This window comes from Stomoxys calcitrans, chromosome 4, assembly GCF_963082655.1.
Source record: "Stomoxys calcitrans chromosome 4, idStoCalc2.1, whole genome shotgun sequence".
Classification (NCBI taxonomy): domain Eukaryota; kingdom Metazoa; phylum Arthropoda; class Insecta; order Diptera; family Muscidae; genus Stomoxys; species Stomoxys calcitrans.
Window position 1 is genome coordinate 119,717,572 of NC_081555.1, and position 144,179 is coordinate 119,861,750.

The window sequence follows — 144,179 nt, forward strand, 5'->3', positions numbered from 1 at the left end:
ATACTCGAGATAACAAGGCGAATTATTGGCGCCTTCAAATAACCAATGGTCCCAGGTTAGGGAAGGCTGGAGGCGAATGTCAGATCTTGGAGCAAGCGGGTCGTGATATCGAAGGATCCTACGTGCGATCCCACAAAACCCATGCGGTTGAGGGGTTGGGCCAGTAACTCGCAACCTGAAAATTATAGGAATTACTTTGAGAAACAAAAGAATAGACGCGGTGATGGCCTCCATTGTTTAGTTCAAGATATATTCGGCCAAGGCTTGCTTTGTATTTTGCGATTTATGATAGTCACTGCGTTTGCAACACGTCGAAATATCCATTTCCGACCCCACAGTATATAAATTCTTGATCGCTGTAAATTTCTAAGACGATTTAACGATGTCCGTGTGACTGTGCTTTCGTCTGTCTGACCGTCCGTTAGTTGTAATCACGCTACAGTCTTTAAAAATTGGAATATTGATCTGAAACTAAGGTTGAGATCGTAAACGGACCAACAGATTTGCCGCTTAAGGGTCTAAAGCTCATAACTAATGTATTTATTAGCCGATCTCGGGTTCGATTGAAATATGGAACAGTGAGTTGCTTTAAGCCCTGGCGTCATCACATCTTATTATGTTCCACATCGGACTTTAGTTAGATAAAGCTGCCGTAGACCAATCTGACGATTTAGGATTTAAAGCCTGTAAAAGCCGCATTTATTAACCGATTTCGTTAAAATTTAAAATAGTGAGTTAGACTATCCCTCTCGTTTTTAAAATCTCAAATGGAGCACATCGAACCACATTTGGACATAGCTGCCATATAGACCGATATTGCGATTGAGGGTCTTAAGCCCATAAAAGCTGCATCTACTATCTGATTCCGCAGAAATTAGAGACAGTGAGTTGTTCAAATCGGACTATATTTTTATATAGCTGCTACATAGACGCATTTAGGTTTATATTTCGCCAAAATTTTAAACATAAGTTCTATAAAACCTCACGGCATCCGACTTGAATATGGTCCAGGTCAGACCATGTTTTGATATAGCTGCCATATAGACTAAACTGCCGATTTAGCCTTAAGCCCACAGAAGCCGCATATTTTATCCGATTTCGCTGTAATTTGAAACAGTCAGCTTTTTTAAACCCCACCGACATTCAACTCAAATATGGTCTAGGTCGGACAATATTTAAATATAGATATATCATATTGATTAATCTGCCGGCTAAGGGTCTTAATCCAAAACAACTTAAAAGGCGTTAAGTTCGGCCGGGGCAAACTTTGGATACCCACCACCTCGGATATATATGTACACCACCTTTCGTCTTAATCTGATAAAAATTGCATAATTTATGCCCCCATATTAAAAATAGCAAATTTGCCCATGAACATTCCAGGACAAACTTCTCACATATCACCAAGTGCTGTCCGATTCAAGTTTAAGGCTCAAGGATAAGGGGCCTCTCTTTTATAGCCGAGTCCGAACGGCGTGACGCAGTACGACACCTCTCTTGAGGAGAAGTTTTTAAGTGGCATAGTACCTCAAATATGTCGCCAGCATTAGAAGGGGATAACCACCGAAGAAAATTTTATGATGGTCTCGTCAGGATTCGAACCCAGGCGTTCAGCGTCTTAGTCGGACATGCTAAGTTCTGCGCTACGGTGGCCTCCAAGCAGATATACCAAAATATGGTCCGATTTGGACCAAATTTAGCACGAACATTTAGTAGTCTAATAAGTACAAATCATTGTTCAATTTTGTAGAACAAAATAGGCCACGACTTTAAATCGAGAGATCGGTCTTTATGACAGCTATATCCAAATCTGGACCGATCTGAGCCAAATTGAAGAGAGATGTCGAAGGCTGTAACACAATTTACTGTCCCAAATTTCGTCGACATCGGACAATAAATGCGCTTTTTATGGGCCCAAAACCTCAAACCGAGAGTTCGGTCTATATGGCAGCTATATCTAATTCTGGACGGATCTGAGCCACATTGCAGAAAGATATCGAGGGGCCTAACACAACTCACTGCCCCAAATTTCGGCGACTTCAAACAATAAATGCGCCTTTTATGGGCGCAATATATGTGAAAACGGACAAATAAGGAAAATTCGATTTAATTAAAACTTTAATTCAAACATTTTAAGCAGCATACTTGCTGGTGAGTCCGCAAGATTAGTCCCTGCCAAAGTATTTTTTTAGTTTTTCTTCCACTGTCAGTGGCCGTTATGTCGTCAATGCCATCATCGCCAATGGCTGCATCAACAATACGAGTTTTTGACAAGTTACCACACTGTATGTGGTAAATTTACACTCGGAATTATAGTGTGAATGTCTTTGGCACTGTTGGGGCCGCCATATTCATGATGTTCATTTTTATTTGTATCCCTCAAATTGTTACTACACACTATACATCCGTTTCCTGTCTATTTTTGTTTGCATGTTGTTTCCTTTATTGAAACATCCATGTATAGTTTGTAAGTGTTTTACTTCATACTTCAGTGTTTTGCTTTTTTCGCCCAACATCCAGGCAATAATAAAAACATCTGTTGACTAAAGATCCAAATTGATGCGGCCCTGTGTGTGTGTGTAAGCTCACAGCAGCTCCTTGTATTTGTGCGTGTCTTATAGGTATCACATAACCTGTAATCTACACTACCATATATTTTTTGCCATTATTGATATTCAGAGCTGTCATATTCTGATGTTTAACATCATTTCCTACATCTTGGTCTTGGTTTTGGCTGTGTTGCTGTCGTACTTTTTGATTTGCTTTGGTCTGTTGTTGTTGTTGCTTCTTTAGTTCATCTCTCAAAAAACAGAAGAAAAAAAAATACAGACGATAACAAGCCATAATTGATGCTATCAAAATATTATTTGTGGCATAATTTATCAATAAACACCATTCAAGTGTAAATAATTTGATTATAGTTGATTTATGTCTGAAAAATATTTGCACAAAATACCCATACAAGCACACACTCACATATATACCAGCAAAAGTATACACCTATGGCAGCAGACATATTGGAGCTTTACATCGAGACTTGTGTTTGCACAAAGGCATGTCTATCAAGTGTTGAGCGTTTGCGAGTGTTAATAGGAACAATGCCTTCGCATGTATGTTGATATGTCTGCTAATGGGCGTTGCAAATGGGTGAATGGGGGGCGTTTTGCTTGTCATTTTATTTACGCTTTAGTTAGAAAAAAATGCGGACAATTATAAAAGCAAGTTGGGTTGGTTAGGCATACGATTTAAATGTAACAAATCGAATAGTATTTAAACATGTTTTGCAACGGTTAATTACACGCACTAGTTCCCATTCATATTTTAAATTAAATTAAGGATAAAATAAATAAATAAAAGTTTCATAAATTAAGTTAATAAAAAAATGTAAGGAATGTTGGCTTCTTAAAACAGCTAAAAAATTTATAGTTCTTAACACTTATTTTATAGAAACAAGATATTATCTTCTTCTTCTTCTTTATATAATAAATTCAATTTGTGGTTGTTTGTCGGTTTGTTTGTTTGTTCCGATTACCGATTACCGGCTGAACCGATTACCTTAAATTTTTAAAGATTGTGCAGGTTGTTCTGGAAGGAAACATAGGCTATATAATTTTTTTGATGTCGGGAGGGGGGCGGACCCTCCCCTTAACCCAAAAGTACTACCCAAAAATAAAAGTGGACCGATCGGGACAATATGGGATTCAAATGAAAGGTATTCAAGAGTAGAGTACAAATTTCATAATAAAAGTGGAGAGTACCTGGGGGCCCCAGCTCCAAAACCTCTTAAAATAGGTTTATTTGACGATCATGACAATATGGGACTCAAATAAAAGGTATTCGAGAGTAGATTACAAATATTTCAAAAAAGTAGGAATAGGCTTTATAATTTATTAATAAGGGAAGGGAGCGGACCCTCCACCGTTACTCCAAAAACACCACCCAAAATCAAAAGTGACCGATAAGGACAAAATGGGTATCAAAACGAAACCATGCAAGAGTAGGTAACGAATCTGGCATACAAATTCATGTCGAAGTATAGGGAGTCAACCCACCCCCACACAAGAACGCCCGAAATGGGCACATTAGCCAATCACGGATATATGGGACTCGGTTTGTTTGTCCTGCGTAGACTGAAAAACGGCCCGAAATAAGCACATAAGCCAATCGTGGATATATGGGACTCGGTTTGTTTGTCCAGTATAGACTGCAGAACTGATTTTCTCGAAATTTTCGCATATTGTGTAAGCTGGTCTGGAAGGAAACAGGATATATAATTTTTCGGAATCGGAAGGGGGACAGACCCTCCCCCTTATGGCAAGAACACAACCCAAAATCAAAAGTAGACCGAACGGGACAATATAGGTATCAAACGAAAGGTATTGGAGAGTAGAATACGAATATGGTATTAAAATTTGTGTCTAAGTACCCATCGGGACCCCCAAACCCAAAACTCCCCCAAACAGACATATTGGACGTTCATTTCAATGTGGGGCTCAAGTGAAAGATATTCGAAAGTAGATTTCGAATCTGGCATACAAAATCAGTTCGAAGTATAGGGGATCACGCCACCCCTCAAAAACGCCATTAGACCCATAATGACTATATAATACTTGGCTGAACCGATTTTCTTCACATTTTCATAGATTGTGTACGTTTGTCTAGAAGGAAACATAGGCTATATAATTTTTCGATATCGGGTGGAGGTAAACCCTCCCCTTTACCCCAAAAACGCCACCCATATCCGAAAGTGGTCCGATGAGCACAATAAGGGTATCAAATGAAAGGTATTGGAGACCAGAAAACGAATATGGTATTAAAATTTAGGTCCAAGCACCCAGTGGGCCCCTCTAACCCCAAAAATCCTCTAAACAGATATATTTGAAGTTCATAACAATATGGAACTCAAATGAAAAGTATTAGGGAGTAGATTACAAATATGGCAAACAACATTAGGTCCAAGTAATGGGAGGTCGCCAACCCCTAAATACCTCCAAATGGGCATATTAGCCAACCACGGTTATATGGGACTCAAATGAAAGGTATTAGGAAGTAGATTACGAATATGACATTCAAATTTGCGTTCAAGTCTAGTTGGCGTTTTTCCTTCTAAATATATGTCAAATGGGTTATTTGACTCATTATGACAATATGGGACTCAAATGAAAGGTATTTGGGAGTAGAAAACGAATTTGGTATCCAATTTTGGAGCCAAGTGTTTTAGGGTACGCCCTAAAGCACCCCCTAAACTGAACTTCATTTCCGTTGGGAATAAAGAACAAATTTCATATTTTCAGTGCAAAGTGCCGGTGGCCGCCCCAGCCCCAAAACACCCTCCAAATGGTTCATATTTACCGGCCATGGCAATATGGGGCTCAATTAAAGGGATTTGGAAGTGCAGCACGAATTTGATATCCATATTTGAGTCGAAAAGTCTGAGGTGTCATCCCACCCTTAATGAGAACATTACCCACCAGGAACCGAGAAGAGACAAATAACAAATAAATTAGTGCTTTTCGATTCAAGTTTAAACTCAATGATAAAGAAACTATTTTAATAGCCGAGTCCGAACGGCGTCCTGCAGTGCGACATCTTTTGGGGACCATGCATGGCATTCTACCCCGCAAATGTCGGCAACATTAAGTGTAGATAAACACCGCTTTGTCTGATGTTCTCGTGTTCAGCGTAATAGGCTATAATGGCACGAATTCGATATCCGCATTCAGGGCGAAGTGTCCCGACCCCAATAAGATATTAGAGAGTAAAAGAAGACGCAGCGGAGCGGGCCCGGTTCGGATAGTTCGGTATAATATTGAAACGTCTTGAAACGAATTCGGTAAATCTTAAAAAGAGAAGACTGCAAAAACGAAATATTTTCAGAAAAATGGTATGGTTATAAAAAAGAAGAGTAGAGTAGAGTAGAGTAGAGTAGAGTAGAGTAGAGTAGAGTAGAGTAGAGTAGAGTAGAGTAGAGTAGAGTAGAGTAGAGTAGAGTAGAGTAGAGTAGAGTAGAGTAGAGTAGAGTAGAGTAGAGTAGAGTAGAGTAGAGTAGAGTAGAGTAGAGTAGAGTAGAGTAGAGTAGAGTAGAGTAGAGTAGAGTAGAGTAGAGTAGAGTAGAGTAGAGTAGAGTAGAGTAGAGTAGAGTAGAGTAGAGTAGAGTAGAGTAGAGTAGAGTAGAGTAGAGTAGAGTAGAGTAGAGTAGAGTGAGTATAGTCAACGTAAATAGACACAGTTGTCATGAGTTGCGCTAGGCCAACCGATAGCCGAACCGTTTATTATCCCCATTATACCTTATTTGGATATAGATGCCGTCTAGTCCGATCTGCCGATTAAGGGTCTTACGCTCATAAAATAATCTTTTTCTGAACTTTAGATAAGGCTTCTCCATACATGAACTAAATATGTAGAGATCGACCCAACAAGGATATAGTTGAGTTAAAATAAAATAGGATGAACAAACGTGTTAAGTTCGGCAGTGCCGAACGTTGGACACCCACTACCATAATTAAATTAACCATCCTCTTTTATAACAAATTAACTATCATATTCATAGTAGTATGCACTGGGGGCTGAATCTGGATCATATTTGATTCAGGTCCCAAAAACTCTTATACAAGTCACAGTTTCAGCGAAATCAGGCAACAAATATGCTTTTTATGGGATTAAGACCCTTAGTTGAAAGATCGATCTATGTGGCAGCTACATCTAAATATAGTCTGATCTGGTCCAATCACCAATCAATAATACAAGTTACTGTGTTAAATTCCAGCGAGGCTTAAGGCCCTTAATCGGCAGATTGGTCTATATGGTGCTTTGTCCGAATTAAGACCGATCTGAAGCATATATGAGTCGGTGGGCTAAGCACCCTTCCAGTTTTGTATACCAACAAACCGTCATTGGAATAGTCTCCCATCAAATATGCAGGCTATAAACAACAACCTGCATCTTAAAAGAGAGTTAATAAAATATTACGCCTGGTATTGGCCCAAATTGAGAGATCGGTCTATATGGAACCTATAACCAAATCCATATTTAACCAAGTCAATTAAAAAAATGATGTCGAGGGCCCTAACACAATTCACTGAACATTCAGTGAAATCGGACAAAATTGTGGATTTTTGGGGCATAAAACCAAAATCGAGAGATCGGTCAATATGGTTGCTATCCAAATCTGAACCGATCTGAGACTAATTAAAGAAGAATGCCCTATCTGAATAATGTTTGAGTCGGATAGCAGAAAACAACTCAATACTTCAAATTTCATAAGTAAATCTTTTATGGGCTTCAGACCCAAAATTGGCAGATTGGTCTAAGTGACCGCTATATTTAAACACAGTCTCATCTGAACCATATTTAAGTCGGATGTCGTGAGGCTTAGAACACTGTTACAAATTTCAGCGAAATCAGGTATAGCTTTTATGGGCTAAAGACCCTTAATCGGCAGATCGGTCAATATGGCAGCTATATCCCAATATGGTCCGATTTGGCCTGTTCAATAACTTACTCAGATTACAGCATAGCCGAACCGTTTATTATCCCCATTATACCTTATTTGGATATAGATGCCGTCTAGTCCGATCTGCCGATTAAGGGTCTTACGCTCATAAAATAATCTTTTTCTGAACTTTAGATAAGGCTTCTCCATACATGAACTAAATATGTAGAGATCGACCCAACAAGGATATAGTTGAGTTAAAATAAAATAGGATGAACAAACGTGTTAAGTTCGGCAGTGCCGAACGTTGGACACCCACTACCATAATTAAATTAACCATCCTCTTTTATAACAAATTCACTATCATATTCATAGTAGTATGCACTGGGGGCTGAATCTGGATCATATTTGATTCAGGTCCCAAAAACTCTTATACAAGTCACAGTTTCAGCGAAATCAGGCAACAAATATGCTTTTTATGGGATTAAGACCCTTAGTTGAAAGATCGATCTATGTGGCAGCTACATCTAAATATAGTCTGATCTGGTCCAATCACCAATCAATAATACAAGTTACTGTGTTAAATTCCAGCGAGGCTTAAGGCCCTTAATCGGCAGATTGGTCTATATGGTGCTTTGTCCGAATTAAGACCGATCTGAAGCATATATGAGTCGGTGGGCTAAGCACCCTTCCAGTTTTGTATACCAACAAACCGTCATTGGAATAGTCTCCCATCAAATATGCAGGCTATAAACAACAACCTGCATCTTAAAAGAGAGTTAATAAAATATTACGCCTGGTATTGGCCCAAATTGAGAGATCGGTCTATATGGAACCTATAACCAAATCCATATTTAACCAAGTCAATTAAAAAAATGATGTCGAGGGCCCTAACACAATTCACTGAACATTCAGTGAAATCGGACAAAATTGTGGATTTTTGGGGCATAAAACCAAAATCGAGAGATCGGTCAATATGGTTGCTGTCCAAATCTGAACCGATCTGAGACTAATTAAAGAAGAATGCCCTATCTGAATAATGTTTGAGTCGGATAGCAGAAAACAACTCAATACTTCAAATTTCATAAGTAAATCTTTTATGGGCTTCAGACCCAAAATTGGCAGATTGGTCTAAGTGACCGCTATATTTAAACACAGTCTCATCTGAACCATATTTAAGTCGGATGTCGTGAGGCTTAGAACACTGTTACAAATTTCAGCGAAATCAGGTATAGCTTTTATGGGCTAAAGACCCTTAATCGGCAGATCGGTCAATATGGCAGCTATATCCCAATATGGTCCGATTTGGCCTGTTCAATAACTTACTCAGATTACAGCAAAAAGACGTACCTGTGCCAAATTTCAGCTCAATATGTTATCTCAATATTTTTGAAGACTGTAAAGAGATTAAAACAGACGGACGGACAGGCGGAAAGATACACGGACATCGTTGAATTGAATTTTCGACGATCCGATATATATATATATATACTTTGTAAGGTCGGAAATGGATAGTTCGATGTGTTGCCAACGGAATGACCTTATGAATATACAACCTATTCTATCGCGATGGGTATAAAAATTATATAAAAAAAATTTCGTGCTACTTATAAAATCCTTAAATGTTTTCCATATCACGCGCCTAAGTTTCATTGCCCGCAAAATCCGGGCAATAATGTAGGAAATGATCCAACGTATCTTCATCTTTCCTGAATGCCCCAAAATATGCTATCACTTGTCGCATCTTCCGCAAGCTTACTGACCTCCTTCTTTTTTCCTTTCAGTAGTAGCCTCTTCGCATAGAATATTCGTCGTCCCGCCGACTGTTTGCTGTTCCACATGCTGCCGGTTAACCAATCTTATTGATCACTCTTATACTCCAAGACTTTTGGTGACCTTAGTGTCCTGGTTGTTATTGCCCAGATGGCCAGGACCGTATTATGGTCGGGCAATCGAAAACAAATTTAGTTCTCAATGTAGACTCCCAGGTTCATTCTGTGCTCTAGCTTTGATCCATCTGTGTAGCATGAACTTTCAGATGGCAATACCAGAGTTATTTTCAATCCAAGATTGTATCGCTGGCAGCAATGCCTCTCATTCGACCTCAAGTGTCGTCTCAGATATCCGATCGGAAACATCTTTCATTCCTTTTAGGTTTCCTATCTTCGCGTCGATTATACCGCAATGGTATGAGCTGCTCCTATCCTCTATCCATTCTCCAATCGCCCTAAGTCTGATAGCCGTAGTGGCTTTGTCACACTTACTCTGTATGTCTATGGGTTAAATATCTAGGATAGTCTCCAGTGTCCTAATGAGTGTGGTCCTCATCGCTTCGCCTATGGTAAAACAACATGATCTCTGAACCTGTTGCAACATGATCTCTGAACCTTAGGAAGTACTTATTCGTCTAAATACGCTCTTGTAGAGCCAGTATACTATCCTTGGATTTAAGTTCCATTTCGAGCCTACAATCTGTCTAAATAATGCCCAACATCTGTAAGCCTTCTCGGTACCCTCCTGTATGTGTCAATTTCAATACAGTTCCCTATCAAAGATCACTTCTAAGTATTTGACCTTGTCAGATAACGAATTCGTTTTATTAAAGAAACGTCAGAAGGTAGATTTCACAGTTCTCTAGGATAACATTGAGATCCCTATGTTTAGTCCTGTAGTATGCCATGTCAAAAATCGTTTCTGCGCTTCTGCAAAGCTGATTCAAATTCTAATCCTTTCGAAGCATTATAACATCGTCTGCGTAGCACCAGTCTGCTATTCTCCAATCCCTCCACAGTCAGCATGTGTAATTGGTTCTTTATGGTGAACACCCTGTAATGGGTTATGTTATGGGACCCACAATTTATCCACTTGTTCTGACCTCGTCAGATAACGAATTCGTTTTATTAAAGAAACGTCAGCAAGTAGATTTCACAGTTCTCTAGGATAACATTGAGATCCCTATGTTTAGTCCTGTAGTATGTCATGTCAAAAACCGTTTCGGGGCTTCTGCAAAGCTGATTCAAATTCTAATCCTTTCGAAGCATTATAACATCGTCTGCGTAGTACCAGTCTGCTATTCTCCAATCCCTCCACAGTCAGCATGCGTAATTGGTTCTTTATGGAGCAAACCCTGTAATGGGTTATGTTATGGGACCCACAATTTATCCACCTGTTCTTTAGCATATGGCTTATCCAGTTTCTAAGGATCCGGTCCACCCGGTACAGGTTTGAGGACTCGAGTAGTGAGTCGGCCCTCATATTTGTAGAAGCCCTCTCTATGGGCTTCTTCTATTTTATGCACAACCTCGTGCAGGGCAGACTCCACCAACCTTCCCTTGACATAGACATGCTCTTTGTATTTGAGCAGTTTGCTGGATGCACTACTTTTTATCAAGGTTTCTGGTTTTGAGTAGAAAAGACGTAGGCTTTTAGTATCGCTCTGCTCTCACTTCCATGTCGTCTACTAACGTTTGAGAAAAAGATGTTTTAATAAATTTCATTAGTCTTAACATATTCGTATCTTTATTTGCTCATTGGAAATACAGTCCATTTAAAGTGATTTAATTTTTCAAAGATAATATTCCTATTTCGTTTTTATGGTGTCTGCTTTTTGCGCAATCTGATAAGAATTGCAGTGTTTGTTTTTCAATTTGTTTCTCCCATGCAAACACATCCACACTCCTTAACGCCGCAACAACGTAAACAATTTATCAAATACTAAATCTACACATGCAATGGTGTGTCGATGGGTCATGTGTGTTTGTATGTGTGTTATTTGTATATTTAATCGGCGACTAATCAGTGTTTTGTCTAAAAACAAATCCCAGAGAATGAGAGTAAAAGGAGGACAAAACGTCAGTACACAAACGGAAACGGGTATGAGTGATGCGAAGTCACTGGCAGTGGTGACAAGGGCAGATGGCAGATAAACGGATAAGTACACCGACAGCCCCCCTTCGTGGAGAAAAACAAAAACACGGAGACGAATGAACACATAGACATTCTCATTGTAATGGACAGACAGGCTAGACAGGACAATGGAAGCACTGTATGGACAAATGGATATGTGTGGGCTGTTAGGCTAACAATTCGAATGACTGCTTGGCAGCACGGCTAAATGGCTCAACCGACAGCAGTTAACAAAACAATAAAGACATCAAACAGATTATGGGAAATTAATTGTTTTAATCTTTATAATCTTTTTATGATTGCATTCATCGTACATTGCGTGTCTCTCCCATACAATGTGTGCTTACATACATATTAAGACATGCATGCACACATACAAATGTAGATATATTCATGCCGTTGCCTTCTTTGTTGTTGATTACATTTAAATGCTCGTTTCAATAATTAAATAGGATTAAGTGAATTTCTGAGATGGTCGAAGATAGTGGGTGTGTAGTTGTTTAAGGTTCATTTATCATTGACTTGTGAATGGCAGAGAGAGGGAGCTGCTGTGATTATTTATGAAAATAAAATGCTTTCATACAAAATACAATATGACAACATACATAACATACATGTTATGATATGTAATCCTAGATATAATTATTGTATTCTGTCAATTGTGATGGAATGCAATATGATGATGTCAAGACAATAGGTAGCTTTATTTGAAATTTACTCAAGACAATGACAAAGTCTTTTCAAACTTATTCAATTCTTGGTTAATTTTTAATGCAAAATAAAATCCGTGGTATTGTATAAAATATAACAAGTAAAAAGGCGTTAAGTTCGGCCGGGCTGAACTTTGGATACCCACCACCTCGGGTATATACGTAAACCACCTTTCATCAAAATTCGGTGAAAATTGCATACCTTTTGTCCCATAGCAGTTATATTGAAATATGTTCCGATGTGGACCAAACACTAATAAGTACTAGTAGCTGTACAATTGTGTATAACAAAATATTGGTATTTTTAGTAGTTATATCTAAAAATAAACCGAGCTGAAACATATACAACATGGATGACGAAAAGCCTAACATAAGTCACTGTGTCAAATTTCAGCTAAATCGGATTATAAATGCGCCTTTTTTGAGGCCAAGACTTTAAATCGAGATATCGCTCTATATGGCAGCTATATTCAAATCTCGACCGATCTAGACCAAATTGCAGAAATATGTGGATGGGCTTAACTCTCTGTCCCAAATTTCAGCAACATCGGACGATAAATGCGCCTTGTATATGCCCAAAATATTAAATCGAGAGATTGGTCTATATGGCAGCTTGGATATAGCTGGATCGATCTGAATCAATCTGGACCGATCTGAATCAAATTGAAGGAGGATGTCAAGGGGCTTAACTTAACTCACTTCAATATCAAGAAATGCTACCATTGTATATTCCTTGACAGCGAGAGAACCCTCTAAGTAGCCGACTAGGTCGTCAAGAGCTGTTTAAGTGGACTTGCCTTTACTATATGCATGCTGCTGTCGCCACTGGCGATCTCCAAACATCTTTGCCCCAAGATATGTTTCTATTAACCTCTCAAGAGTCTTCAGTATAAAGGACGACAGACTTATAGGACGAAAATCGTTCGCCTTTTGTGTGGTAATATTTTTCTGCTTTTGGAATGAAAATGACCTTTGTGTCAATCCATCCCACAGGTATATATGACATGCTGATACAAGCAGAGTACATCTCCTTAAGCCATAGGACCAGTCTATTGTTTTGAAACCGATTTTATCACATATTCTAAGTTTTATCAAAATTGGTTCAGATTTGAATATATTTTCCTTATAAGTATATCGCCCGATTTTCACTTATAAGGCCGTAGTAGCTAAAATGTTCAACCGATCTGCACAAAATGATAGGTTCTGCGGTATCCTCTTCGCCGCCGCTGTTGTATACTAGCAATTGGAAAAATTTGTTATTCCATATCCTGAACACATAAACTGTATCTGTTACAGGATTTCCTTGATTGTCTCTGCAGGAGGATGTGACTGTACCAAAGCTGTCGATTTGATGTTTGATTCTTACGTGAAATTTCCGAACTTCATTCTGACTGCTATACATCTCAGTTCGCTCCCACTCACGTCTTTCCATTTCCCTCTACTTTCTAAGGGATAGACACTTCTCCCTCACCTGGATTCACTGATTCTGTAACGTTAATATTCCCCTTAGTGTCCTTTTGGATCTCTGTTTTCTTGATGCTATACAACTTTCTGATGTAAAGCTATGTACTAGACTCGTAGATCAATGAAAGGTAGACTCATGCAATCCTGTTAGATGCAATTTAACAACTTTCCAGTTCTGATGACTATTTCATTTTGTTAAATTTTACAATCACTACATAAAGGGTGATTTTTTTGAGGTTAGGATTTTCATGCATTAGTATTTGACAGATCACGTGGGATTTCAGACATGGTGTCAAAGAGAAAGATGCTCAGTATGCTTTGACATTTCATCATGAATAGACTTACTAACGAGCAACGCTTGCAAATCATTGAATTTTATTACCAAAATCAGTGTTCGGTTCGAAATGTGTTCATTCACCGTAACGTTGCGTCTAACAGCATCTTTGAAAAAATACGGTCCAATGATTCCACCAGCGTACAAACCACACCAAACAGTGCATTTTTCGGAATGCATGGGCAGTTCTTGAACGGCTTCTGGTTGCTCTTCACTCCAAATGCAGCAATTTTGCTTATTTACGTAGCCATTCAACCAGAAATGAGCCTCATCGCTGAACAAAATTTGTCAAAATTTCGAACCGAACACTGATTTTGGTAATAAAATTCAATGATTTGCAAGCGTTGCTCGTTAGTAAGTCTATTCATGATGAAATGTCAAAGCATACTGAGCATCTTTCTCTTTGACACCATGTCTGAAATCCCACGTGATCTGTCAAATACTAATGCATGAAAATCCTAACCTCAAAAAAATCACCCTTTATAAGACAAACAAAACTGTCTGCTATAGATGCAGACAAAATGCTAGCAACAACAATACAACTGCAAATACATTATAACAACTTTCAAACTTCCTTAAAGTCTGCTGCCATTCACATTGGTACATTGTTGTCTTTGAAAAAACTGCGTAACCATTCAAGTGCATGCGATATGAAATACCCCCAACCACAACAATAACAATAATACCAGCGTCACAAACAAATAAATGCATGAAGATGAAAAAAGTAGGAAGTACAACTTCAAAATAAAAGAACAAAAAAGAAGAAGAAAAAAACACGAATAGGCGGTAGGCTCGTTATACGAAAAGTGTAAAAGGACAATTGCCTCAGCAACGACACACTAGTAGGCAATAACAATACCAGTGTTGGTTATGGCGCCAACAAAGAACTTGTAAACATGGGCACGATGGCGGAAGCAAAATTAACCAGAGACGCCACAACATGTTGCAGATAAATTCGAACAAAACCAAAAATTTTGAATAACTCTGAGAGAGAAATGGAGTGAGGCAAAAGCAAACATAAATTGATTAATGGCAATTTTATTTGTAGTTGACGTAGGTAGCCCTGACAATGGTGCAGCGTAAACGTACAACACTGAAAATGGAATCAATTTAATATACATATATGCCGAAGTCCAAAAACGTGCAAAATTTTGGCTCGGATTCCACCAACATGAATTCCGCTAAAAATGTACTATTATTGCCTCAGTTCGAATTTGTGTTTTTTTTGTAACAATAAAATCGGACTTCTTTGGTGTCAAGAAATCATATCGGGCTATCAGTATTTAAGGAATATAGAGGCCACCGTAGCGCCGAGGTTAGTATGTCCGCCTATGACGCTGAACGCCTGGGTTCAAATCAAGAAGTTACAAACGGAATGACTAGGTTAGTATACCCCCATCCTATAATGGCGGGTATAAAAAAAGACTCAGTAAAGTTTCTATGAAACTAACCGGGACCCATTAGGGCACTGGACACTGTTCTAGATATCCGAACCATAGGCATACAAATGAAGTGTTAGCCAACCAATGCGGCTATGAGACTAAAGGCGATGGGGTAATGGAAAGAGGATAGAAGCAGGTCATGTCGTAGCGATATAATCGAGGCGACGATAGGAACCCTGGAAGGAATGGAAGCGGTTTCCGATCTAATACCTTAAACGACACTTAAGGTCGAGTGCGAGATACTGCTTCCAGCACATTCTTGGATGGACGGAATTCTGGTATTACCATATGGAAGTTCATGCTACACAGATGAATTAAAGCTAGAGGACGAAGTAGGCCTAAGGGTCTTCATTGAGAACCCAGGATTTGAGATCTCTTTTTGACAACCTGACCATAATACGATCCTGCAGGCAGAAATGCGGAGATAACGGAAGTTGCGGATCAAAGAGGTGGGGTTAAAGCAAGGACGTCCAGTGTGAACACCTATCAACCTGGACGGTAAGGCCACGAACAGTGTTGGACTGTAAGAAGGAGATTAACGCCTTCTCTGAGGTTGGCATGATCCGATCGTTTGGTTGCCGCGACATAGCGGAATAAGGGGGAACGAAAGAGCAGACGATTTGACGGAGAAGGCCAGAGGACTGCCGTCAGTAAGCTTGGTGAACCCCTAGCCTTTCGGGTCGACGCAGTCCGAGTAAAGCGCGTGAGAGACTGAAGCTCATGTAACACTGTGGAACAGCAAAACGTTCGGAAGGACGATGAAAGTCTTATGGGGAGATCGGAATCGTGAGAAGACGAGGCTATCATTGAAAGGAAGTGAGAAGGAGGTCAGTATATCATTCGGTGTCAGGACACGTACAACTATGAGCTCTTATAAAAAAAAAGTGCGGGAAGTGAGTGGGAAGATAATGAGACATTGCACAGTGGGAGAAATTTGAAAGAAATTACTAACAAATATGCCGTGTGAGAACGGGAAGAATAAACTCCTTGAAATGGCACAATCTTGCTATAAGCGAGATCGTGTGCAAAATTTCAAGGACCTACGTTGACCGGGCGCCTTTTGACAGGCCCCAAAATTTGGTCACCTCGGCATTTCGAAAAGTTGCTGCAGCTGCCTACGGTACATTTTAAAGGTCATAATTCTGATGGAGGCAACAAAATGGGTATGGGGTACTTTTTCATGGTATGTTAATTACAACAAGTAGGTTAGGTTAGGTCGAAAAGAGGGTGCGGATGTTAATCTGCCCCATGCTACTATGGACATATACCTAAGCCAGTAATCGGCTTGTTGTGCGCTCTAAATACTAAAAGAAGTAACCTCGAAAAAGAAAATCTAAGTTAAGAATTCAGTGCTACATACAAAACCCTTTGTTGTTTTCCATACCACTCCCCTATGTTGGTTCATGTCTGGTATAGTTTTCCCACCTGACAAAGGAAATGCTCCAACGTCTAATCATCTTCCCTGCATGCCCTACATATGCTATCACTTGCCGCACCGATTTTACATAAGTGAGCTCGTAGTGCTATGTGTCCCGTTATGATACCAATAGCGAATCTTATATACCCACCATCATAGACCGCATATGACAAGTTTTTTGGGCAAACAAAGGATAATGGATAAGAGTTTCTACGATATTGGAGCTATATCAAGTTTTCAATTTCAGCCAATTCAGATGAGAAATGAGCCTTATAGGGGATCAAGAAGTAAAATAGGAAGATCGGTTTATATGAGGGCTGTATCAGGATAAAAACCGATTAAGACCATATTTGACACGTTTGTTGAAGGTCACAGTAGAAAACGTTGTATAAAATTTCAGTCAAATCGTGCAAGAATTGCGCCCTCTAGAGGCATAAGAAGAATAAATGGGAGATCGGTTTATAAGAGGGCTATATCAGGTTATAGAGCGATTTGAACCATACGTGACACATTTGTTGAAAGTCATAACAAAACATTATCATGCAGAATTTCCCTCTAGTGCGCCCTCTAGTGGTTCAAGAAGTCAAGATCCCTGTTCGGTTAATATGGGAGCTATATCAGGTTAAAGACCGATTTAAACTATGCTAGGCACAAACGTTTAAAGTGATACCAAAAAACTGCATGCAAAATGTAAGCCAAATCGCATAAGGATTGCGCCCTGCAGTGGCTCAAGAATTCAACATCCCAGATCGATTTATATGACAGCTACATCAGGTTTAGACCAATTTGAACTATACTTTGTTGAGAGTGATAAATTTCAGCCGAATCCGATAAGAATTGTGCTCTCTAGTGGCTCAAGAAGTCAAGATCCAAGAACAGTTTATATGACAGCTATATCTAAACATAGACCGATATGAACCATTTACAATCCTATTCGACCTACATTAAAAAGAAGTATTTGTGCAAAATTTCAAGAGCCTTGCTTTACTCATTCGAAAGTTAGCGTGCTTTCGACAGACGGATGGACGGACAAACATGGCTAGATCGACTTACAATGTCGTGACGTCAACAATATATATTCGAATATTTCGAGGCCATCGTAGCGCAGAGGTTAACATGTCCTGGGTTCGAATCCCGGCGAGACCATCAGAAAAAATGTTCAGCCGTGATTTTACCCTCCTAATGCTGGCAACATTTGTGAGGTACTATGCCATGTAAAACTTCTCTCCAAACTTGCCTGTCCTCCGGATAGGCAAAGAACCTAATACATACAGCCTAATGAGCTGGAAACAGACGATGAGATCATCGACTACTCCCTACTACTACTACTTGCAAAATCCTTAATTGTTTTCCATGTCACTCCCATAAGTTGGTTCATATCTGGTATAGTGTCCACACCTAAGTACCGCGTATCTGTTAGACGCGAAGGGCGGGCAATAACTAGCAAATGCTCCAACGTCTCATCATCTTCTCCACATGCCCTTCACATGCTATCACTCCGCACCGATTCTGCATAAGCGAGCTCGTAGTCCTATGTGTCCCGATATAATACCAGAAGCTTTACTGACCTATGCAGTAAGGCGAAGGAATCTTGCAGATGGCATATGATGTGGCTACAGACCTAGGGGTCTGAATGTATACCCACAAAGGCTGTTCATAAGGAAGACGAAGGTTGGCAAATGTGACGCACCACGTTTCCTCAACAGAACGATTTCGATATTCGACGAGGTCAAATACTTGGGAGTGATCTTGGACAGGAAACTAAACTGAAAGTGTCGCATTTGGGAGCGTACCGATAAGACTCACAGATGTTGGGCTGGCCGTAGGTTTGAAATGGGGAATGAATCCAAGGATAATTCAGTGGCTCTACAGGAGCGAGATAAGACCAATTATTACTTACGCCTCAGTATTTTGGTAAAATGCGATGGAAAAAAGGTGGAACGTTGTCTTGGCATAGGTGGGGCGACGAGAACCACGCCAACTGGGGGACTGGATACTATTCTAGACATAAGACCCTTAGAAATACAGATTAAGTGCGGCTATGAGACTTAATGGGAAAGTAAATAGAAGATAAGAGCAGGTCAAACCATCACGCTCTAATCGAGGCGACCATAGGAAACCTAGAAGGAATGGAAGAGGTTTCCAATCGGATACCTGAGAAGAAACTTGACGTCGAGAGCGAAGCACTGCTGCCAGTGGTACAGTCTCGGATTGAGGGGAACTCTGCCTCTCGGATTGAGGGGATTCAAGCCACACTTGGCACGAATATTGGAGTTCATATTGCAAAATTTTAGCCGAATTGAGTAAAAATTGCGCACTTTAAGTGATCAAGAAGTACATTCGGAAGACCGGCTTGTATGAGAGCTATATCAGCAATTTTTTTTTGCGGGTCAGGATGGGAAAATGCTTTACGCATGTGACGAGTATGTCTCTCGCCTTATGCCGGACTCTGTCATCAACGGTACCGGCTAAACCCCACCCTGTGTCATCCCTGGGGATAAATTCCACATTAGAACTGCTTTCACATTACTTCGAGATGGACCCCATATCTGGTGATTATCCATATCTTCTTCATTGTGTCTGCGTCCAGACCTCCGCATTCATACTCTACGTCGCTGGGTCCAGATCTACCTTTTTCCTCCGCAGTAATTGTTCGGCGTATCTCATCACCGCCTCCCACTTCCTCTCGTCTTCCAGCATCCTCTGGACTATTGTTCCAGGAGAAACGTCGTCAATCGCTCTTTCCAATTCTCTGCGTCCTTCAAACCAGCGATCACAGTGGAAGAATGTGTGTTCCACATCGTCTGCAACTTCCACTAAGGAACAAGGTCAAACTTCTCACATATCAATGAGTGCTATCCGATTCAAGTTTAAACTGAACTGATAAGGGTCTTCCATTTTATAGCCGAGTCCGAACGGCGTGCGGCAGTGCGTCACCTCTTTAGGGAAAAGTTTTTACATTGCATAGTACCTCACAAATGTCGCCAGGAGGGGATAACCATCGCTTAAATTTTTTTTCTGATGTTCTCACTAGAAACCCGCGCGTTCGGCGTAATAGGCAGACATGCTAACCTTTGCGCTACGATGGCCTCCAACAGGCCCGGGCCCAGGTTGCGTAAAATATGACCATGAATTTCTTACTCATGGGCTGATAACTCATGGGCTTTTTAGTAGTTGTTCAGAGCTACAGAAAGTTCTTCAAAATATTCAGTGCGGATCACTGTGATTAGTCAGTGATTCCGCATTGAAGATTTTAAAGAACTTTCTGTAGCTCTGAACAAGTACTAAAAAGGTCTCAAATGCTTGAAGACACTAGAAAAGAGATAAATCTCCAATCAACATAGCCTGGCAGAACCAGTGCTGTGAGCGTGCGATCAAAGTTATGTAAGACTCATACAACCCCTGCCGCAACAAAGACAACCTGCCACTAAAATTCATCCTCTCCAATGATAACGTGAATATCTAACGTCCTTGTGTGTTTGATGGACCAATGTTATGTTACATATACATATGTGTGTATGTGGCTCTAAAAAGCTTGTATTCAATTATGTAACTTAAAAAATTGCACAAAATGGCCAAACAAAAATTTTATTGTCATTTTGTGAGTGAGATTTTTTTTATTCGAATCACCTTAAATGTAAGATTTAATCAAATGTTAAATAAAAACGCATCAAAATATGATACAGGGATATGAGGTTTTAAAAAAGTCATCACCCTAATGTCCATGGTTGTATGGGGCGGATTAACATCCGCATCCCATTTTCAACCTAACAGAGAGATAACACCCGGGTGGTCTAGGTCGAACACCTCAGTTCTATCCATTCCAAATTTCATAATGAAAAGTGTTTTCATTCCAAAAGCCGACTTTTTTTTAACTTTTTTGCCTCATCCCACTATGCGCAAGCCATTCTCCTTAACTTGCATGGTCTGAAAAAAAACACAAATTTTTGGATTCCCCTTTATGGTGTTGTTGGTACATACTCAGTCCTAGTTTGCATAAACTTTACTGTGAAACTGTGAACGGTATCAACGTAGCTGCAATGGCAACAATGCAGATGAATTGATTGCAGCATCTCGGCAGTTGTAGCAACGACATTATGAATTACTTGGCAAATATTTGCTTTGAAACACAACCCAATTGCAAGAAGAGACGCAAAATAACCAAAATAGTTTCGAACCAAGGAATATTAGTCATTCCTTTAAGAGGCAACCATTTTAAGGCCAAAAAAATGGATAATAATGACGAAAATAATGAAGTTGGCATTGGCTGCCGCCTAAGGCCATGTGGGGCTAGTTAGAGAAGCGACTGTGTGGGGTAAATTCTGGGCTGTACAGATTTGCAAAGAAGGGGGATTTATTTGCACAACCTTCTGTGTCGGAATGATCTCCTTTTAAGTGCAATCACTCTCAAAGTTTGGATTATCGTGACGAAGTTTTATTGGCCATGGTCACTAAAAGCCTAAAAGTGTGCACGTATAGAAGGTAGTTGTCTGGACAATAATGTTAAGACACTTGTTTCCATGAGATATGTATGCGTTGGGTCACAAATTTATTTTGTTGTTGTTTTCGGTCTAGACTCGTTGCACTCAGAGGCAAAATGTAATCTTTGAAAATTACCTGTTAATTAAGTAAACCGTCCATTAATAATGAAACCATGTTGGGGTTGGTAGACCGTAATCCATATAAGAATTATCTGGAAAGAAGAAATACTGTGAGGTCAGTTTTAAAGCTTACAAATGTTGTAGGGATATTTAAAAATAATCTTGAAAGCAAATATAGGGAGAATAATAAACTTTTTTTCTTCGGTAACAGCAGCCATAGGGTGGGTCCCCAGATAAGACCTAAAGACGATAAAATGAGATGAAAAAATTTAAGAAGAGTGTAGGAAATAAGCGCCTATCTGCCATGACTGCGTGTGCAAGATTTCATCGCGTAACCTGTCGAAACCATCCCGTTTTGTTCACATATCTGTAGAACCGTGCATGAAAAAAGCAAGTGCTCAACTGACACATCCTCTACAAGCCAGTTACTGGAATAATCATTAAGCGGAACTCACATTTGTGCCTAAGACCTCTCGCACAGTGCCCGGTTGTAACTCCCGCAACTCAGCTTCGCTGAAATCTGCTGGGCGCCCGTATAGGTTGCGCATAGTGGGAAGCTTCGTTTTTATGCGGAGTATTTGAAGAGTCTCAGAGAGGGGTCAGGTGGCACTTGCTCTTATTAAATTGCTGAGTGCCAATAAAACTCTCGATGACAAATAGCCAATGGCCAACATCAGCCTCTGTTCCCAGATTAAGGGCGACAGGAGGCGGATCTTGGATCAAGTGGTTTGCGACATCGAGGAATATACGTCCGATTCCACAAAACCCATGCGGTTGCGGCGCTGTGTCCGTAAGAGTAAATAACAAGTAAATAACATTTACCCTGAGAAACAAAAGAGTAGTATGAACGGACTCCCTTAAGGTTGACGACCCACGCAAACGAAAAAAGGACAATGATTTGCGGATCTACACCTGGAATGTCCGCACTCATTATAGAGAAGATGCAGTATACGCGCCGGTGGATGTACTGGAGAAGTACAAGGCAGATATAACCGCCTTACGAGTAAAACACATTGTCACCAGCTTTACTCCAGTGGATGATGAGAGGCTAATCACAATCCGCATAAAACCAAAATTCGCATTAAAGCCAAAGTCTTCAACATCAGCCTTATTTGTGCCCATGCCCCGATGGAAGACGAGCTCGAGCAGGCCGAGGATATTTTTTACGAGCGTCTAGAGAAAGAATACGACCGAATACTGCACTCGAGTGGCCCAACTGTTTGATGAAAGCACTCCTTGTTCCGATGATATAACGGCGCAGTGACAAACCATTGGCCACTCCATGGAAAATACCGCGAAATCCGGACTTAGGTACCGCAACCTCCCCCACTAAAACCCATGGTACGACCAAGAGTGACGAGATACTATTGAAGCCAAGAATTCGGCATATAGAGCAACCCTGCAATCAGTAGCAACGCGCCAGATGAAGAAGAGATATCGGGAGAAAAGGAGAGAGGAGAAACGTCTACTCCGCAGAGAGAAATACGAAATGGAAAGACGTGAGTGTGAGCGAATTGAGAAGTACACGAGTCAGAATGATGTCCAGAAATATTAGCAAAGAATCAAACATCAATCTGATGGCTTTGTTATATGCACATCCTCTTGCAGAGACAAAGAAGGAAATCTGGTAACTGATACAGATAGTGTGCTGCAGATGCGGAAAGAACATTTTACCCAACTGCTAGTGTCCAAAGTTTGCGGCGAAGGCGAAGCCGCACAACCAATAGAAAGGTATAGAAAGTTTACCTCCTAGTCAAATTGAGGCCAAGTAGCTGTGGCCCGACTGAGGAACAACAAGAAAGCTGGAGCCGACGGGTTGCCCGCAGAACTATTTAAAACCGGAGGCGAAACGCTGATAAGTCGTATGCTTTAACTTGTCTGCCCGATCTGGCTAGAACAACGCATACCCGATAAATGGAACCTCAGCGTACTATGTGCCGTACACAAGAAAGCGGTCGTGATGGTATGTACCAACTACAGAGGAATAAGCCTCCTGCCCATCGCATACAAGACACTCTCGAGTGTACGGTGTGGAAGATTAAAACCTAAATTCAATGACATAATTAGGGCTTAACAACGCAGCTTAAGACCTGGTAAATCCATCATAGACCAGATATTCTCACTATGCCAAATCCTGGAAACGACTCGAGAAGGGCGAATCAACACCAACCATCTCTTTGTTGACTATAAAGCCGCTTTCTATAGCCCTATACGTTCAAATGTATTTCAAGCCATGTCTGAGTTTGGTATTCCTGCTAAATTAATAAGAAGTGGTGAGAGACATCTCGAAACTTGGTGTCAGAGGTTAAAGAAGGATTGTAGAAGATCGAGGCGCTAATGGGACAAATGTTCTGTCAAAGCGAATTAAAGTAAAATAATAGCGCTCAGTAACCTTTTATTAAAAGCCAAAAGTTCACTCGTCCTGTTTCGGTCAACGGTAGGGCAGAGTATTGTTGCAGTTTGGTATTCAAATATAGATTCCCACCACGACTCCACTCTATACTGGCCATACCCAGTACAATGTTTAGTAGTTCGACAAATTACATGTATTCAACAGGGGCAACAGGTTCGCTCGCCGAAGACACATTCGTTTGTCTTCCCAGAATAACGTCGTATCAGCTTTTTTTTACTTTAATTGGATATGACAGAATTTCGCCTCGAATGTGAATATTGAATTCGTGTCAATGAAGCGCAGAGTTATGTAAGTCCGCCAATAATACCAATGTGTGGGTATAAACCCATTCAGGAACATCGAAAAAATTTTAAGTAGTGGTTATCCCCTCCTAATTTTGGCGACATTTGTGTGGTACTACGCCGTGCAATGAAGTCATGGAAATACTTCTTCCCATAGAAGTGTCGCAATTCGGTACGCCGTTTAGACTCGGCTATATAAAGAAGGTCCTTTATCATTGAACTTAAATTTAAATCGTATAGCATTCATTGATATGTGAGAAGTTTGCCCATGTTCTTAAATGAAATGTTCATGGCAAATGTTTGCTCTACCTTCTTATACCTTTCATTGGACTCCTATATTGTAGTGGGTAAATATGTCCTGTATAAGATGTGTTTTGGGAGAGAGATTGCCATCCAGACACTTGGCCCTTAAAGTAAATATATGCTTCGTTCTATACTCTAAAATACTTTTTTTTTGGGCCTCGTATTACCATAGTCGGTAAATAATTCATATTTGATTTGAGCCCTATATTGACATATAATACGATTTTCTGTGCTAAAGAACTAATTTGCCGGTCTATATGTTTGGTGCGGTGGCGACATTTCTTAGTAATTAAACCATGTAAAACTTTCAAACAAAAAAGTGTTGCCCAGCAGTACGTCGTTTGGGCTTGTCTAGGAAAAGAGGGCCTCTTACCGATGAGTTAAAATGGTGGCAACTTTAACGTTAGGGTTTGGAACTTCTCCTGTTGCGATGAACGTCATAAATTTGGGGGTATGGCGGACTATATTTATTTGTGTCCCCAAATAAATTAAATCACACAGTGTCCTGTTAGGTCATTATGATTGATCGACTGTTTTGGGGTGAGGTGGTTCGCTTGGTGTATGAGCAGAATAAAGATATCAGATTCATGATTAGTATATACAGCCGTTTGGTGGAGGGCGTCTTCAGGGGGGTTGTGCGCCACACTTCATCTGCCACTTGAGCACAGATTTGAACGATGCATTCCACTCAAAAATATTTATCGCTTGATCCTCCATTGCTTTAACGGGTCAAATGACCTAATGGAGGCGATTTTAGGAGGTAAATCACGACTTAGATTCATGGACAGAATGTCTAATGTCATATTCGTAATCGGCTCCCAAATACCATCCATTTCAGTCTCATATAAAGGGTGATTTTTTTGAGGTTAGGATTTTCATGCATTAGTATTTGACAGATCACGTCGGATTTCAGACATGGTGTCAAAGAGAAAGATGCTCAGTATGCTTTGACATTTCATCATGAATAGACTTACTAACGAGCAACGCTTGCAAATCATTGAATTTTATTACCAAAATCAGTGTTCGGTTCGAAATGTGTTCATTCACCGTAACGTTGCGTCCAACAGCATCTTTGAAAAAATACGGTCCAATGATTCCACCAGCGTACAAACCACACCAAACAGTGCATTTTTCGGGATGCATGGGCAGTTCTTGAACGGCTTCTGGTTGCTCTTCACTCCAAATGCGGCAATTTTGCTTATTTACGTAGCCATTCAACCAGAAATGAGCCTCATCGCTGAACAAAATTTGTCAAAATTTGAACATACGGTCGAGTAATATTCCCATTTGGGTGGCTTCTTGGCTTCGTGTGGGACGAACCCCAATTACTTGGTCCTCATTTTTATATCCTCCACCATAGGATGGGGTATAAATACTTGTTTCGTCATTCTGTTTGTAACACCTCGAAAAAAGCGTCTAAGAGCCCATAAAGTATATATATTCTTGATCGTCATGACATTTTAAGTCGATCTAGCCATGTCCGTCCGTCTGTCCGTCCGTACATCCGTCAGTCTGTCAATAGCACGCTAACATTTTCAGCAGTTCTCTCTCTCCCATTTTCAGCAGACAAAAATTTTTGTTTTAGCAAACATTTGTGCTGTTTTGAATAACAAATTTGGTTGAGTGTACCAACCAATACCTTTCATTTGATTCCCATGTTATCTTTAAAGGTCCATTTTTAATTTCGGATGGTGTTTTTGGAGTAAAGGAGGAGGGTCCGCCACCTTCCGATATCAACAATTTATAAAGTCTATTCCTCCCTCCAGATAATATTCGTAATCTACTCCTAAAATACATTTCATTTGAGTTCGTAATACCTTTCATTTGCGTCACATATTATTATAATCGTTCAACAAGCCGATATTAGGGTTGGGGTGGCCCCAAGTTGTTTGGGCCATATTTTGACTACTCCTACTCCTCAATACTTTCATTTGAGTCCCATATTATCCCGATCGGTCCACTTTTATTTTGGGGTAGCACTTTTAGGGTGCAGGGAAGAGTCCACCCCCCTTCCGATATAAAAAAATGATGTAACCTATAACAACCAACATACAAACAAACACAAATTCACTTTTAAATCCTCCATCATATGATGGGGGTATACTAATTTTTCGTTCTGTTTGTAACTCCTCAAAATATTCGTCTAAGACCCCATAAAGTATATTTATTCTTGATCGGCATGACATTTTAAGTCGATCTAGCCATGTCCGTCTATCTGTCGAAAGCACGCTAACTTTCGAAGGAGTAAAGCTAGGCGCTTGAAATTTTGTACAAATACTTCTTATTAGTGTAGGTCAGTTAAGATTGTAAATGGGCTATATCGGTCCATGTTTTGATATAGCTGCCATATAAACCGATCTGGGGTCTTGACTTCTTGAGATTCTAGAGGGCGCAATTCTAATCTGATTTGGGTGAAATTTTGCACATCGTCTTTCGCTATGACTTTAAACAACTGCACTAGTTATCAAATCGGTCTAGGTTCAAATCGGTCCATAACCTGATACTGGTGTCATATAAACCTACCTTCAGTCTTGGTTTCTTGAGCCACAGACCGCAATTCCTATCCGATTTGGCTGAAATTTTGCATGAGGTGATTTGTTATTACTTCCAACAACTATGCTAAGTATGATTGAAATTGGCCTATAACCTGATATAGCTGTCATAAAAATCGGTGTGGGGTCTTGACTTGTTGTGCCTCTAGAGCTCGAAATTCCTATTCGATTTTACATTTTTTTGCATGATGTGATCCGTTATGACTTCCAACAACTGTGCTAGGTATGGTTAAAATCGGTCCATGTTTTGATATAGCTGCCATATAAACCGATCTGGGATCTTGACTTCTTGAGCCTCTAGACGGCGCAATTATTATTTGATTTGGCTGAAATTTTCTACAACGGCTTCTCTCATTACCTTCATCATACGTGCCTAATATAGTCTGAAGCGCTCTATAGCCTGATACAGCTCCCATATAAACCGATTTCCCTATTTTACTTCCTTTTTATTCGAATTGGCTGAAATTTTATACAATGACTTTTGCTATGATGATAGCAAGATACTTAATTCGATTATCTTTCGAATCGGAAAATAAGTTGATATATCTCCAGAAGCATAGCAATTTTTTTCTTTTACCCCTTATTTGCCTTAAAAGAGATACCGGGAAAAAGAACTCGACAAATGCGACTCATGGTGGTGGTGTAAGATTCGGCCTGGCCGAATTTAGCATGCTTTTACTTGTTATAGTTCTATATAGATTCCGTCGCAAAAACACAATGGACCTAAAGTATCCGTGTGAAGCGGCTGGCAATCAAGTTTGCTAGTCGAGTGTCCTTCAACCTACCCTAAGCTAGTGGAGTTTATTAAGGGGTTCCGAAATCTCCGCTAGGCAACTCGACCTTATTGTTTTCGAATCCAAGGCTTTGAGCACCGTCATACTTTCAACATAAATCCGGAGTTTACATTCCCAGAAATTAATTTGCACCTACCGCCCACCGTAGCGCAGAGGTTAGCATGTCCGCCGATGACGCTGATCGCCTGGGTTCGAATCCTGGCGAGACCATCAGAAAAAATTTTCAGCGGCGGTTTTCCCCTCCTAATGCTGGCAACATTTGTGAGGTACTATGCTATGTAAAACTTCTCTTCAAAGAGGTGTCGCACTGCGACACCCCGTTCGGACTCGGCTATAAAAAAGAGGCCCCTTTTCATTGAGCTTAAACTTGAATCGGACTGCACTCATTGATATGTGAGAAGTTTGCCCCTGTTCTTTAGTGGAATGTTCATGGGCCAAATTTGCATTTACCGTTCTCTGCCTGATCGACAGAACAATACTTCGGCAGTAGACTCCGAATTCCGGCTCTGACTCCACTTTGAAGCCATATGTGAAGACCGTGGTTGCATTCTTCATAAACGTATTATCCGTATCCCAAACCTGCTTTCCGTGAAAGCAAATCATAAACATCCTGTATCAAATCGGTCTCGGTGTCAGATAGCCCTAGACCTTTATAAGTCTACTCATCGTATCTTTAGTATCCAGAATGGAACTACGGCCTGAAGTGTTCTCTCAGCATAAGAGCAATAGTTTCGAATGTAGGCCTGAAAAAATTGCTCCAGCATTGCTTCCAAATAATTTCAGATTTTTGTTTAACTCCTAATATTCCACCGAACACTCTTCTGCAGGCGTAGATAACGCACACGGCGTCTTTCGGCATCTTTCCTTGTATTAATTTTCTAGTCTAGTCTCAAACATAGGACTAGACCTAGATATTTCGTTCCTTTGACAACTGCAGAGTGGTCGCACCCAAAGACTGACTTTTAAAACTCGATATCGTATAAAACCAGTAAAGGGCACCATTTTCGTCTTCCTCGTTGACCGTTTTTATAGTCACCTCTGTGAACTTTCCATGATCTCGCTGATCGTAGAAAGCAATTTATCTCGGATCAGATTAGTTTATGCCAGGAAACCTTTTTGAAATCCAATATGACTTTATCATATTTATCACAAATTTGCAGAGAATCGGCAAGAATACCCCTCCTTTAAGCGATTCCATTGTCTTATTAAGTGAAAAAAATCATTAAAACACTTAATTTTCCAAACTCTTGTAAACATAAGGCTAACATGACGCAGAGCTTTGTATGTCTGCTGAAGGCGCTGAACAGCAGTGTTCGAATCCTTGCAAAACGCTCAACGCTTGCTTCTCTATTGAATGTTGTTGCTGTGCGGCATGCCACTTGGCCTCGGGAAACATGAATCGACTGGCCTCTGTGATATGAGAGAAGTATTCCCGAAATTGTTTCATGATTCTTTAGAGGTTGAACATGATTAAAAAAAACCCATTCCTTAAGCCGTTAATAAAAGCTTTTCCCATCTTTATTCATCTTCATCTTTATCAACCAAAAATCATCAAACCATAAACATAAAAATATTGCTCGTCCTTTTTGACATTATTGAGGCAATCATAATTGTCACTCAGACAGCCTTAATTCGTTGTCATTTCATTTACTCAGATTAATACAACCAAAAAAGAAAAAAACAGTCACAAGGGGCTTGTGAAATATCTTTGAGATATTTCTTAATGGGATCAAAGAACGAAATGAAAAGGAGGCGCGCTTACAATTGACGTACTCTCAAATAACACAAGAAATGAACAACTTACCAGAATTGTATGAAATTATAAAATCTCATATTTAAAAGTGAAAAAATATTTTTCAGACGATGATATTCATTTTTGCGACAAGTCTGTGTCCTTTTTTAAAAAACACGAATAGTCAAGGGGAAAACCCAATAAAAAATTACGTTAAAAGTGACAGGCTTCCCTGGAGTCATGTTCCAATTGAACTGAAGAAGTCTTTTACTTAAGACACTGCATTGATGTGAATTGCCAAAGAAAATCACCGAGGATGAGAAACGAAGACGCAGATACGCAGACTTCAGCAACAGCAGCGTTTTGTCAATAACAAACAACAACTTGACAAAGTCCTTTTTTGGGGTTGTTTGTGTATGTGAGCCTGTTCGCCGTACATATATGGGGGTAAATATGAATGTTTGTATGTACACATAGAAAAAAATATCTTGGCGAGCGGGATGATATAAATGATGATTTTAGATACAGAACCTAACCTAACATAACCTTTTGGGCTTAAGACTCTAAAGACGGAAGATCGGTCTATATAGCAGCTATATCTAAATATCGTCCCACCTGAACCACATTCGAGTTGGATGACGCACAGTAGGAGAAAATAGAAAAAACTAGTAAAAAATGAGTCGTGACGGGTAGAGAGTTTTGACTTTGGAATTCGGACTTCAGCTCTAGGTGTTACGGAGATTGTGTGCAAAATTTCAAAGCCTAAGTGGTGCTGGCGCGTTTTGCTAAAGGTGGTGTTTTGGCAGTTCCCTAAATTTGGTCACCTCAATATATCGAAAAATTGGTCCGGCTGCCAAATCTTTGTTTGTGGTCTGATTTTTTGCTGGATAGTGCTTAACTAGTAAAAGAGTGCTAAGTTCGACCGGGCCGAATCTTAGGAAGCCACCACCATGGATTTTGCTAAAAATTTATACAAAATAAATTGAGTTGAAGGGCATAATTTTATACAGCATACAAAACTTCTGTCAAACCAGCAAAAATGAAAGCTTCTAGGAACAACGATGATCAAGAGACCGGTTTACATGTCAGATATATGAGGTAATAGACTGATTTGGAACAGTTGTTGGAAGTCGTAACAGAACACCGCATGCAAAATTTCAGCCACATCGGAAAAAATTGCGGCTTTTAAGGACTCAAGAAGTCAAAATCGCCGAAAATTTTAAGAAAATCGGTTCAGCCGTTTTTCATTCTACGGAACAAAAAAAAAACCAAGTCCCATATAGTCATGATACCAATTTAAGGCGTTTTTGGAGGGTAGGGTGACCCCCTATACTTCGATCTGATTCTGTATGCCAGATTCGTAATTTACTCCCGAAAACCTTTCCATTGAGGCCCATATTGGCATGAACGTCCAATATGTTTGTTTGGGGGTATGGATTTTTAGGGATGGGGCGGCCCGATGGGTACTTAAACCCTAATTTCAATGCCTTTTTCGTACTCTATTTTCCAATACCTTTCATTTGATACCCATATTGTCCCGATCGGTCCACATTTAATTTTGGTTGGTGTTTTTGGGTAACAAGGGAGGGTCCGCCCCTTTCCGATATCAACAAACTGTAAAGCCTATTTCTCCTTCCTCACCATATTCGCAATCTACTCCCGAATACCTTTTATTTGAGTCCCATATTGTCATGATCGTTCAAAAAACCTATTTTAGGGGATTTTGGGGTTGGGGCGGCCCTCCAATTATTTGCACCCAATTTTTAATATGAAATTCATACTCTACTCCTGAATACCTTTCATTTGAGTCCCATATTGTCCCGATCGGTCCACTTTTATTTTTGGATAATACTTTTGGGTTAAGGGGGAGGGTCCGTCCCCTTCCGATATCAAAAAATTATATAGCCTATGTTTCACACAATTTGTAAAAATTTCAAGGTAATCGGTTCAGCCATTTTTGAGTCTATACGGAACAAACAAGCAACTCAAATTTATTTTTAAACCCACCACCGAAGGATGGGGTATATTCATTTTGTCATTCCGTTTGCAACACATCGAAATATCCATTTCCGACTCTATAAAGTATATATATTCTTGATCAGCGTAAAAATCTAAGACGATCTAGACATGTTCGTCCGTCTGTCTGTTGAAATCACACTACAGTCTTTAAAAATAGTGATATTGAGCTGAAACTTTGCACAGATTCATTTTTCCATAAGCAGGTTAAGTTCGAAAATGGGCTATACCGGACTATATCTTGATATAGCCCCCATATAGACCGATCCGCCGATTTAGGGTCTTAGGCCCATAAACGCCACATTTATTATCCGATTTTGCTGAAATTTAGGGCAGTGAGTTATGTTAGGCCCTACGACATCATTCGTTAATTTGGCCCAGATCGGTCCAGATTTGGTTATAGCTGCCATATAGACCGATCCGCCGATGTAGGGTCTTAGGCCCATAAAAGCCACATTTATTATCCGATTTTGCTGAAATTTGGGACAGTGAGTTGTGTTAGACCCTTCAACATCTTTTGTCAATTTGGCCCAGATCAGTACAGATTTGTACATAGCTGCCATATAGACCGATCCTCCGATTTAGGGTCTTAGGCCCATAAAAGCCACATTTATTACTCGATTTTGCTGAAATTTAGGACAGTGAATTCTGTTAGGCCCTTCAACATCCTTCGTTAATGTGGCCTAGATCGGTCCAGATTTGGTTATAGCTGCCATATAGACCGAACGTCCGATATAGGGTCTTAGGCCCATAAAAGCCACATTTATTATCCGATTTTGCTGAAATTTGGGACAGTGAGTTGTGTTAGGCCCTTCGATATCCTTCTTTGATGTGGCCCAGATCGGTCTAGATTTGGATATAGCTGTCATATGGACCGATACTCCGATTTAGGTTCTTAGGCCCATTAAAGCCACATTTATTATCTGATTTTGCTGAAATTCGGCACCGAGAGTTGCCTTAGGCCCTTCGACATTTTTCTTAAATTTGGCCCAGATCGGTTCAGATGTGGATATAGTTGCCATATAGACCGATTTCTCAATTTAAGGTTTTGGGCCATAAAAATCTCATTTATTGTAGGATGTCGCCGACATTTGGGACAGTGAGTTAGTTTAAGACCCTTGATATACTTCTGCAATATGGCACAGATCGGTCCAGATTTGGATATATCTGCCATATAGACCGATCTCTCGGTTTAAGGTTTTGGGTCATAAAAGGCGCAATTATTGTAAGATGTCGCCGACATTTGGGACAGTGAGTTAATTTAATCCCCTTGACATACTTCTGCAATATGGCACAGATTGGTCCAGATTGGGATATATCTGCCATATAGACCGATATCTCGATTTAGTGTCTTGGCCCCATAAAAGGCGCATTTATAATCCGATTTCACTGAAATTTGACACAGTGACTTATGTTAGGCTATTCGACATCCTTGTCGTATATGGTTCAGATCGGTTAATTTTTAGATATAACTACTGAAGAGATCAATATTTTGTTATACACAATTGAACAATGACTTGTACTTATTAGTATTTGTGCAAATTCGCAAAATCCATTTATATTTGGGTATTGCAAATTTGCTCATGAACATTCCATTAAGGAACAGGAGCAAAATTTTCACATATCACTGAGTGATGTCCGATTGAAGTTAAAGCTCAATTATATTGGGTTGCCCAAAAAGTAATTGCGGATTTTTCATATAGTCGGCGTTGACAAATTTTTTCACAGATTGTGACTCTGTAATTGCATTCTTTCTTCTGTCAGTTAATAGCTGTTACTTTTAGCTTGCTTTAGAAAAAAAGTGTAAAAAAGTATATTTGATTAAAGTTCATTCTAAGTTTTATTAAAAATGCATTTACTTTCTTTTAAAAAATCCGCAATTACTTTTTGGGCAACCCAATATTTAATTATATAATTATAGCCCAATCCTAACGAAAGTCGCCACAATTATGAGAGGATAACATTCTAACATCCGCGCTACAGTGGCCTCCATATTTGAATATAGCTCCCATATAAGAAAGTCTTTCGATTTAACTTTTTGAACCCCAAAAGCTACAATTGTTATTCGATTCGGCTGAAAATTTGCGCAAAGTATTTTTTATGATTTCCAAAATTCGTAACACGCATGGTATCTCCCCATAAACCAAATTGGCTGAAAGTGTTGTATTTTAACTATCAAAATTCATGGCAAGTATAGTTCAGTCGGCCGAACTTTTTCACTTGTATTTATTGTCATATTTTAAAGACATTTTTCAACAGTGAAATTTTTCAGAGTGTCTCGGTATATGAATTTTGTGTTGGATGTCATCGATGCTCTGTGTGCACTGAAATTGAGGAAATTCCCCACGCTTAATTTGCATGCCATGTAAAGCTTGCGAGACAAAGGATGAGAAACTCTACATCTCTTAAAGAACGTCTGCTGCCACTCACTGGCAATGTACGTGAGGAGTCTTTCTTGCTGCATTGGCTATGTTCATTTGAGATTGAACTACTCTACCGGATGTTAAGTGGATTCAGCACTTGTTCAGAACCAAAGCTGTATGCAATAGTGGAGGAGGTACGAAGGTTCGCCGAAATGGTGGTAACAAAATGAATCTATTATTGGTACATAACATAAGGCCACTGGAAAGGAAAGTGGCCAAAAGTAGCCAAGGTTAATGGAAAAATGGCATTGACATTAAAAATTTAAACTTAAAATATGAAATTTTTAAATTTTTTTGCAATTTGGTTCCTATATTTGAAGTGTAAGGGTGAGATATTTCTTAACGCATAGAAGTTTGTCTAATTTTTAATAAGGTATTGAAACAATATTTAATCTTAAGCCCAATTGTTAAGGCATATTGGCTCCCTATGATTATGGAGGCAGTAACTGTGAAATCGAATTAAGTGGGGATGCTCAGACATGTCATGCTCTCCATTCCACTGGGTTTCTGGTGGTAAGAGGATTTGCGAAGAACGGTTCACCCTATCAGAGAGTCCTACAAAGCATTAACGGGTTTGAAAACAGTAGCGTACGGCCAGGACATGCCATATAGCATGATAAGGAGTTAAACTACCAACATGATGTAGAAAATAAAATCAAACCACCCAAGCTTTACAACATATGGAACATTAGAAATTTACTTATAATCCATTTAAAATAGGCCTACTGAAGTAAACATCGACAATTTCCTCAATAAAAACATCATATGCTTCATAAATCACACTCGCATAACCGACGAACATAGAATTTCATATCCTGTTATTCACTTGTGTCATAAATCTTCTTTTAACACAAACCATTACCATTAAAGTCTCAGGTGAGTTTGCCACTTAAATTGTTTTTCCTTACCTTAAAAACTATTCCATGAACGCCTTAAACGGCCACAATCAATTGACTATCAACTTTCTGTATGGAGGAGAATCGCAACGACATGGCAGTAGCAGCCGCAGACACTAAAACCCAAATGATTCTGTAAAGAAAATCTAGCCAACTTTATACAGTATCATCTCAATTGTATGTTTGTGGTGGCAATTTTACTGCCACAGATGAATCCATAGTTTTGCACAGTGTCGAAAGCAAAAGTTCGCCATAAAAATCTTGAGAGACAATGGGAGGCAGAAAATGTAAACTAAAACCCAGCATTAATTTAAGGAAACAAGTTAAAGGGTGTTCATTTCGGCGGGGCCTAGTCTTAGATACACTCTTTATAGGCCGAAACTAAAAAGGTATAATGGAAGAACATAGCAAGAAATCTCCACAATCCTTGGCAATACAATTTACATAGACTTCTATACGGATGAATCCAGGTGGGCTTTAGAGTGTACTCTGAAGAAATATTTTTAAGGAACTGGTGGAATGGCTAAAATCTAATGTCATAACGACGATTGGCATAAATATCTTCTCAGACTACCAGTCAGCTATAAAATCACTGGGAACGTATACCTAAATTCAAAAAAGCCCTCGACTGTCGCAGAGCTTTCAACGAGATGGCTGAAAAGCTCAAAATTCACCTGTTCTGGGTGCTGGGACACAGAGATATCTCAGGGAATCGTAGAGCAGACGGGCTTGAGAAACCCGGAACTACCTATAAGATAAGCCTTCAGTATCAGGCCCGAAAAGCAACACATGACAAATAATCACAAAGGGGGGATGTGAATTTAAAAAAATTATGCGTCCTAATCTAGATTTAAAGAGGTCTACCGCTTTGCTGTCGCCGGCTAGAACAGACGTCTATGTCAGGTTATTGTTTGATCGGAGAACATGCTGACATACTAAATATTGGAAGTAACGACTTTTGCAGAAGCTGGGATGACATATAAGAAGATGGGCTATAGAACATCTGCTGTGTCTATGTCCCGCACTGGCAGTCAGAAGGAGTTCAATTCAGATTCTCATTTCATTGAGAACTTGTCTTTGAGAACTTCTTTGAGAACTTTAGCAGAACATTCGCATGTTCTGTACATTTGCAAGTTGTTGGACTTATTAAAGCGATCTGGATGGTTCAACGGTACGAACTAGAAGGCATCTTCCTTCTCCAATTCCTGTTGTGACACAATAGATGAAAACATCTAAGTGAGTCTAATGGCAGACTGCCGCTTAAACCTTACATAACCAATGATCACAAATGATAATGTCCTTCGATGGTAGGTATTATAAACCTACTTTTTGTTACAATAGTTGGAACTATGCGATAAATGACTTTCTAAGACGATCTAAACATGTCCTTCCCTCCATTCGTGTAAAGTTAACCGCTTGAACTTTTACCCATTTACTTTTTATTGATGAAGGTCGTTGGGGATTGCAAACTGATCGTTGGGGATCGGATCAGATTTGCATATCTTATATATAAAAACCAATTGTTTGTTTGTTTGTATGTTTGTGTGTTCCTTATAGACACAGAACCGATTTTCTTGAAATCACAGATGGTGCATAATGATCCCGTGGTGAAAATAGGGTACTACATGTTTTGATATCAGAAGGAAGGGCGGACCCTCCCCCTTACCCTAATTTTCAGAAACGCCAGATCTCGGAGATGGGTGGTGCGATTTAAGCGAAATTTTATGTGCTCTCATATATTACCCTAAAAATAAAAATTTGGTATCCAAATTTCGGATGGGGTACCTAGGGGGGCCGCCCCACCCTAAAACCTACCAAACATATATTTAGACCAATCACGACAATATGGGACTCAAATGAAAGGTATAGAGGATAAGAAAACGTATCTGATATCCATTTATCGAACCAAGTGCTAGGGGGGACCACCCCAACCACCAAAACACCCATAAATCGGACATATTTACCGACCATGGCAATATGGGACTCAAATGAAAGGTATTTGCAAGTAGAATACGAATATGAAATATGGGGCTCAAATTAATGGTGTTTGGGAGTAGACCACGTATCTGATATCAACATTAGAGACCGACTGGCTAGGGGTCGTCCCACCACCATAACAACCCCCAAATAGGACGTATTTGCTCACCAACACAATTTGGGTCGTAAAGAGAGTGGAACTAAATATTTATAGTTTTTAGGGCCAATAACCCAAATCGGACATATTTGCTGACTTTTGCAATAAGGAGTTTAAATGAGATTAGATAACGAATTTGATATCCAATTTTGAGGGCATTGGCAATATGGGGTTCAAATAAATCATATATAGATATTGTATATGAGAATAGAGCACGTTGATGATATATTTTCCGGGCTTAGCGTTTGGGCGACCACCCTAATCCTCAAAACACCTCTAAATCGGCCATATATACCGACCATGTCAATATTCAGCTTAAAGGTATTAGAGGGTAGAGCAAGAATTGATACCCACTTTCGGGACCAATTTTCTGGGGGTCAACCGCTTTCCCAAAATTTGGGCTACAAATAAATCATATATAGATATACGAGAATAGAGCACGTTGCTGATATATTTTCCGGACTTAGTGTTTGGGGGACGACGCCAATCCCCAAAACACCCCTAAATCGGCCATATTTACTGACCATGTCAATGTGGAGAATAAATGAAAGGTATTGGAGTGTAGAGCAAAAATTGATACCCACTTTCGGGACCAATTTTCTCGGGGGTCAACCCCTTTCCTAAAATACCCCACAAGCACCAAATTTTTAGTGACCATCGCAAAATGGGGCTCAAATAAAGGAATTTGGGAGTAGAATACGAATTTGATATCCAAATTTAGGACCATGTATTTAGGGAATCACCACTTCCCCAAAACACCCCGCAAAGGGTAACAAGTAAAAAGGCGCAAAGTTTGGCCGGGCCGAACTTTGGATACCCACCACCTCGGAAATATATGTAAACCACCTTTCATCAAAATTCGGTGCAAATTTCATACCTTATGTCCCATATCAGTTATATCAAAATATGTTCCGATATGGACCAAATACTAAAAATACACTAGCTATATCTAAAAATAAACCGATCTGAACCATATACAACACGGATGTCGAAAAGCCTAACATAAGTCACTGTGTCAAATTTCAGTGAAATCGGATTATAAATGCGCCTTTTATGGGGCCAAGACCTTAAATCGCGATATCGGTCTATATGGCACCTATATTCAAATCTGGACCGATCTGGGCCAAATTGAAGAAAGATGTCAAAGGGCCTAGTTGTGTTAGGCCCTTCGACATCTTTCTTCACTGTTCCAAATTTCAGCAAATCGGATAATAAATGTGGCTTTTATGGGCCTCAGACCCTAAATCGGAGGATCGGTCTATATGGCAGCTATATCCAAATCAGGACCGATCTGAGCCAAATTGACAAAGGATGTCGAGGGCCTAACGCAACTCACTGTCTCAAATTTTAGCGAAATCGGATAATAAATGTGGCTTTTATGGGCCTCAGACCCTAAATCGGAGGATCGGTCTATATGGCAGCTATATCCAAATCAGGACCGATCTGAGCCAAATTGACAAAGTATGTCGAGTGGCCTAACACAACTCACTGTCCCAAATTTCAGCAAGATCGGATAATAAATGTGGCTTTTATGGGCCTAAGAACCTAAATCGGCCGATCGGTCTATATGGGAGCTGTATCAAGCTATAGTCCGATATAGCCCATCTTCGAACTTAACCTGCTTATGGACAAAAAAAGAGTCTCTGCAAAATTTCAGCTCAATATCTCTATTTTTAAAGACTGTAGCGTGATTTCAACAGACAGACGGACGGACATGTCTAGATCGTCTTAGATTTTTACGCTGATCAAGAATATATATGCAATACTTTATAGGGTCGGAAATGGATATTTCGATGTGTTGCAAACGGAATGACAAAATGAATATACCCCCATCCTTCGGTGGAGGGTATAAAAAATTTTCGACCATGCCAATATGTGGTATTTAAAATTAGAAAGAGAATGTGATAACATATTTTGGGTCATGTGTTTGTGGGACGCCTCATCGTGTAAACTCCCCTAAACCAATGGCAATATGGGGTTTAAATAAATGGTTTTCGAAAGAAGATAACGATGCTGATATTTTTTACGACCTCACCCCCGAAAACACCCCTAAATCAGATATCATGAGAATAGCGGGATGAAATAAAGTATTTTAAGAATGGAGTATACTTTACACCCAAACTTAAATTCGTAGACCAATAAAAATCATATGGGATTCGGACAAAGGACAAAAGCGATATACTATTTTCGTAGCATGGTATTTCACTAAAAGCTCTTTATTGTCGAAAATAAATATTCCAAGGAAACTTTTATTCCATATAAAGTAAAAGAAGGCGCAGCGGAGCGGGCCCGGGTCAGCTAGTAGCTCCTATATAAACCATTCTCCCGATTTGACATCTTGAGCCCCTTTACTTTATATTGGCTATGACAGAACGTTTCAGTAGCCGAACTTAGAATAGCGATCCAAGAGGATCGACTTCTGCGCTTCTTCTAAAATCTCTCACACTAAGTCTCAAAATGTCTTTCACCACACCGTCGGGTCACAGCTCCTTGGACCTCATTCTGATGAGGAGGTAAACATTCTAAACCATCATCAGGGATTGGTTCTGCAGTATCCTATTCGCCGCCTTCGTCAGACACTAGCAGCTTCTGTACATCTCAATTCGCTCACACTCACGTCTTTCCATTTCCCATTCTTTTCAACGGAATAGACGTTTCTGCTCTCACTTTTTCTCTTGATGCCTCTCCTAAATCTGGCGCGTTACTACTGATTTCAGTATTGCTTTATATGTCGAATTCTTAGCTTCAGTAGTGTTTCGATACTTTTAGTCGTACCATGGGTTTCTTTGGGGGAGGCTTCTGGTACCCAAGTACGGATTTTGCGACATCTTCTATGCAGTGGGTATGGAAAATGCCCGACAATGTGGCGTTATATAATAGGCACAAGGAGTGCTTTCATCAAGCAGTTGGATCGGTCGTGTGGAATATGGCGTTGCCATCTGTCTTGTTTGCAGCTTTTTAATGCCCAGCTTCCGTGTACTTTTCTCGCCATAGTCAAACGGGTGCGAACCTTTGCTGCAACAAGGTAATGAACCGAATCCTTATTCGCTCCACGGATCGATTGTACATCGAACACACTGAATGAATGCCTTCCATCTATCACAACGTGATCAAGTTTGTTCCTTACTTCTTGATCTGGGGACAACTATGCGTCTGGGAATTTTTAACGTTGAAATCTGGTGCTGCTAACTACCATGTGTTTTTCCGCGGCGAAATGATCAACCATCCGATGATCAACCCATCATGGGATGTTATCTCGTGGAGACTAAGTTTTCCGACTATTGGACCAAAGATATTCTTTTTCCTATCTTCGCATTAAAATCTCCAAGAGCAATGTTAATGTCATGAACAGGGTAGCGGTCGTATTCTCGCTCTAGGTACTCGTAGAAAATATCCTTGGCCTGCTCGTCCTTGTCTTTCGTCGGGGCATGGATACAAATAGGGCTGATGTGGAAAAATATGGCTTATGGCTAGCCACTCATCCACCGGAGGAAAGCTGGCGATAAGATGTTTCAGTCTCCTACGCACTACAAATCCATGTCTCGTGTCATGGCTGCTTTAATATATTGGGTTGGGTTGCCCAAAAAGTAATTGCGGATTTTTTAAAAGAAAGTAAATGCATTTTTCATAAAACTTAGAATGAACTTTAATCAAATATACTTTTTTTACACTTTTTTTCTAAAGCAAGCTAAAAGTAACAGCTGATAACTGACATAAGAAAGAATGCAATCACAAGCTGTGAAAAATTTGTCAACGCCGACTATATGAAAAATCCGCAATTACTTTTTGGGCAACCCAATAGTTCACCACCTTTGGTGGCGAACCTCTTTATAAATTATCCGGACGTTCCAGGTGCAGATCATTTTCCTTTTTCGTTTGCGTGAGTCGTCAACGTTAGAGGAGTCCGTTTTTATACCCTACACCATCACTGTGGTACAGGGTATTATAACTTTGTGCAACACTAAGAAGAATAAGAGCTAGACCCATAGATAAGTATCTCTGACTGGGTTTAGCTTTGTCTGTCTATCAGTATGTCTGTTCATGTATTCTTGTGATCTAGATACAGGTCGCATTTATTGTCCGATTGTCATAAAATTTGGCACATGTCACATCTTTTTTATCTGATATCCTCATAGGTGTGCAAAATTTCGTCGAAATCGATTCAGATTTAGATATAGAGGCCAACGTAGTGCAGAGATTAGCGTGTCCGCCTATGATGCTGAATGCCTGGGTTCGAATCCTGTCGAGGCCAACAGAAAAAATGTTCAGCGTTGGTTTTCCCCTCCTAATGCTGGCAACATTTGGGAGGTACTATGACATGTAAAACTTCTCTTCAAAGAGGTGTTGCACTGCGGCGCGCTGTTCGGACTGGGCTAAAAAAAAGGAGGCCCCTTACCATTGAGCTTAAGACTTAAATCGGACTGCACTCATCGATATATGAGAATTTTGCCCCTGTTCCTTAGTAGAATGGGGAAAATTTGCAAATTTACATTTGATCCCACCACTGAAGGCTGAAAAGGACCTGAGTTTATGGGCAAAATATACAATTTTACCGATTTGGACCGTACTTGACATAGTTGTTGGGAGTCATAACAGATCACAGTGTGCAAAATTTCAGCCAAATCGCATGAAAATTGAGGCTTCCAGGGGCTCAAGAAATCCAATCGGGGATCGGTTTTATGGGAGCTATATCAGCTTATAGACCGATTCGGACCGTACTTGGCACATTTGTTGGAAGTCATAACAGAACACTAAGTGCAAAATGTCAGTCAAATCAGATGAAAATTGAGGCTTCCAGGGGCTCAAGAAATCAAATCGAGAGATCAATTTATATGGGAGCTATATCAGGTTTCTGACCGATTTGGACCGTATTTGGCACAGTTGTTGAAAGTTATAACAGAATACTATGTGCAAAATTTCAGCCAAAGTTTTCAAGGGGCTCGGGAGATCGGTTTATATGGGATCCAAATCTGAACCAATATGGCCCATTTGCAATCCCCAACGACCTACCACAATAATAAGTATCTGTGCCAAATTTCAAGCGGCTAGCGTTCGACGGATATTGTGATTTCGACAGATATGGCTAGATCGGCTCAGAATGTCGAGACGACCAAGAATATATATACTTCATGCGGTCCTTGATTAATATTTCGAGATGTTACAAATGGAGGCCACCGTAGCGCAGAGGTTGGCATGTCCGCCTATGACGCTGAACGCCTGGGTTAGAATCCTGGCGAGACCATCAGAAAAACTTTTCAGCGGGGGTTTCCCCTCCTAATGCTGGCAACATTTGTGAGGTACTATGCCATGTAAAACTTCTCTCCAAAGTGGTGTCGTACTGCGGCTCGCCGTTCGGACTCGGCTATAAAAAGGAGGCCCCTTATCATTGAGCTTAAAAACTTGAATCGGACTGCACTCATTGATATGTGAGAAGTTTGCCCCTGTTCCTTAGTGGAATGTTCATGGGTAAAATTTGCATTTGTTTTTACAAATGGAATGACGAGATTAGTATACCCCCATCCATAATACAAGACACTTATATCGACCTTTATTTTAAAAGGTTTTTAAAAAAGTTTTCTATGATAATAAATTGGAGAGACTGTCTTTTGGACACAATTTTTGGTTCCAATGACACTGTGTTGAACTTCTCCTTTGCCACAAAATATTCCTAACGGAAAGTTCAGAGTCAGGCATGGTGCAGAACAGGCCGTGTTACAAATGTTGCATATTAATACGTTTGCGATTGGCACTGGCTATAAAATCGCTTGCTGTGGTAGTCTTCGGTGTAGCAACATAAACACCACCACCACCACCACCACCAACCAACAATGCCAGAAACACAGCTCCACAGACGAAACTGCATTGTAATCATATTTCATGCTACAATGCTGCAGTAGTCACAGATTCTTGCTCACATTTTTGTGTGTGTTTGTATTTTTTTTTTTTTGCGTTGTTTTCGTTGCTGTTTTGTTGCAGAGGAAAGTTGTCGTTCGTTGCACATGGCCGAGATGTTGTGTACAAGCCCCCTTTGCATTTGGCCAACAAAAAGAGTGCCATAGACAGAGACAATTTACAGGGCAGGCGGCAGCAGAGGCGAAGATAAAAACCTGTTCCTTGTTGGCATTTTCAGTTGGTGAATTTTACCGCTCCATTCCCTATTTTTTTTTTTTTTTGGGTAAATTTTAATAAATTTCTTTTGTGTAGGCGTGGTCAAACAAGAAAACATTGTAAAAGAATGGTTAAAAATTGAATGCATAACAATCGTCCTGATCACCATAAACGGAGGGCCGGCTCTTCGACATATCCAACATACTCCTTATGAGTAAAGCAGAATCAGCCTCAGCGTTAGCAACATCATCATTGTCCAGATGTACATATTTCTATATATGTCATGCGTTTTCAGAGTGCGGATGTTCAACATATATGTACGAAGGATGTCCCAACACACACACATACACTGACAGTCAGACCGACATTCCCATGTTGGTTAAGAGAACATAGCAATAACAATTATTAGAGCCATATTTTTTTTTTAGTTTTTAGTTTTTGCTCTACGAAAACTTTGTGTCTGCTAAAAGGGAACATGAAACGTGCTCGATGTTTGCACGTCTTTTCAAAAAAAAAAAAAAAAAAAACGGCATGTAGTCTGTAGAAAACTAATGTTAAATCGTAACGCTTCTTTTTTTTCACTTGAATAGAAAATTACGTGTTATTTTTAGAAATTTGTTTGTTCACATCACTATTGGCAATCTATGCAAGACTCAAGTGTTTACAGAGTATTCCCTCATGGTATTTTACTTTAAAATAGTTGAAAGGACTGTGGCGCTTATGAAACATAATTTTTCAACATTAAATTGAAGTGCTGTATAAAAATTAAAAATAAATGGATAAATTAAGTGAGCATGGCTTTCATCGAGATGTGGAACGTGTATAATCCTGGAAATTACAAAAACATTAGAAAAACGAAAATGGGAATAAGAAACAAGCTTTTAATCGCACAACTTGGACAGGCGAAAATTGGGTGGTCATCAGCACCACTGCGGTTTAAAGAGAATTAAGATTAGCGCTTAGTCATTGCAGGCCATCGTAGCGCAGAGGTTAGCATGTCCGCCTTTGACGCTGAACGGCTGGTTTCGAATCCTGGCAAGACCATCAGAAAAAATTTCAGCAGTTGTTTTCCCCTCCTAATGCTGGCAACATTTGTGAGGTACTATGCCATATAAAACTTCTCTCCAAAGAGGTGTCGCACAGCGGCACGCCGTTCGGACTGGGCTATAAAAAGGAGGCCCCTAATCATTGAGTTTAAACTTGGATCGGACTGCACTCATTGATATGTGAGAAGTTTACCCCTGTTCCTCAGTGGCATGCTCATGGGCAAAATTTGTTTTTGTTGCTTAGTCATTGCGATGGTAAAACTCCTTGTGGTGTCACAATGGATTAGCGGATTGCAGGAGACTGAAAATCCCCCTGCCACAATCGTGACAGCAGGGGATGGCATCGAAATGGGACCCGACAAGCCCTGTGTGGGTGGGTCATCCAAGGTGTGCGCCATCGGGGAAGCAAGGAACTCAAAAAGTACTTCGACAGCAGCAGCTAGTGAAGCATCTAAGGAGCTAGCAGCAGCTAGTGAAGCATTGTCCATACCGCAAGTGTTCAGTGTCCTGAGGAAGAGTGGTTCCACAGCTTTCTCACCTGCCCCTGGATGCGTACGGAACCTTATCATGACAAGATCTAACGAGTCTTGCGAGAATGAACCCCTGTTGGAATCAGAAGACGAGGCTAACACAACAGTGGTGGAAGTTCTGAATCCTGACTATGGTTCGGTTTCTACAGATAAATCTCCACCATTGTAAGGCCCCTTCGGCGGCACTAAAGGTCCTCCTGATGGCAGGGAGATTTGACATGGTGCTTATCCAGGAACCGTGGGTGTGTGGACTAAGAATTTCGGGATTTGAACTACTCAAGGGTACGGGAAATGGGAGACGCTGAGCCTGTTTATGATTCCAAGAAAGAGTAGTCTAAAGGTTTTTCTTCTTTCTTTGCTAAGTACTGAAGATTTAGTAGTAGCCAGCCTTGAAATAAACAAGTCTCGTTACTGGCTGGCTTCCCTATATATGGCACACGATTCAGAGATGCCGCCTTCAATTCTAAAGTCGCTGATTGAAGCAGCTTCTTTAGAGAAGAAAGGCCTCATTGTGGGAAGTGGTGCTACTGCACATTACCAGATATTAATTTTTTATTATGATAAAACCCATACAAAAGACAATGTTTTATATAAAGAATGTGTTGGTAAATTGATAAGTATAATGAGATCAACTAGTTTTCATTTAAACAATTATAAATAAAATTCAATAATTGGTAAAAAATATTTAACAATTTAAGCAACGTTACTGATACAATATATAATCAAAAAAAAAAAAAAAAAGAAAAAAAATTTAAACATGTAAAAAGTCATTAAGTTCGCCCGGGCCGAACTTTGGATATCCATCACCTCGGGAATATATGTAAACCCCTTTCATCACAATCCGGTGAAATTGGATAACTTATGCACCCAAATTCGTTATGGATATTGAGTGGTCTAATAAATATAAGTAACTATTGAATTATGTATTTAAAATTTCAACAAAATCGGGTAATAAATAAAGCTTTTATGAGCTTCTGGCCCTTAATTAGCAAATCGGTATGTATGGGAGCTATAACTAAATACAGTCCGATCTTTACAATATTTAGGTCAGCTGGAGGGCGGACTAAAACTACTTACTGTTTCAAATGTCATGGGCTTCCCACCCTTTATCTGGAGACCGGTCTGTATGGCAGCTATATTTAAATATAGTCCGATCCAAGCCATATTTAGGGCGGATGTTGGGAGACCTAAAACTACCCACTTCTTTAAATTTTAGCGAAATCGGATAAAAATAAAGATTTTATGGACTTCAGACCCTTTATCTGGAGATCTGTCTATATGACAGCTATATCTAAACATAGTCCGATCTGAACCATATTTGGGTCCTATGTTTGGAAGCCTAAACTACTCACTGTATTAAATTTCAGCGAAATCGGATAAAAAATAAAGCTGTTATGGGCTTCAGACCCTTTATCGGCACATAGGTCTATAGGGCAGCTATATCTAAATATGGTCCGATTTGGCCCGTTCAAGAACATATCCAGCGTGCATAAAAACGACGTATCTGTGCCAAATTTCAGCGCAATATCTCATTTTCTGAAGGCTGTAAAGTGATTACATCTGACGGACAGTCACACAGGGTCGGAAATTTATATTTCGATCAAAGCAGAAAATGAAACTTGAAAGAAAATTTAGCAATTTAATCAAATTTACGGATAAAATAAATAATTAAAAAGTTACAAAAAGACCAAACCAATAATTAATTAAAATGATTGTAAATCGAAGATTTGAACTGTCATTCATTATATATAATTGGAACACTATTGGGAAGAATATTACAGAGACGTATAGCATTAACAAAGTACTGCTTCAGATACACGATATTGATGACGTATTTGTATTACTTGTTTCCCTCCTGTAGATTTGGAAAAATGCAATACAGAAGCCAGATATGACGGTTCATTGGTTTAAATAATGTTGTGAATCATTTGCAACGAGCACATCTTAAGGTACGAGTCCAGTGAGCCACCACCACTTGTCTGACAGAGCCACATACCCGGTCTCTTCTACGCAAATCAAAAATGTATCTAACGACAACCTTAAAGGCTACGTGCCTATGAGTTACATCACAACCGTAAAAAAGAGTATAATAGTTTCGTCAGAATAAATGCCCTAGCCAAATGCATTCTTATGGACAAAGGGGTGTACTGTCGACTCACATACAAGTTCCGAAAAACGCCATAGATCCTGCCAACTGTCGTATTGACATGATTCTTCCAGGAAAGTAAATCATCAAATTCCAACCCAAAGTTTCTTGCAGATGAAGCAATCTCAATTAGGGCTCCAGCAATTGTCACATCAAGATTGGGCGGCATTATCACCCGATTCCTACCAATCACAAGGCACATTGTCTTTGTTAGATTTAAAAGTAGTCCGTTGGCCTTTGCCCATTTGTTTATCCTATCCAAGTCACTTTTAAGGCGAAGTACGCCATCGATCAACCTCTGCGGCAAAGAGTTTCTTCAAGTCGCCTGGCCCCGATGATGTATCACCGGTTGTCTGACAAACTGTTTCCCTGGCTTAGCGAGATATACTCTGCCTTTATCAGAATGTCACATATACTTGAAAATGGTGGGATACGAAGGTCATTATCATTCCGAGCATGCATATAGTAAAGGCGAATCCACTAAAACACCCCTTCAAGACCTAGTCGACAACAAAAAGGGTTTTCTCGCTGTCAAGGAATATACAATGGTAGCATTTCTTGACATTGAAGGTGCTTTCAATAATGTAAAACCGAAGGAGTTGGAGTTTCTAGGCATCAACTCTACCGTAAGAAAGTTTATTAATTACTTACTTACTTAAAGATGCATTACGGCAGGCTTGGGATCTGTGGATCTTAGAAGATGGGTCAGCAGAGAAACACCACCAGGAGATATACTGTCTCCTCTACTGTGGAATATAGCCATTTATAATATATTATTGTCTCTGGAAGAAGTCACGTATGCTGATGACGTGGCTAATAGGTTAGGGGAAAGTTTCCCAGCTCTCTGAGAGATATACTTCAGGAAGCTCTACGAGCAACAGCGAAGTGGGCTACCGAAAGTGGTATAAATTCGTGCAAGAAGCAGTTCTTTTCAGCAGGAGATACAATTTCCCTTCAGTGGATCCTGTCACCTTGGGTGGAGAGAATGTTCCATTTACAGAAATCGCAAAATACCTGGACAGGAAATTAAACTTCAAATCCAACATTTTGGAAAGAGCAAGAAAGTCAACTCTTGCCCTATACACCTGCAAGAGAGCCATTGGCAAAAGTTGGGGTTTAAACCGCGTGTCATGCATTGGGTATATTCTGCAGTTGTCAGACCTACAATTCTATATGGTGTTGTGGTCTGGTGGACGGCGCTTCAAAAGTTCTCCTACTGCTCAATACTTATCCGGGTCCAAAGGATGGCTTGTTTGTGCATTACAGCCGCACTGGGGACGACCCCTTCTGATCAACTGAATTTAATCTTATCTTACCCACATCTTATGGGTCTGGACATTGTGGCTAGACAAATTGACGGTGACCTCTGCAATGAGGTTAAGGGAGCTTTCTCATTGGTCATGTGGAGGCTGCGGACACTGTGTTATCCTTGATACAATATCAGATTTTCCAGGCAGCATGGATTACACCCTACCTGAGCCGCTATTTGATAAAAGGTACTGTACCACTATTCCTGTTAGAACCGATTGGTACTACGACATCCCTGGGAGCAGAAGTTACATAGACTTCTATAAGGATAATTCAAAACTAGACAACTAGGTGGGTTTTGTGGTGTACTCTAAAGATCTAGAACTGGTCATATCGTAAAGATTCCCCAATCACAGCAGTGTGTATCAAGTGGAGATCCTTGCAATTAAGGAAGTGGTGGAATGGACTAAACTATCAATGTTAGTCTGATTGTAGACTAACACTTTATTCCAAGCAGGGCTGCAGAATCGACCGGGTCGAGGTGTTTTATACCATCCACCTTAGAATAGGGGTATACAACGTCATTCCGTTTTTAACATCTCGATATATTTTTTTTAAGACCCCATAAAGTATACATATTCTTGATCGTCATGACATTTTAAATCGATCTAGCCAAGTCTGTCCGTCCTTCTCTCTGTCGAAAGCACGCTAACTTTCGAAGGAGTAAAGGAAGGCGCTTGAAATTTTGCCCAAATACTTTTCATCAAAGTAAGTCGGCTGCGATTGTAAATGGGCCAAATCGGTTCATGTTTTGACATGGACCTCCCGATTTGACTTCTTGATCTTCTAGACGGCGCAGTGTTGTTTGACATTAGTTTTATATTTCATGATATCATAGTCAGTTGGAAAGACAATAGCAGCAAGCCAATTCCGCGTATGAACACTTCGGTCAAAAAAAGAATTCTCCCTATAATTCAAGGTCCGATCAGCTGGCCAATCAATAACAAAGTGGTGTGAGTTCTCGAAAGTCTTCTATTTCTGCGAACATGCTTGCAGCTGGAATAAAAAGGCTAATGTCTGTTGAGCACACACCATCGAAGAATCCATAGAACAGCGTCCCACAGGCCACATTACGACGATGCTCAAAGGAAACAATAGAGTTGGATACCCTACAGTCGCCAATCAACACCAGCGTTATTCTATGAATGCGGTCCAGAAGTTTCAGGTATAATTTGGAAGCTCGAGCCCATATATGTGCATTATATGACATCTTCGGCATTGAGAAGATCAGGAGGAGTGAAATAATATTTAAACCGCTTAAGAAAACCTAATACATGGGTTGACCAACGGACATCACATTGTATCTTCATGCCCAGAACATCAAAAGAATCTGACTGCTCAGCATCTATAGCGCCGATTGACATTGACGGTTGCATTGAGTCAGCGTATAGTTTGTGTGACAACAAACAATACTGCTCCTTGCATGCATTGAAATCTACTCCGTTCATTGCACCCCACTTGGAAATTGCCAAATGTGGATTGAATTCGTCTGGCTGGCTTAAAAGATCGTCAATGAAAACGAAAACGGAAAAATAGACGGAGAAAGGACATAGGCTTGTAGTACATCCGCTGTCTATTTGTATTCATCGGATGAGAACCCATCTACAACTACTTGGATAGTGTCGTCCTCAAGAACGCTCGTTAGAAATCGAAAGAAGTCACATACGACTCTAAAGGCACTAATGTTTGATATAATGGTTTGGAAATTTCTTGTTTGGACCCTTCCCTATACCACTATTTTCAAAAACGCCAGATCTCGGTGATGCCACCTTATGATACCACAAAAACACGAATTTGGTATAAATTTTTTGGGGTAAACTAACCTAGAGGGACGCCCCATCTCACAACCCACCCGAACGGACATATTTACTGACTGGGACAATATGGGAATCAAATGAAAAGTATCTAAGAGTACAGTACGAACTTGGCATAAAAATGTCAACCTTAGTCACCCGCCCCCAAACCCCCACCAAACAGAACACTTTTACCGCTTTGGGCAATATGTGTATCAAATAAAAGGTATTTGATATTACAAATCTGCCATCAAAATATATTCCTTGGTGTCTGAGGAGCACCGACCCCAAAACCCCCAGCAAGACATATTTACCGATTGGCACAATATGGATATCAAATGGAAGGTATTTAAAACTTTAGTAAAAGCTAATATAAAAATTTATTCCTGGACGTCTGAGGTAAACTTCTTATAAGGAGCTGGGGAAAACTTCTCACAAATCCATAAGTGATGTCTGATTTAATTTTAAGTTCAATGATAATGAGCCACCCTTTTATAGTCGAGTCCAAACGGCGTGCCGCAGAGCGACACTTCTATGGAGAGATAAAAACTTCTCTCCAAAGAGGTGTCGCTCTGTACATTACAAATGTCACCAGCATTAGGAGAGGATAACCACCGCTAGTAAAATTTTCTGAAATTCCTGCCAGGATTCGATCACAGGCGTTCAGCGTTAAAGGCGGACTTAATAACATCTGCGCTACGGTGGCCTCCAAACCAAATACACTTCAATAATACGTGTAGTTCTATCGAAACAATATGGGAATTAAACGAAAGGTCTATGACAGTAAAGTTCGAATCTAATATTAATACAAGTAAAGGCGTGCTAAGCGTGCGAATCTTATATAACCTTCACCATGGATCGCATTTGTCAAGTTCATTGAATGACTTTTTCAAATAGACAAAAACCAGTCAAAGAAAAACATCACTTTCAAAATTTTAGGCAAATCGAGTAATAATTGCGCCCTCTAGAGGCTCAAAAATCAAACTGGGATATCGGTTTATTTGGCAGCTATATCAGGTTATATACCGATTGAGGCCATACTTGGAACAGTTGTTGGAAGTCATACAAAAATGACATTTGCAAAATTTCAACCATATTGGACAAGAATTGGGCCATCTAGAAGCCCAAGAAGTCTAATCGGGAGATCGGTTTATATGGCGGCTATATCAGGTTTATACTATACTCGACACAGTTGTTGGAAGTCAAAATAAATCACTTCATGCAAAAATTCAGCCAAGTCGGATAGGAATTGCGGCCTCTAGAGGCTCAAGAAGTCTAATCGGGTGATCGGTTTATATGACAGCCATATCAGGTTATAGACTGAATTATACCATACTAAGCACTGTTGTTGGGAGTCATACTAGAACACTTCATACAAATTTTCAGCCAAATCGGATAATAAGTGAGCCCACAAGAAGCCCAAGAAGTCTCATCGGTAGATCGATTCATATGGCAGCTATATCAGGATATGGACTAATTTAGATCATACTTGACAAAGTTGTTGAAAGTCTAAATAATATACATCATGCTAAATTTCATCCAAATCGGATAGGAATTGCGCCCTCTAAAAGCTCATGAAGTCTAATTGGGAGATCGGTTGACATGACGCCCATATCAGGTTATGAACTGATTTGAATCATACTTAGCACAGTGGTTGGAAATCATAACGAAATAAGTCGTGCATAATTTCAGCCAAATCGGATAAGAATTGCGCCCTATAGAAGCTCAAGAAGTCAAGACCCAATATCGGTTAATATGGCACCTATATCAGGTTATGAACCGATTTGAACCATACTTAGCACATTTTTTGAAAGTCATAACGAAACACGTCATGCAAATTTCGGCCAAATTGGATAGGAATTGCGCCCTCATGAGGCTCAAGAAGTCTAATCTGGTCATCGGTTTATATGGCGATCTTATCAGGTTATGGAGTGATTTAAACCATATTTAAAACAGTTATTGGGAGTCATACCAGAACTCTTAGTGCAAAAATTCATCGGAAAAGAATTGCACCATCTGGAAGCTCCAGAAGTCAAGACCCAAAATCGGTTTATAAGGCAGCTATGTCAAAACATGGACCGATTTGACCCATTTACTATCCCAACCGACCTACACCACCAAGAAGTATTTGTGCAAAATTTTAAACGCCTAGCTTTACTCCTTCGAAAGTTAGTGTGCTTTCGACAGACGGACGGACGGACATGGAGATCGGTTTATATAGGCGCTATATTAAGCTATAGATCGATTCAGACCGTATTAGAGACGTCATGAGAAAAGCCGTTGTACAAAATTTCTGCCAAATCGGATGAGAATTGCGCGCCCTATTGGCTCAAGAAGTCAAGATCCAAGATCGGTTAATATGACAGCTATACGATTTAACCGATTTGAATTATACTTAACACAGTTGTGAAAAGTGATGCCAGAACTCCACGTGCAAAATTTCAGTCAAATCGGACGAGAATTGCGCCCTCTAAAGACTCAAGAAGTCAAGACCCAAGATCGGTTTATATGGCAGCTATACCAAAACAAGGACCGATTTAGCCCATTTACTATCCCAACCGACCTACACCACCAAGAAGTAGTTGTGCAAAATTTCAAGCGGCTAGCTTTACTCCTTCGAAAGTTAGCGTGCTTTCGAGAGTTAGACGGACAGACGGACGAACATGGCTAGATCGACTTAAAATTAAATGACGATCAAGAATATTTATTTATACTTTATGGGGTCTCAAACGCATATTTCGAGGTGTTACAAACAGAAAGACGAAATTAGTATATCCCCATCCTATGGTGGAGGGTATAAAAATAATTAGTGTGGATCTATCCGAGACCCGTTGGACTGTATATCAATCAAAATCGTGAACTTCCAACAACTGTGCCAAGTATGGTTCATATCGGTCAATAACCTGATATTGCTCCCACATAAACCGATGTCCCGATTTGATTTCTTGAGCCCTTACAAGCCGAAATTTTTGTCCGATTGGGCTGAAATTGTGCAGTGTTCTGTTACGACTTTCAACAACTGTGCCAAATCAGTCTATAACCTGATTTAGCTGCCATGTAAATTGGTCTTTCGATCATCCTTGTTCGGTTTCTAGAAGCTGTAATTTATGCTGGATTGACAAAAGATCGGTATGTAGAATAAAATTATGCCCTTTAACTAAATTGATTTTGTATAAATTTTTAGCAGAATCCATGGTGGTCGGTTCTCTAGATTCGATCCGGCCGAACTTAGCACGTTTTTACTTTTCGTTTCCTTCGTCTTTTCAAAGTTGTTGGATTTTCTGCGAAGGCGAATTACTAGCCCTGTGACTGAACCATGTTTCTATAGTTTGGGTTTTGCGGCACATGTTAGCTCCCTACTTCAAACAGTTGTTAAACCAACCCTGCCATCCAAGATACCGTGAGGAGCTCTGTGTCCCCAATCAAAAAAAGGAGAGGCCAATATCGGCAAGGAATTTGCCAAATTAAAGCCACTCAGAACTGCCACTCCCTCATCCTCCGCGTTACCCTTAAATCTTCACTACCGATGACTGTAGCACAGGATATAAAAACCTTACCAAAGTTACACTAATCGCTGAGAAAAATAATATGACTTGCAATACAAAGATGTCATCTTAAATGTTTATGCTTTAGAAATTTCCTTTTTTTTTTGACAATGCTTAAAACTTCAGCGCTTTATGTCCTGACATTTAATAGAATTTTCTGTTGTGAGAGGCGATAGTTTCAAACTTTTATATGCTGTGATTGCAAAATTGTTCTGCTGTTTAATAAATGAAAACAAAATGTTTACTCACACTCAGATGAATCAGCTGCCAGACAGACGTGCTGATAGAAAGTTGCAGACACTTCGTAAGCATATAAGGATATCCATGCACACGAGGATGGCGTGAAAAGAATTGTAAGATTTCAAATGGTCGATTTGCTACAACATCACCCTTGAAAAGAAAAGTAGCGTGATTAAAATTCAAATGTAGTAGTAGTAAAATATTTATTTAATGTACGTAGATCAAATCATATAATCATAAATTCGGCACGGACATTGAGTGGTCTAATAAATAAAAGTCACTGTTCAATTTTGTAGAACAAAATATTGGTCTTTTTGGCAGCTACATCCAAATTTAAACCGATCTGAACAATATAAGACACGGATGTCGGTTACACAAGTCGCTGCGTCAAATTTCAACGAAATCGGATAATAAATGAGATTTTTATAGGGCCAAGACATTAAATCGAGAGTTCGTTCTATATGGCACCTATAACCAAATCTGGACCGATCTGGACCAAATTAAACTAGCATATACTAATCATCCTATTTTACTATAACTCTACTACTATATCCGCAGTTATATTTTAATAGGGCTTAGACAAAAGTTGGTTTAACCAGACGATGTCAGATCGAAAGAGGAACTGGCGCTTCGTGTGCCAATATACCTAGGCGTGAAAAATTTATTTAAGAACAGCGTCTGCGTACTAAGGTTCTTGCTTCTACACGAGGAAGTAAGAGCTTTTGGTCGTTCGTGAAAAGAGTAAAGGGTAGTTCTTCATCTATTCCAACTCTTGTAAAAGACGATCAAACGTTCACTGACTCGGTTGATACGGCTAACCAGTTGGCTGATATATTTGCTGCGAAACTCTTCTCTGCCGGATAGCAATCAACCACTCCCCTCAATCGAAAATGTATCTGGCATCATGCCCCAAATATTTTCGAACTCGTGGAGTTAAAAGGGTTCTTGCAAATCCAGACGTGAATGTATCCCCGGGCCCGGATGGCATATCAACACTTGTCTTACGCAAGTGTTCTTCGACGCTCGCTCGTCCATTATGCAACCTTTTCAACTTTGCCTACCGTACGGGAGTCTTCCCGGCGCGTTGGAAGGTTGCGAACGTTTAACCAATACCCAATAAGGGTGAGGCAAACAACCCGGCGAATTATCGGCCAATTGCGATATGCTCCGCTCTCTCCAAGGTCATGGAGAGCATGGTTAATCACCATCTTGTGAGGTATTTAGAGTCTAATGGCCTTCTTAGCGACCAACAGTATGGGTTCCGCAGAAATCGCTCTACGGGTGACCTCATGGCACTTCTGTCGGAACGTTGGAGTCGCTCAATCCACCAGTTTGGTGAGAGTAAGGTTGTGGCTCTGGATATCTCCAAGGCATTTTGTAGGGTCTGGCACGGTGAACCACTGTCAAAGCTTGTCGCACAAATTGACCGCAGGTGTACCCCAAGGCTCTTTTCTTTCTCCTTCTCTTTTTTTAATTTTCATCAACGATCTGTTGGGTCAGACATCGAATCCGTTCTACCCATATGCGTATGACAGTAATCTCTGTCATTCGTACTCATTCGACCATAGGCCAAGTCTTCGAGATATTCAGGACAAGAAACGGGTTATGGACGATACACTCTGCCAGGATTTGCTGGCCATTTCTGAGTGGGGTCGAATGAATCGAATAGATTTTAATGCACGGAAGACTCAGTGCTGCTTGTTGTCACACAAACGATTCGCTGACCCATTACGATCACCTTTGTCTATCAACGGTGTAGATGTTGAGCAATCTGAAGCTCTTAATGTTCTGGGCATGAAAGCACAAAGTGATGTCCGTTGGGCTAAACATGTATTTGAGGTGTCGTAAAAGCATTCAAGTACTTAGGCTTCCTTTAATGGTTTAAGGATTACTTCACTCTTTCTGATCTATTTAACATATATACCACTTTCATAAGGCCGAGAATGGAGTACAACTCACATGTATGGGCTGGAGCTTCAAAATCATCCTTGGAGCTACTGGACCGTGTACAGAGGAGAGCGATGGCGTTGATTGGGGACAGTGGGGTATTCAACTCTATTGCCTCCCTTGAACATGGTCGCAATGTGGGTTGTTTGGCGCTGTTCTATCGGTACTTTCATGATGTGTGCTCGTCTGATATTCGTCTTTTTGCTCCTGATGTAAGGCTGTATGTCAGAGATAGTAGACATTCCAGGAACTCTTACCCATTTGTAATTGATTGGCCAACGGACCGCACATTGCATTATAGGGTGGATTCTTATTTCGCCCGAACCGTTCGTATGTGGAATCGACTTCCGGCTAATGTTTTTCCCACCCACTTTGACATCCAAAGATTTAAGACAAATGTCAATTAGCACTACATCCTTTTCCCCCCCACCAATTTCCTCTCGCCAACGCAATGCACTGCATTCATAGGGGATATCCCCTGCGTGTTGGCTGACAGAAAAAAAACATATTCAGACAATAAATAAGCTTTTTATGGGATTAAGACCCTAAATTGGAAGATCGGTCAGTATGAGAGCTATATCTATATTGTCTTATCTGACTCATATTTGGGTCAGATGTCGGGAGGCTTGAAACAAATCACTATTTCAAATTTCAACGAAATCGAGTAATAAATAAATTATTTATCAGCTTCAGACCCTTCATCGGCATATCGGTCTATATGACAGCTATATCTAAATACAGTTTGACCTTTACAATATTTGGATCAGATGGCGGGTGGCTTAAAACAACTCACTGTCTCAAATTTCAGCGAAATCGAGTAATAAATGCAGCTTCTATGGGTTTCAGACCCTTAAGCGGCAGATTGGTCTATATAGCAGCTATATCTAAATAAAGTTCTTTCTGAACCATATTTGGGACGGATGTCGGGAAATAACTCAATGTTTAAAAATTCATCAAAATCGGACAAAAAGTAAAGCTTTTATGGACTTCAGACCCTTTATCAGCAGATCGGCCTATATGGCAGCTATATCTAAATGTAGTCCGATCAGAACCATATTAAGGTCATATGGAGGGAGGCTCAAAACAACTCACTGTTTAAAATTTTAGCGAAATCGATCTGCCGACAACGGGACTGAAGCCCATTAAAGTTTATTTATGGGCTTTAGACCCTTTATCGGCAGATAGGCCTATATGGTAGCTATATCTAAATGTAGTCCGATCTGAACCATATTATGGTCGCTCATACGATGGCTTAAAAAAATTTTGTGTTTTAAATTTCAGCGTATATTCAAGTAATAAATTTCAAGTAATAAATTAAGATTTTATGAGCTTCAGTACCTTTATCCCCAGATCAGTCTATATGGCACCTATATCCAAATATGGTCCGATTTGACCCGTTCAAGAACTTAAACAGCGAGCATCAAAAATACCTATCTGTGCCAAATTTTAGCGCAATATCTCAATTTTTGAAGGCTGTAGAGTTATTAAAACAGACGGACGGAGAGACGGACAGTCACACGGACATCGTTAAATCGTCTTAGAATTTTACGACGATCCGAAATATATATATTTTGTAGGGTCGGAAATTGATATTCCGATGGGTTGCAAAATGTTCACGGGAAAATTCTACTGCAGTCCCCTCAATACACCAAAACTCAAATTTTAACATAAATAACGGAAATAGCTTAAAAAATCACTCTTTATAAGGAACGGGCTATGTTGGCTGGGACGTGATGAAGAAACACCACTGTAGTTATATAGGCTTGTCACGTGTCCTGCAACCCAATCTATTTATTTCTCAGAACCTCTGCTCTGTTCATCAAAGTTAGGGTATGAGTTATGATATGGTCATAGAATGCTGTGATGCATGCCGCCCTCTATAGTTTTCTATGACCCTCTAGTCATAGAACTACAGTCTTGAAGTTTGAAAAGATACTTTCAACAAAATAGTAAGATTTTGTAAATACACCTACCTCGTTACAATAAATACAAGCACATGTACGTACTAATGTCTCGAATTCATTCATATGTGTGTGTTCATGAATATTTGGTTATGATAAAAGATGCATTGCATACAATTCATACAATTTATGCATGACTTTGTAGACACCCACCATTTTTCATTTCTGTCGCTTGGTTGGTTGACTGTTTGGCTGAATGCTTTCGCTGCAGTCTGTTTGACAAGCGGGGAGGAGGGATGCTTGGAACTTGAATCGCTTGGATTGCTAGAATTTTAAGCTATTTGGTCCTTTCAACATTGCTGCCATATTCACTTACTATCTGTGATAGCTGTTACTGTTGCGTGGCATCGTCATCGTCATCCTCACCACACACACACACACACACACACTAATACATGTCTGCTATGAGTGAGTAAATAATGCCTTCCTCCCGAGTTTGTCGCTCGCTTGTAATTTTGTTTATTTTATTCACTTCCCTATGAATTTTCTATAATAATGTGCATGAGCTTTAGCTCGCTCGCTCGCGCGCTCGTGTATTGTGTTTTATTCCTTCGATTCATTGTGGGTTTTTCTCTATTTAAACTTAGTTGCACTGTTTGCATTTGGATGCGGTTAAAACAATTGTTTTCCCTTTGTTTGCACAGCCAAAACAAAATCTGTGATATTTGAATTCGTGCGCGAGAGTGAGTCTGGAAAATATTCGGACGAAGCAACAACACACAACAATAGCAATCTATTTATGACCACATACTCGTGCCACAAATGCCATTTGTCTCGGTTGCATTGACGGAAATGAAGGAGTTAAATATGAAGTTTTTGGGGAGCCCTAACTTGAGCATGGCATGTTGTATTAATTTCAAAGTTTTTTTCTTTTTTCTTTTTTCTTTTAGTAAATTGCAGAACGAATTTGTGAGACTACGACAAGGAACAACAATCGATGTAATCCAGATAAACCTTCACCGGAGCGAGACGGCAACTCACACTCTCATGGATATGGTCAGTAAAGCTAAGATACTTAACAGGGTTACGAGACTAACCGTGTCAACTATCAGGCTCCCGACCGAAAAGCTTCAATAGAGTGAAGGAACCTACCTGACGACGGATGAGAAAGGCAAAACAAATAGGAAAAAAGGTAATAATAGGGTGCGATGTGAACTCTCACCACATTTCGTGGGGTAGTACAAATATCAATAAAGCGGGCCAAGACCTAAACAAATTCTTGATGATCAACGATCTCACAATCCATAATATAGGTGACACAGCACCCTACGTTAACAGGATAAGGGAGGAGGTTATATATGTGCTAATAAGCTCCAATCGACGAGATTCACGATGTAGGCTATTCATGGAGCACTCGTTCTTGGACCATCGATTTATTAGTTAAAGAACAGCACGGCTAGCACCGTATCCGAATAGCTCCCAGAATAAGCTGAAAACCAACCGAACATAATTCGGAAGACTACTCAGAGAAAAAAACTTCTCCTCAAAAGAGGTGTCGCACTGTGGCCCGCCGCTCGGACTCGGCTATAAAGCGGAGGCCCCTTATCATTGAGCTTAAACTTGAATCGGACTGCACTCATTGATAATGTGAGAAGTTTGTCCCTGTTCCTTAATGGAATGTTCATGAGCAAATTTGCATTTCTACTCAGAGGAAGACTTGGAAGTACTTTGGAATGCCCAAGCATAGGAAACATTGATAGTAATGCCAACAAGTCTTTCAAGCTATCACACCGCCAAGATGAACAAGTTTCTCTCAAAAACCTTTGTCCAAACTGCAACGTGGACAGACGACATGGGAGTGAGAGCGGATACGACGAAGAGTGCATTAAGGCTTTTGCTGAAAGCGAATTTTTCACAAAATATGACGGAACTCACGGAGACACCGGAATTTTGTAACAATGAGGTTGATCGAAGACACATCAATACAGACTTTATGGTAAAGAAAGCCTTGAGGAATTTCCAACCATTTAATCAGCCGGACCTGATGGATTTCCAGCTTTATTTTAGAAGGAGGCCGATTATCTAGCGCCCCACCTGGCCGCTATTTTCACATTGTGTCTTAGACTTGTCTATACTGCGAAAACCTGGCAAGAGGCAAGGGAGGTATTTATACCATGACTAGCAAGGCAAATAATGCGATACCAAAGGCCAACAGACCGATTAAACTTACCAGAGTGGTAAAACGTGCCTCACGGATGCTTTTCTGCAAACAGGTCAATAGCGTTAATGGCGCCACCAAAGTGGAAAAAATTTTCTCAAAACCTATGGCCAAACTGAAACGTTAGTAGACGACATGGGAGTGATGGCAGAGTCAACGAAGGACATGTTGAGGCTTTTGATGAAAACGCAGGATACGACTGGACTTCCGGTTACACCGGATTCTTGGAATAATGTGGTTGATCGAAGGCTTATCATAATAAAATTTATGATAAAGGAAGCCTTGAGGAGCTTCATATCATTTGAGTCACCCGGACCCGATGAAATATTTCCGGCGTTACTACAGAAGGAGGCCGACTATCTGGCGCCCCATCTGGCAGCTGTATTCACAGCGTGCCTAGGCTTTACATGCACTCCGAAAGTGGGACAGAAGGCAAGGATGGTGTTTGGGCGCCCCGGAAGCCTAGTTGGTAGCGTGTTTGGATTACCACCAGGGGTGGGTTTGATTCCCGCCACAAGCCTTGGTCTGTCGCTACTGTGGTATCACAATGGACTTAAAATTCTCTATGTGAGTCTGTAAAATACTGTCACTCTTACCTTACCTATCCAAAGAACGGTGTTTGGACCCAAGGCCATTGCAAATTATGCAATACCAAGGCATGTCCCCAAATGACGCTGAACGCCTGGATTCGAATCCTGGTGAAAACATCAGAAAAAATTTTCACTGGTGGTTATCCTCTCCTAATGCTCACGATATTTTTGAGGCACTATTTCGCCTAAACTTCTTCCCAAAGAAGACTTGCACGGCGGCACGACGTTTTGAATCGACTATAAAGAAGGAGGTCCCCTGTCGTTGAGCTTAAACTTGAAGCGGACAGCTCTCATTGATATGTGAGAAGATTGCCCCGGTTCCGTAATGGAATGATCATGGGCGAATTTGCCATTAGCGAGGACCTATAAACCTATTATTGTGGATACCATGATAAAGAGTAGGACATCCAGCCAATTGCACAAATAAAATCAGTATGTCAGTGTCAAGTGAATGTCAGTAGAGACCGCCCTATACGAGGAATATTTCGATGCCATTTGGGGATATTTGCAAATTGCAAATTTTGCCCATTAACATTCCACTAAGGAACAGGGGCAAACTTCTCACATATCAATGAGTGCAGTCCGATTCAAGTTTTAAGCTCAATAATAAGGGGCCTCCTTTTTTATAGCCGAGTCCGAACGGCGTGCCGCAGTGCGACACTTCTTTAGAGAGAAGTTTTACATTGCATAGTACCTCACAAATGTTGCCAGCATAGGAGGGGAAAACAACCGTTGAAAATTTTTTCTCATGGTCTCGCCAGGATTCGAGCCCAGGCGTTCAGCGTCATAGTCGGACATGCTAACCTCTGCGCTACGGTGGGGATATACGTGTTTAAATTTTTATTTGTTGAAGTTTTGGCCGAGATTGGCTTCGTTTTTTGCAATATACGAAGACATTTGTCGATCTATTCCCATTTTGAAGTATGATTTGGATTTGTGACAAAATTTACCAAGATTTTGCATCAAAAAGTGCCCACATCTGAATATTCAGTTAGAAGTTATACAGCTTGGAGGTTAACAAATGTGAAAAAAGTATTTTCATTGATAAGTCTTTATTGAAAAAGCTTGCTTCAACACCTTTATTTATTCTTTATGTTTATGAGTAGGAAATAATGAAGATGCTTTTAAAGTGAAATTTGAACAAGATATGTCATACGTAAGCTAAGTTCTTGAATGGAAAAGTTCTTGAATGGAAAAAATCTGACTATATTTGTATACTCCTGCTATATAGACCCATCTTCCGATACGAAGTCTTAAGCAAATCTTTTTTCCTATTTCGCTGAAATTTGAAACAGTGAGTTATATCAAGACTCCCGACATCAGATTCGAATATGGTCCAGATCGGACCATATTTCGATATAGCTGCCATTTAAACCGATCCGGCGATGTGGGGTCTTAATCTCCAATATGGCTCATATCATACCATATTTACATATAGCTGCCACATAGACCGATATGCAGGTTTATGGTCTTAAGTCCGTAACAGGCTCAGTTATTATCCGATTTCGATGAGATTAGAAACACTGAAACAAATCGGACCAAATTTAAATATAGTTGTCACATAGACCGAACCGCTGATTTAGCGTCTTAAGCCCATAAAAGCTGCAGTTATAACCCGATGACGCTGAAACTTCAAACACTGGGTTGTTTCAAGCTTTCCGTCATCACACCTACATATGGTCTAGATCAGAAAATATTTAGAAATAGTAGACCGATCTGCCGATTTATGGTCTTAAGCCCATAAAAGCTGCACTTAACACCCGATGAGGATCACGCCCACTAGGGCACTGGAGACTATTCTAGATATTCGATCCATAGACATAGAGATTAAACGCTATGCAGGCACTGCAGCTATGCGACTAAGGGCGATGGTAGAATAGATTGAGAATAGGAGCAGCTCATAATATCGCAGTATAATCGAGGCCGGTCCCGAACTTGAAATCAAATGTTCACCGATCTCGTCTCTCAATAAGTCCATCGTTACGCGTGCTGTGTAGTATGTGGCACCGTCTTGTTGAAACCACATGTCATGCAAGTCAAGCACTTCCATTTTGGGCAAAAAAAAGTTGGATCACATCTCATTTATTTAATTTAATTTAAGCCCACAGAGCGGCTTTATCGAAATATGGTCCGATTTGAGCCAAATTTAATTCACGGATATTGGTCTAATAAGTACAAGTCACATTGTTCAATTTAATTGAACAAAATATTGGACTTTTTGGTAGCCATATCCAAATAACGACCGATCTGAACCATATTTATGGACCCAAAACCTTATATCAAGAGATCGGTTTATATGGCAGCTATATCCAAATCTGAAACGATCTAGGCCAAATTGAAGAAGGATGTTGAAGGACCTAACAAAACTAAATGTCCTGAATTTCAACAAATTCGGGTAATAAATGGGCCTTTTATGGACCCAAGACCTTAAATCGAGAGATCGGTCTATATGGCAGCTACATCCAAATCTGGATCGATCTGTACCATATTGCATAAAAATATCGAGGGGCCTAACCTAACTCCTTTTCCCAAATTTCGGCTACATCGGACAATAAATGCGCCATTTATGGACCCAAAACCTTAAATCGAGAGATCGCTCTATATGGCAGCTATATTCAAATCTGGACCGATCTGTGTCAAATTGAAGAGAGCTATCAAAGGGCCTAACACAACTAACTTTCGAAAATTTACCAAAATCGGATAATAAATGCTCCTTTTATGGGCCCAAGAACTTAAATCGAGAGATCGGTCTATACGGCAGCTATATCCAAATCTAGACCGATCCGTTCCAAATTGAAGAAGGATGACGAAGGGCCTAACACAACTCAAGGTCCCAAATTTCAGCAAAATCGGATAATAAATGTGGCTTTTATGGGCTTAAGACCCTAAATCGGCGGATCGGTTTATATGACAGCTTTATCCAAATCTGGACCGATCTGGGTCAAATTTAAGTATGATGACGAAGGGCCTTACACAACTCACTGTCCCAAAATTCAGCAAAATCGGATAATAAATGCGCCTTTTATGGGCCCAAGGTCTTATATTGAGAGATCGGTCTATATGGCAGCTATATCCAAATCTAAACCGATCTGTGCTATATTGCATAAAAAGATCGAAGGGTCTAACTCAATTCACTGTCCCAAATATGGCATATGGCAGCTATATCCAAATCTGGACCGATCTGTGCCATATTGCAGAAGTATGTCGAGGGGCTTCACTTAACTCACCGTCCCAAATTTTGGCGAAATCGGACAACAAATGCGCCTTTTATGGGTCCAAAACAATAAACCGAGAGATCGGTCTTTATGGCAGTTATATCCAAATGTGGACCGATCTAGGCCAGATTGAAGAAGGATGTCGAGGGCCCTAACACAACTTCTTAATCGAGAGATCGGCCTATATGGCAGCTATATTCAAATCTAGACCGATCTGTGCCATATTGCATAAAAATATCGGGGGGTCTAATTTAACTTCCTGTCCCAAAATTCGGCGACATCGGGTAATAAATGCGCCTTTTATCGGTCCAAGACCTTAAATCGAGAGTTCGGTCTATTTGGCAGCTGTATCCAAATCTGGACTGATGTGGGCCAAATTGCGGAAAGATATCAAGGGAAACGATACTTATTGTTCCAAATTTCCGCAAAATTGGATAATAAATGTGAATTTTTTTAGGCTGAAGACCCTAAATGGGCAGATCGGTCTATATGGGGGCTATATCAAGATATAGCCCAACATAGACCATCTTCGAACTTAACCTGCTTATATACAAAATAATAATCTGTGCAAAGTTTCAGCTCAATATCTCTATTTTTAAGGACTGTAGCGTGATTTTAACAGACAGACGGTCGGACATAGCTAGAGCGTCTTAGATTTTTACGCTGATCAAGAATATATATGCTTTATAGGGTCGGAAATTGATATTTCGAAAACGGAACGGAATGACAAACTGAATATACTCCCATCTTTCAGTGGTGGGCTGATACTGATAAGCCCATTTTTGGATATAATAGTTCGGTGCTGCCAAACATAACACGCTTTTACTTGTTTTCAAATACTTGAATGAGAATTGAATTGCGTTACAATTCTATTTTCACAGAAAATTGCGTTGAAGTGTGTTAATTTTGTTTGTTTCGCTATTTAAATTGCAAAAAAAAGAAAATTATATTCCAAAAAATACAAAAACAAAATTTCATCCAAATCGCCATTAAAATTATGACCCAGGCCTTTTACTACCCTCAAATCAACATTCTGCTACTCGTGCTATGAAATCTATGCGCCATGAAAGAGTTTCAACGCTCCATGTGTCTGTTGACTGCACTTTTATTGGAAAATTAAGTGAAAAAGTGACCAAAAAACATAGAGTAACTCAAATTTCCAAATATATAAAATCATAACTGCATTAAGTAAAACACTTGCTCACAAACACATAGGCAATAAATGACCGTTTTTGTGTGGACATATGTATAAGCGGAAATATGTGTCCAATTATATGTATTATGTGGTGTACATGTGTGGCTGTGGGTGTGTCTTGTGGTAAAATCATCACCAAGTACCACATAAACATAGATGGTGTCCTGTTATAGATGTTACACAAATGTGGTTTACTGGTGCGAAGCAATCTAAACAAAAGGCCGAAAATTTGTTATCAACTCTTTGGACTTAGGGACATGCGAGTAAATACATGTATGCATAGGGATTTGGTGACGTGCAAACAAATACCAATTTTTGCTTGAACACAGACACAAAGTCACACACTTGCAGTGGTGTGGCATAAAATACCTAAAATATTTGTAATTATTTTTCATTATATTTTAATTTTTATAAATATGCAGTGCGATTTTCCATACACATATGAATATGAATATGTGCGAATGGTAGTGTTCGTAGCTGAAATGAATATGTATTAAATTCAACAACATATTGTCCTAAAACCAATTGGGATTTAATTGTTTTACACATGACACATGCAACTTTCAACCTGAAGTCGGCCACACGTGTGGCCGACTTGGGACAGAAAATTTTAATTTAAATTGCAAAAGGATTAAAAATAATCATTTCAACAAATAATTTGTAATTGAAAATAAATTTTAATGACATCTATTTTTTTTTTAATTTTGCAATAACGCAAATACTTGATTTGATGTGTAGTATGAAAAAATTATAATGATTTAGCCGATTATATTAATTCTACTCAAGTATCACTATTTTTGGTTTTTAAAATTCAAATTCAAAAATAAATTAATGGTAAAAGTTTCAAATGCTGAAATAACCTAAAAAAATGGTTAATGCGAATTACCTACAATCTAAAGTTATATTCTTTTTGAGCAAATGGAGTCAAATCGGGAAAATAAACAAATCAATCAGATAATGGGGGTAAGTCCGACCCTTCCTAGATAATGGGGGTAAGTCCGACCCTTCCTATAAGGGGAACTTTTTTTTTTGATAAATAAAGAAACGTATAATCTTTTTTTATACCCACCATTAAATGACCATAGGATAGGGGGTATATTCATTTAGCTGTTCCGTTTGCAACACATTGGAATATCCATTCCCGACCCTACAAATTTTATATACAATATATTGAACGATGTCTGTGTCTGTCCGTCCATCCACCTGTATGTTCTTCAGTTGTAATCACGCTACAATCTTTGGAAATTGAGCTGAAATTTGGCACATACTCGTGTTTCTTTTACACTCAGTTTTCTCACTACCGAATCAAAAGTATCAACGATAAAATTTTTTTCTCCTCGCAACTAGTGCTAAGAAGCACCAAAATGCTTTTTTCCAGAATAAATGTTAGTTGGCTTGTCTGTAGCAAATGTCTTACTGAGAGGACGTTAATAGAAACAAGTAAAAGCGTGCTAAGTTTGGCCGGGCCGAATCTTATATACCCTCCACCATGGATCGCATTTGTTGATTTCTTTTCCCGGCATCTCTTCTTAGGCAAAAAAGGATATAAGAAAACATTTGCTCTGCTATTAGAGCGATATCAAGACATGGTCCAGTTTGGACCACAATTAAATTATAAGTTGGAGACCTGTGTAAAATATCAGCCAATTCGAATAAGAATTGCGGCCTTTGAGGGCTCAAGAACTAAAACAGAGAGATCGATTTATATGGGAGCTGTATCAGGCTTTAGACCGATTCAGACCATAATAAACACGTATGTTGTCGGTCGTGAGAGGATTCGTCGCACAAAATTTCAGGCAAATCGGATAATAATTGCGACCTCTAGAGACTCAAAAAGTAAAGATCCCAGATCGGTTTATATGGGAGCTATATCAGGTTATGAACCGATTTGAACCTTATTTGACACAGTTGTCGAAAGAAAGAATAAAATACGTCATGCAAAATTTCAGCCAAATCTTACTGATTAAACTTCAATTCAAATGGTATTTACAACTCTAACATGAATCCAGTTGAGAGTCTACCTACTTGAAAGCATGATTTTTGTACCTTCCACCATAGGATGGGGGTATACTAATTTCGTCATTCTGTTTGTAACTCCTCGAAATATTCATCTAAGACCCCACAAAGTATATATATGCTTGATCGTCATGTCATTTTAAGTCCATCTGGCCAAGGCCGTCCGTCCGTCCGTCTGTCTGTCGAAAGCACGCTAACTTTCGAAGGAGCACAGCTAGCCGCTTGAAATTTTGAACAAATACTTTTTTTTAGTGTAGGTCGGTTGGTATTGTTAATGGGCCAAATTGGTCAATGTTTTGATATAGCTGCCATATAAACCGATCTTGGATCTTGACTTCTTGGGCCGCTAGAGAGCATTATTCTTATCCGATTTGGCTAAAATTTTGCATGAGGTGTTTTATTATGACTTCCAACAACTATGATGAGTATGGTTTAAATCGGCCCACAACCTGATATAGCTGCCATATAAACCGATTTTGGGTCTTGACTTCTTGAGCCAATAGAGCGCGCAACTATCATCCGATTTGGCTGAAATTTTGCATAAAGTGTTTTGCTATGACTTTCAACAACTGTGCTAAGAATAGTTCAAATCGGTCCATAACCTGATATAGCTTCCATATAAACCGATCTGGGGTCTTGACTTCTTGAGCCGCCAAAGAGCACAATTATTATCCGATTTGGCTGAAATTTTGCATGAGGTGTTTTGTTATGACTTTCAACAACTGTTCAAATCGGTCCATAACCTAATATAGCTTCCATATAAACCGATCTGGGGTCTTGACTTCTTGAGCCTCTAGAGGACGCATTTATTATCCGATTTGCCTGAAATTTTGCATGAGGTGTTTTGTTCTGACTTTTAACAACTGTGCTAAGAATAGTTCAAATCGGTCCATAACCTAATATAGCTTCCATATAAACCGATCTGGGGTCTTGACTTCTTGAGCCTCTAGAGGACCATTGCATTTTCTTACTGATTAAACTTCAATTCAAATGGTATTTACAACTTTAACATGAATCCAGTTGAGAGTCTACCTACTTGAAAACATGATTTTAATACCCTCCACCATAGGAAGGGGGTATACTAATTTCGTCATTCTGTTTGTAACTCCTCAATATATTCATCTAAGACCCCACAAAGTATAAGTCGTGTCATTTTAAGTCGATCTAGCCATGGCCGTCCATCCGTCCGTCTGTCTGTCGAAAGCACGCTAACTTTCGAAGGAGCACAGCTAGTTGCTTGAAATTTTGAACAAATACTTTTTATTAGGTTGGTCGGTTGGTATTGTTAATGGGCCAAATCGGTCCCTGTTTTGATATAGCTGCCATATAAACCGATCTTGGATCTTGACTTCTTGGGCCGCTAGAGAGCATAATTCTTATCCGATTTGGCTAAAATTTTGCATGAGGTGTTTTATTATGACTTCCAACAACTATGCTGAGTATGGTTTAAATCGGCCCACAACCTGATATAGCTGCCATATAAACCGATCTGGGGTCTTGACTTCTTGAGCCAATAGAGCGCGCAATTATCATCCGATTTGGCTGAAATTTTGCATAAAGTGTTTTGCTATGACTTTCAACAACTGTGCTAAGAATAGTTCAAATCGGTCCATAACCTGATATAGCTGCCATATAAACCGATCTGGGGTCTTGACTTCTTGAGCCTCTACAGGGAGCAATTCCTATCTGATTTAGCTGAAGTATTGCATGACGTGTTTTGTTACGACTTCCAACAACTGTATAAAGAATGGTTCAAATAGGTCCATAACTTGATAAAGGTGTCATAAAAACCGATCTGGGTCTTGACTTCTTGAGCCTCTAGAGGACGCATTTATTATCCGATTTGGCTGAAATTTTGCATGAGGTGTTTTGTTATGACTTTCAACAACTGTGCTAAGAATAGTTCAAATCGGTCCATTACCTAATATAGCTTCCATATAAACCGATCTGGGGTCTTGACTTCTTGAGCCTCTAGAGGACGCATTTATTATCCGATTTGGCTGAAATTTTGTACAACGGCTTCTCTTAAGACCTTTAACATACGTGTCGAAAATGGCATGAATCGGCATTTATAGCCTAATGCAGCACCCCTATAAACTGATGTCCCTATTTTTTACTTCTTCAACCCCTAAAGTGCGCAATTCTCACTAGATTTAGCTGTTATATTACCCACATCTTCTTCTACTATGGTCTCCAGTATTCAGTTAAATTTTGGTCCGAAATGAACCATAACTTGATATTGTTCCAATAACATAGCAATTCTTTTCTTTTATCCTTTTTTTGCCTAAAAAGAGATACCGTGGCAAGAGCTCGACAATTAAGATTCGGCCCGGCCGAACTTAGCACGCTCTTACTTATTTTGAATTATTATTTTATTAAATGGAATAACTCACAACAAAATCATTTCAGTAACCAAACGTTTTGGTAGTTTGTTGTATATACTTTAAATAAAACAAAAAAAAAATTCCACTACAGTTTTTCCTGTTGCAACATGCTGCTGAAATACAATTTTTGGTTGTGCAGTTGATGCAATTTCATTTTCGGTTTGCGGATGTGGATGCAATTGTGCGAAACTATTTTCGCATTTCACCATGCAGATATTTACATAAATAATTTGTTTAAATATACTCCAGTGACACAGTAACATCCTGACATCTGACAATGGCACATCACCGACAGACAGCAGCAACATCAGTAGTAGGAGTGTGTGTGTGTGTTTACATGCCATATGCCGCAACTCAAACATCGAGTGCATGTGGATAGAAGGCTATTTGGACAAACATTATCTCCCACAACACAAGAGAGCAATGCTTCATAGTGCCAACAAGGGTTGCCAACTAACAAAGAAATTCAGTTTAAAGCGTTTTTTTGCAAGTAAAAGCCAGTAAGTACCGCCAAAATTTCATGCTTAAATAGCTACTTCCAGAATTTTTAAGAAATTTTTCTAGGAAAATCCTTAATATCGGTTGCAAAAACCCAACTAGCAATGACTCTTTTTTTAACTTTTTAAATGTAATCCAATTTTATTCCTAATTTCTTTACGTTTTAGTCCTTTTTAGGATAGTGGCATCCCTTATCCAAATGAAATTGAGGATTCTGGAATGCTTTTGGCTGTGCGGCACGAAAGATGAGTTGCTTATTGGACCAACAACGATGACAACAGCATCAAATGCAACGGGTGATGATGGTGCGGCTGCCTTTGTGCTGCAGTATGCATATGTATGAGATTCCTGGCTGCATTATGTCATAAGTTATGTTGCATGCCAAATGAACATTTATGTTGTTCACATATACTCACATATCAATGTGGATATGTATGTATGTACGGGGCAATGGTGCCATTACGGTTCAACATTTAAGATTTTACCCTAGTGAATGCAAAATTGGAGTACACGGCAAGAATTTAGCTTCGGGATATAGAACACTATTTTCCTCCAAATGATAATAAAACGTTTGCAAGCAAACTTCTAATCTAAACGGAAATATTTTAAATAGGTTTACAATTAGGTTGTCACTGGTATGCATTTGTCGGAGGTTATTAGGAAAACTGTGTCAGAGCCGAAAGTCGTTTGGGCGATTAGAAGTTTCGACTCCTTTAAATCGCCGCGCCCCGACGGTTCATCACCGGTTCAATTACAAGCTGTGTCTGATAGACTGGTTCCTTGGCTTAGGAAGATATACTCTGCTTGTATCAGAATGTCATATATACCTGTGGGATGGAGAGACACGAAGCTAATTTTCATTCCGAAAGCAGGAAAACCCTACCACACGAAGGCGAAAGATTTTCGTCCTATTAGTCTGTCATCCTTTATACTGAAGACCCTTGAGAGGTTGATAGAAACATATCTTAGGGCAAAGATCCTTGGTGATCGACTGTCGCGGCAGCACCATACATATAGCAAAGGCAAATCCACTGAAACAACCCTTCAATTTCTAGTCGGCTACATAGAGGGTTCTCTCGCTGTCAAGGAATTTACAATGGTAACATTTCATGATTTGCGGATCTGCACCTGGAATGTCCGCACTCTTTATAGAGAAGGTGCAGTACACGCTCTGGCGGATGTATTAGAGAAGTACAAGGCAGATATTACCACCTTACAGGAAGTGCGATGGACTGCGAATGGCGTTACTACAACATCAAACAGTGACGAACTATACTATAGCTGCCATAACACGAGGCATGAATTTGGCTGTGGATTTGTGGTTAGTCGGAGACTCAAGCACCTAGTCTCCAGCTTTACTCCGGTGGGTGAAAGGCTACCCACTATCCGCATAAAAGCCAAATTCTTCAACATCAGTCTTATTTGTGCCCATGCCCCAACGGAAGACAAAGACGAGCAGACCAAGGATATTTTCTACGAGCGCCTAGTGAGACAATATGACAGCTGCCCCGCCCATGATATAAAAATCGTTCTGGGATATTTTAATGCGAAGATAGGGAAAGAAGACATTTTTGGTCCAACAATCGGAAAAAGTTTTGCCTCCACGAGATGACGTCCAGTAATGGGATGAGGCTGATAGATTTCGCCGCGACAAAAAACATGGTAGTCAGTTGCACCAAATTTCAACATAAAAATATTCACAAAGCCACATGGCTGTCACCCGATCAAAACACGAGAAACCAAATTGATCACGTTGTGATAGATGGAAGGCATTCATCCTGCGTGTTAGATGTACGATCGATCCGTGGAGCAAATATAGATTTCGATCATTACCTTGTTGCAGTAATGGTTCGCGCCCATTTGAGTATGGCGAGAAAAGTACGATCTAACATTGCACGGAAGCTGGACATTGAAAAGCTGCAAACACAACAGATGGCAACGGTATACTGCACTCAAGTGACCCAACTGTTTGATGAAAGCACTCCTTGTTCCGATGATATAACGGCGCAGTGACAAACCATTGCCCACTCCATGGAAAATACCGCGAAATCCGGACTTAGGTACCGCAAGCCTCCCCCATGAAACCCATGGTACGACCAAGAGTGACGAGATACTACTGAAGCCAAGAATTCAGCATAAAGAGCAACCCTGCAATCAGTAGCAACGCGCCAGATGAAGGAGAGGTATCGGAAGAAAAGGAGAGAGGAGAAACGTCTATTCCGCAGAGAGAAAAAGAAATGGAAAGACGTAAGTGTGAGCGAATTGAGATGTACAGGAGTCAGAATGAAGTCCGGAAATTCTACCAAAGAATTAAACATCAAACCGATGGCTTTGGTGCAGGCACATCCTCCTGCAGAGACAAAGAAGGAAATCTGGTAACTGAAACAGATAACATGCTGAGGATATGGAAAGAACATTTTACCCAACTGCTAGTGTCAGAACCAGTCCCTGATGATGTGATAGAGTGTTTACATCCTAGTCAGAATGAGGTCCAAGTAACAGTGACCCGACTAAAGAACAACAAGGCAGCAGGAGCTGACGGATTACCCGCTGTACTATTTAAGACCGGAATCTACACGCTGATAAGGCGTATGCATCAGCCGATCTGCGCAATCTGACTAGAAGAACGCATACCCGATGATTGGAACCTCAACATACTATGTCCCGTACACAAGAAATGAGAAAAGACGGAATGTGCCTACTACAGAGGAATAAATCTCCTCCCCATCGCATACATGATACTCTCGAACGTACTGTGTGAAAGATTAAAACCTAAAGTCAATGAGATAATTGGGCCCTATCAATGCGGCTTTAGACCAGGTAAATCCACCCTAGACCAAATATTCACACTGCGCCAAATCCTGGAAAAGACCCGAGAAGGACAAATCAACACCTACCACCTCTTTGTTGACTACAAAGCCGCCTTCGATACTCCTTACGTTCAAAGGTACTTCAAGTCATGTCTGAGTTGACTCTGCAGGACGACACATGGTGATACGTGTTCCTCAGTAAGAATAGGAAAGAATCTCTCCGAACCATTTAATACCAAACGTGGTTTCAGACACGGAGATAGCCTATCGTGTGATCTCTTTAGATCTCTGGAGAAGATTATACGAGATGCAGATGTGAATAGATATGGCACACTAATCACAAGAGAACACATGCTACTCGCCTATGCCGACGACATCGATATCATAAGTCTGTCACCGGAAGTAATAACTGCAGTCTTTGAAAGAATCGAAAGAGAGTCAGTGAAAATGTGTCTGGCAGTAAATGGAGATAAGACGAAATGAATGGTCTCAACTCCCAAAAAGCCTTGCACAACCGAGCAGATAAAGAAAATGGAGAAAGTTGGGAACCACAACTTTGAGACAGTTAGTAATTTTATCCACCTTCGCACCGCCGTAACAGAAACGAATGACACCAGTTTTGAGATTAAGCGAAGAATAATACTGGCAAACAGATGCTTCTTTGGACTAAATAAGCAGTTTAGAAACAAGGCCACCTCTCGACAGACGAAGATTACACTATACAAGACACTGATACTACCTGTGCTGTTATATGGTTCTGAAGCATGGGTACTTTTGAAGGCAGATGAGGCAGTGCATGGAGTATTTGAGAGAAAGATTTTTCGTAAAATATATGGACCATGAGCTGTATGAGCTGTATGACGACGATAGCATAGTTACACACATCAAAACACAACGGCTGCGTTGGCTAGGTCATGTTTTCAGAATGGCAAAGAAGTCTTTTGAAGGCAAAAACGGTGGTACACGCAAACCGGGAAGACCAAAAGCCCCATGGAAAGATCAAGTGGTGGGAGACAACTCGAATCTTGCTGTCAGAGATTTTAGAATGAGCGCAGAAGATCGAGGCGCTTGGAACGTTATTCTACTGTCGGCTAATGGAACAAATATTCTGTCATAGCCAATTAAAGTAAGTAAAGTAATATGGGGATAAAGCTATCAAAAATTTCAATATTTTGTTCTACGAAATAGAACAGTGACTTTTATTTATTAGACCACGCAATGTTCATGCCAAATTTGGGCCAAATCGGACCATATTTCGATATAGCTTCTTTGGGTACAAAAAATATGAATTTTTCACCGGATTATGACGGAAAGTGGTTTACATATATCCCCTAGGTAGTGGGTATTCAAAGTACGTCCCGGCTGAGATTAATGCCCTTTTACTTTTTTTTTAAAAAATACTGTATTTAGGTTTGGTTTTTAAGAGAAATTTATATAGAAATTTTGGTGTTTAGAGAAAATTTTATAAAGATTTTGTCGTCAGATAAAATTTCATAAAAATTTGGCGTGACAGAAAATTTTGTTGACAATTTTTTTAAAAGTAAATATCATAGTAATTTGTTTCTTGAAGAAAATTTCATCGAAATTTTGTCAAAAGAGAAAATTTCAAGGAAATTTTGTTGTTTGGTTTCATCAAAATTTTGTCTAAAGAGATTTTTCATTGAATGTTTAGAGAAAAGTTTTAAGCCATTATCTTCGGCGTGGTGTATATACAAAGAAGATGACGATGAGGATGATGATCAACCCTAAACATATGCCCACATGCAAATACTTCAAAATGAGTGGTGCATGTACTATGATAGTTAATTTCACAGAAATATATACAACTATGGTTGTACAATAGGGTGTCCCAAAAAACTAGATGTTACTTTTTTAACCGCATAACCTCCATTTTTTTCTTTTATCCCAATAAGCGAAATAGGAAATATTATGACAATCGGTTAATGATAATGATACGTGCAGCCACTGCGTCCACAATTGGAAAAAGTGAATTTTTTGGGAACCGTTGGAAGATTTTACGTCTAAGAATTTAATTTCAGCACAAAGTAAATATTTACATGGCACTAATTGTAAGTCAAACACACGTTACACCAGATTTAGATATAGCTCCTATTACCCTATTTTTACTTAAATGGTCGTGGATGGAATGGTCTTTTGGCCATCTGAAAACCTCTGAAAAATTTCATACATTAAATATAAAAGCTTTGTGGGGAAGTTTGTGAAGGCGTTAAGTTCCGCCGGGCCGAACTTTAGATACGTACCACTTCGGGTATATATGTAAACCACCTTTCGTCATAGCCCGGTGAAAAATGCATAATTTATGCCCCCAAAGGTATATCGAAATATATTAGGTTGCCCAAAAAGTAATTGCGGATTTTTCATATAGTCGGCGTTGACAAATTTTTTCACAGCTTGTGACTCTGTAATTTCATTCTTTCTTCTGTCAGTTATCAGCTGTTACTTTTAGCTTGCTTTAGAAAAAAAGTGTAAAAAAGTATATTTGATTAATGTTCATTCTAAGTTTTATTAAAAATGCATTTACTTTCTTTTAAAAATCCAATAGTTCAATTTAGACCAAATTGGGCACGGACATTGAGTGGTCTAATAAGTACAAGTCATTGTTCAATTTTGTAAAACAAAATATTCGTTTTTTTGGTAGCTATATACACATATAGACTGAACTGAACCATATATGACAGGGATGTCGAAACGCCTAACATAAGTCACTGTGTCAAATTTCAGCGAAATAGGATTATAAATGCGCTTTGTATGGAGCGAAGACTTAAAACAGCGAAATCAGTCTATTTAGCAGCTATATCCAAATCTAATCCGATCTGGATCGAATCGAAGAGGGATGTCGAAGGGCCTAATGCAACTCACTGTCCCAAATTTCGACGAAAGCGGACAATACCTTAAATCGAGAGATCGATCTATATGGCAGCTATAACGAAATCTGAACCCATTTAGGCCAAATTGCAGAAAGACGTCGAGGGGCCTAACACAACTCACTGTCCCAAATTTCAGGTACATCGAACAATAAATGCGCCTTTTATGGGCCCAAGACCTTAAATCGAGAGATAGGTCTATATGGCAGCAATATCCAAATCTAAACCGATCTGGACCAAATTGCAGTAAAATGTCGAAAGGCCTAACACAACTCACTGTACCAAATTTCAGCAAAAGCGGACAATAAATTCATCTTTTATGGCCCCAGACCATAAATCAAGATATCGGTCTATATGGCTGCTATATCCAAATCTGTACCCATCTAAGCCAAATTGAAGAAGGATGTCGACTGGACGTACACAACTCACTGTCCCAAATTTCAGCAAAATCGTCGGATAGGTCTATATGGAGGCTATATCAAGATATAGTCTGATATAGCCCATCTTCGATCTTAACCTGCTTATGGAAAAAACAAGTAAAAAGGCATTAGGTTCGACCGGGCCGAACTTTGGATACCCACCACCTCGGATATATATGTAAACCACCCTTCGTCAAAATCCGATGAAAAATGCATACCTTATGCCCCATAGCAGCTATATCGAAATATGTTCCAATTTAGACCAACTACTTAAAAGTATAAGTCATTGTTCAATTGTGTAAAGAAATATTGGTTTTTTAAGTAGCTATATCTAAAAATAGACCGATCTGAACTATATACGACACGTATGTCGAAAATCCCAACATAAGTCACTGTGTCAAATTTCAGTGAAATTGGATTATAAATGAGCCTTTTATGGGGCCAAGATTTTAAATGGAGATATCGGTCTATATGGCAGCTATATCCAAATCTGGACCGATCTGGGCCAAGTTGCAGAAAAATGTCGAAGAGCCTAACACAACTCACTGTTCCAAATTTCGGCGAAATCGGACAATAAATGCGCCTTTTATGTCCCCAAAACCTTAGATCGAGAGATCGGTCAATATGGCAGCTATATCCATATCTGGACCTATCTGGGCCAAATTGCAGAAAAATGTCGAAGAGCTTAACCTAACTAACTGTCCCAAATTTCGGCGACATCGGAAAATAAATGCGCCTTTTATGGGCCCAAAACCTTAAATCGAGATATCGGTCAATATGGCAGCTATATCCAAATCTGGACCGATCTCGGCCAAATTGCAGGAAAATGTCGAAGGGCGTAACATAACTCACTGCCCTAAGTTTTAGCAAAATCGAATAACAAATGTGGCTTTTGTGGGCCTAAGACCCTAAATCGGAGGAATGGTCTATATGGGGGCTATATCAAGATATTGTCCGCTATAGCCCATCTTCGAACTTAACCTGCTTATGGACAAGAAAAGAATCTGTGCAAAATTTCAGCTCAATATCTCTAGTTTGAAAGACTGTAGCGTGATTTCAACAGACAGGCGGACGGGCAGAAGGTGGGACATGACTAGATCGTCTTAGATTTTTACCGCTGATCAAGAATATATATACTTTATAGGGTCCGAAATGGATGTTTCAATGTGTTGCAAACGGAATGACAAAATGAATATACCGCTATCCTTTGGTGGTGGGTATAAAAAGAATCTGTGGAAAGTTTCAGCTCAATATATCTATTTTTAAAGACTGTAGCGTGACTTCAAGAGACAGACGGACAGGCCGACGGCATGGCTATATCGTTTTAGATTTTTACGACGATCCGAAATATATATACTTTGTAGGGTCGGAAATGGATATTGCGATGTGTTGCAAACGGAATGACTAAATGAATATATCTCCTATCCTACGGTGGTGGGTATAAAAATGCCGTTTTATTGTTAACCGATCGTTATAATATTTCGTATTTAGCTTATTCGTATCAAAAGGAAAAATATGAAGGGTATGCTTTTCTCTATACGCAAAAAAAATAATTCTCCCTTATAGGATGGGACGATCTATTGTGCGCATACAAAGCATGCGTTCTTTTTCGCCTATTGTTGTTGCGACATAATTCACTTTTGTTTGCACATCACAATTCCTGCCGAAAAGAAGGAAAATTTCAATCAAAACCGAAAAACATGTTGTGTTGATTTGAAATGTCATGTTCGGCTGCATGCATTATACTTCAGAGATGGAGTAGTATGTGCGGCTTGATTGCTTAGCAATTTGGTAGAAGACAGAATTGCGTATGCTTTAGTTCCATATAAAGGGTGATTTTTTTGAGGTTAGGATTTTCATGCATTAGTATTTGACAGATCACGTGGGATTTCAGACATGGTGTCAAAGAGAAAGATGCTCAGTATGCTTTGACATTTCATCATGAATAGACTTACTAAAGAGCAACGCTTGCAAATCATTGAATTTTATTACCAAAATCAGTGTTCGGTTCGAAATGTGTTCATTCACCGTAACGTTGCGTCCAACAGCATCTTTGAAAAAATACGGTCCAATGATTCCACCAGCGTACAAACCACACCAAACAGTGCATTTTTCGGGATGCATGGGCAGTTCTTGAACGGCTTCTGGTTGCTCTTCACTCCAAATGCGGCAATTTTGCTTATTTACGTAGCCATTCAACCAGAAATGAGCCTCATCGCTGAACAAAATTTGTCAAAATTTGAACACATTTCGAACCGAACACTGATTTTGGTAATAAAATTCAATGATTTGCAAGCGTTGCTCGTTAGTAAGTCTATTCATGATGAAATGTCAAAGCATACTGAGCATCTTTCTCTTTGACACCATGTCTGAAATCCCACGTGATCTGTCAAATACTAATGCATGAAAATCCTAACCTCAAAAAAATCACCCTTTACATATGTATAAATGTATAGCATTATGTCATATTGAATTTAGAAATTGTTGATGTTTTGTCAGTAGCTTACTTGCATAGAAAGTACTTGGCATTTAAGATTCTTTGCTAATGCATGCTGTAACTTTTTTTTATATTTCATTCAAATATGTATTTTAATCCAACAAATAGTCGATAGCAATAAATTACCAAGTAATAAACCAATGATCGAAACCGTCGGTATGACCACAATGTAAAAGGAATGACAAGCTCTAATGTGAAAAAAAAAATTCTTTCGAAATCTGAACAACATCATCAGTAAAGAACCAGTTTTGACATAATCTTTGCAGCATATCTAACAGCATGATATATCAGCATTAAAATACCCAAAAGTCATTGTACTTTACAATAGGCATACATTTCGATCTTTCGACAGCTTCAAAAATTGTTAGCGAAAAATTATTTGAATAAGTCAATGCTTAGTACAAGATTTCTTAATCGCTATGTAATAGAAAACTCAAGGATATCTGTATAACTTTTGAATTTACAATTCAAATTCAATTACCAAAACTTCGCCGTTATGATATTTAACTATCGGGAAGCTTCACAACATAATTTCAATCAAAATGAAATCACCTTCGAATATCTCTAAATGTTTATTGCAGATTTGCTCCGTCGCTTGACCCTTCTCAGTTGAACTTTTATTAATTCTCACCACGACCTTTTACCGTTTTGATTTCAAGTTGTTGGTCTTCAAACCATTGGTATGAGGTTAATTCAATAATGGCAAAAAATATCAACGAAACACTTCTGAAATCACACCCACAGTGGCCCCACCATCAGACATCAAGCATCGTTTGGTAAACGTAACCTTTTGCCGACATGCCATTCGGTAAATTGAAAAAAACAAACACAACCCGAGAGAAAAGACGGGGAAAATGTCAACAACAACTCCTCCAAAATCAGCAGCTGGTTTTTAATTCAATTATGCAAATTAACAGTTATAAAAATCATACAGGCAAACAAACAAAATACCGGCCCCCATCAAAAAAGAGGCAAAAAAAAATGAATGAGACACAACAAAAAAGAGTAACCAGAAAAGCAAAAGATTTGTACGAGGTAAAGGTGGCGAAGTTCCCGAAAATTAAAATATATTTTATTAAAGTCAAAGTGTGTGTTTATCTGTTTGTTTGTTTGTTTGTTTCGTACCCTGCAAACATTTTTTATCGCCAAACAATCTTCCGCGAATCTTCTAGATGAAGTTTACGATCGCGGGCAAGTTCGTCTAATTGTGGTAGACTATTCCCCAGTCGCGAGGATTTGTGTCCTCAAGGCGACTCTTGTGGAAGAGTGTTCCACGAATGAGTTGGTCAAGAGTAAGTCAGAAGAGTCTTGGACAATTTTAGAATCGAGTAAGAATCGTGTGGAAGCGTAACAAATTAGAGTTTTGAAAGATTTATCAAACACTATTCTAGAAGAGTTTGACATTACCAATAAGATTTCGAATATTAAAACTGTTCTTAAAAAGTTGGGCGTTATTCGCTTGCAAGATCTTATAAATGCATATTAAGATTAGTTGTTCATTGAAAACGTAACTACTATGAAAAACTTAAAAAAAAACATGTTTGTTTACTAAGTTGCCAATTGTCATGTAAATCTTTTTGGTTTTGTGGAAGTTGTCCACTCAAAAAAAAAAAAAAAAAAAACATCGAACAACATAATTCAATACAAGACGTAAATGTACTACGCATGAAAATAAAAGTAATCGCGAAAAGTTAACTCCATGGGTTCCGTAATAATCATAACGAAAATTTGCCAAAACTTCCGCACACGCAAAGGATTGTCCAATGATAACCCAGAAGAGTGTTTTACGAGTCTTACGGACGATTATAACGCAATGGGTTGTAAGAGAATGGTCGCGGAGAGTTGCTAAAACTTCTGCACACGCAATGAATTGTCCAATGTTAACCTTGAAATGTGTTTCACGACTCATACGGACGATTTTAACGCAATGGATTGTAAGAGAATCGTTGCGAAAAGTTGCTTAAACATCCGCACACGCAATGGATTGCCCGATGATATCATAGAAAAGTGTTTCGCGACTCATACGGAGGAACAATTGCGTAAAAATATCCCAGAAGATTGCGCGGGGATGAATGCTCTTCCAAAATTTTGAAAAATATTTGTAAGATATAGACCAGTGGTGGGCAAATACACAAACCCTAATGACGAATAACACAATTTTTTTAATGTTTCTATGAACAACTAATCTTGATATACATTATTAGAATTTCGAAGCGATTAACGCACAACTGTTTTAGATCAATATTTTATAAATATTCCGAAATGCTATCAAATGATAGTCATCCGCAAGTATTGCGCAACTCTTCTAGAAGAGCAATTGACAAATCTTCCACAAGACTCATTTGTTACTCGTCCAAGCGATTCTTAGATCTTTCAAGGCTTTTCTGACTTACCCCTTAACAACTCGTATGGAAGATTTGCGGAATACTCTTCCAGAAGAATCGTCTTGAGGACACAAATTCTCAGGACTGGGGAATCGTTTAATCGAATATTCTCTAGAGACAAAATTTGGCGCTGGCGCGGTCCCTTCGAAAATATTTTTCTTTGTTAGATTTTTTTTTTTTCAACAACAAAATTAATATTTCCTTAATAACAAACAGAGGTAAGCATGTCCGCCTTTGACGCCGAACGCCTGGGTTCAAATCCAGGTGAGAACATCAGAAAAAAATATTCAGCGTTGGTTATCACCTGTAAAAACTTCTCTTCAAATGGGTGTCGCTCTGCGGCACGCCGTTCGCACTCGGCGTGGAGGAGACCCATTATCATTGAGCTAAAACTTGAATCGGACATTGTTATGTAAGAATTTCATTGGCACGTTTACTTTAAAAACATAATTCCCAAGAGACAAAATTTCAATGAAATATTTTCACAGCGTGCCTATGACATGCATATACTCCGAAAGCTTGGCAGGAGCCAAGGGTGGTATTTATACCCAAGCCCGGCAAGGCAAGTTATGCGACACCAAAGGCCTACAGTCCTATAAGCCTTACGTCCTCTCTACACAAAATTATGGAACGTATTGTGAATACCATGATAAAGTGTAAGACCAAGGATGGTATTTATACCCAGGCCCGGCAAGGCAAGTTATGCGACACCAAAGGCCTACAGCCCTATAAGCCTTACGTCCTTTCTACACAAAATCATGGAACGTATTGTGGATACCATGATAAAGAGTAAGACATCCAGCGAACTGCTTAAATACAAACAGCATGCCTATATCAAGGGAAGGTCGGTGGAGATTGCCCTGCACGAGGTTGTGCATAAAATAGAAGAATACTTCGTTGCCAAGACATACACATTGGCGGTGTGCATTAACATCCAGGGGGTGGTTAATAGTGTGCAGACCGACACTTTGATCCAATCCTTAGACCATCACCGGGTGGACCCGGTCCTTACAGACTGGATAAATCATATGCTAAGCAACTGATAGATAAATTGCGGGTCCCATGAAATAAATATAAGGATAATTTTATCACCACTCCTTTGGATGACCACCATAAATAACCTATTGCGGATGATGACTGAGGAGGGATTTGAACCCGTCTGCTATGCAGAAGATGTTATAATACTTCTTAGGGGTAAGGATCTGAACCAGCTATGCAGAAGGGTCAAAAGGGTATTGTATATGGCATAAACCCTGAAATGTAAATGTTAACCCAGAGAAGACTGAAATATGCCTGTTCACATGAAAGACGAAGGTGGGCCAATTTGACGAACCACGTTTCTTCAATAAGACGATTTCGATATCTGACAAGGTCAAGTACTTAGGTGTGATCTTGGACAGGAAACTGAATTGGAAGTGTCACATTCTGGAGCGTACTGAGAAGGCTCACAAATGTTGGGCACTATGTAGACAGACCGTAGGCTGAATCCGAGGATAGCCCACTGGCTCCACAGGAGCGTGATCAGACCAGTATTTACTTACGCCTCAGTAGTTTGGTGGACAGCTATGGAGAAAAAGTGCAACATAAAGGCCATACAACAGGTTCAGAGAACATGTTGTCTTGGCATAGGCGGAGCGATGAGGACCACGCCCACAAGGGCACTGGAGACTGTTCTAGATATTCGACCCATTGTAATACAGATTAAGTATGAGGCAACCACTGCGGCTATGAGACTTAAGGCGATGGGAGAATGGATTGAGGATGGGAGCAGCTCCTACCATCGCGATATAATCGAGGCGACGATAGGAAACCTGGAAGGAAGGGGAGTGGTTTCCGATCGGATACTTGAGATGAACCATGAAGTCGATTACGAGGCACTGCTGCCATCGGCACAGTCTTGGATTGACGGAACCCTAGTATTGCCATCTGGAAGATCATGTTACACGGAGGGATCAAAGCTAGAGGACAGAGTGGGACTGGGGGTTTACCTAGAGAACCCAGGGACTGAGATGTGCTTCAGACTGCCTGACCTTAATACGCTCCTGCAAGCGGAGATCCGGGCGATCACGGAATGCGTGAAGTGGTGTGGTGCTAACGCGAGGACGTCGAGTGTAAACATCTTTACCGACAGTAAAATTGCCATAAGGCCAATAACAGCCAGGACGGTAAGGTTACGAACAGTCTTGCAGAGTAAGAAGGAGATTAAAGCCTTCTCTGAGGATGGGAAAATCCACATTGTTTAGGTGCCGGGACATAACGGAGTAAGAGGAAATGAAAGGGCAGGAGATTTGGAGGTGAGTTGAACCTTGAAGTCGAGTGCGAGGCACTGCTGCCATCGCCACAGTCTTGGATTAACGAACCCCTAGTATTGCCATCTCGAAGATAATGTTACAAGGATGGATCAAAGCTAGAGGACAAAGTGGGACTGGGGGTTTACATATAGAACCAAGGGACTGAGATCTGTTTTAGACTGCCTGACCATAATACGGTCCTGCAAGCGGAGATCCGGGCGATCACGGAATACGGGAGGTGGTGTGGTGCTAAAGCGAGGACGTCGAGTGTAAACATCTTTACCGACAGTAAAATTCCCAAAAGGGCAATAACAAGCGGGACGCTAAGGTCACGAACAGTCTTGCAGTGTAAGAATGAGATTAATGCCTTCTCTGAAGATGGCATAATCCGCATCGTTTGGGTGCCGGCCCATAACGGAGTAAGGGGAAATGAAAGGGCAGACGATATGGCGGTGAGATGAACCTTGAAGTCGAGTGCGAGGCACTGCTGCCATCGCCACAGTCTTGGATTGACGGAACCCTAGTATTGCCATCTGGACAAAGTGGGACTGGGGGTTTACATAGAGAACCCAGTGACTGAGATCTGTTTTAGACTGCCTGACCATAATACGCTCCTGCAAGCGGAGATGCGGGCGATCATGGAATGCGTGAAGTGGTGTGGTGCCAACGCGAGAACGTCGAGTGTAAACATCTTTACCGACAGTAAAATTGCCATAAGGGCAATAACAACCGGGACGGTAAGTTCACGAACAGCCTTTCAGTGTAAGAAGGAGACTAATGCGGGCGATTTGACGGTGAAGGCCAGACTTGGTTAACCCGAAGCCTTTCGGGTCAACGCAATGCGAGTTGAGAGAGTGGTGGACGAATGCGCATGCAACATTGTGTAACAGCGAAACGGTTGGTAGGACGGCGAAAATCCTATGGGGGAATCCAGATCGTGAATAGACGAGGCTATTACTGAAAGGAAGCAAAAAGGAGGTCAGTATAGCTACTGGTATCATAACGGGACACGTAGGACTACGAGCTCACTTATGTAAAATCGGTGCCGTAAGTGAATTTCTTTTTTTTACTCAAAACGACCAGTTTATATCGAAATATAAAATTTCATTTAAATTTATACTCTATTAAATTTCCCCAAATATAAAATTCTTTCGTATTCCACTTTCGTTGATCGCCAGGTGTTTCTGCGTAATAAAACTTAATAGTTTAAAACACAATTCAAGTGCATGCAAAAACTTCAACAGTTTGTACACATATTTATTTAGCATTTAATTTAATTTCCCAAACATGTTTTTTGCGATAAAATAAAAAGTTGGCCAACATAAAGTGTAAACTGCATATATTAATGCATATCTCCATACCAACTACAATTTTTCAGTACAAAAAAAAAATCACCCACTAACTACCCTCATAACTTTATAACAAAAACCGAAATGCAAACCAAAGAGCTAAATAGTGATTTTCCCTTTTTTTTGCTGTAAGTTATATTCTGGTAAATAAAAAACTGAAGGCCCCACGTCAACCCAATAATGATATTGAAAACTATGACATTTTTTTTTCCATTTAACAAAAACAAAGTGAAAAAGAGTCAGTTGCCCTAGACCCAAGTGATGTCGAAATATTTAGCACGACTTCTCAATGCATTGCAATGACGTTGATGTCCCTATGCTGTAGTAGATGATGTCGCCTGACCAGAACCGAGCAGGGTAGCGAACTATCACTACGGTAACATTATTTTAATGAACATTAAATTCCGTTGCGGTGACCGAGGGCAAATTGAAGTTTTGCGGTTTCCATTGTTGTCATTAATATTGAGAAAAACACGCTTGATTGAGTTTCCTGTGGCGGTGTTAATGACAGCGCACACCTTGCAACCATCCATGGTGATGATGCTGTTGATGATGCCATTGTCTCTGACTCTGACTCTGTCTCATCGCTGGTCTGTTTGCATCGCTTGTACTTTGACAGGACTATGTCACAGCATGGCTAGCTGCTGCTTATGTTCATAGATCAATGTGGCACCCAGGAAGCCAGGAAACATTAATCTGCTTCGCCGCCATCATGATAGTCTATTTCTATGTCCTTTTATTTTGTCTGTGCATTCGCCTGTCTAATGTCAATAATTGTTAAGGCTCATTCGTATTGCTGTGTGTATGTCCTCTTTGGTGTTTGGCTCACACCCACACAGTTATCGCGTATTAGAAGAGCGAATGAAGAGTCAATGTAACAAATTCACCTTTTGACAATTGTCTAAGAAGAATACTTGAAACAGTGGTTATTGATACAAAAATTCGGTTTAACATCAAATTCTGGAAAATCATCGATTTTTTGAGAAAATTTCGGAGACATTTTTTCTTAAAACACGTTTTTATGGAAAATTGCAAATGCGAATTTGGCCGTGAATATTCCAATAAGTAACAGGGGCAAACTTCTACATATCAATGAGTGCAGTCCGATTTAAGTTTAAGCTCAATGATAAGGGGCCTCCTTTGTATAGCCGAGTCTGAACGGCGTGCCGCAGTGCGACACTTCTTTGGAGAGAAGTTTTCCATGTACTATGCCAAATGTTACCAGAATTAGGAGGGAAAACCACCGCTGAAAATTTTCTCTGATGGTCTCGCCAGGATTCGAACCCAGGTGTTCAGCGTCATAGGCGGACATCCTAACCTCTGCGCTACGGTGGCTTTTAGGGAAATTTATGTTTAGAAAATATAAAATTTTGTCTGTAGGGAAAATTTCGGGTCAATTTTGTCTTCAGAGAAAACTCGTGGTAATTTTTTCTTATGGTAAAATTTCTGAAAGAATATGGACACCCCATTCTCTCTTATTCCAGTCCAACCACTATTTCCAATTTAAACTTTTTCATTATCAATCTAAACGGTGATTTTTTAGCTATTATATTTTTGGCAACACAAGCTTTTGTTTTACTGTCAAACATCTTCAGTTTGGTCTATAATTTAGCCATGAATCGTTTTACAAAAGAACAATGCATGCAAATTTTTGAATTTTAACTATCAAAATGCGTGCTCTGTTAAGAAAGTTCATCGCGCGCTTCTTCCATTACGCAACGAAGCTCATTTTTGGTTCAATGGGTACGGAAATAAGCAGAATAGTGAAGCATTGCGAGCTACCAATGCATCCAGAAAGAGTCACCGTTTAATGCGGTTTATGGGCTGGTGGCATCATTGGACCGTACTTCTCCAAAGATTAAGCGAATCGTAATGTAATTGTGAATAGTGAGCACTACCGTGAGATGACATCCAACTTTTTTTTGGCCGAAATGCAAGAGCTTGACTTGCATGACATGTGGCTTCAACAAGACGGTGCCACATGCCACACAGCACGCGTAGCAATGGACCTATTGGAGGCGAGTTCGATGAATACTTTGTTTCACGTTCGGGACTGGTCGATTGGCCCCCTAGATCATGCGATTCAACGCCTTTAGACTATTTTTTGTGGTTCTATGTTAAAGCTCATGGAAGACAACATTGAAGCATTTATTCGTGAAATAACGGCCGAAATGTGGCAAAGAGTAACCAAAATTAGACTAAGCGGATGGACCACTTGAGGCACAGTCACGGTTAACATTTGTATGAAATAATATTCACACATAAAATTATATAGATCGTACTATCGATTCAAATAAAGATTTCATGCATTTATTTTGAATTTTATTTGTTTCCTTTCCTATAGCTTTTAAAAATCACCCTTTACTTCCTGGGTCTAGCCCAGTCGTGCATACGGCATATGACTGGGCCAGAACCAGGGGTCTTAATGTCAAAAAGGAAATGGAAAGACGTGAGTTTGAGCGGATTGAGATGTACAGGAGTCATAATGAACACCGAAAATTCTACCAAAAAATCACACATCAAACCGATGGCTTTGGTACGGGCTGACCCTCCTGCAGAGACAATGAAGGAAATCTGGTAACTGATACAGTTAGTGTGCTGAGTACATGGAAGGATCATTTTGCCCAGCTGCTAGTGTCGGACGCTGTCGGCGAAGAGGATACCGCAGAAGCAATCCTTGAGGATGGTATAGAATGTTTACTTCCAAGTTAGAATAAGATCCAAGTAGAAGTGAGCAAACTGAAGAACAACAAGGCGGCAGGGGCCGACGAGTTGCCCGCTGAACTATTTAAGACCGGGGGCCATACAGTGATAAGCCGTGTCCATCAGCTTGTCTGCACAATCTGGCTTGAAGAATGCACTCCCGATGATTGGAACCTCAGCATGCTATGTCCCGTACACAAGAAAGGGAACAAGATGGTATGTGCCTAGTACAGAGAAATAAATCTCATCCCCATCTCATAGAGGATACTATCGAGCGTACGGTGTGAAAGATTAAAACTTAAAGTCAATGAGATAATTGGGTCCTATCAATGCGGCTTTAGACCTGGTAAATCCACCCTAAACCAGATATTCACACTGCGCTAAATCCTGGAAAAGAACCGATAAGGACAAATCAACACCCACCTTGAGGAGCTTCAAACTATTTAAGTCACCCGGACCTGTAGGGATATTTCCGGCATTACTACAGAAAGAGACAGACTACCTGGCGCCTCGTCTGGCTAAAATTTTCACAGCGTGCCTAGGACTGTCATATACTCCGAAAGCCTGGCAGCAGGCAAGGGTGGTGTTTATACCTAAACCCGGCAAGGCAAGTTATGCGACACAAAGGCCTACAGACCCATAAGCCTTAAGTTCTTTCTACTCAAAACCATGGAATGTATTGTAAACACCATACAAATACAAGCAGCATGCCTATGTCAAGGGAACGTCGGTGAAGACTGCCCTGCACAAGGTTGTGAATGTACACGTACACACTGGCTGTATGCATTGACATTGAGGGGGCTTTTAACATTGTGCGGAGCGACACATTGATCCAGTCCTTAGACCAGTAACGGATGGACCCGGTCCTTAGAGACTGGATAAACCATATGCTAAGGAACAGGTGGATAAATTGTGTGTCCAATGGCATAAACATAAGGGAGAAAGTGGCACAGGGCACGCCACAGGGTGGCATTTTATCGCCACTCCTATGGGTGACCACCATAAATGACCTATTACGGATGCTGACTGAGAAAGGATTTGAACCCGTCTGCTACGCGGACGATGTTACAATACTTCTAAGAGGTAAGGATCCGAACGTGCTATGCAAAAAGGACGAAAGAGTGTTGCATATGGCATATGACTGGGCTAGACCCAGAGGTCTCAATGTTAAGCCAGAGAAGACTGAAATATGCCTGTTCACGAGGAAGAAGAAGGTGGGCCAAATTAACGCCTTTCTTTCCATAAGTCTGATAAGGTCAAATACTTAGGTGTGATATTGGACAGGAAACTCAATTGGAAGTGTCACATTCAGGAGCATACTGAGAAGGCTCACAGATGTTGGGCACTATGATGACGGGCCGTAGACTCGAAATGGGGCCTGAATCCTTGGATAGTCCACTGGCTCTACAGGAGCGTGATTAGACCAACACTTACATACGCCTCAGTAGTTCAATGGACTGCAACATAAAGACCATACAACAGGTTCAGAGAACATGTTGTCTTGGAATAGGCGGAGCGATGAGGACCATGCCCACTAGGGCACTGGAGACTATTGTAGATATACGACCCATTGACATACATATTAAGTGTAAGGCAGCCACTGTGGCTATGAGACTTAAGGTGATGGAAGAATGGATTAAGGATGAGAGCAGATCATACCATCGCGGCATAATCGAGGCGACGATTGGAAAACTGTAAGGAAGGGGAGAGGTTTCCGATCAGATACCTGAGATGAACCTTGAAGTCGAGCGTGACGCACTGCTGCCATCGGCACAGTCTTGGATTGGCGGAACCCTAGTATCGCCATCTGGAAGATCATGTTACACGGATGGATCAAAGATAGAGAAAAAGGTGGGCCTGGTGGTATTAATTGAGAACCCAGGGAGATCTGCTTTAGACTGCCTGACCATAATTCGGTCCAACAGGCGGAGATCCGGGCGATCACGGAATGCGTGAGTTAATGTGGTTCTAATGTGAGGACGTCGAGTGTGAACATCTTTACTGATAGTAAAATTGCCATAACAACCAGAATGGGCAAGGTCACGAACAGTCTTGCAGTGTAAGAAGGAGATTAATGCCTTCTCAGAGGATGGCAAAAGCCGCATTGTTTGGGTGCCGAGCCATAACGGAGGAAGGGGAAATGAAAGGGCAGACGATTTGGCGGTGAAGGCCAGAGGACTGCCATCAATAAACTTGGTTAACCCGAAACCTTTCGGGTCGACGCAGTCCGAGTTATGGAAGTGGGCGACGAATGCGCATGCAACATTGTGGAACTGCGAAACCATCGGTAGGAAGGCGAAAATCCTATGGGGGGATCCAGACCGTGAGAAGACGAGGCTAATACTGAAAGGAAGCAAGAAGGAGGTCAGTATAGCTATTGGTATCACATAGGACTACGAGCTCACTTATGTAAATCGGTGCGGCAATTGATAGCATGTGTAGGGCATGCGGGGAAGATGATGAGACGTTGGAGCATGTCCATGACAGATGCCGGTACAAAGGTGGAGACACGATATCAGACAAGAACCAACTTAGGGGAGTGGCATTGAAAACTATTAAGGATTTTGTAAGTAGCACGGAATTCCTAACTTAAAATTTTCTTTTTAGAGGTTACTTTATAGTTTTTAGAGCGCACAACAATCCGATTACTGGCTTAGGTGTATGTCCATAGTGCATTGGGCGGATTAGTATCTGCACCCTCTTTTCAACCTAACCTAACATATTTTGTGACCAGATTGCTTTTAATTTCTCAATGCTTTATGTGTTGTTATTGCGTCTGGTGGCAGCTAGAAGCAAGGATTAAGTGATTTTCTATTTTTCTTCGTTTAAATACCCTACAGAATGTCATGAGCATACACATCCTTTTGAAGCACTACGAAATATTTTGCTTATGCTGTATAAAATCATTAATATTTTTTGATGCCTAGTGATATAGGAGTTTATATAGCCTTAATCAACAGAAAGACGTCGTTTGCGGCAAGAAAGTTTAAGCATTATCGCATCTATCAACCTATAATTGGTTCACCGATTCTAAAAAAAACTGAATTTTCTTAACGATAACGCTTGTTCTACACTATACATCTTCTGTTTACAAAACCTCATTGGCAAAAGATGTGCTTGGAAGTTATATAAGATGAACGCGTGAATAATTGTCATCCCTGCCCAATTTATTACTGATTTTCCTGATACTCTCTCTATTTTTCTGCCTCTTTCTCTTTATTAATTTGCCTATATCTTTTCTATCTTTTCTAAGAGTTGAAATCAGGATAAAACTTTGATGTTGTTACAGTGGCTTTGCGTTCACTCGTGTGAATAGCTAGGGAAGAGAGCACTATGCGCGGTGTTTTTCTCTTGCAACTTTTCACTTTACATTTTGATTAAATTAAAAGTTTCCCCGTTGTGTTGATTGTTAGTTGTTTTTGTTCATCCTTATTATTGTTGGACGCGCCGTAGTAGCTTATCTGCAACGAAGGGGTTTGAAACGGGTCCTTCGTCTTCATCTACCATTACAAGTCGTTTATCATTTGTCATTGATGTTGAATGTCGAGTAGCAGAAAATGAGTGAAGAGTTAGTGGAGATTGCATGAGTGGTTGGTTGGCAGGTTGGTAAGCTGGTTAGTTATCAGCTCGTCTTGGTGTGTGTGTGTGCTTGTTGTTGTTGGTCTATACCGGCGTCATGGTGGCCTTTTTTCTTGTCCATGCTTCCGTAGACGATGCACAAAGTAAATACGAGAGTAGGTGTTAAGTTGAACTGATTTAATTTCATCCTTTTATCACTTTCATTATTATTAATACAATACTTTCATCTGCTGCAGGATTAAGTGTTTAGTTTCTCAGCTTCTTTTGAGTGGGGGAAAAACCAGTCAGTCAGTCAGCCAACAGTTGCAGGAACAAGTGCAGTTAGTTGACAACAACAACAACCAAAGTTTTCTAACTCTCTAATACATAATATTGTGGTTTTACTTAGAAGTAACTGTAGGGGTTGTTTTGTAAAAATCAGTTCCTTATTTAATTAAAATATTAAAGCTGTGTTTGCAAATTAAAGAGATTTTAACAATGTCAACCAGTCGTTCGACTAACGAATGAGGGAGAGACCCAGAGTGATACGCAGCTCGTCCCCAACCTTTGATTAAAGGTGGTGTTTCCTATTCAGACAGCGACAGTGTCATTGAAACAGTCATCGCAGCCATATCGAGAGATGAGGTCAAGGGATGGCAGCAGCATTGAGCGAGGGCTTTGTTCAGCTCTCAAGAAGACCGAGAAACCAACCCGGGCGTCCCGAAGAAGACGGCAGCGCAGTCGAGCGAAAGTGCAGGATGCTGATAGACCAACCTTTTTTACAAAAGCTGTAAAGAGAATCAGATATCCTGATGGGCGTAACACTGATCAAACGCTGAAAGAAGAGTACTCTGGAAACATCAAGCCAGCCCTGCCTCGATCGAGTATCTAGACAGTATTCTAAGATAAGGAGACAAAGTCGGAACAGTTAAAAAGTAACGAACATGGAGCCGACGATGAGACCATCACCGACTTTCTTAAGGTTGAGAACACTAGGATAGCCAAATGTCACACAATTAAAACATCAGACATGGCGGCGACAGGAGACTCAATACAGAGTAACGAACATGGAGCCGATGATGGAACCATTACCGACAATATAAAGATTCGAAAGACTAGGAAAGGCAAAAAACCTAATACTGAAACATCAGGCAGTGAAGTGATAGGAAAGTCAATGCAGCATAAAGAACAAGGAGCAGACGATGAGACCGTCACCCACTCCCTAGAAGCTGATTTAATGGAGGACCAATGATTAAAGTCATACAAATAAACCACCACCGGAGCGAGACAGCTACACACCCTCTGATGGAAAAAATCAGCAAGCGAAAGATTCATATTGGCTTAGTTCAGGAGCCATGGACGATCCGGAATAAGGTTTCTGGATTAAACCATATCAACTACCAATTATTATATGCTTACACTGGTACTCGACCGAGGACCTGCGTAATTTGTCAAACAGTGCGTTATTTGTCCCCAGACAAGTCGTATGCAACAGTGCTGAGGCAGAGAGACGGTGGAGCATACCTGGCATCACTTTATCTGCTTTTCTACTCTCCAACACCGCCATCCACGTCGGGGCTCCAACGGCTGGTGAGGCAGGCAAAACAGACAGGAAATGAGGTACTAATAGGGTGCGATGCGAACTCTCACCACAATTCGTGGGGTAGCGCCAACATTAATAATCGGGGCCATGCCCTGAAGGAAAAACACAGTAAAATTTAATATTGGTAACACTGCTTAGGAGGAATATATTGGACAATATATTCGGAAATTCCAATCGATGAGGTTCAGAATTTGAGGATCTCCATGGAACACTCATTCTCTGGAAATCGCAAAATTAGGTTTAGAAAAGCATGGCCAACGCCGAGTCCGTTAAGCTTCCGAAATAAGGTGCAACCCAAAAGACTTCTCAGAGGAAGGGCCACATATTTTAGATTATTCAAGAAGATAGGACACTGACGACAGGATTATGAATGCAATAGTGAGGTCCTTCGAAGAAAGTTATCTTCTTTAAGAAAGGAAGAGCAGAAACAACGGAGGACATGTTGAGACTTTCGATGAAAATCCATTTTCCACAGGATACGACGGTAATCACGGAGACACCGTGATCTGGGAAAAATGAGGTTGATCGAAGGTTATGATAAACCTTCGATCAACCTCATATTTATGGTCACGGTAGCCTTGAGCTTCAAACCATTTAAGTCAACCGGATCTGATGGAATACTTCGGGCGGTACTACAGAAGTAGGCCGACTATCTGTCGCCCCATCTGGCCAACATTTTCACAGCATTTTCCGAGAGCCTGGTAGGAGGCAAGGGTGGTATTTAAACGCAAGCCCGGCGAAGTAAGCTATGCCACACCAAGGGCTTACAGATCTATAAACCTTACGTCTTTTCTACTCGAAACCATGGAACGTATTGTGAATACCATGACAAAGAGTAGGACATCCAGCGAACTGCTCAAATGCAAACATCATGCCTATGTTAAGGAAAGGACTGTAAAGACTGCCCTGCGCAAGATAGTGAATAAAATAGAAGAATCCTTCGATGCCATACGATGACTTACATACTGATATGCATTGACATCGAGGGCCCTGTTAACAATGTACCGACCGACACTCTAATCTAATACTTAGACTATACTAAAGCGGGTCTTTAGAGACTGGATAGACTATATACTGAGCAACAAATGGATAATTTGGGGTCCCATGATATAAATACTGGGGAGAAAGTGGCCTAGGGCATGGCACAGGGGGGTATTTTATCGCCACTCCTATGGGTGACCACGGCAGCCGGTTGTACGTACCGGATTCACCCGATGGAGTTTTTCACTAGCAAGGGCTGCCGTGGTCAACCATAGGTGTGGCGATAAAATACCCACCTGTGGCATGCCCTAGGCCACTTTCTCCCCTGCATTTATATCAAGGGACCCCAAATTATCCATTTGTTGCTCAGTATATGGTCTAACCAGTCTCTAAGGACCCGGTTCACCCGGTACTAGTCTAAGTATTAGATCAGATTGTCGGTCGGTACATTGTTAACAGGCCCCTCTATGTCAATGTATATCAGTGTTACAACAACAACAACCACCATAAATAACTTAATACGGATGCTGACTGAGGAGGAATTTGAATGCGTCCGCTATACCATAATACTTCTTAGGGGTAAGGATCCGAAGGGGTCTCAATTATCACGACGACGAAAGTGTGCCAATTTGTCGCGCCACGTTTCCTCACTAAAACGATTTTGATATCTGACACGGTCAAATACTTAGGAGTGATCTTGGATAGGAGACTTAATTGGAAGTGTCACATTCAGGAGCGCACTGAGAAAGCTCTCAGATGTTGGGCACTATGTAGATGGGCCGAAGGTTCGAAAGGTGCCTTAATCCGAGGATAGTCTACTAGCTTTAAAGTAGCGTGATGAGACCAAAACTTCCTTACGCCTCAGTAGTTTGGGGGATTGCTATGGAGAAAAAGTGCTACATAAGGACCATACAACAGGTTCAGAGAAGATGTTGTCTTGGCATAGGCGGGGCGATGAGGACCACCCCCACTAGGGCACTGGAGACTATTCTAGATATCCGACCCATTGGCATACAGATTAAATATGAGGCAGCCACTGCGGCTATGAGACTTAAGGCGATGGGAGAATGGATTGAGGATGGGAGCAGCTCATACCATCGCGGTATAATCGAGACGAAGATAGGAAACCTGGATGGAAGGGAAGAGGTTTCCGATCTGAAACATGAGATGAACCTTGAAGTAGAGTGCGAGGCACTACTGCCAGTGGCACAGTCTTGGACTGACGGAACCCTAGTATTGCCATCTGGGAGATTATGTTACAAGGATGGATCGAAGCTAAAGGACAGAGTGGGCCTGGGGTCTACATTGAGAACCCGGGACTGAGATCTGTTGTAGGTTGCCTGACCATAAAACGGTCATGCAGGCAGAAATTCGGGCGATCACGGAATGCGTGAGGTGGAGTGGTACTAACGCTAGGACTTCGAGTGTGAACATCGTTACGGACAGTAAAATTGCCATAAGGGCAATAACAACCAGGACGGTAAGATCACGAACAGTCTTGGAACGAAAGAAGGAGATTAACGCCTTCTCTGAGGTTGGCACGATCCGCATCGTTGGGGTGCCGGGCCATAGCGGAGTAAGGGAGAATGAAAGAGCAGACGATTTGGCAGTGAAGACCAGAGAACTGCCATCGATAAACTATTGGGTTGCCCAAAAAGTAATTGCGGGTTTTTTAAAAGAAAGTAAATACATTTTTAATGAAGCTTAGAATGAATTTTAATCAAATATACTTTTTTTACACTTTTTTCTAAAGCAATCTAAAAGTAACAGCTGATAACTGACAGAAGAAAGAATGCAATTACAGAGTCACAAGCTGTGAAAAAAATTGTCAATGCCGACTATATGAAAAATCCGCAATTACTTTTTGGGCAACCCAATATGTAAACCCGAAGCCTTTCGGGTCGATGCAGTCCGCATATAACACTGTGGAACAGCGAAACAGTCGGTAGGACGAAAATCCTATGGGGTGATCCGGAACGTGAGAGGACGAAGCTATTACTGAAATAAAGTAAGAAGAAGGTCAGTATAGCTTTTGGAATCATAACGGGACACATAGGACTACGAGCTCACTTTTGCAAAATCGGTGCGACAAGTTATGGCATGTGTAGGGCATGTAGGGCAGATGATGAGATGTTGGAGCATAAACGGCCCGCGCAGCTGATAGACACCTGTACTTAGGTGGGGACACAATACCGGATATGAACCAATTTAGGGGCTTGGTGTGAGAAACAATTAGGAATTTTGTAAGAAGCAAGGAATTCCAAACTTAAATTTTCCTTGTTGTAACGCACGACCCTTGAATCAATCACACCTAAAATAGTTCAAAAGTCTTCTAACCAAATGCGAAACGCGTCCCATAGTGGTTAGTGTGTGTTGCGATCTCTGGCTTTCCTTTTCCATTAGCAAAGAAAATCTCCGATCATTGAGCTCATCTCGAAAGAGAAACAAACAAAAATGGTGAAATTTAATAATCTTCGCCCTAACAGGCAAAAAACTTGAAAATTAAAAGATTCGGCAGAGCCCTATCAGGATTCGAACCTGGGCACACGGAACACCTGTGAGAGCCGTTGCCATTTTCCAGCGTTCGAAGCCATCAATACGATTTCCAACATATGTACAGAATCATGTGTACCATGGAAGTAGTTAAATTTCGCTGAAAAAAATTCTTTCATTACACGAAAACACATGCATTGGGAAAAGTACAGCTAATAGACAGGGTTGTCAAGCGTGGTTAATGTGGTATTTGTATCACAGAGGCTAAGAATATGATTCCAATATAACACATCAACGCTCGGCCCTTGGAACCATCACACCTAATATGGTTAAAAAGTTTTCTAACCAAAGACGAAACGCGTCCCTTTATGGTTGGTGTGTTGCTATCTTTGGCTTTCCTTTTCCATTTGCAAAGAAAATCTCCGATCATTGAGCTCGTCTCGAAAGAGAAACAAACAAAAATTGTGAAATTTAATGATCTTCGCCCTGACAGGTAAAAAAACTTGAAAATAAAATTTTCCTCTTCGAGATTATTTTTTGTATTAAGAGCGTAGCTCGCATATAAACCGATCTCCCGTATATACCCCACCCCTCGAGCCTCTGGAGGGCCCAAATAATAGTATCCAAGCATATAAAATCCAATGGGAATTTCTTATTATGGCCTCTTATTATCCTTTTTTATTGGGGTGCCCAAAAAGTAATTGCGGATTTTTTAAAAGAAAGTAAATGCATTTATAATAAAACTTAGAATGAACTTTAATCAAATATACTTTTTTTACACTTTTTTTCTAAATCAAGCTAAAAGTAACAGCAGATAACTGACAGAAGAAAGAATGCAATTACAGAGTCACAAGCTCTGAAAAAATTTATCAACGCCAACTATATGAAAAATCCGCAATTACTTCTTGGGCAACCCAATAGTTTCTGCCTATAAAGAGAAATAGTCTACTTGACAAATGCAATCCATTACGGAGAGTATATAAGAGTCCGCTTAGCTGAATTTAACACGCTTTTACTTGTTTTGAATTTAGTTTAAACATTTAAACATATTTACATTTGTTTTATTTCTTAATTACCTGTTGCAGAAATAAACAGCTAAAATGAACATTTAAAGCTTAGCATTTTCAAGGGTTTAACACTTTACATGCATATACATGAAGCTCAAAAAATCATCGTGCCACAGATGCGAATATAATTCGCCAAATTAAGTGTTCTCGACACGCATTCACCTTAGCGTTAGTGTCAACACATGCACAATGATAGGGACATGCTGAAGCACATGTTTGTTGCAACTAAACAATGTTGCTTATCTACTGCACACGTCTGCAAATTAAGTTAAGTGTCGGTGTCAGAGCAATGCGGCATTCGAAACACGTGGAATTGGGAAAATTAAGATACTACCTGCAAAATATTCAGCTTTAAAAACTAATTGTAGTTTTAAACAAAAAGGGGGAACATTGGAATATAATCTAGACCATGTCATGAAAAAATTTATTTCTATACAGATTTTGAATTTTTAGTTGAATTTTTTTAATTAAAAAATTTTAAAAATATTTAAAATTTTTTTTTTAAATTTTGAATTTTATACAACACTCCATTCCACTCCAAATTTCAATAAGGTCTTTGTAAAACACAATACCAAATATATAGTATTTCATTCATACATCTGCAAACTCTCCATATGGTAGAAGATAATGCATATTGCCTCAGAACTCCATGTTCCATCGCCCAGTCTGACATGTATCCGCATTTACTGATAAAATCGTCTTCACTGGTGCATGAGACCAAACTTAAAAAAACCCTAAATCTCCATACGTAGCTTTGGGCTTTTTACTCTTGTTACAGTTGCAGCTGTATTAGAAGGGCAAATTAATTATGCGGAAAGTGTTAGATGACAGACAAAATCAAATCAAAGCAAAGATGCTAATGCATAAAATCCAAACCATCTGTTGTTTTATGGCATTCAGGCACTCTTAGGGCTATTAGGCCAACAATTGCAAACCATGTCATATGAGCATGTACTCCGGAAAGCGATATGGTGATATTGAAGCGAATTCCTATTAAAGGTAAAGTGATGAAGGAAATTGAATTTTTAACAGAGAGTTGCCGAAGGCATGTTTTTGCCGTATTTGTCATGCGACATGTTAAAAAACAAAAATGAGTGGAAACCCCAATTTTTTTATAAAAAAAAAAAATCGAAAACCTACAAAGCTTCTAAACTCGAAGACGTATTTTTTTTTTTTTAAATAGGTTAGGTTAGGTATGTGTGGCAGTCCTTTACAGACTCACTTAGACAATTTTAAGTCTATTGTGATACCACAGTAGCGACAGACCAAGGCCTCTGGCGGGAATCGAACCCACGAACCATTGCACTGGTAATCCAAGCACGCTACCAACACGGCTACCGGGGCGAAACTTGTGAAACTTAATAACTGTTCAATGTTTTAAGAAAGAACAAGAGAAAAATACTCTAAAGCCAACGTAAATAACTATCTTCATTTTTATACTCTCCTCCATTCGATGGGGGGTATACAAATTTTGTCATTTTGTTTGTAACACCTCGAAATATGCGTCTAAGACCCCATAAAATATAAATTTTCTTGATCTTCATGACATTTTAAGTCGATATAGCTATGTCCGTCCGTCTGTCTAAAGCACTCTAACTTTCGAAGTATTAAAGCTAGGTGCTCGAAATATTGCATAAATATTGGGTTGCCCAAAAAGTAATTGCGGATTTTTTAAAAGAAAGTAAATGCATTTTTAATAAAACTTAGAATGAACTTTAATCAAATATACTTTTTTTACACTTTTTTACTAAAGCAAGCTAAAAGTAACAGCTGATAACTGACAGAAGAAAGAATGCAATTACAGAGTTACAAGCTGTGAAAAAATTTGTCAACGCCGACTATATGAAAAATCCGCAATTACTTTTTGGGCAACCCATACTTCTTATTAGTGTAGGTCGATTGGGATTGTAAATGGATCAAATCGGTCCATGTTTTGATATAGCTGCCATATAAACCGATCTTGGGTATTGACTTCTTGAGCACCTAAAGGGCGCAATTCTTTTTCGATTTGGCTGAAATTGTGCAAGTGGTGTTTTAATGTCACTTCCATCAACTGTGGAAGTGGTATTCAAATCGGTTCATAACCTGATAAATCTGCCATATAAACCGATCATGGGTCTTCACATCTTGCTAAACTAGAGGACGCAATTCTCATCCGATTTGGCTGAAATTTAGCATGAAACGTTTGGTCATGTTTTTCAACAACTGTGCTAAGTATGGTTCAAATTTGCCATATTTACCGATCATGGACCTTGATTTTTGAGCCTGTAGAGGGCTCAACTCTCATTCGATTTGGCTGAAATTTTGAATGAAGTTGTTTGCTAAGACTTCCAACAACAACAAACAAATATGGTTCAAATCGGTTCATAACCTGATATAGCTGCCATACAAACCGATCCTGGATCTTGACTCCTTGAGCCACTAGAGGGCGCAATTCTTATCCGATTTGGCTGAAATTTAGTATGACGTGTTTTGATATGGCCTCCAACAATAGTGCTAAATAAAGTTCAAATCGATACATAACCTGATACAGCTTCTTCAACCTCTAGAAGGCGCAATTCTTATCCAATTTTGCTGAAATTTTGTACGACATACATGTCCAACATGGTCTTAATCGATCTATAGCCTGATACAGATCCCATATAAACCGATCTCCCAATTATGCTTCTTGAACCTCTGCAAGGCGCAATTCTTACCCGAATGAACTGAAATATTACCCAATGACTTCTACTATGGTCTTCATTTAATTCACTTATGGTCCGAATGGAACTATAACTTGATATATCTCCAATAGCATATCAAATTATTTTCCTTTGTTTGCCAAAAAAAAAACCGCGCAAAGAACTCGACAAATGCGATCCAAGGTGGAGGGTACATAAGATTCGGCCTGGCCGAACGTACCACAGTCTTACTTGTTTTCGCTTAAGAAAACACCAGATAATTAGTTGGCGATTTTGTATTCTTTATACAAAACAGCTGATTTTTACCCAAAACAGCTGATTTTTACCCAAAACAGCTAAATTTAACGATATGGATTATCTTTAACAAAACGATTTTCGTTAAAACCGTTACAGAATTCCACTTCTGGTTCTGTCTTTCCCGAACGATAAGCAGAGTGGGAGAACAGCATGACGAAGAAAAAGTCCGCCTGATGTTTGGAAGGTCTAGAAAGCAACAACTATCGCGGACAATCAGCGGTTTCGAGTGGAAAGTATCAGTGAGAGGTCGGGCGGCTCTTACCTAAATACAGAGTAACTGTAACACTACACATGGCAAGACGCGCCTCTAAATCATAGATGGGTAGCATACACATCAGTGTGTGTCCGCGGGCATAGGACGTACACGTACAGTGTAAAGAACTTCGTGTTGCTGCGTTCGGCTGACCTCTATTTCATAGCTATTACATTTAGTTGATGTTTGATGATACTCACACAAACACAGTTTGGTTCTTCAATATCACCGTCACGGACGGTGAGCAAGGCCAGAACGACCTTGCTCACCTATGTTAGCTTTACGATGATGGCAACTCCGCATGCTAATATGTAGTTACAACAACAAGATCTAGAAGGCCTATTGAAATTGATAGATAATACCTGATGGTTGGTCCTTTAAACGAAATCAAAGGAGGGTTGCCATAACAGCCGGACAGGGCAAAGTGGTATTTAAGTTTTCTATACATACTTGTATTAAGAATTGTATGCTTTCTCGGAGGCCACCGTAGCTCAGAGGTTAGCATGTTCGCCTATGACGCTGAATGCCTGGGATCGAATCTTAATGAGACCATCAGAAAAGATTTTCAGCGGTGGTTTTCCCCTCCTAATGCTGCAAACATTTGTGAGGACTATGCCATGTAAAACTTCTCTCCAAAGAGATCTCGCACTGTGGCACGCCGTTCGGACTCGGCTATAAAAAGGAAGACAGCACTCACTGATATGTGAGAAATTAGCCCCAGTTCCCTAGTGGTATGTTTATGGCCAAAATTTGCATTTTTTTGCTTACTAGCAAGATGCCTCCTGTGTCCCATTTCGATTCCAGAAAGGGTGACCATAAATTAAGGGTAATTAAATCTATGGACGAATTTCCAAAGCGTTTTTTGGAGAGTATAACTGCTAAAACTAGCGATGCGTGTGAAGATATCATACTGAGGCGGATATTGGCCCAGAAAATTCCGACGATACCTCGCACCTTCAGTTCTTTAGCCTAAGGGAGGCCAAACTAAAGACACTATGTTCGTCGCATACGAATGGTGAAAACGATGAGGATAAGATCAATGTTTGCGAAGTGTGTCGATAGAGCATCTAAATGGGTGCTTTATGTTCCGCAGTGCGCTCTCTAATAGAGAGATAGAGAGAAGTACTGGTTGTTAGGCACTTCCCGGATTACTTGCACACGTCTCTCTGAAACAGCACAGTGCTGTGTCAAACATAAAGTGCGACGACCTTCAGATCCAGAAAGCTGATATAACAGCCCTTCTATTCTTCGGCCTAAGGGAGGCCAAAATAAAGACACTGGAAAACGATGAGAATGAGATCAACAAAGGTCTGTTTTTGTGAAGGGTGTTGATACAGCATCTAAACGAGTACTTTAGGGTCAGCAGTGCGCTCTCTAAAGATCCGAAAACCTTGGCAGCATTCTTAGAGAAAGGGAGAACTACTGGTTGTCGTGCACTTCTCGGATTGCTTGGACATGTCTCCCTGAAACAACACAGTGCCGATTCACACTTCTGGATTCTGGTACATGATTTGTTAAAACCCTACAAATCAACAGAATTGTATGGAATATAACCATTGGAAATATTTTTGGGAGATTGTTTTGCTGCACAAAGTACCGACTGTGTGGCAGGAGGTTAGAGTGGTTTTCAACCCGAAGACGATGGAACCGAGCTAGTCTATATCCAAGGACGACAGGTCATTCAGTTTATCATTATTTATTTGGAAGACCTTGCATTTACAAAGTGACAGATGTGTTAAAGACAGTCTCGACCCTTCACTGGTATGCGACCATAAGGCATGCTTAAGCTAAGAGCAGGTCGGTTGATTGTCCATATACCAGGGTAGTTGATAGTCGTGTTCCCCAAACGGGGTCTCTGGGCAGGGGCTACCAGCCCTTCCCGAAACCTACTGCATTCCGGTTTAAATTAGACGGGTCTTTCAGGCGGGGGTCTTTGCGGTTCTAAAGGCACTAGGAAAGATGTCTGGGAGGAAGCAGCGGTCCGATCAAACTGTCAAGATGAGTGCGGACAGGTACTGAAGGCTGTGGTGTCGGGCCATGTGATTTCGAGACTGGTTAGAAGGTGTAAAGAGCCCCTATGAATCATAGGAATTCTTGTTTGGCTGGGTCTCGGCCATCTAGGAATGCGGAATACGAAGCGGCCGATCAGCTGGCCCGGAATATATGAGTGATTTGAGCAATTCCTGTGACGGAGCACACCCCTGTGCGAGCTTCTTGGTAGCTTGGACGCCTTCTAAAATGACCGCGCTAATGAATTGTGGGCTGAAAGTGCTGATTGCAGGTTCCAAATTGCAAAATCCCTGTGGCCGAGCATTTCGCACTTCGCTTATCTTGAATTGGAGGAACCATGATTAAGGACTGAAAATAGGAATCCTTACTGGTCAGGTCCTTGTCGTCGCTCTAGATGCTGGAAAAACTGGACTTCTGCAGGTTATGCGATAATGAGCAGGAGTTGGAGACGGTCGAGTACGTTTTTCGTCACTGCCCCGCAATTGCGAGGAGATAATCTGGATTTCCTTCAGCTCCTATTGGGTTGCCCAAAAAGTAATTGCGGATTTTTCATATAGTCGGCGTTGACAAATTTTTTCACAGCTTGTGACTCTGTAATTCCATTCTTTCTTCCGTCAGTTATCAGCTGTTACTTTTAGCTTGTTTTAGAAAAAAGTGTAAAAAAAGTATATTTGATTAAAGTTCATTCTTTTAAAAAATTCGCAATTACTTTTTGGGCAACCCAATAGACTGACTGGAACATAATCTCCGTTGAGAATATATTCCTGGTCCGCCTGATTTCCTACTTTATTTTCTTGTGCTTTGGTATAATTTTTCTGTCGTTTTTGCGGTCGTATACCGTCGCAGTAGCCGAGTCGGTAGCTTGCTTGGATTACAAGTGCAGGGGTCGTGGGTTCGATTCCCGCCAGAAGCCTTGGTCTGTCGCTACTGTAGTATCACAATGGACATAATAAAATTGTCTAAGTGAGTCTGTAAAGGACTGTCAATCTTACCTAACCTAACGTACCTTCCCATGGTATATTTTTATCAGTTTTCCCTCGTCTTCTTTTTCTCTTTCACGTTCTGGTAGGTCTGCTAAGATTTGTTGAAAGAACAGGTTATTCCGACGGCTAGGTACGTCCGTGCTTGCGTGGGGATGGGCGTTTCTTAACCCCCCCGCTCGGATTCTCCTTTCATCCAGTCTTTCTTGTATTCGTGTATAACCTCTAACATCTTCTTTCTCTTCCCTTTCTTTCCAGGGACCACAATGGGCCACACTGGCCTACGAGTGGACTCACATTTGGTGGGCAACCCACTCAACCCAGCTTATCCTTATCTTCTTCTACGGCGGACTCAATGAACCTTACGTTTCTAAGTGATGCGGCAAGTAACCGAGGTGTCCTCCAACCTAACCTAATCAGCCTAAGTCATGGTAGGAATAAGATACTGGGAATTTTTTTCTTTCAGGCATTGGAAGAGTTGAGAGGGCTGAACCCAGACACATATTAATCCTTTATCTTATCATCAAAGTTGTACGAAGGGGTACATTGATGAAGCGATCCGTAACCGAGGGCGATGACGGTTGACAAACCTGGATCTAAGAAAAGAAGGCGATTAAAGAATAGCAATGGACCACATGGTAGTCTTGGCTGTTTAGCTTGGCAGAAAGCTAAACATCTAATCTCTGGTTTCATCCTCTTCCAACCATACCAAACCTAATCTGAATCTCTATACAGTGGCTTTAGAAATCCTGAGGTTCCTTGCAGTCGGAAAGAATCTAGATATAGGAACCTTCTAAGAACCCAACATTGATGGAAAAGGGTTAAAACAGCGACGGATACAAGACAACATACGTTAGGGATGACGATAAGCCCAGACTGGACTGTACCTATGTTAATTTTAAAAACAACATTCATGTCTTCCTTCAACCAGTAGCAAGAGTGAAGTTGGTGAATGGTAAGCAATTTCTTACCGTCTCCTGCTGTATATCTCACTCGCAAGAAGGTCAAAAGAACTGCGCTCAGAGCTGCGGCAAGAGCCGTTGCTGTTGTTTTGGCTCTCGAAGACAATGACACAGCTTCCAAAAGTTGCAAAGAGAACATGTGAATACCATGGAGGAAATTTTAATAACATATGGATAACAAACAGCTGGTGTGAGAAGTTGTCGAACAAATCTTCGATCATTAAGCTCATCTCGAAAGAGGAATAAACAAACAGAAGTCTACAAAATGTAGTTTTAAGGAAATATAAAACAAACTACTCATATTCAGTATTCTTTTGCCGAATGTCAAAAATAGGTTATGTTTGGATGATTAACTTTTAAGATCTAGTTGAAAACGATAAACATACAGATTAAAATGTTTTCCCTGCTCTTTGTGGCCACGAAAATTTATGAGCAATGAGCAGAACTGCAAAGAAAGCAAAACCAACAATAATGCAACTTAATGACATTTGCCTTTTTGAACTCGGGCTGCTCCAATGCCTTGATTACACAGTTAGCCCCAGTCATTGGGGTCACAACTAATTGCTTGACCTTTTTGATGCGGATACGTGCGCGTTGCTCTTGTAGTTGCTGTTGTTTTGTTGGTTATAGATAAGGCAAAAAAAAACACGCCATCATATGTGATAACAAAGAAAGCGACCAGCAAAGCGAAACAAAGCCATAAACATTATGTCCGACAACCGCATCTGTGTGCCATAACAAAACGGCCAAAGCCAACGGAGCCAACAACGACAACGATGACGACGGTGCTGGTGACGACGACGACAATAACAAATGTCGAGTGCATAAAACACGTTTCATAAAATGACTGCAATTACGGCTGCTGCATTTATGTCGTCCACCATTATGGTGGTGGTGGTGGTGGTCGTGTGGTGCATCATTTCAAGTAGAGTCCTGAAATTACAATCCTTCATTGTCAGCGACAACTCAGCAAGAAGCATGGCAAAGGACATAGCGGGAACATTAAAATGTTTGGCTTACGGGAATCCCTGCCGTAAATGATTTTAAAACTGCAGAAAACAGGAAAATTCGATGATCTAAACCATAAATCAGAGATTTTCATACCCTGAAATAAGCCATTTAAAACTTTATATTATATCCCAGACTAATTTTAAGGGACCTACATTTTCCTAATCCTAAAGATTTTCTATAGAGAAAGACTGAATTGCCAAGACAACGTAGAGAGTTCCAAAGCAGGGATCATTATAAAGCCCACATTTAAACCGATATCCCGAATTGACTTCTTGAGCCACTAGAGGGCTCACTTCCTATCCGATTTGGCTGAAATTTTGCTGTGCAGCTATACTTATTGATGTCGATAGACTAGTGGATGCGTGCAAGACTAGCAAACATGAGACCATGAGTTCAATCATCCGCGGCACTAAAATGATTAAAATTTGTTTTTAAGGGATAGTAGAGAGAGTGACAGGGAAAACCCCAAGAACAGCAGTAAAACGAAAGAGACAAAACAGCGCGAGCCGAACAAAGAAAATAAAAACACCACCACCCGAAGCAAAGCACATGCGGCGGGCTGTTAGATGGTTTTTAGTCTTGCTTATGAATATATTGTTGTTGTTGTTATAAAGGGTGATTTTTTTGAGGTTAGGATTTTCATGCATTAGTATTTGACAGATCACGTGGGATTTCAGACATGGTGTCAAAGAGAAAGATGCTCAGTATGCTTTGACATTTCATCATGAATAGACTTACTAACGAGCAACGCTTGCAAATCATTGAATTTTATTACCAAAATCAGTGTTCGGTTCGAAATGTGTTCATTCACCGTAACGTTGCGTCCAACAGCATCTTTGAAAAAATACGGTCCAATGATTCCACCAGCGTACAAACCACACCAAACAGTGCATTTTTCGGGATGCATGGGCAGTTCTTGAACGGCTTCTGGTTGCTCTTCACTCCAAATGCGGCAATTTTGCTTATTTACGTAGCCATTCAACCAGAAATGAGCCTCATCGCTGAACAAAATTTGTCAAAATTTGAACACATTTCGAACCGAACACTGATTTTGGTAATAAAATTCAATGATTTGCAAGCGTTGCTCGTTAGTAAGTCTATTCATGATGAAATGACAAAGCATACTGAGCATCTTTCTCTTTGACACCATGTCTGAAATCCCACGTGATCTGTCAAATACTAATGCATGAAAATCCTAACCTCAAAAAAATCACCCTTTATGTTGGCGTGCAAACAGTGCCTTTCAACAACAAATTTGTACTTTGTGTCGTTGAGATCCAAATTAAATTGTTGCAGGAAAATTAACAAATTCCGTAGTTGTTTTTTCAACCAAAGTTGTTGTTTTTTTTAATTATTTTTATCTGTGTACGGCTTACCTGCTGGTTAACATGTATGCGGGAAATTCTTCCCTGCCAGAAAGCGTCAACCACTCGCCGTTATTGAAGATATGTTTCATGTCTCAGATTTATTTGCAAACACTTCAAAGTCAAAAGAGTTATTGCAGATCTCGACATAAATAAATCCCTGGGCCCGGATGGCATATCGTCACTTGTTTTATGCAAGTGTTCTTCGATGCTCGCTCGTCCTTTACGCAATTTTTTCAACCTTGCTTACCGTGCGGGTGTTTTCCCAGCATGTTTGAAGTTTTCGAAAATGTCAGCCAAATCGGACAAAAATTGCGGCTTGTAAGGACTCAAGAAGTCAAATTGGGAGATCGGTTTATATGGGAGATATATCACGTTAAAGACCGATTTTGACCGTACTTGACACAGTTGTTGGATGTCATAATAGAACATCACATGCAAAATTTCAGTCAAATTGACCAAAGATTGCGGTTTCCACGGCATCAAGAAGTCAAATCGGGAGATCGGTTATATGGGAGCTATATCTAAATCTGAACCGATATGGCCCATTTGCAATCCCCAACTACCTAAATCAATTGAAAGTATCTGTGCAAAATTTCGGCGTTCGACCTCTATCGAAATTTCAACAGACGGACGGACATGGATAGATCGATTCAGAATGTCGAGCTGATCAAAAATATATATACTTTATGGGGTCTTAGACGAATATTTCGAGGTGTTACAAACGGAATGACTAGATAATTATACCCCCATTCTATGGTGTTGGGTATAAAAATGCAGTTGTTTCGTATTTTTGGAGCATTTCTTTCGACCAATCGGCACGAGTCTTTGACCAATTGTGTGGGATCCAACACTGCTGGTCCCACTAATGCAAAAGGTTGTTTCAATCTCACGATACGTCACATGACGATCTTGCAATATCAGTTGGCGCACAGCATCAATGGGTTTTGGAACAACAACCGATTATGGACGACCTTCACGAAATTCGTCTTGGAGTGAACTACGACCTCGGTTGAATTTACCATCGATAAACTCAATCAATGTACTGTTGTTGAGGTAAGCCAAGTCGAAAATTGTAAAAAAATAATCGCAGGAAAATTTTCACGATCCAATTCCATTTTCGGGCGAGATGAATCTTTTGAGTTACTGTAAACAACACAAATACCGCTCATATGTCATAACAATCTGAGTACGTATTACCTCAAAAATTTCAAGCCTTACGATAGATCTGTCTTTGGCAGATAGCAATACAAGGGTTGTCCAATCCCATTAAAGGCAACCCTTGAATCGAGTTTTCTCAGAGATCGCATTATAAGAGTTGCTGTAGATGGGTTCTCATCTGACGAATATAGATTGACCGCAGGAGTACGACAGGCTCAGTCAATTCTCCCTCTCTTTTTCTCATTTTTATTGACGATCTACTAGGTCTAACTTCGAATCCGAAACTCTGCCAGGATTTGTTGGCCATTTCTGAGTGGGGTCGAATGGTACAGAGTGGATTTTAATGACCGGAAGAGGCAGTGATTTTTGTTGTCCCACAAATGACACACTGACATTTTACAATCGTCAATACATATCGTCGGTGTAGATATCAAGCAGTCTCTTGATCTCTTGATGTTCTGGGCATGAAGATTCAATGTCATGTCCGTTGGTCAAAACATGTATTCGAATTTCAAAGAAAGCATTCAAGTGCTTAAGCTTCCTTAAAGGGTGTAAGAAATATTTCACTCCCTCTGATTTTCTTAATATCTACACTAGGTACATAAGGCCGGAGAAGGAATACTATTCGCATATATGGGCCGGTGCTCCAAAATCATCCCTAGAGCTACTTGACTGTGTCCAGAGGTGGACGTTGGTGTTGACTTGAGATGGTAGAGTATCCAACTCCATTGTTTCCCTTAAATATCGTCCAAATGTGGCTAGCGTGGTGCTGTTATATCGATTCTGCCACGGAGTGTGTTATTCGGAAATCAGTCTTCTGATACCTGACTGAGGTTGTTTGTCAGAAAAACAAGATTTTCTAGAAGCGCACACCGGTTTGTAATCGATTGGCCAGCTGATCGGACCATGCATTACCGATAGAATTCTTTTTTCGCAAGAACGGTTCATATGTGCAATCGACTTCTGGCAGTTATATTTCCCGCGACTTAAAACATCTCGAAATTTAAAAAAAAAAATAAACACTAACTACTATTTCCCCCTTTCTATCCTTACATCCATTGCGGGTTGGTTAATTGACAAAAAATTAAAAGGGCGTTAAAGGGCGAACTTTGGCTACCCACCACCTCGGGTATATATGTAAACCACCTTTCGTCATAGTCCGGTGAAAATACATAATTTATGCCCCCATAGCAGCATTATCGAAATATGGTCTGATTTAGACCTAATTCTACACGGATATTGAGTGGTCTAATAAGTACAAGTCATTGGTAAATTTTGTAGAACAAAATATTGGTCTTTTTCATAGCCATAACCAAATATAGACCGATCTGTACCATATTCGACACGAATATCGAAAAGCCTAACATAAGTCAGTGTCAAATTTCAGCGAAATCGGATTATAAATGTGCCTATTTTGGGAAGAAGACTTAAAATCGAGAGATCGGTCTATAGAGCAGCTTATTCAAATCTGGACCGATCTGGGCCAAATTGAGGAGGCATGTCGAAGGGCCTAATACCAAATTTCGGTGAAATCGGGTTATAAATGCGCCTTTTATGGGTCCAAAACCTTAAATCGAGAGATCGGTCTATACGGCAGCTACATTCAAATCTGGACCGATCAGAGCCAAATTGAAGATGCATGTCGAAGGGCCTAACACAACTCACTGTACCAAAATTCGGTAAAATCGGATTTTTCAAGCGCCTTTTATGGACCCAAAATCCTTAAATCGAGATATCGGTCTATATGGCAGCTATATCCAAATCTTGACCGATTTTGGCCAAATTGAAGAGGCATACCGAAGGGCCTAACACAACTCACTGTACCAAATTTCGGTGAAATAGGATTATTTATGCGCCTTCTATGGGCCCAAATCCTTAAATCGAGAGATCGGTCTATACGGCAGCTATATTCAAATCCAGACCCATTAGGGCCATATTGCAGAAGGATGTTGAAAGGCCTAACTTAACTCATTGTCCAAATTTTGGCAAAATCGGACAATAAATGCGCCTTTTATGGGTCCAAAACTTTACATCGATAGATCGGTCTATATGACAGCTATATCCAAATCTTGACCGATCAGAGCCAAATTGAAGGGGCATGTCGAAGGGCCTAACACAGCTCACTGTAACACATATCGGTGAAATCGGATTATTCATGCGCCTTCTATGGGCCCAAATCTTTAAATCGAGAGATCGGTCTATACGGCAGCTATATTCAAATCTGGACCCATCAGGGCCATATTCCAGAAAGATGTTGAAAGGCCTAACTTAACTCATTGTCCAAATTTTGGCAAAATCGGCCAATAAATGCGCCTTTTATGGGTCCAAAACTTTAAATCTAGAGATCGGTCTATATGACAGCTATATCCAAATCTTGAACGGTCTGGACCAAATTGAAGAGGCATGTCGAAGGGCCTAACACAACTCACTGTACCAAATTTCGGTGAAATCGGATTATTCATGCGCCTTCTATGGGCCCAAATCCTTAAATCGAGAGATCGGTCTATACGGCAGCTATATTCAAATCTGGACCCATCAGGGCCATATTCCAGAAAGATGTTGAAAGGCCTAACATAACACATTGTCCAAATTTTGGCAAAATTGGACAATAAATGCGGCCCATCTTTGAACTTAGCCTGCTTATGGACCAAAAAAAAATGTGCAGTTTCAATTCAATATCTCTATTTTTTAAGAATGTAGCGTGATTTCAACATACAGACGGACAGACAGATGGACTTGGCTGTATCGTCTTAGAATTTTACGTGGATCAAGAATATATGCATCCTTTGATGGTGGGTCTACAAAAGTTAAACTCTCTGCCGCAGTGTTTCTCAAAATAAAAGCAAAAGAAACCAAAGGTGTAACAACAATATCGAGCTTTTCGTTTTCCATTCTTTGTGTCTCAAACACCCAATTGTTTTTAGACTCTTCCAAAGAATATTTGTTAAAAAAATAAGCATCTACTTTTATGGAGTAATCAACACACAATGCGTTTGTGCACATTGTGAATGAAATCTTTAATAAATAAATATTGAATAGCTATTATGAAAATGTTAAGTCTAACGTGGCAGCTGCAGCATAGGCCACTTCAAAGAACATTTGCACTCAAGTGAAAATAATTTCTCTTTTGCAGCAGACAACAAATATCTACAAACATTCACACACACACACACACACATGGACATGTAGAGTAAGCCTTATCTAGTTACGTGGTGCATAGTTCAAATATTTCATTTTCTTTGTTTAAGCATGAATGTAAAATTGTCTTTTACATTCTCTGTGAAAATCACTTCTTTTTTCGTTTACTTGCCTTTGTGAGTGTTTTGTGTGTTTGTGTTGAATTTAGGCTATCCGCACGTTTGTGGTACTGACATACATTAAATAATTTTCAGAATTCCAACGGAGTTGCAAACACACCATGCTGAGTTATTGTTTGATATACATGTGAATGAAATCATGTCTTAACCCAAATGCCATAAAACAGTAGTCAAATGAATTCTATTCCAACGTATAAGCACATATTTGTGTTTGTGCAGGTTTCACATAAAACATTGCACAAATCATGAGTACAGTTGATGTTAATAAGTTTATAGCAATGGTTTCTAAATAAAAGCTCAATATAATTTTTATACCCACCACCATAGGATAGGGGGTATATTCATTAAGTCATTCCGTTTCCAATCCATCGAAATATCCATTTCCGACCCTACAAACTATATAAATTTCTGATTGTTGCCAAATTCTAAGACAATTTAATGTCGATGTGTTTGTCCGTCCGTGTGTCCGTCAGTTGTAATCACGCTACAGTCTTTAAAAATTTTTATTATATATAACTAGCTGACCCGTGCCCGCTCCACTGAGCCTTCTTTTACTTTATATGGAACAAAAGTTTCCTAAGAATATTTATTTTCGACAATTAAAGATCTTTTTGTGAAATACCATGCTACGAAAATAGTATATCGCTTGACTAACAGTTTAAAAATATCAGTGCCTTTATCTGAATCCCATATGATCTTTATTGGTCTACGAATTTAAGTTTGGGTGTAAGGTGTACTCCATTCTTAAAATACTGCATTTCAGCCCTATATTCTCATGATGTCTGATTTAGTGGTGTTTTCGGAGGAGAGGTGGTTCCCCAGATACTTGGCCCTGAAAAAATATTAGTATCGTGCTCTTCTCTCAAATTCCATTTATTTAAACCCCATATTGCCATAGGCTTAAGAGGAGTTTACAGCATGAGGCGACCCTAAACACATGGCCCCAAAATAGTTTATCAAATTCGCTTTCTTATCACAAATACCTTTCATTTGAGCCACATATTGGCATGGTCGAAAAATTTTTTTCCTTTGGGTGTGTTTTTGGAAAGGGGTGATGCCCTAAATACATGGTCCTACATTTGGATATCAAATTCGTATTCTACTCCCAAATACCTTTATTTGAGACCCATATTGCGATGACCAGTAAAAAATTGTTGTTTGTGGGGTAAATTGGGAAAGGGGTAGACCCCCAGAAAATTGGTCCCGAAAATGGGTATCAATTCTTGCTCTACCCCCCAATTCCTCTCATTTAAGCTCCACATTGACATGGTCGGTAAATATGCCCGATTTAGGGGTGTTTTGGGGTTTGGGGTGGTCCCCCAAACACTAAGCCCGGAAAATATATCAGCAACGTAATCTATTCTCATATATCTACAATATATATCATTTATTTGAACCCCATACTGCCATTGCCCTCAAAATTGGATATCAAATTCGATTTCTAATCTCATTTAAACTCCTTATTGCAAAAGTCAGCAAATATGTCCGGTTTGGCGTATTGGCCCTTAAAACTATGAATATTTAGTTCCACTCTCTTTAAGACCCAAATTGTCTTGTTGAGCAAATTTGTCCTATTTGGGGGTTGTTATGGTGGTGGGACGTCCCCTAGACAGTTGGCCCCCAATGTTGATATCAGATACGTGGTCTACTCCCACATACCTTTAATTTGAGCCCCATATTTACATAGTCGGCAAACATGACCGGCTTGGGGGGTGTTTTGGGGGATGGGCGGCCACTCAGTGAGTTGGCCTTGCAAATATATATCGGATTCGTGTTGCACTTTAAAAACCCTCTTATTTGAGCCTCATATTGCAATAGTCAGAAAATACTTACTATTTGGGTGGTGTTGTGGGGGTGGGGTGGCCCCATAGACACTTTTCCCGAATATTGATATCAAATTCGTGCTTTACTCCCAAAGACCTTTCATTTAGTGACCATGGGAATATGGGGCTTAAATAAAAGGTATTTGAATGTAGAATACGAATATGATATCCAAATATGGGAACAAGTGTTTGGGGGGCCGTCTCTCATCAAAACCATCCCCAAAGGGGACACATTTACGATATATATTGCCATATTGACCATATTGCTTTGGTCGTAAATTTGTCTCCTTTGGGAATGTTTTTGGTGAGAGGCGGCCCCCCAAATACTTGTTGCCATATTTGGATATCATATTCGTATTCTACATTCAAATACCTTTTATGTCAGCCCCATATTCCCATGGTCAGTAAATAAATCCTGTTTTGCGGGATGTTTCGGGAAAGGGGTGGACTCCCAAAAACGTGGTCCCACATTTGGATATCAGATTCGTATTCTACTCGCAAATACCTTTCATTTGAATCCCATATTGCCATGGTCGGTAAATATGTCCGATTTAGGGGTGTTTTGAAGCTTGGGTGGTCCCCCTAGCACTTGGTCCGACAATTGGATATCAGATACGTTTTCTTATCCAAAATACCTTTCATTTGAGTCCCATATTGTCGTGATTTGTCTAAATATATGTTTGGTAGGTTTCAGAGTGGGGCAGCCCCCCTAGGTAACCCATCCGCAATTTGGATACCAAATTTTTATTTTTAGGGTACTATATGAGAGCACACAAAATTTCGCTTAAATCGCAACATCGATCTCCGAGATGTGTCATTTCTTAAAATTAGGGTAAGGGGGAGGGTCCGCCCCCCTTTCAGATATCAAAAAATGTAGTACCCTATTTTCACCACGGGGTCATTATGCACCATCTGTGAAAATTTCAAGAAAATCGGTTCAACCGTTTCTGAGTCTATAAGGAACACACAAACATACAAACAAACAAACCTACAAACAAATTCAATACGGCATGTATGTTGATCAGGACAATATGAGCCTAAAAGGAAAGATCTAGAAGAGTACAATACGAAACTGATAATATGAGGATCCAAGTATTTGAGTCTAGACCAGCTCTTCTACAGGACATATAGAACTTTTCTGGGGATTTTTTAGCTTACCCCTCCAACGCAGTCCACCAAACTACTGAGGCGTAAGTTAGTATTGGTCTGATCACGCTCCTGAAGACCCAGTGGAGTATCCATGGATTGAAGCCCCATTTGCAGCTCAACATCTTTGAGCCTTCTTAATACACTCCTGGATGTTACACTTCCAATTCAGTTTCCTATCCAATATTACAACTAAGTAGTTCACATTGTCCGATATCGAAATCGTTCTATTGAGGAAACGTGGCGTGGGCCACCGTCGTCTTCGTTATTAACAGATTTCCGTCTTCTCTGGGTTAACATTCGACAGGGTTAGTAAATGGACTATCATCAGTACACTACGATGTTCTTGCGGAATTTCCTGGGTTTCTTCCAGCTTGTGACGATGCAGGCTGGTATCGGGGCCGACATAAACTAATTACCTTCGGGGATCAACGCTCAATTGAAGTGTATCGTTGCGCCCTAATACAGTTTGGTGAAATCTGGCCAGGCGCAACACTGGATAAAGTCAAAAAGGAAGATAGTCCTTGTCGACCAATGGCGGACGCTTGGATACCAAAGATTGCCTAAGAAAAAGATTGGTAGATTGAATGAGGCTGATGGTGACCAGAGACTTGCTGTATTCGTCTCGCAGAGCTCTAGAAGTCTATGTAATAGGTAGATGGCTCCAAACTAAACGACCAGGTGAGCTTTGGGGTGTACACTTAAGATCTAGAACTGGTCATATCGAAGAGGTTACCCGACCACTGCAGTGTGTATCAAGCAGAGATCCTTGCAATTAAGGAAGTGGTGGAATGGCTAAGATATAATGTCATTACGATGAATGGCATAGATATCTTTTCAGATAACCATGCAGCCAATAAATCCCAGGAGAACGTGTTTCTGAACACATAAACCGCCCTTGACTGTCGCAGTTCTCTCAACCAGATGGCTGAACAGTTCAAAATTCATCTGTTCTGGATGCTGTTGTAAATCGAACCTGTTGTAGATCGATCGATCTTGCGAGACTAGGTAGTACCCTACACATTCCAGGGATACTGTGAGCATTCCAAAACTATGTGGCCTAATTTAGACTTGAAGAGGTCTACTGCTTTGCTGTCATTGGCTAGAACAGATGTCTCAGTCATTGTGTCCGTCATGACAGGTCACTGTCTAATTGGAAAACATGCTGACAGACTGAAGGTTGCCAGCAACGATTGTTGCAGAAGCTGTGAGGACATCGAAGAAAAAGAGACTATAGAACACCTTCTGTGCGTGTGTGTTCTGGTGTTTAGGTTCTCATTTCTTTGAGAACCCGTCAAATTCAGTGAGTCGGATGGCAGACTGCCACTTAACCTAATCTAACCTAAAGAAAACGTTTTCAAAAATTCGCAATTTTTATGTCTCTTTTCAAAGTTGTATAGCTGGCTCTGCCTTCCAATTGTTAAAGATTCTTCGATCATTTAGCTCTCCTCGAAGGAGGAACAAGCGAAATATATAAACTTATCTTAAATGACGTGAAGTTTTAATTACTTACCTAATTTCGCCGAGTGCCACCAAACTGACTTATTGCTTTCCTGTTTCTTTTCTACCATATTATCGCATTCAGAACTATGTGATGTACAGAAAATATCCACAATCTGTAATAAATAATTAAAATAGCTTTAGTAGTACAACTGCATTAAATAACTAATGGAGTGAAGAAAGTGTCATCAAGTTATAGTCATTAAATTCAATAAACTTATAAATCTTTTTTGTTCAAATCCTACTAAAAAAATGCTATAAGCATATCCCACAAATATTTAATGAATGTAACGCAAAAACTAGTGCAAGAAACTACATAGTACGAGAAAAAAAATTTTTTAGAATTTTTTTTTTACCAAGATTGGAGATGTTAAAGAGCATAGAAAATTTGAAAAATATTTCAATACTAAAACCAATCAAACAATGTTGAAAAATATGGTGTTTGGCTCTGCATTACACTTGGCTACAACTCAAAATTGCATAGGTTGTAAAAATTTCCATTTTTTAGAAAAAAGTGTAAAAAAAGGATAATTGATTAAAGTTCATTCTAAGTTTTATTAAAAATGCATTTACTTTCTTTTAAAAAATCCGCAATTACTTTTTGGGCAACCCAATATAACCAATTTTTGTAAATATTGAGGGACGAAGAAAATTAGGTGTCATTCTTATAGCGAACAAAACAAAAATGTTCATGTAAAATGCTTCTCAACATATGAGGTTAAGGCCAAGGACTTTTGAAAGCAACTCAAAATAGAAAATTCCCCATTACGTTAGAAAATTACTTTGATCACTGTCTGGTAATTTGAAAATAAAGTATAAAATTATAAAAGTAGTCCGACGACAAACAAATTTTTTAAAATTTTTGCAAAATTTGAATGAAGGAAACAAAAAATACCTTATTTACTTCTTGAAAGTTTACGACCATTATTGTTTAAAGTTTTACATCATAATTTGAAAATTTTGTAATTAATTAGATATTGTTTTTTTTTCTTTTGTCGTAATCTACGACCTCTGCCCTCACGGCTTCAACCATTATACTTATAATTTAGTACAAAAAAAAAAACAATAAAATGGCTTTAAGTTTAGCCGGGCCGAACTTTTGATACCAACCACCTCGGATATATATGTAAACCTCCTTTCTTTATAATCCGGTGAACATTTACAATGCATGCCCCCATAGCAGCTATTTCGAAATAGGGTCCGATTTGGACCTTATTCGTCACGGACATCGAGTGGTCTTACAATTACAAGTTATTGATCAATTCCGTGGAACAAAATAATGGCATTTATGTAGCTATATAAAAATATAGATCGATATGAAACATATACGACACGGATGTCAAAAAACCTAACATAAGTCGCTGTGTCAAATTTCAGCGAAATCGGATTATATGTGCATCTTTTTTGGGGCTTAGACTTAAAACGAGAGATTGCTCTATATGGCAACTATATCCAAATCTAAACCGATCGGAGAAAAATTGAAGAGAAATGTCAAAGGGACTAGCAGAAATCATTGTTTCAAATTTCGTCGAAATCGAACAATAAATGCGCTTTTTATGGGCCCAACACCTTAAATCGAGAGATCGGTTTATATGGCAGCTATATTTAAATCTGGACCGATCTGGGCCAAACTGAAAAAGGATGTCGAAGGCCCTAACAAAACTCACTGTCCCAAATTTCAGCGCACAACTGACAATAAATGCGCCTTTTATGGGCCCCAAAACCTTACTTCGAAAAATCGGTCTATATGACAGCTATATCGAAATCCGGACCGATCTAGGCCAAATTGCAGAAAGATGTCGAAGAGCCCAAAATAACTCACTGTCCCAAATTTCTGCGAAATCAGACAATAAATGCGCCTTTAATGGGCCCAAGACCTTAAATCGAGAGATCGGTCTATATGGCAGCTATATCCAAATCTGGACCGATCTGGGCCTAATCGAAGAAGGATGTCAAACTTAACTAACATAACTCACTGCCACAAATTTTGAAGAAATCTCACAATAAATTTGCCATTTATAGGCCCAAGACCTTAAATCGAGAGATCGGTCTATATGGCAGCTATATCTGAACAAAGGCCGATCTGAACCATATTTCAATTGTATATCAGGAGGCTTTAATCAACTCACGAGAGTTGAAATCGGATAATAATTTCGGCTTTTATGGACCCTACACCTTAAATCGAGAGATCGCTTTAAATGTCAGCTATATTCAAATCTAAACCGATCTGGACAAAACTGAAGAATGACGTCGAAGACGCCTAACACAACTCACTGTGCCAAATTTCGGCGACATCGGACACTATTTGCGCCTTTTATGGGCCCAACACCTTAAATCGAGAGATCGGTCTATATGGCAGCTATATCCAAATCTAGACCGATCTGGACAAAACTGAAGAATGATGTCGAAGGGCTTAACACAACTCGCTGTTCCAAATTTCGGCGAAATCGGACATTAAATACGCCTTTTATGGGCCCAACACCTTAATTCGAGAGATCGGTCTATATGGCAGCTGTATCTAAATCCGTACCGATCTGGCCCAAATTGCAGAAAGATGTCGAAAAGCCCAAAATACCTCACTGTCCCAAATTTCGGCGAAAGCGGACAATAAATGAGCCTTTTATGGGCCCAACACCATAAATCGAGAGATCGGTCTATATGGCAACTATATCCAAATCTGAACTGATCGGGGCCAAATTGAAGAAGGATGTCGAGCGGCCTAACATAACTCACAATCCCAAATTTCAGCTAAATCAGATAAAAAAATGTTTATTTTATGGACCTAAGACCTTAAATCGGCGGATCGGTCTATATGGGGACTATATCACGAAATAATCCGATATAGCCCATCTTCGAACTTTCTCTGCCTATGGACCAAAAAAAAAACTATGCAAAGTTTCAGCTCAATATCTTCATTTTCAAAGCCTGTAGCTTGATTTCAACACACAGACGGACGAACAGACATTGGGATATGGTTAGATCGTCTTAGATTTTTACGCTTATCAAGAATATATATACTTTATTGGGTCGGAAATGGATATTTCGATGTGCTGCAAACGGAATGACAAAATTAATATACCCCCATCCTTCGGTGGTGGGTATAAAAACATACAAGTCGTAGAACAATATCACTTCCAAAATTTCAGGCAAATTGAGGGGCGAATTGCGCCTTCAAGAGGGTCAGAAAGTCATATTGGAAGATCGGTGTATACGGCAGCTGTATCAGGATCATTGCTGCCACTTATGAAAACTATTTCCTACCAAACCCTCACTAAACCAACCAAATATTCTCCAACCCAGAAATGTGGTATATGTGTTTATACCCACCATTTTGCCATTCAATTTGCAACACATCAAATTATAACTTTTCAACCCTAAAAAGTATAAATAACAAAGGGTGACTCATAAATTCATAAAATTCAGAAAAATGCTTGAAATTTTTGTGCAATAGAATTTATTTATTTGAGTCGATAGTACGGTCCATATAATTTAATGTTTAAAGATTATTTTATGCAAATTTTGACCGTTACTGAGCCGCTTTCTCCAATTTTGGCATACTCTTTTCAACATTTCGGTTGGTATATTCCGAATAAATGCTTCAATGTTGTCTTCCAATGCGTCAATTGAAGCAGGTCTGTCTGTATAGACGTGAGCTTTAACATAGCCCCACAAATCGCATAGCCACAGCCCCACAATCTTTAAATCGCACGATTTAGACGTCCAATTGACCCATCCCGAACGTGAAATAAAATGTTCACCGAACTCGCCTCTCATTAAGTCCATTGTTACACGTGCTGCGTGGCATGTGGCACCGTCTTGTTGAAACCACCTGTCATGCAAGTCAAGCTCTTGCATCTTGAGCAAAAAAAAAGTTGGATATCATCTTACGATAGCGCTCCCCATTTACACCTTTGTTGCAATATGCATCATCATTGCAGAAATACGGTCCAATGATGACACCAGCCCATAAACCGCACCAAACTGTGACTTTTTTTATGCGTTGCTATCTCTTGCAATGCTTTTGTTTGATCTTCACTCCAAAATCGACAGATCTGCTGATTTACGCACCTATTGAGCCAAAAATGAGCTTCGTCACTGATCAAAATTTAAACACGATGAACTTTCCTAACAAAACACGCATTTTGATAATGAAATTCAATAATTTGCAAGCGTTGTACCTACGACGATTCATGGTTAAATTACAGACCAAACTGAAGATGTTTGACAGTAAAACAAAATAAGAAACATGCGTGAGCTGTTTAAACTTGTGTTGCCAAAAAGATAATAGCTAAAAAATCACCTTTTATATGGCCGTAATATATTTATATACGATCTAGACATGTCCGCCTGTCTGTTTGTTGAAATCACTGTACATCCTAAAGTTCAAAGATATCCTATATCATGATATAGCGCCCTTTAAATCGATCTTCCTATAAAAAAATGGTATTTATACCCCGATTTTAATGAACAACTGTGCCGAGTTAGGACAAACGATCTCCTGATTAAAGGGTGTGCGCCCAGATATTCGCTTTTACTTCCCAATTTCGCCATTGCAGTGAGTTGTATGGACCCCTCAAGATCTGAATATGAACCAGATCTGAACATATTTGTATGCAGCTGACAAGTATAGGCCACTTTTTCGATTGAAGGCATTGGAAGCACAAAAGCTGCCTGCCTTACCTACAATTTACGAAATTCGGAAGGTATCCCTTTAAGCTAGAGCCAGTTAAGTCAATATCAGATCTAACGTCCTTTTTCCTGAAATTTAAAGCCCAAGTGAAACCCCATGTAACAGTATTTGGTATTCAGCAATTTTTTCAGTAATTAATGAAGTATTTAAAAATTGGAAAAACCCACCAAAAATGAAGGTCAGCCTACCAACCTACCGGGAGAATAATGAGCTACCAATTTTGGTAGGAACCTAAATAGCTTTACTTCTTCGAAAGATAGCTTGCTTTCGACAGACGGATCGACATGGCTTTATCGACTTAAAATATAATGACGATCAAGAATATATATACCTAATGGGGCCTTGGACGAATATTTCGAGGTATTACAAACAGAATGACGAAATTATAATGCCCCCATCCTATGGCGGAGGGTATAAAAAATAGTCCGTTTTCTCTACTTGTGCATTGGTAAAATCCGGTATATGTGTAAAACATTTCCTACAATAGTTGTTGTAGACACATAGCTCTGGTTTTTCTGGGCAGATCTTCCACATCATCTGTAATGATTGGTGGACGTCCACAAAGTACTGTATTCAGCTGGTAACATAAAGTCGTATTGGTTACAGTATTCTGTTGAATATCCTGCAAGCCCTGTCTACATGAAGAGGTTGTAGGCGTATCGGTGATATGTTGTGTGATCGCGTCTCTAAACATTCAGATACACCTCGTGATGTTCCTTAGGTTGCGTTTTCGATTTTATACCCACCTCCATAGGATAGGGAATACTAATATAGTCATTTTGTTTGTAACAGCTCGAAATATTGATATGGGAACCCATTTCGTTGACCGTTTCGGCATTCTATGGCGATCGACTCATGTCCTTCCGTTCGTCCCTCCGTCCATCCGTCTGTGGGAATAACGATCGGCTTGTTGTGCTCTCCAAATACTAAAAAGTAACTTCGAAAACTAATCTTAGCAAAAAATTCGGTGTTTAAAATGAAACCACTAAAAAAAGGCAAAAGTCAGGCGGCACCGACTTTATAATACCCTACACCTACCCTATAGGTACAAATTGGGAGCTATTTCTAAACTAAGTTTGATGGACCTCGGTAGACAATCCGTATCAAATTTCGAGCAAATACGTTCATACGGTTGACAAATGACAACATTATTGCAAATAATCCAAAATCTGTCGAACATATATATGGGAACTACATCTTAATCTGAACCGATTTTGACCAAACTTCTGAGATGTTGTGGTAGGCATCGAGAAAAGAGATGTGCACAATTTTGGCAATAATGGTCAATAATGCGTTTGCAGTGACCCTGAAAGTGAAAATAGGGCGAAATACATATATGGCAGCTTTATCTAAATCTGAAACGATTTCGAGCAACCTACGTAGATATTGTGGTAGCCGTCGAGGAAAGCGCTGTACAAAATTTTGGGAAGGTTGGTAAATAAATGCGCTTGCAATCACCATAGAAGTCAAAATCGGGCGATATATATATGGCAGCTATATCTAAATCTGAAGCGATTTCTATGAAATTCACCAGTAGTGTCGAAAGTCACAACAAAATCCTTTCCGCCAAATTTTGGGAGAATTGGTTAACAAATGAGCACTTTATTGCAATATTTCTCAAAATCGGATGGGAGCTATATTTAAATTTGAATCGATTTCAAGCAAACTTCATAGATATTGTGGAAGTTGTCGCAGAAAGCGTTGTTCAAAGTTTTGTTAAGATCGGTCAGAAAATGGGCTTGCAGTGGCTTCAGGAATGAAAATCGGGCGATATATTGGGTTGCCCAAAAAGTAATTGCGGATTTTTCATATAGTTGGCGTTGGTAAATTTTTTCACAGCTTGTGACTCTGTAATTGCATTCTTTCTTCTGTCAGTTATCAGCTGTTACTTTTAGCTTGCTTTAGAAAAAAAGTGTAAAAAAAGTATATTTGATTAAAGTTCATTCTAAGTTTTATTAAAAATGCATTTACTTTCTTTTGAAAAATCCGCAATTACTTTTTGGGCAACCCAATATATGTATATATGAGAGCTATATCTAAATCTAAACCGATTTCTATTAAATTCACCAGTAATGTCGAGAGTCATAAGGAAGTCCTTCCTGCTAATTCTCAAGAGAATCGGTTAACAAATCTGAACCAATAGGCTTCGTCTCTAGGCCGAAAACTCCAACCTGTTGTTTGTATACAAATTAACATGGACAGATGGACAGACAGACGGACATAGCTAGATCGAATCAGAATGTGCTTCCGAGTCGATCGGTATACTTATCAATGGGTATATCTCTCTTCCTTCTGGGTTTTACCAACAAATGCACTATGTTATAATACCCTGTACCACAGTAGTGGTGTAGAGTGTAAAAACATGAGTATTATGGAAACTCAAAAAAAAAGTGGAGGCAGACGTCAAATATACCCCTGCAAACCCTATAATGAATCATTATAGCCGATGGACTACAGTTGTAAAGAGCCTTAAAACTTGTATCGACCAGCTGACTAGTCTACAATAACGACAATGGGCCTTGATAATACAAGGCACACAATCTTGAATGGATTTACAAATAAATGTTACTCTTCGATTCGAAACTATCGCGAATAACTACGACTTTAGTTTCTTTAACATGCAACTATGCGTTTAATGCTTTCGCAATGGTCAACTAAATGGTTGGCCATTTATCTGAGGTTGATGAGATTGTTGGACAATGCATTAATGATGTCGGAATAAAAGCTTTTTCTCGTACACAACCATCAACCATAAAATGTGTACGTATGCCGCTTGTTGTACTGTCATATCCGGCACAGAATCTACATTCTATAGGACAACTATAAATGAATGGGTTTGTGTATTTTGGTTAACTGGGCAGGTTTTTCACACATGCAAATGATTATATTACAGACAAACCTACATACATGTGTATATGTGTCCACATACTTTAGTGATTTCGATGCGTATGTGTGTGTGTGTGTGCAAGTATTGTTTATTTTAAACTTTCAATATTTGTCTTCCTGCAAATTATACACTCACTTGAATTGTGCACATACATATGTGTGTGCACGCACTTTCACAATTGTAGCGATGTGTGCGTGTGCGAGTGTGCATGTATTAATTTGTTCACCTAGTTCTGATTGCCTACATTTTCCTTTTTTCGCGTTTTTCATGCGTTAATTAATGATGGTTGTCTCTCCTGTTCGGTTTTTGCTCCTATCCCACGGTGGTTCACATTGTCCTCTGAGTATTTGCACACACGCATATGTAAGTGGGTATGTATGTATGTTCGAAGATAGTTGTGCAAGCACATATACACGCACGCACGCACGCACTCACTGTAAACAGACACACTTTAGGCCCAACAAGTCTTAACAAAAAGCCAAAGGGCTTTTGTATTCCTTTCATCCGTTGATAATGGAAACACACACATCATTATTTTAAAGCTAAAAGTTAATTTGGTATTGTCACATTTTCTTGCATTGTCTATGTAGCGCACTGTGGAATATAAAATAGAACATGTTGTAACCATTTTTATACACACCCCAGAAGGATGTGGGTATATAAATTTTTTTAATTCGGTTTGCTACATATTGAAATAATAATTTCCGACCCAATAAAGTAGGTTTATTCTTAGTCGTCGTAAAAATCAAGAAGTAAAAGGGTGCTAAGTTCGGCCGGGCCGAATCTTGAGAACCCACCACCATGGATTCTGCTAAAAATGTATATAAAATAAATTTAGTTGAAGGAAATTATTTTATTCTACATACCAAACTTCTGTCAAGCCATATTTGGCACAGTTATTGAGAGTTATAACAGAACACTATGTGTAAAATTTCAAATCGGAAGAAAATTGAGGCTTCCAGGGTCTCAAAAAGTCACATTAGGAGATCGGTTTATATGAGAGCTATATCGGGTTATAGACCGATTTTAACCAACACAACACTACATGCAAAATTTTGGTTAAATTGGAAAAAAATTGCGGCTTCCAGGGGCTCAAGAAGTCAAATCGGGAGATCGGTTAATATGGGAGCTATATGTGAATCTGAACCGATATGGCCCATTTGCAATCCCCAATGACCTTTGTCAATATTAAACATCTGTGCCAAATTTCAAGCGGCTAGCTCTACGAGTTAAACCTCTATCGTGATTTCGGCAGATGGAGGGACGGATGGACATGGCTAGATCGACTCAGAACGTCAAGACGATCAAGAATACTTATACCCTATGGGGTCTTAGACGAATATATCGAGGTGTTACAAACGGAATTAGTATACCCACATTCCATGGTGAGTATAAAAATGATTGTTCGTCTGTATATCTGTTGAAATCATGTCCGTCTGTACGTCTTTAAGGTCTTAGGCCCATTAAAGCCATATTTATTATCCGATTTCGCTAAAATTTGGAATAGTGAGCTGTGTTAGACCTGTCAATATCATTGTTCAAAACGGCCCAGATCGATGGAGACTTAGACATAGCTGCCATATAGACCGATCTCGCGATTCAATGTCTAAGGCCCATAAAAGACACTTTTAATGGCCGATTTCGTTGAAATTTGGGACAGTGAGTTAAATTAGGCCCCCTATATTCTTCTTTAATTTGGCCCAGACCGGTTCAGATTTGGATATAGGTGGCATATAGACCGACCTTTTGATTTAAGGTCTTGTGCCTATAGAAGGCGCATTTATTGTCCGATTTTGCGGAATTTGGATATAGCTGTCATATATACGATCTCGCGATTTATGGTTTAAAGCTCACAAAAAGTGAATTTATTAACCGATTTGCCGAAATGGGGCACAACGAATTCTTTTAGGTGCCTCGTCATTCGTACCGATTATGGTAAAGATCGGTCTTTATTTCGATATAACTGCCATATAGACCGATCTCTCAATTAAGGATCTTGAGCCTATAATAAATGTACTTATTGTCCGATTTCGCAGAAATATGGTGTGGCGAGTTGTGTTAGGCTCTAACCGATTTTGCTAAAGTTAGGTACATTGAGTTGCGTTTGGCTCCTCCACATTCGTACCGCGTATGGTTAAGATTTGTCTATATTTCGATATATTTTCCTTATAGACCGATTTCTCAACTTAAGTTCTTAGGACTATAAAAGCACGTTTTTTACTCGATTTCGCAGAAACATCGGCTAAATGGGTCTTTACCTTGTTATAATCCCCACATAGGCCAACATTTCGATTAAAGATCGTGTGTCAATAAAAATCGCATTTATTGTCTGATAACGCTGAAATTTTGGCACAGCCAGATGGGTTGCCCTCCTCCTCAAAAGTGCCTATAATAAGCGCAGTAAACTGTGTTGGGCATCTAGAAATCCCTGTTCAATCGGTTCAGATTTAGATGTATATACCAATCTCCCAATTTAAAGTTGTAGGCCCATTAAAAGTTAAATTTTTACCGATTTCGCTCAAATTTGATACAAGGAGTTGGATTAGATCCCTACATATCCTACCCGATTATAGTGGAAATCGACCTTTATTTAAATGTAGCTGCCATCGACATCCATGCCGAGTTTGGGACTAAATTTCGATTTGGATGCTATGGTTATATAATTAATTTTTCAACGTATTATGGTGAAATGTGGTTATCCGAGGTGGTGGCTATCCAAAGTACGGCCCACCCAAACTTAATGTCATTTTAATTGATTTTTGTTAGGATAGTCATATATATGTGGGTATTATAAGCGAAGTGGCTATCGTGCCCGAACCCCACCAAAATTATTTTTTCTAAAGAAAAAATGTCAAACTATATTTACTTGAAACACATAATTTCAATAAAACCATTTTAGCGACAAAAGTTTAGGTTTCTAGTGTTATATACAACAAGTAAAAGCGTGCTAAGTTCGGCAGGGCCGAATCCTGGGAAGCCACCACCATGGATTCTGCTAAAAATTCATGCAAAATAAATTTAATTGGAGGGCATAACTTCTGTCAAACCAGCAAAAACTAAAGCTTCCAGGAAACGAAGAACGATGATCAAATCAGTCCATCAGGTTATAGACCGATTCGGACCGTACTAGGCACAATTGTTGGAAGTCACCTAAAAGTCATGATGTCGAAAGACGGAGGGACGGACAGACGGAATTGAGTAGAACGACACAGGACTTTATGGGGTCTTAGACGAATATTTCGAAGTGTTACTATGTTATGCAAATGCAAATTTGCCCATGAACATTCCATTAGAGAACTGGGTCAAACTTCTCATAAATCAATGATTGCTGTCCGATTCAATTTTAAGTTCAATGATAAGGGACCTCCTTTTTTTAGCTGAGTCCGGACGGTGTGCCGCAGAGCGACACCACTTCGGGGAGAAGTTTTTATATGGCAGAGTACCTCATCGCTGAAAAATTTGCTGATGCTCCTGCCAGGATTCGAATCCAGGCGTTCAGCGTCATAGGCGGGCATGCTAACCTTAGCGCTACGGTGGCCTCCATGGAGTGGATATTAGAATCAATTTGTGTTTCTCGGTTGGTTTGTTTGTCCCGTATAGACTCAAAAACGGCTGAACCGATTACCTTGAAATTTTCACAGATTTTTTGTAGGTTGGTCTGGATGGAAACCTTGGCTATATAATTTTTTGACGCTCCCCCTTATGCCAAAAACACTACCTAAATTGACTCAATTGGGTAATAAGGGTATTAACTGAAAAGTATTTGAGAGTGAAATACGAATATGATATTCAAATTTGAGTGGAAGTACCCATCGGGCCGCCCATCGGGGCGCACGCTCCCCCTTATGCCAAAAACACTACATAATTGACTCAATTAGCTAATAAGGGTATTAACTGAAAAGTATTGGGGAGTGGAATACGAATATGGTATTCAAATTTGAGTGGAAGTACCCATCGGGCCGCCCCAAACCCAAAACTCCTCCAAACAGACTTATTGCACGTTCATGTCAATATGGGGATCAAATGAAAGCTATTCGGCAGTAGATCACGAAATTAGCATACAAATTCAGATCAAAGTGCAGGGTGTCTCCCCACCCCATAACAACGCACCAAATGGGCATATGACCCACAATGACTACATGGGACTCGGTTTGTTTGTCTGTTCCATAAAATCAAAAACGGCTTAACTGATTTTCTTAAAATTTTCACAGATTGTGTAGGTTAGTCTGGGAGGAAAGAAATGCTTCATAATTTCGATGACAGATATATTCGATGTTCATATCAATATTAAACTCAAATGAAAAGTACTCGGCAGTAGATTACAAATATGGCATAAAAATTATAAGCCTACCTTGGCTATATGGGACTCAAATGAAAGGTGTTTGAGAGTAGATTACGAATATGATATTAAAATTTGCGTTCAAGTCTAGAAGACGCTTTTCCTCCTAAAAATGCCTAATTGACCCAGTATGATAATATGGGACTCAAATTCAATTTTGGAGTCAAATGTTTGAGGGTACGCCCTAAAGCACTCCTCAAACCGAACTTCATTTCCGATTAAGGCAATATGGAGCTGAAATCAACGGTATTTGGGAGAAAAGAACGAATTTGATATCTATTTTTAGGGAAAAGTACTGGTGGCCGCCCCAGTCCAAAACACTCTGCAAACGTTTGATATTTACCGACCACAGAGCACGAATTTGATATCCATATTTGAGTCGAAAAAATCACTTCTCATTACACTAATTTTTTGCACTCTCACAGTCACCAAAAACAAAACATGGTTTCTATTGTTAGGGTCGGGGGCCGCTCAAAACCCGCTAAATGAATATATAGACCAATTACGGCAATATAGAGTTCAAACGAAAGGTGCTTAAGAGAAAAAACGAATTTGATATCCAATTGAAGACCCCCGTGTTTGGGGAGCTGCTCCACTATATAAAAACTCTCTATTATATAATAGCTATTTGGGGTGGAAATTGATTGAACTTCGGGAAATTGATACTCATTTTCATTTCCCACCCTCAAATAGAACTTATTTATCGATCATGCCATCATGGGGCGATATTAGAAGATATTTTAGGTTATAGACCTATTTGGACCATACTTAAGCTATAGCAGAACACTCCGTGCAAAATTTCAGCCAAATCTGACAACAATTGCGACTTATAGGGGCTCAATGTTTCAAAGGGAGGGACGGATGGAAACGGCTGGATCGACTTGGACAAACCTTTTCATGAGGTCGCAGATCTATATTTCGACGTGTTATAAACAGAATAACTAGATTGGTATACCCCCATTCTGTGGTGGCGGGTATGAAAATTAATAACCCTAAAGATGGGAAGCCACCGTTGCACAGGGATAAGCATATCCTTTGATGACACTGAACGCCAGGGTTCAAATCCTGACGAGAATATAATTCAAGCCATGTAGAAACTTCTTCTCAAAGAGGTGTCATCCTGCGGTGAGTCGTTGGGACTTGGACTGTAAAAAATGAGTTCCTTATTAACGAGCTTAAACTAGAATCCGACATCACTCATTAGCATGTGAGGCACTTCACTTCTATTTGTCCATTATCCAAGCCCACAGTTTCCCCAACACTTCGTTGCGTAATATATTTGCCATCATTTTAAATTCACTTGGGATGGGAGTTACTGGAGATAGGTACATACTCGATTATCTGTGAGCAGTGTGAACATGGAACAATTACAACGAAATTCTCATGGAATGATGATTGGGGAGGTATGTGGAGTTAATTTAAGATGCATTTTTCCCCTTTATGCGAAAAACAATGGAAACATGCTATATGCAAACTCGCATGTATTTACTTTGGAAAATTTGTATCGCATGTGCCATGTGTCGCCCTATTCCTGAATATCTTTTGTTTTCACTTAAGAGATGGGCGAAAGAGAAATCCTCCTCTTACTTGCAAAAAAAAAAAAAAAAAAGACGCATGCATTCCCCATTCGTCTTTGGAAATGGGTCAAACTTTCATTGTTGTCGTGCAGTGCAGTATAGTTTCTTGTGCGGGTGACACGATGTTGCTCACAGAGTCCCCCCACTTGAGTTCCATCTGTTTGCTGTATCTCAGTGTATTTTTTTTTTTTTTTTTGTAAATGTTCATTGCTCCATCTTCACATTTTTAATGGTGCATGTAGTTTGAGTTGCAGTTCTTTGAATTGGGTTGGCATACGGTTGTAGGCCTATGTTGATGGTCCTGTGTGTATGGAGTCTATGTGTGTGAGTAAGTGCTTTTATCTGTACAGAGCGTTCTTAGGGAAATGTCTAATGTTTGATTAATAATGCACCCCCAAGTGATTGGAATATTATCTCATATAAAATGAGGAATTGCACTGTTTTTTTTTTTTTCAACTCTGCTGGGTACTGACATGGAAATATCCTTTGAGCAGCCTCTTAATGTCTCACCATGTGTGGACTAAGTCTAAATCCAAGGAAAGTAATTGCTATGGAGCTTTAGTTATCAGTTTGAAATTTCCTAGGAATTTTCTTAGAATATCTACGAAAAATGAATTCAAGCAACTGAAGTAAAAGGAGACAAAGTGGTGGTTTGACTAACATGGATGGCTTTTTTATATTTTACTAGCTGGCCCGGGGTGCTTCGTTGCACCCTAAAGTGGTTGAGGCCCACTTTTGACATGGTTCAAATTTTAAAATATTTTTGTTCGCATTGAACTCGCAACTATCATTCTGTGCAACCCAATTTTGTCCCGTTCGGTGTAAATGTCCATTTGGGGCATAAATTTAGGGTAACCACCCTGGGAGTTGACCCCAAATCAATGGCGGATAAGGGTCATGAGCTCATAAAACATGCATTCATTATTCTAGCTGCCATACAGGCCAATGTTCTTGCTAGGATTCGAACCCAGGAGTTCACCGTCATAGGCGGGCATGCTAACATCTGCGCTATGTTTAGTTCAAGCTGCCATACAGGGCGATGTTCTCGCCATGATTCGAACCCAGGAGTTCACCGTCATAGGCGGGCATGCTAACATCTGCGCTACGGTGGCCTTCACTCTTAATGCTGGCGACATTTGTGAGGTACTATACCATTTGGTATGGCAGCCATGTAAAACTTTTCCACAAAGAAGTGTCGCACTGCGGCATTCCATTCGGACTCGGCTTTAAAAAGGAGGCCGCTTATCATTGATCGGACATGACTTAGTGATATGTTCATGGCCAAATACGACCGATCGATGAAATTTGAGCAGTAACATGTATTAGGCCTCCCGAAATCCACACCGAATATGATCCATATCGAATTATATAGCTGTCATACAGACCGGTATGGCATTTTAGAAACTTAAGCCCACAAAAGTGTCATTGATAACCCGATTTCGCTGACACTTGGAACAGTGAAATCAATTAGACCTCTTGACATCCATGCAACATATGGTCGTGTTCGGGCCATAATTTGGTATAGTTGTCATTTGAACCGATCCCCCGGAAAAGGGTGTTAAGGCAATAACAGGCGCATTTATAGCCCGATTTTGCGGAAATGTTCATTCATGAGTTGCACTAGGACTCTCGATACGCTAACCGAGAAAGGCCTAAATGCGCCTAAATTTAGATATAGCTGCCATGTAGGCCATGGAATATGACGCTGAACGCCTGGGTTCGAATCCTGGTGAGACCATGAGAAAAAATTTTCAGCGGTGGTTTTCTTTCTCCTAATGCTGACAACATTTATGAGGTACTATGCCATGTAAAAAATGTTTCGTTTTGACTCCCATCAACCTAGACAAGTATAGTTCAAATCAATCCATCGCCTGATATAACCAAACTCCCGATTATACTTTTTGAGCCTATAAAGGCTGCAACTATCATCAGAATTGGTTTAAATTTATTATCCGATTACCCGATTTGGCTGAAATTTTGCACATGATGTATCGTTATAACTCCAAACCAACGTGCCAAGTATGTTCTAAGTCGGCCTATCACCTGATGTAGCTCTCATACAAACCAAACTATCGATTATACTTCTTGAATCTTTAAAAATGCAAATTTTGCCTACGAACATTCCACTAAGGATCTGGGGAAACTATTCACATATCAATAAGTGCATTCCAATTCAAGTTTAAGCTCAATGATAAGGGCTTCCTTTTTATAGACGAGTCCAAACGACGTGCCGCAGTGCGATACATCTTTATAGAGAAGTTTTTATATGGCATAGTACCTCACACCGCTGAAAAGTTTTTCGGATGGTTTCGCCAGTATTCGAACCCAGTCGTTCAGAGTCATAGGCGGAATTGTAAACCTCTGACCTACGGCGGCCTCCACTTTAGAGGGCACAATAGGTATCCGATTTAGCTGAGATTTCATACATGATGACTCTAAAGAACCGTGCCAAATATGGTCCAAGTCGTTTCATCAGCTGATATCACCCATATGAACTGATCTCTGGATTATGCTTCTTGAGCATCTAGAGGGGGCAATTATTCTACGATTTGACTGCGATGAAGTTTTGTTATGACAACCATATAAAGTATGGTCCAAATCGGTCCATCACCAAATATAGCTCCTACATATACCAACCCTAAGATTTGACTTCCTGACCTTTTATGGGCCAAAGAGTTTAAATCGGGAGATTGGTCTATATGGGGCTCTATCAATATATTATCCGATCTAGACCCTAATATATTGTCAAATTTCAGCGAAATCGCGTAATACATGGAAGATTGATCTATATGGGGCAAGATATTGCCTGGCATGGCCCAACTTCGAACGTAACCTTCCTATGGTAAAAAAATTAAACGTTCGAAGTTTGAGCTCAATATATTCATGATTACCACAGATAGACGGACGACAAACATGGCTTCAAATATTACGACGATCAAGAATATGTGGACAATGCAGTTGCCTTGTGTTTATTGCCCACAAGCATGTATCTATCAACCTTTTAACCTATCTTCAATATAAGTGACTAGCTGGACCGGGCCCGCTCCGCAGCTCCTTCTTTTACTTCATATGGAACAAAATTTTCCTAGGAATATTTATTTTCGACAATTAAAGAGCTTTTAGTGAAATACCATGATACGAAAATAGTTTATCGCTTGACAAACAGTTTAACAATTAAAGTGTCTTATCTGAATCTCATCTTTATTGGTCTAAAAATTTATGTTTGAATGTAAGGTGTACTTAAAATACTTTATTTCAGCCCGATATTCTCATGATGTGTGATTTAGGGGTGTTTTCGGGAGGAAGGTGGTCCCCCAGACAATTGGCCCTGAAAAAATATCATCATCGTGCTCTTCTTTCAAATACCATATTTTTAAACCCCATATTGCAATTGGTTTTGAGGGGAGCTTACAGGATGAGGCGTCCCCCAAAAACAAGGCCACAAGATTGGTTATTAAATTTGTTTTCTACACCCAAATACCTTTATTTGAGCCCCATATTGCGATGGTCAGTAAAAAATTGCTGTTTGTGGGGCATTTTGGGAAAGAGTTAGAGCCCCAGAAAAATGGTCCCGAAAATGGGTATCAATTCTTGCTCTACCCCCCAATTCCTTTCATTTAAGCCCAACATTGACATGGTCGGTAAATATGCCCGATTAAGGGGTATTTTGGGGAGTGGGTGGTCCCCCAATCACTAAGCCCTGAAAATATATAAGCAACATGCTCTATTCTCATATATTGGATATCAAATTCGTTTTCTAATCTCAAATAGCATTCATTTAAACCCCTTATTGCAAAAGCCGGCAAATATGTCCGGTTTGGGGTATGGGCCCTTAAAACTATGAATATCGAGCTCCACTGTCTTGAAGACCCAAATTGTCTTGGTGAGCAAATACGTCCTTCTTTGGGGTTGTTATGGTGGTGAGACGTCCCCTGGACAGTTGGTCCCGAATGTTGATGTCAGATTCATGGTCTACTCCCAAATACCCTTCATTTGAGCTGCATTTTTTCATAGTCGGCAAACATGACCGGTTTGGGGGTTGTTTTGAGGATGGGGCGGCCGTTCAGTGACTTGGCTTTGAAAACATATATCAGAATAGTGTTCTACTCTAAAATACCTCTTATTTGAGCCTCATATTGCAATGGTCAGCAAATACTTCCTATTTGGGTCGTATTATAGGGGTGGGGTGGCCCATAAACACTTTTCCCGAGCATTGATATCAGATTTGTGCTTCACTTCCAAAGACCACATATTACTATGGTCGTAAATTTAACTTCTTTTGAGGATGTTCTCGCGAATGGGCGGTCCCTCAAACACGTGGTCTTACATCAAATACCTTTTATTTAAGCCCCATATTATCATGGTCAGTAAATAAGTAATGTTTGGGGGTGTTTTGGGGAAGGGGTGCGACAATTGGATATCAGATATGTGTTCTAATTTTAAATACCTTTCATTTGAGTCCCATATTGTCATAATTGGCGTATATATGTATTTGGTAGGTTTTGGGGTGGGACGCTCCCCCTAGATACCCCATCCGAAATTTGGATACCCAATTTTTTTGTAGGTTACTATAAGGGAGCACACAAAATTTCGCTTAAATCGCACCACCCATCTCCGAGATCTGGCGTTACTGAAAATTAAGGTAAGGGGGAGGGTCCGCTCCCCCTTCAGATATCAAAAAATGTAGTACCCTTTTTTCACCACGGTATCATCTGTGAAAATTTCAAGAAAATCGGTTCAGCCGTTTCCGAGTCTATAAGGAACACACAAACAAACACAAATTGATTTTTATATATAAAAAGAAGATGATGTAGAAATGAAACCGAAACGAATATCTATTACATTCGTGTGGTTGGGTTGTCCTGCTTTTTGAATGAAAATAACATTTGTGTCCCTTAATTGCTCAGACGTATACCACACGCAGATACATCTGATCACCCAAAGCTAGGTGATACGTTATCTGGGCCAGGTTTTTTAGAGAAATAGAAACTTTCCCTTCACAATCTCTTATGAACCCAGTGGCAGCCTCTTCCGGATCCACGCTATTCGTTTTAACGATTCTCGATAAATGTGTGTCCACAAGTAGTTAGAGTGTTTCATTATAACACATTGACCATACGTTGTCTGACTTCTGAGTCCTCCCTACCGTAATAAGTGTGGAGAGTAGAATCTTTTGTAGTGTAGAGGGCTCGGATGTTACTTGCACTAAACTGCAGTATTCCATCCAGGATTTGTTCTGTTCCCTTTTCAGCATCCTTGTATTATCTTAACTCTTATGGAAGAATCTTATGCAACCCTTTCTCATACCACCCATCTCTGTGGACCACCAGGAGGGGCACTGTTCACCATTATGTTTAAATTAATCTACAGTAGTACTATTTGCTTTCCCTTTTACATGTCCTCAGATCTTTAAAACATTTCTGTTTAATACACTTTCGATATCAATCAATTGTTTTAAAGAACCCTGCCGAAGGACTGTTGTCGGCGCTTCCTCATCGAAGGCGTTTCAATAGCTACTAGCCTTGAATATTCATAAGATGCCGAACAAGAAGGCAGACAGCAACATGGGGCAGACATAAACCATAAATTTAGTCTTTACATTTCAATTCCGTTGTTTGCCAGTTGTTATAGAGAAGATGGTTGGTTATTTGGTTTGTTGCTACATTCCTTTCTTCCGTCAGTGTTTTCCATCCTACCAATTGATAACGCATAGAAGTGACAAAATTAATTAAATCAATAAAACTGAATAAAATTTATGGAAAACCATAAATTGTCTTCGAACAAAACATGTGCCGCACGCAGTCGAAAGGGCGCGCAAACACAAAAGCCACATAGACAATGTGGCCATCGATCTGAACCAAAGAGACAAGATTGTTTAAAAATATAAAATTTATTTATATCAATGATACCGGGTTCCTGGTCTCTACTACTGGGGCCCACAAGAAACATGTGAACTATTTTCCAATAATGTCCATCGATAGATGTTGATGTGTAGTGAGAGTCGGTGTTTTTTGTAAAATATGTTGGTTATTTACAACTTGTGTGGTAAATATAGACGTAATTTTGCATTGTTATTGTTTTAGAGTAGCCTCTTGACACAGTGTTCTGAAGAGCATATAATTTGTGAGTTCACAGACTAGAGAACAGTTGGAACAAAAAACGTACAAAACATATTTCTTAAGCTACTTCTATATTACATTCTAGAATTAGAGACAATGAATCGTCAGATCAAGGACTTTTCCTTCTAGCACATTCTCTTGTATAGAGAGTGAGCTGTGGATATGGAAAATCAACTTCCAAAAAACAATAACTCCAATGAAAAACAACAAGACACCAGGAACTGATAGATTGCCAGCTTAGATATGAAAGAATTGTCACTTCACACTTACAACGCGTATGGACTAGTTTGATTGTATGCATAATCTGGCTACAGAAGGCATACAAAATGATTAAAACTATAACATACAATGGCCGGGGAGGCCACCGTAGTGCAGTGGTTAGTATGTCCACTTATGATACCGAAAGCCTGGGATCGAATCCTGATGAGAACTTCAGAAATATTTTCAGTGATGGTTATCCCCTCCTAATGAAACGCATAGAAGCCATGGAAAAACTTCTACCCAAAGAGATTTCGCAATACGGCACGTCGTTCGGGCTCGCCTAGAAAAAGAGGTCTTTTTCATTAAGCTTAAAACTTCAAAAAAACAATAACTCCAATGAAAAACAACAAGGCAGCAGGAACCGATAGATTGTCAGCTTAGATATGAAATAATTGTTACTTCACACTAACAAAGCGCATGGATTGTTTGCATTATCTGATTACAGAAGGCATACAAAATGATTAAAACTATAGCATACAATGGACAGGGAGGCCAACGTAGCGCAGATGTTAGCATGTCCACCTACGATGCCGAAAGCCTGGGATCGAATCCTGGTGAGAACATTAGAAAAATGTTCAGTGATGGTGATGGAAAAAGTTCTCCCCGAAGAGGTTTCGCACTACAACACGCCATTCGGACTCGGTTAGAAAAAGGAGGTCCCTTATTATTGAGCCTCAAACTTGAGGCAGAGTCCAGAAAATGAGTCCAGTCAGTATAAATAAATTACAGAGGAACACCCGGCACGGGATAGCCGTGAGCAGCACACAGGCTTCGAGATCTGGTGTTTTAAACTGGTTTTAATGGGGGTGTGATGGCCACTTAAACATTTTGGCCCAAATTTCTTTATCAAATTTATGCATTACTCCCAAGTATTTTTATTCAAACTCCATATTTTCATGGTCGACAAATAAGTACGGTTTGGGGGGAGTTTTGGGTCTTGGGTGGCTTTCACATGAAAGTAGACATCAAACTTTTTATTTACTTGCAAATATCTTTCATTTCAGCCCCACAATACCATAGTCGAAAAATAATCTAAATTTAGGGGTGTTAAGAAAGGGTTCCAGAAAACTCTTCAGTATGGCGAAAGACAAGAGGGCACCACACGACTGGGACCTCAATAAAACTGAGCTAAGGAAATACAATGATTAGCTGAAAAGAGCCCAGAACAAATCTTGGTCTGAGCTTTCTTCAGCTCCGTGGAGGATACATTTAAGGACTCTGGGCCACAGAGGATCCTATCCTCGAAACCTATTACGTTCAGAAGACACATAATGCATGGACAATGTCTAGTGAGGAAACACTAGAACAACTCCTTGATACATATTTCCCTGAAAACTATCAGGCAAAAAAATCACGCCAAAAAAGGGTTGTCTGTGATATGAATTCGTCGGAGATTGTTGGGGAAATTGTGTCTGAGTCGAAAATCCTTATTTTGGGCGACCTGTCATAACGCCCAACGGTCAACGGCCCAAAATTAATTTTAGATACCGAGGTATGACCGGTCGTAAAGCCCAAAATGAAATTGGGCGTTAAAACCGTCAATGCAGCGTTCATTAGGCCCTTTGGCTGTTATGACCGTTGGAATACACATTGCCTGAGTCTCTTTTTGACAAAAGTACTCTAGAGGCCACCGTAGTGCAGAGGTTAGTATGTCCACCTATAAAGCTGAATGCCTGGGTTCGAATCCTGGCGAGACCATCAGAAAATATATTCAGCGGTGGTTTTCCCTCCTAATGCTGGTAACATTTTTGAGGTACTATGACATGTAAAACTTCTCTCTAAAAGAGGTGTCGCACTGCGGCACGCCGCTCGGCCTCATCTATAAAAAGGAGGTCCCTTACCATTGAGCTTTAACTTGAATCGGACTGCACTCATTGATATGTGAGATGTTTGTCCCTGTTTCTTAGTGGAATGTTCATGGGCAAAATTTGCATTTTTACTCTACCGCTATACCTGATAGAACCGATTGGAACTACAATATCCCTGGTAACAGAAGTTATGTAGATACCTCCGGGAATTGTAAAGCGGACGAGCAAGTCTAGGAACTACCTTGCACATTCCAGGGGAACTGGAATCTGTGGGTATGCCTCTAGCGACATAAAAGCTAGGCTTTTTAGATCAGGCCCGAAGGGCAACGTATGACAGATGGTCACAAAGGGTGGATTGTGAACACTCCAAAATTATCTGGCCTTATCTAGATTTAAAAAGATCTACCGTTTTGCTGTCGCTGGCTAGAACAGATGTCATCCCCAGAGGTTATAGACGGATTTGAACTATACTTAGCACAGTTGTTGGAAATCATAAACACCTCGTGAAAAATTTCAGCCAGATCGGATAAAAGTTGAGCCATTTAGAGGCCCAAAATGCAAGAGCTTGACTTGCATGGCATGTGATTTCAACAAGACGGTGCTATTTTACATTCGGGATCGGTCAATTGGCCGCCTAGATCGTGCGATTTAATGCCTTTAGACTTTTTTTTGTGGAGTTACGTTAAAACTCATATTTATACAGACAAGCCCGCTTCAATTGACGCATTGGAAGACAACATTGAAGCATTTATTTGTGAGATACCGGCCTAAATGTTGGAAAGAGTCTGCCAAAATTTTAATAAGCGGATGGCCCACTCGAAACGCAGTAACGCTCAACATTTGCATGCAATAATCTTCCAACATTAAATTATATGGACAGTAATATCGATTCAAAAAAAGATTTCATGCATTTTTCTGAATTTTATATGTTTGTATATACTCACCACCGATGAATGGGGGTATATTCATTTTGTCATTCCGTTTGCAAAACATCGAAATATCCAGTTCTGATCCTATAAAGTGTATATATACTTGATCGTCGTAAAAATCTAAGACGGTCTAGCCATGTCCGTCCGTCCGCCCGTCCGTCCGTCTATCCATCCGTCTGTGTGTTGAATTCACGCTACAGTCTTTAAAAATAGAGATATTGAGCTGAAGCTTTGCACAGATCCTTCTTTTGCCCATAAGCAGGTTGAGACGTAGATGGGCTATATCGGACTAAAATCTTGATATATCCCCTATATAGACCTGAAATTTGGGACAGTGAGTTGTGATTGGCCCTTTGATATCCTTCTTCAAAATGGCTCAGATCGGTTTAGATTTGGATATAGCTGCCGTTTACACCGATCTCTCGATTGAAGGTTTTGGGCACCTAATAGGCACACTTAATGTCCGATGTCGCCGAAATTTGGGACAGTGCTTTGTGTTAAGCCCCTTGATATCTTACTGCAATTTGGCCCAGACCGGTCCAGATTTGGATAAAGCAGCCTTATAGGCCGATCTCTCGATTTCGATTCTTAATTGTCCGATTTCGGCTAAATTAGGGACAGTGAGTTGTGTTAGGCCCTTCTTCATCTTTCTGCAATTTGGCCCAGATCGGTCCAGATTTGGACATAGCTGCCATAAATCGATTTAAGGTCTTGGGTCCCTAATAGGCGCATTTATTGTCCGATTTCGCCTAAATTTGGGACAGTGAGTTGTGTAAAGGCTCTTCCACATTTTTCTGCAATTTGGCTCAGATCGGACCAGATTTTAATACAGCTGCCATACAGACCGATGCCTTGATTTAAGGTTTTGGGCCCTTAAAAGGAGCATTTATTGTCTAATTTCGCCGAAATTTAGACAGTGAGTTGTGTAAGGCCCTTTGACATTTTTCTGCAATTTGGACCAAATCGGTTCAGATTTGGATATAGCTGCCATATATACCGATTTAAAGTCTTGGCCCTATAAAAGGCGAATTTATAATCCGATTTCGCTGAAATTTTACATTGTGACTTATGTAAGGCTTTTCGACATTCGTGTCTTATATGGTTCACATCGGTCTATATTTGGATATGGCTACAAAAAAGACCAGTATTTTGTTCTACAAAATTGAACAATGACTTGTATTTGTTAGACCACTCAAACAATGTCCGTGTCGAATTTGGTCCAAATCGGACCATATTTCGATATGGCTGCTACTGGGGTCATAAAGTATGCATTTTTCACCGGATTATGACGAAAGTTGGTTCGCATTTATACTTGAGGTGGTGGGTATCCAAAGTTTGGCCCGGCCTAACTTGTTTTTTATTTAAAAAACTTTCCTATAGCTCTTAAAAAATTACCCTTTAGACGGCGCAATTTTCATCCGGCTGCCTTCAAATTGGAATTGTCATTTTTTTTTTTTGCTTAGAAACTATTTGGATGCAAACGCAAATTTGCCCATGAACATTCCATTAAGGAAATGGGGCAACCTTCTCACATACCACTGAGTGTTGTTCGATTCAAGTACCAGTACCATATCAGATGGCACAGTTCCTTACAAATGAAACCAGCATTAGGAGGGGATAAACTTCAATGAAAAATATTTTTTATGTGTTCTCGCCAGGATTCGAATGCAGGCGTTCAGCGTCATAGGCCGACAAACTAACCTCTGCGCTATGGTGACCTTCTATATTTGGATACATCGCTGAAATATATGTTCATCCGATTTGAACTAATATTGCAATAATGTGGCAATTGGTAAAACCGATTCTCACATAATAGCCCACAAGGAATTCTCTTCCGATTTTCGACATTGCTATTGAATTTCATAAAAATCGAGTTAGATTTAGATAAAGCTCCCGTATATATTTTCATCCGATTTAGACTATATTGCAAAAATTTGGTAACTGATCCTTTTACAATTTGAGCCGAAAATTTTCCTGTGACTCTTCAGATATGTGAATTCTTATGACTCTTCGGATGGCATAATCATTCAAATCGATTCATGCTTAGTATAGCTCCTTTACATATGAATGTAACACAATGATCAATCAATCTTTTTAGAAAATTACACAGGATGTTCCATTATGAATCCCACAACATGTACGGATTTTGATCGAAATTCTTCATTTCAAATTTCAGTCAACGACGACTTAAGCCCATCGTTACTGGTTTTCCTATAAGTCGGTTGTCCGGCACTTAGTTGAACGGAGTCTGTTAGCCATTCTTGTAGAAACTCAGAATCATGGGATTTAAAACTAATAGGGATTTTGTGGTTAGCAAGGAATCTTAGGTGTATGTTTGTCTTTAGGCAATGAAAAAATTCATGGTATTTTTATTTTCTATTTTTATGGTTTTTGTTAAAAACTTACTATAAAAACTTTTCTCAATCACAACAACAATACCCTTCTCACAACTATTCTTCCAGAAACATCATCATATAATACTTTTGTTTTGTAAAATTTTTGCCCATAAGCAAAGCTTTTAAAAACTTTTATTTACAACAAATTTCGTTTTTTGGTTTTTAGTAAAATCAATGATGACATTGGTCTTAGAAAGACAATACCCATGCTCCAACTGTACAAACAATAAAGGTATTGATGATGTAAACGGAACGAAATTGCCCGCCCTCAACCCAGATGCCACCACTACTACCAATACTAGCACAAACAACCGACCTAGCAAGGATAATATGCAGCATGATTTACTCATACCAAGAACTTCTTTGCATGGCAAGCAATAGCAAGTACAATGAAGAATGTCTTCAGACCAATAGGCCCATAGATCTTTTCTTTTTTTGTTTTTATGTCTTTAACTTTTTTCCTACTCACTTTGCCCCTTACCAGTGATGATGCTTTCCAACAGCACCATTGTTTTGTCTATCTTCGACGAACGATTATTTACTCCTGCTGCTACTGCTGCTGCATGGGGTAGTGATAGAACACGGCTGGCGGGGACTGGAAAGGGAAAAATCATGCAATGGGATTCATGGACATGAATGCCGAAGCTGGAGTCCATTGATAGGTATGAATTGTTTGTTGTTTGTTTAGGTATTTGCATGAATGAATACATAATATTGAAAATGAATTTGGATAATGTCTGTCGATATATCATCCATAGACAGCTGTGTTCCTGTACTCCCTACGAAATAGGTAGAAATGCTCAATGACCGTGAAAGGGAGCGAAATGTAGAAAGGGAAACAACGAAACAAACACACCAAACGAAAGAAGATGGCTAAAGATTTGGTTATTTTTCTGCTTCATTTCGTGGCCTCTCTGACCGAAGTACCATTGAAGCTTTCGTCGTAAATAGAAAGCATTAAACATACTTTAAAAGATCCATATTCTGTGAAGAATTTTCATGCTTTTAAAATTAAATAAGAAAATTTAAACATATGGGGAAATCAAAATGCTTCAGTATTAATGAAAATTAAAAGATATTTTTGAAGTATTGAATCTTTAGCAATTATAATTATTAAATAAGTAGCTGACCCGGGCCCGCTCCGCTGCGACTTCTTTTACTTTATATGGAACAAAATTTTCCTTGCAATATTAATTTTCGACAATTAAAGAGCTTTTAGTGAAATACCATGCTACGAAAATAGTATATCGCTTGACTAAAAGTTTAACAATACGAATTTAAGTTTGGATGTAAGGTGTACCCTATTCTGACAATACTTTATTTCAGCCAGATATTCCCATGATATCTGATTTAGGGGGGTTTTCGGGGGTGAGGTGGTCCCCCAGGCACTTGGCCTTGAAAAAATATCAGCATGGTGCTCTTCTTTCAAATACCATTAATTTATATACCCCATATTGTCATTGGTTTAGGGGAGTTTGCACGATGAGACGTCTCCCAAATACATGGCCGCAAAATTCGTTTTCTAATCTCAAATGCCTTTCATTTGAGCCCCATATTGGCATGGTCGAAAAACTTTTACCATTTGGGGGGTGTTTTGGGTAAAGGGTGATGCCCTAAATACAGGGTCCTACATTTGGATATCAAATTCGTATTCTACTCCCAAATAACTTTATTTGAGCCCCATATTGCAATGGTCAGTAAAAAATTGCTGTTTGTTGGGTATTTTGAGAAAGTGGTAGACCCCCAGAAAATTGGTCCCGAAAGTGGGTATCAATTCTTGCCCTACCCTCCAATACCTTTCATTTAAGCTCCACATTGACATGGTCGGTAAATATGCCCGATTTAGGGGTGTTTTGAGGATTGGGGTGGTCCCCCAAACACTAAGCCCGGAAAATATATCAACAACGTGCTCTATTCTCATATATCTATATATGATTTAATTGAACACCATATTGGCATTGGCCTCAAAATTGGATATCAAATTCGATTTCTAATCTCCTTTAAACTCCTTATTGCAAAAGTCAGCAAATATGTATGGTTTGGGGTATTGGCCCTAAAAACCATAACCACTCTCTTTAAGACCCAAATTGTCTTGGTGAGCAAATACGTCCTATTTGGGGGTTGTTATGGTGGGGGGACGTTCCCTAGACAGTTGGTCCCTAATGTTGATATCAGATACGTGGTGTACTCCCAAATACCTTTAGTATGAGACCCATATTTCCATAGTCGGCAAACATGACCGGATTGGAGGGTGTTTTGGGGATGGGAGGCCACTCAGTGAGTTGGCCTTGAAAATACATATCGGATTCATGTTCTACTCTAAAAACCCTCTTATTTGAGTCTCATATTGCAATAGTTAGCAAATACTTGGATGGTGTTGTGGGGGTGGGGTGGCCCCGTAGACACTTTTTGTGAATATTGATATCAGATTCGTGCTTTACTCTCAAAGACCTTTCGTATGAGCCCCATATTGCCATGGTCGTAAATTTGTCCCCTTGGGGGATGTTTTTGGAGAGAAGCGCCCCCCAAACCGTTGGTCCCATATTTGGATATCAGATTCAAATTCTTCACTTAAATACCCTTTATTAAAGCCCCATATTCCTATGGTCAGTAAATAAGTCCTGTTTGGGGGTGTTTTGAGGAAGGGGTGGACCCTCAGAAACGTGACCCTACATTTGGATATCAGATTCGAATTCTACTCGCAAATACCTTTCATTTGAGTCCCATATTGCCATGATCGGTAAATATGTCCGATTTAGGGGTGTTTTGGGGGTTGGGGTGGTCCGCCTAACACTTGGTCCGACAATTGGATATCAGATTAGTTTTCTGATCTAAACTACCTTTCATTTGAGTTCCATATTGTCGTGATTGGTTTAAATATATGTTTGGTAGGTTTTAGGGTAGGGCGGCCCCCCTAGGTACCCTATCCGAAATTTGGATACCAAATTTTTATTTTTAGGGTTCTATATGAGAGCACACAAAATTTCGCTTAAATGGCACCACCCATCTCCGAGATCTGGCGTTTCTGAAAATTAGGATAAGGGGGAGAGTCCTCTCCCCCTTCAGATATCAAAAAATGTAGTACCCTATAAAGTATAAGACCCAAAAAGTCCATGGTCTTTTTTCCGTTTTCGCTGAAATTTAGTGCAACCCGTTGTATTTAATTCCTCCCTATTTAAGGTATAAGGCCAATCGGACAATATTTGGATACAGCTGTTATGTGTACCGATCACCCGATTCAAATTCTTGGGCCTTTAAAGAGCCATAATTACCACAGTGAGTTGCGTTGAGACCATTGACATCCATGGCGAATATAGTTCAGATCGGTCTATACCTATATATAAATAAGTAAAAGCGTGCTAAGTTCGGCCGGGGTCGAATCTTGGGAACCTACCATCATGCATTCTGCTAAAAATTTATAGAAAATAAATTTTGTTGTAGGCCAAACCAGCAAAAATGAATGCTTCTAGATACCGAACAAGGATGATCGAGAGACCGGTTCACTTGGGAGCTATATCAGATTATAGACTGATTTGGACCGTATTTGGCACAGTTGTTGGAAGTCATTACAAGACACTACATGCAAAATTTCAGCGAAATCAGACAAAAATTGCGGCTTCCAGGGGCTCAAGAAATCAAATCGGAAAATCGGTTTATAAGGGAACTAAATCAGGTTATAGACTGATTTGGACCGTACTTGGCACAGCTATTGGAAGTCATAACAGAATACTACGTACAAAATTTCAGCCAAATCAGACAAAAATTTCGGCTTCCAGGGGCTTTAGAAGTCTAATCGGGAGATCGGTTTATGTGGGAGCTATATATATATCTGAACCGATATGGCCCATTCGCAATTCCCAACGATCTACATCGATATTAATTATCTGTGCAAAATTTCAAGCGGCTAGCTTTACGCGTTCGACCTCTATCGTTATTTCCACACACGGACGGACGAATGAACGGCTAAATGGCTAGATCGACTCAGAATGTCGAGACGATCGAGAATATATATACTTTATTGGGTCTGAGACGAATATTTCGAGGTGTTACAAACGGAATGACTCGATTAGTATACCGCCATCCTACAGTGGTGGGTAT

General features: G+C 39.9%; 1 long non-coding RNA gene across 1 annotated transcript; it reads left to right on the forward strand.

Moving 5' to 3' along the window:
- Window positions 1–29,309: 29,309 nt before the first annotated feature.
- Window positions 29,310–70,070, forward strand: LOC106090176 (uncharacterized). Its single transcript, XR_009398142.1, has 3 exons — window positions 29,310–29,828; window positions 58,365–58,606; window positions 69,698–70,070. It is a non-coding gene; the product is annotated as an uncharacterized LOC106090176 (long non-coding RNA).
- The last annotated feature ends 74,109 nt before the right edge of the window (window positions 70,071–144,179 follow it).